This window comes from Centruroides vittatus, unplaced genomic scaffold, assembly GCF_030686945.1.
Source record: "Centruroides vittatus isolate TY-2023 unplaced genomic scaffold, ASM3068694v2 contig_1112, whole genome shotgun sequence".
Lineage (NCBI taxonomy): Eukaryota > Metazoa > Arthropoda > Arachnida > Scorpiones > Buthidae > Centruroides > Centruroides vittatus.
In genome coordinates, this window is record NW_027120714.1 from 1,839,903 (window position 1) to 1,970,823 (window position 130,921).

The 130,921-nt window shown below is 30.6% G+C and overlaps 3 protein-coding genes across 6 annotated transcripts; 1 reads left to right on the forward strand and 2 right to left on the reverse strand.

The window, feature by feature from the left end:
- Positions 1 to 22,168: 22,168 nt before the first annotated feature.
- LOC136976921 (Golgi integral membrane protein 4-like) lies at positions 22,169 to 62,530 on the reverse strand. Of its 4 annotated transcripts, XM_067272306.1 has the most exons (14): positions 62,487 to 62,506; positions 48,529 to 48,696; positions 44,871 to 44,964; positions 42,018 to 42,230; positions 40,868 to 40,942; positions 36,320 to 36,369; positions 35,555 to 35,608; positions 35,267 to 35,417; positions 31,675 to 31,757; positions 28,900 to 29,133; positions 25,869 to 26,270; positions 25,321 to 25,600; positions 24,471 to 24,589; positions 22,169 to 24,384 (listed from the first exon to the last, which is right to left on the reverse strand). In XM_067272306.1, the coding sequence occupies exons 3-14, from the start codon at positions 44,884 to 44,886 to the stop codon at positions 24,310 to 24,312; spliced, it is 1,752 nt and encodes a 583-aa protein (XP_067128407.1). In that variant the 5' UTR covers positions 44,887 to 44,964; positions 48,529 to 48,696; positions 62,487 to 62,506; the 3' UTR covers positions 22,169 to 24,309. The 4 variants fall into 4 exon arrangements, with proteins under 4 accessions (XP_067128407.1, XP_067128399.1, XP_067128426.1 ...); XM_067272298.1 differs by lacking the exon at positions 48,529 to 48,696 and having other exon boundaries at positions 62,487 to 62,530; XM_067272325.1 differs by lacking the exon at positions 48,529 to 48,696 and having other exon boundaries at positions 42,018 to 42,255; positions 62,487 to 62,508.
- Positions 62,531 to 67,121: 4,591 nt separating this feature from the next.
- LOC136977154 (eukaryotic translation initiation factor 2A-like) lies at positions 67,122 to 91,108 on the reverse strand. The gene is made up of 16 exons (XM_067272592.1): positions 91,041 to 91,108; positions 85,646 to 85,764; positions 84,317 to 84,416; positions 83,031 to 83,113; positions 82,808 to 82,908; positions 80,624 to 80,741; positions 79,257 to 79,373; positions 78,068 to 78,136; positions 76,808 to 76,909; positions 75,563 to 75,734; positions 73,329 to 73,492; positions 73,111 to 73,227; positions 72,196 to 72,266; positions 71,845 to 71,967; positions 69,471 to 69,536; positions 67,122 to 67,258 (listed from the first exon to the last, which is right to left on the reverse strand). Exons 1-16 carry the CDS (start codon positions 91,088 to 91,090, stop codon positions 67,199 to 67,201), a joined length of 1,632 nt encoding a protein of 543 aa, XP_067128693.1. The 5' UTR covers positions 91,091 to 91,108; the 3' UTR covers positions 67,122 to 67,198.
- A 5,242-nt stretch (positions 91,109 to 96,350) lies between these two features.
- LOC136977160 (eukaryotic translation initiation factor 2A-like) lies at positions 96,351 to 120,335 on the forward strand. Its single transcript, XM_067272601.1, has 16 exons — positions 96,351 to 96,418; positions 101,693 to 101,811; positions 103,041 to 103,140; positions 104,344 to 104,426; positions 104,549 to 104,649; positions 106,716 to 106,833; positions 108,084 to 108,200; positions 109,321 to 109,389; positions 110,548 to 110,649; positions 111,723 to 111,894; positions 113,965 to 114,128; positions 114,230 to 114,346; positions 115,191 to 115,261; positions 115,490 to 115,612; positions 117,921 to 117,986; positions 120,199 to 120,335. The coding sequence occupies exons 1-16, from the start codon at positions 96,369 to 96,371 to the stop codon at positions 120,256 to 120,258; spliced, it is 1,632 nt and encodes a 543-aa protein (XP_067128702.1). The 5' UTR covers positions 96,351 to 96,368; the 3' UTR covers positions 120,259 to 120,335.
- The last annotated feature ends 10,586 nt before the right edge of the window (positions 120,336 to 130,921 follow it).

Consider the following 130,921-nt stretch of genomic DNA (forward strand, 5'->3'; position numbering starts at 1 on the left):
AAATGTCTTCTTAAAAAGGCAAAGATTAGAGGAATTTGTATCCAAATCTGCGACGAAACTTTCAACAAAACTAATTAGGACGAGAATTACTTTTCAGGATCGGTTTTAAGCTCCCGACTTTTCCTGTTATTTTCCCTAATTTTTAAATTCGAAATTCGGCTCCGAAACATCAGAAAACCTCCACACGACCCCCTCCCCCGAATTTCGATGTGTCCATTCTCATCCTTCTGAGAGGGAGGGGGGTCATTTCGTGAAGGAACGCCATCTAGAGGAGAAAAACAAACAAATGGGAGGGGGTAGCTTCAAACCAGCAAAGTTCGCTGACCTTGGGAGGATCAAGGTCAGGACAAGCTTATCTAACAACGCATCGTCAGCGTCATGTCCGACCCAGCACAGGCAATGTCACCAAAATGTCGTAAATGTAAAATACGGGGGATCATCGCCAGAATATTGATAAGTGCGGGAGGTTTGTAACAACCGGGTATTCCCCGTATAAATATACACATAAAGTACGCTACCCTACTACCCTTAAATGTATTAAAACCCGTTATTTTAAGTTTTTAAACCGAATATTCGATGCATAAACTTCCCGGAAAATTGAGTAAAGAGGTGGATTTGTTCGGGAAAAAATTAAAAAAAAAAAAAAAAATGGTAGGTGGGTTGGAAGTGAAATGCGGAAAAAAGGTTTTTCTCTCATTTCGACGGCTTTTAGTAGTTTCCACATTATGTAAGTAGTCCTGCTGCAGACTCAAATAATCGATTTTTTACAGCTGTTTGCCTGTGAGGTCATTCCATCTTCAGTTAGCCACTAACTATGTGGGCAGGAACTGCTAATAGTGCCTGCAGGCCAACACATACAATCTGTCTGCTGCCCGTTAATTGTCCGATGGCTGATGGGATAGCTTAAAATGAGACTAGAGAATATATGCAACGAGATACGGCATCAAAAAATGCGGGAAAACTTTGGCACGGCGGTGCTGCCCACCCCCTTCCATTTATTCCCCTCCCAGAAATTAAAATATGGAAGTACGCAGCTTGCCCATCATGTCTTCCAGAGATTAATATATATTTATACATCTTTGGACACGTCTAGAGAAAACGGTTCCTTTTGTTGAATTTTGTAACAGTGAAGTAAAGGTGGCGTAAGCACCCAGTGGAGCCTCAACGGAATTCCTGACAAAGCATAATTTTTTTTTTCCTTTCTTGCTCCAGGGAACACCCAAACAGCAGCTTTATTGAGAAGAGGATTTTTAAAAATCATTTTTTTTTTCCTCTCCATATTATAAATAAGATATGCTAATTTTTAATGGGGGATAGTACGCGCGCGCTTTTATGTTACTTTTACTGTAAATTGTTACGCACTTTTCGTAATTTTATGGGGAATAACACGCTTTTGAGTAAGACGATATCTTGAAATTTACTACGTAAAATGTTCCTTACGTTGTTACTTTTTATGAAATTGGCTACATAAAAAAATATTCCTTTCGATTACCACTTCCTTCCTTCTTCTTCCCACTTCTTACCAACTAAATATAAGAGTGGAAGGTGTGAATAAGTGGCAATTGTAAACTAAAGGTAAGTTGGCAAGTTCTTGTATAAAGATGAGAAGTGGCACAGTGGCGTAGCTAGGATTCTCCGGGCCCGGTGCGGAACCAGATTTGTGGGCCCCCGAAAAAATTTTTCGGGTCTTTTTTTCGTGATTTTGGGGCTCCCATAGACCTATCGTTTTCCAGGGGCCCGGTGCGGACCGCACCTACCGCAACCCCTAGCTACGCCACTGAAGTGGCAAACGAAAACTAAAGGTTTATATATGTGGCAAACGTAAACTAAAGGTAACGGTGGCAAGTTCTTGTATAAAGATGAGAAGTGGCAAACGAAAACTAAAGGTTTATATATGTGGAAAACGTAAACTAAAGGTTTATATGTGTGGAAAACGTAAACTAAAGGTTCATATCTGTGGTAAATGTAAACTAAAGGTTTATATATGTGGAAAACGTAAACTAAAGGTTTATATGTGTGGAAAATGTAAACTAGGAAATAGGTGGCAAGTGTAAACTAAAGGTAAGAAGTAGCAAACAACGAAAAGTGTCAAATGAAAATAGGGTAGAGATAAACAATGAAAGGGGTTCTAACAACATAAATTAATAAAATATAAACATAATGTATGTAAATTCTAGAAACTAAACCGGATCTACGTTTTGGCTAATGCCAAATCATCTAAAACATCTTTTACTTTTGCTATAAAAATTACCAATTTATAAAGATCTCTTGTAAAAATGCATAAGAGTGATTAAAAAAAAAAAAAATAGCAAAAACACTTTCAACATGATTCATAGAGGATCACACGGACATATTTTCGACATTACTCAAACGGCATCACCCAAATTACTCCCAAAAATAATTCGATTTACAATAATAAAATAAATATGAATGAAGTTTAGTAAGTGATAGTAGCCGAATAATGGTTTACAGTGTAGTAAGCCACATGCATTTTGGGTATAAATAATATACAACTTCTGCACACAACATCCTTGTGTTAGATGAACAGGTATAACAGTCGTATGATATTTATTTAACACATTTAATCCATAAATTAAAAGTAAATTGTCATTGATTAAATACAATAGCGTTGCTGTGGGCCATATTGTCTTTAAACATTAATAAATGACGATCTTTACGATGCAGGTTCTCAAAAAAAAATTCAAAAAATCCCTTTCCATCTCTAAATTTCGCTTATTCTAATTATAATCCAATTAAAATAGAGTAATGCCTGCTTTTTATAAGCAATGGTTTGCGTTTTTATAATTGATTATTCCTATACAGTATTTTAGTGTTTTCTATGCACTGCTGCTAAGTTATAACGTACAATTTTATGCATTGTTAGACATTTATAAATTAATAATATTTATATATAGCTGCAAAATTTTAATGCCTACTTTCTATACATTACTACCAGATTTTAATGCCTACTACTTTCTATACACTACCACCAGATTTTAATGCCCACTTCCTATACATTACTACCAGATTTTAATGCCTACTACTTTCTATACACTACCACCAGATTTTAATGCCTACTTTCTATACATTACTACCAGATTTTAATGCCTACTACTTTCTATACACTACCACCAGATTTTAATGCCTACTTTCTATACATTACTACCAGATTTTAATGCCTACTACTTTCTATACACTACCACCAGATTTTAATGCCTACTTTCTATACATTACTACCAGATTTTAATGCCTACTACTTTCTATACACTACCACCAGATTTTAATGCCTACTTTCTATACATTACTACCAGATTTTAATGCCTACTACTTTCTATACACTACCACCAGATTTTAATGCTTACTTTCTATACATTACTACCAGATTTTAATGCCTACTACTTTCTATACACTACCACCAGATTTTAATGCCTACTTTCTATACATTACTACCAGATTTTAATGCCTACTACTTTCTATACACTACCACCAGATTTTAATGCCTACTTTCTATACATTACTACCAGATTTTAATGCCTACTACTTTCTATACACTACCACCAGATTTTAATGCCTACTTTCTATACATTACTACCAGATTTTAATGCCTACTACTTTCTATACACTACCACCAGATTTTAATGCCTACTTTCTATACATTACTACCAGATTTTAATGCCTACTTTCTATACGTTTCTACAAAATTTTACTGTCTATTTAAATAATTTTCTTACCAAAAAATTATCTAAAAACTTCATCCTCTAAAAGGCTCCAATTTAATCATAAAATATTTGTTTTCCGCCATTTTACTGTACTTTTTTTTTCTACAAGAGAAGGTGAAAAGCGCAGTAAAGATTTACACGTGATTTTCACAGCACTAAATCACTTTACATTCAACCTAGTTTATAATCTGAGCATTAAAGTAATATAATTCCCCATATATGTCACTTTAACCTATGATTTTTTTAATTCAAAAAACCAGAAATTTTTTTCATTCTTTAAGTCTAAAAGTTAAATTTCCACATAGTTAATTACATTTTAAGCGATGTTAATTAATATTTATTAAATTGTTATAGGAGAAAATATATATAACAAACCAATAAACCAATTTTTCGGCAGCAATTAACGAAGATTTACAGAATTTTTTGACGTGATTCCAAGTCATTTTCACAAAAAAATCTTCTAAAAAAAAAGTAAATTTTCTGTAAGAAATGTAAAAAAATTGGTCTTGAATACAATTAAAAAGAAATAATTGTAAAGGAGTAGAAACTGCGAGAATTATCGGTGTTATTGCATGGACGATGCAACCTTCACGTGGGCAATACACCTGGACTCAGTGTGTCGATAGCGAAGGTTAGTTTTTCTTAGCAAAGAAGCACGTTAATAGAGGTTTAGTAAGTTGGCCCGGGGCAAGTCGGTAGACTCAGGCACGGACGTTGCTGTAATTATCCTAAACATAACTCTCAACGTCGACAATCAGACGAAGATTGATGTCGGAATAGCTCACACTAAGTCGTGGAGACCATTGCAAGGTGCACATTGTAATCGAGGTTTACTTACTTCCCCCCAGCCAAAAGGGATGTAACCTTAATCCAGATATACCTGTTGATATAAAGCAAAAGATCTAAGCAAAAATTATGCCGAGTAATCATCGTTTCATCGCCAGGACCCCCCCCTCTTCCTTCTCCTCTGACGAATAATCCAGATATTTTTTCCATTATTACTACTCTACGTCTCAATAATACAGTCGATAATTGATTAAGACGTGTAACTACCTAAAGGAATAGATCGTTATTCTTTAATATTTTACGAAAATTCTTGAGGGGTAATTAAGATGACGTCAATTTTTTTTTTATCAAGAAAGCGTGACACGTGATGCGGGAACAAAAATTCTTGGCATATAATTAGTTCTGTAACCGAATACACTAGTAGCAAACCGCGTGGATTTCATCGTATCTCTTGTTCTAGAGTCATCTAGAATTATAATTCTAGTATTTCGAGTGAATTTAGAAGCGTAGTTTCGTAGTAAAACGGAATTGACAATGCAAACATTCACACACGAATCAATAATTTCTCGTATTAATTACCACCGGAGAACAATGATTCTAGAATAATTCCGTAAATGTCTCATTAATTATTCGCCATTTTTTCTCGACTAAAATAAGTGCAAAGTTGTAAAAAATGGCGTAGAGATTCGGCTCCTCTCAAGGTATTTTCTATGTAGCCTATAATTTCGGAGGTTTCTAGAGCAGTTTATATCTTCTGATGGTTTAAAACCTAATCCAGATAGAAAGCTGATGAACCACAATTCCAAAGCGGAAACTTGCCATCTTGGGAATTGTCAGTAGATTGGAAATGTTCAATAGTGATTGAGTTAGGTGCAGAAATCTTACAGAAAGTCTCCAGTTCAATCAAATACATTTTGTCAACTGCAGATTGTTAAAACGGCGTGAAAAAAAAAAAAAAAATTATTTTTTGATCGGATCCAATGGCCGTTTGTAAGGACCCTTTATTGAAAAAAGAAACGTGTTGTCGATTGATTTTTTTTCAGAGTTTATAATTAAAATTTTTTATACTTTAATTCCGATTCTTCTCTCCTAAGATTATGATGAACACACGTACGAAATCCCACATAAAATGGGGTATTGTAAGCGATTACGAGTGACGAAAGTGACTGTACTATAAAAACGTTAAGGAAAAAAGTGACTGTACATAATGACAATATGAAAACAATTAAGAATGATGTGACTGAGCAGTGGTAGTGTATAAATGACTACGGAGACAGTAATTATTAAATGAGAATAACGTAAGAATGGATACAAGTAACTGTGTACGATAACAATACGAAAATAATTAAGAACGGGTGACTGTGTACGCAATGACAATGTGTAAATTACTTCGGAGAAAGTACTTAAATAACAATAACGTGACAATATAAAAACAATTAGCTGTAAAGACGGTATAGAAAATGGCTGTACGCAACGACAATATGGAAATAATACGAGTGTAAACAATGTATAAACGACCGTAAATACCAAAAAAAGGACACCGGATGTAGTAGTCCTACGTAATTTAGCTTTAATAAACAAATAATAATTTCCCATTCTTACGTAACAAATAACCGAGATTTGTAAAAGGCATATTCGAGACACAAGTCGAGTGTGACGTGGAAATTTGTAACGGACGATAACACAGTAAGGTTGTACGAAGGGGCGTAACTGCCACATGTTAGTTCAATGGCAAAAGCAATTGGCCGATGCCCCACCCATCTGTTAAGGAGCTGAGTGGGAAAACAAACAAGCCCTGTTTAATGATTTGTCCTTAGGTGACCGCGTTAATGACCATGACTAATGGATCTCGCTATCGGTGTTTAACTCTTTCGCAAGCAGATTTTTTGGTGGATCCTCTCCCCCTTGTTTTACGTCCCCAAAAAGCCACGTACTTTTAAACACGAGCTGCGTAATTGCTTTTTTAAAAATTCGATTTTTTTTTAAAGGAGTAATTAAATTCTAGAATTAACAGCAAATTACCATTAAAGAGTGGCACAGGTTTATGGCGAAGAAGAAGAAGAAGAGGAATTCTAGAAGGACAATCAAGAATATATTGCTAACCTGTAGAGGTATTTCTATTAACTGACTTCTCGGAACGATGACAACTGGTTGGAAACAATGTGTCCTAATGAAAGCTCGTTAGACTTTGGGGTAAGTAAAGTTATCGACAAGTTGTCTACCTTGGTAATGGCCGCTTCGTCCATCTTCCTTGTTCCTATAGTAACCTCTGATCAAATTTTCTGACATCATCGTTTACCGTTGGCACGAACCTAATTAGTAGAAAATATGTGTTTTAGCACATTGTTTGTCTCTTTCTGTTGTATGGTAACCAATAAAAATCTGCATCTTCCACTTGAAAATTCATTTGTGACGCCATTTTTTACGAATTTATTCCTCCCCGTCCTACTAAATGATGGAAAACTGCCAGTTCCTAACACAAATATTACGCTAATAATCCCTTGTTTGCGTTGTTTAATATAGTTAATTAACAAAGGATACGTTGTTTTAGATTTATACTGATTAATCAGGAAATGCCTACTTTCTATATATTGTAGCCGGATTTAAGGCATACTTTCTATGCCTTGCTACAAAATTGTATAAAAAGTGGACATTAAAATCCGGTTGCAATGTATACAAAGTGGGTAATAAAATTTCGTAATAAATAATGCATACGTTATATACCGTGCTACTATATTTTAATACCTACTTTCTACAAATTGCTACCAAATTTTAATGCTTACTTTTTGTTGTAAAATTTTGTAGTACGTTATTGAAAGTAGGCATTACCTGCTACGAAATTTTACAAAAAAATAAGCATTAAAATTTGGTAGGTAGAAAGTAGGCATTAAAATATAGTAGCACGGCATAGAACGTAGGCATTATTTGTTACAAAATTTTATTGCCTGCTTTCTATACGTTGCAACCGGATTTTAATGCCTACTTTTTATAAAATTTTGTAGCAAGGCATAGAAAGTAGGCATTAAATCCGGTTACAATATAAAGAAAATAGGCATTTCCTGCTACGAATTTTAATGCCTACTTTCTATAAAATTTTGTAGCCGAATATAGAAAGTCGGCATTAAAATCTTCTTGATTTTCTATAAAAAAATCTTATCTCTGGCGTGTATGAAGTTAGCATGACCGTTATCATTTTAAAAAAAAGTTGTATTGTTTAATTGTCATGCAACAAAGGAAGCATTATAAATTTATACAAATTATATTTAATTTCTTTTTATAAAAAATGAACTGTAAAAAATTTTAAATTTATGTTACACACGAAGTGACCGTTATTGTTGAAAAAAATGCCTTTGCATTGTGTTGTTTAATAGTTACGTAACAAAGAAAACATTGTTACAGATTTTTTAAAATTATCTAAAAATAAGTCTCTAAAAGAAAGTCCCTTTAATTATGATAAATGTGAAGTAAATATAAGCATTACTGCTAAAATAATTAACTCTTAATCTGTATTGTTTAATAGTCAGACAACAAAGAAAATGCTCAAAAATTGAGCCTTTGTAACAGCATAAATTTAATTTTTTTTTTAGAAGTCGTTATAACGTTTGAATGGGTTTACTGTTAGAAAAATATACTCTTTGTATTGTTTAATAATTAAGTAAATATAATAATAATTCCAAAAAATCACAAACAACTTTATAAGCCCGAGTTTTTTGGACAATCAAAGGTAAAAGTGCGGCACCGGTATTGGGCGAATGGTCTAAAAATAACCACCAACAACAGACGTAACAACATATATTCATTTATCCAACTCGAAATAAATTCTCAACTAAAGCTATTAGAGAACAGCACTTGGTCGAAATTCCACAACTCGACCATTTTCCAGAGCCGATTGATTAAAGCTTCGAATGGATAATAGGATAACCTTCTATTAAGTGGGTACTTCCCTTTAGTTATTGTTATTTTAAATGACCGTATGATAATTGTCTAACGTGTTCTATGCGCAATCACTTTCTGCTTTGAACTCCGATGCTAATTCCCAAATATTCTGAATTAATATTGGTCGACGGCCAAATCAACTGTAAACATTACACGAATTCCTCAAACTCGCCCGATACTCTGGGCATTTTATAATTAAATCTATGGTTATAAAACGGTATCGAAAGCATCCGTGCCATACCCAATTATACCGAGAACCCCTTTAAGCATAAATGTGCCAAAAATTATAACTGCGCTACTGTATTGTAACGCCCTAAAACAACCCTAAAATACTTGGGTTAACACACGATTCGAAACCGCCGCAGATCTTGTATAACCTTTTATAAACTGAACGTGATTTTATTTCATTTTATAAAGTTATAAACTTGACTATAAATTTATTTTTCAGATTTATAACTGAATTTTAACTTTGTATAAACTTCCATAACCTCAATAAATATATAAAATTATACTTCTCTATAAATTATGTATAACCTGTTATGAAAATATTACATATATTTCACTGTAGATCAATATATGTCATATTTTAGAATTTAAAATGAGTAAATCCTCCAGCAGATCATATTATTTTTTTGCTTTTAAATAACTTAAAAAACAGGCCACGAATTTTTTGAATGCTCCCTGTTATATATTATATTGCGGTTAACATAAAATATCTACGGCATATTAAATCCTGTTCTGGATATTTTATATTCTACATCTTGGAACAGCCCATTTAATTAAGCATTTTTGGAATAATTCCAAAAAATATATATAATTGTATAATAGAGTATTTTAATACGGTATTTTTTAAATATATATATTCTCCGAAATTAATAAAATGAATTAATTACTCTTGCTCCCTTTTCGAGTACTAACTCCTCTAGTTATAAACTAGAGGAGTTAGTATTTTGTGTTTAAAATTTTGTGTTTAAATTATTTTGTTTTTTAAATTTTGTTTACATTATTTTGTTTTTAAAATTTTGTTTACATTATTTTGTTTCTAAAATTTTGTTTCATTATTTTGTTTTTAAAATTTTGTTTCTAAATTTTTTTTTAAATTTTGTTTACATTATTTTGTTTTTAAAATTTTGTTTTAAAATTTTGTTTACATTATTTTGTTTCTAAAATTTTGTTTCTAAAATTTTGTTTTTAAAATTTTGTTTCTAAATTTTTTTTTAAATTTTGTTTACATTATTTTGTTTTTAAAATTTTGTTTTAAAATTTTGTTTACATTATTTTGTTTCTAAAATTTTGTTTCTAAAATTTTGTTTTTAAAATTTTGTTTCTAAATTTTTTTTTAAATTTTGTTTACATTATTTTGTTTTTAAAATTTTGTTTTAAAATTTTGTTTACATTATTTTGTTTCTAAAATTTTGTTTCTAAAATTTTGTTTTTAAAATTTTGTTTCTAAATTTTTTTTTAAATTTTGTTTACATTATTTTGTTTTTAAAATTTTGTTTTAAAATTTTGTTTACATTATTTTGTTTCTAAAATTTTGTTTCTAAAATTTTGTTTTTAAAATTTTGTTTCTAAATTTTTTTTTAAATTTTGTTTACATTATTTTGTTTTTAAAATTTTGTTTTAAAATTTTGTTTACATTATTTTGTTTCTAAAATTTTGTTTCTAAAATTTTGTTTTTAAAATTTTGTTTCTAAATTTTTTTTTAAATTTTGTTTACATTATTTTGTTTTTAAAATTTTGTTTTAAAATTTTGTTTACATTATTTTGTTTCTAAAATTTTGTTTCTAAAATTTTGTTTTTAAAATTTTGTTTCTAAATTTTTTTTTAAATTTTGTTTACATTATTTTGTTTTTAAAATTTTGTTTTAAAATTTTGTTTACATTATTTTGTTTCTAAAATTTTGTTTCTAAAATTTTGTTTTTAAAATTTTGTTTCTAAATTTTTTTTTAAATTTTGTTTACATTATTTTGTTTTTAAAATTTTGTTTTAAAATTTTGTTTACATTATTTTGTTTCTAAAATTTTGTTTCTAAAATTTTGTTTTTAAAATTTTGTTTCTAAATTTTTTTTTAAATTTTGTTTACATTATTTTGTTTTTAAAATTTTGTTTTAAAATTTTGTTTACATTATTTTGTTTCTAAAATTTTGTTTCTAAAATTTTGTTTTTAAAATTTTGTTTCTAAATTTTTTTTTAAATTTTGTTTACATTATTTTGTTTTTAAAATTTTGTTTTAAAATTTTGTTTACATTATTTTGTTTCTAAAATTTTGTTTCTAAAATTTTGTTTTTAAAATTTTGTTTCTAAATTTTTTTTTAAATTTTGTTTACATTATTTTGTTTTTAAAATTTTGTTTTAAAATTTTGTTTACATTATTTTGTTTCTAAAATTTTGTTTCTAAAATTTTGTTTTTAAAATTTTGTTTCTAAATTTTTTTTTAAATTTTGTTTACATTATTTTGTTTTTAAAATTTTGTTTTAAAATTTTGTTTACATTATTTTGTTTCTAAAATTTTGTTTCTAAAATTTTGTTTTTAAAATTTTGTTTCTAAATTTTTTTTTAAATTTTGTTTACATTATTTTGTTTTTAAAATTTTGTTTTAAAATTTTGTTTACATTATTTTGTTTCTAAAATTTTGTTTCTAAAATTTTGTTTTTAAAATTTTGTTTCTAAATTTTTTTTTAAATTTTGTTTACATTATTTTGTTTTTAAAATTTTGTTTTATTTTTTAAATTTTGTTTACATTATTTTGTTTCTAAAATTTTGTTTACATTATTTTGTTTTTAAAATTTTGTTTACATTATTTTGTTTTTTAAATTTTGTTTACATTATTTTGTTTTTTAAAATTTTGTTTACATTATTTTGTTTCTAAAATTTTGTTTACATTATTTTGTTTTTAAAATTTTGTTTACATTATTTTGTTTTTTAAATTTTGTTTACATTATTTTGTTTTTAAAATTTTGTTTTTAAAATTTTGTTTACATTATTTTGTTTCTAAAATTTTGTTTACATTATTTTGTTTTTAAAATTTTGTTTACATTATTTTGTTTTTTAAATTTTGTTTACATTATTTTGTTTTTAAAATTTTGTTTTAAAATTTTGTTTACATTATTTTGTTTTTAAAATTTTGTTTACATTATTTTGTTTTTAAAATTTTGTTTACATTATTTTGTTTTTTAAATTTTGTTTACATTATTTTGTTTTTTAAATTTTGTTTACATTATTTTGTTTTTTAAATTTTGTTTACATTATTTTGTTTTTAAAATTTTGTTTACATTATTTTGTTTTTTAAATTTTGTTTACATTATTTTGTTTTTAAAATTTTGTTTTAAAATTTTGTTTACATTATTTTGTTTTTTAAATTTTGTTTACATTATTTTGTTTTTTAAATTTTGTTTACATTATTTTGTTTCTAAAATTTTGTTTACATTATTTTGTTTTTTAAATTTTGTTTACATTATTTTGTTTTTTAAATTTTGTTTACATTATTTTGTTTCTAAAATTTTGTTTACATTATTTTGTTTTTAAAATTTTGTTTACATTATTTTGTTTTTAAAATTTTGTTTACATTATTTTGTTTCTAAAATTTTGTTTTTAATTATTTTGTTTTTAAAATTTTGTTTACATTATTTTGTTTTTAAAATTTTGTTTTAAAATTTTGTTTACATTATTTTGTTTAAATTTTTTTAAATTTTGTTTACATTATTTTGTTTTTAAATTTTGTTTACATTATTTTGTTTTTAAAATTTTGTTTACATTATTTTGTTTTTTAAATTTTGTTTACATTATTTTGTTTTTTAAATTTTGTTTACATTATTTTGTTTTTTAAATTTTGTTTACATTATTTTGTTTTTAAAATTTTGTTTACATTATTTTGTTTTTAAAATTTTGTTTACATTATTTTGTTTTTAAAATTTTGTTTCTAAATTTTGTTTTTAAATTTTGTTTACATTATTTTGTTTTTAAAATTTTGTTTACATTATTTTGTTTAAATTTTGTTTAAAATTTTGTTTTTAAAATTTTGTTTCTAAAATTTTGTTTTTAAATTTTGTTTACATTATTTTGTTTTAAATTTTGTTTTAAAATTTTGTTTTTAAAATTTTGTTTACATTATTTTGTTTCTAAAATTTTGTTTACATTATTTTGTTTTTAAATTTTGTTTACATTATTTTGTTTCTAAAATTTTGTTTCTAAAATTTTGTTTTAAAATTTTGTTTCTAAATTTTTTTTTAAATTTTGTTTACATTATTTTGTTTTTAAAATTTTGTTTTAAAATTTTGTTTACATTATTTTGTTTTTAAAATTTTGTATCTAAAATTTTGTTTCTAAAATTTTGTTTCTAAATTTTTTTTTAAATTTTGTTTACATTATTTTGTTTTTAAAATTTTGATTTTAAAATTTTGTTTACATTATTTTGTTCTTAAAATTTTGTGTTTACATTATTTTGGTTTCAAAATTCAAATTTCTCTTTCGCTCTGTGAGTACTAAAAGACCCTTTTAATCGTACCCATAGTGGTTTCTTCAGCCAGGCCATAATGGGGAAGATTAGCTGATGAGGTACGAGGCCCAATACATCTGGAAAAGGATGTAGAATTGATGGGACAAACAACGAAAAACTTGGATGCCCTATTAAGGGCAGGAGGACTTTTCTATGGGAAACTGATCCTATTTAGGTGTTAGACTCCACGTGGATACCTGGATGGTGAGATGCAAACTCGCAAAAGTTCAGTAGTTTTATACACTCAACCACTGGTGGATACTATCCAGGAAACTACTCGTTATAAATTTTTTGAGTTGCTCGCCCGGATTCGATGGCGGATCCCCCAGAGCATCGGGACGACTCCTTAACCACCTTAACAGTGATCAAACGATGCCGCTTATAGTCCATTGCTTCCTATTAATATTTCATATGTAATTTAAAGTATGACGAATTCGTTACAAGTCATTTTCCAAAATTATTTCCTTTTCCCCCCAAAAATTTCGGTAGATTGAAAGATATTTTTTATAAAAAGAAATCAATATCGAGATATGAACAATTACACCGTCGTGAACTTATGACACGTGAACTATAATTAAAAACAGTACGATGTATTATTTTTTTTTTGTTCAATTTTCTTGTCAAATTCTTATTTTTTGGAATGATATTCCGTGTTAAATATTACAGTTTATTTTCCTTCTAAAAAAAATCTCGTTTACATCAAAAAACACCAGTTTCATATAGGGAGGAGGTGATTTGACGAATGCAATTTACTAAAAAATTATTCAAACATTTAATTAAATATTGGAAATTTTAAGCATTGAAGTGTGCCTTAAATTATTTTTTAATTTGAATAAATTACTTCCAAGTAATTGAATATTTAATTTGTAATATTCACGCATTTCCGATTGGCATTCAATTCGAGTTAATCGATTAACCGTAATTGGTAATTAAGCAACAATTTCGTAAGGTTATTAAGTAAATAAATTAATTTTTTTTAGAATTTTTATTTAAAAATTAATTAATTGGGTCTTCGTGCCTCGAAGACGGTTCTACTCAAAGAACTTATGAGGGAATATATATATATGTTGAATAAAAATAAATTTTATGGTAAACATTAACACATCAACCAGTCGAGTTGTTGATGTGCAGATTAATGAGTTAAGACTTAAGATAACAGAGGCCAAGTTTCAAGGTTGAGATCTTTATAAAGTTTTTTAGATTTTCTCCAAAATACTCTACCGTAAATGATGAATTTAATTAATTATTATTGCTCGCTTTGTGTAATATTCGTACTTAATTTCATTCGAGTATCAGCTCTGTCTATAATAATGAGCGTTATTCATATCAAAAAATACAGTTTGCCTTAATAATTCCAAGAAAACACGACACACACACACAATTTTAACATAAAGGGTTACTTTCTAAAATTTAATTTTAGTAGTGAGCTCTTATGGAGAGATGCTACATGCCCTATGCTCTTATTAAAAGAACGGGGCATAGAGTATTGTGTTATTTTTCAACACACATTTTTTGGATTTTCATGGATTATTTTTATGCTGCATGCCCTGTGTTGTTATTAAAACAACACAGTGGAAAAAACATTGTGTGTTAAAACAAAAACATAACACAATGCTCCATGTCTCGTGTTAAGAAGAGCATAGGGCATGGAGCATCCAAAAAAAATTTCTTTATTTTTTTTATTTATTTCTTAACACACGATTTTCCATGACAATTAAACATTAAATTCTATTCTTTCTACACGATTGCTAGCTTAATGTTATTTGTTAAGGGAATTTTTTTTTTACAATCAAAAAATCTCTCTCATAAAACAAGATTTAAAATTTAAATTCGAGTCTAAAAAATACCAGAAAAAGAGTTATAAAAAAAACAATTTAAATTTAAAAAAGGATCTCATTAAACAAAGAAATACAAGTTAATTACAGTAAATGTAAAAATGGCGAATAACGGAAATTCCTATTGGGAAATTAACATTTTCTTCTAAAAAATTTCGCAGTTGAGTATTATTAACCGAAAACTTTTACAAATTAACTTCTGTTATTCAATTATTTTACGCGAAATTATTGATTTTTTTTTGCAGTTAAAAATGCAGAAAATTGATAAATTGTGTCGAATCAAACAGGAATCCGCATGAAATTACCCTTTTCCGCAGAAATTCTATGGTAAATTTTGAACTTCCATAGTTACTTTTCATTAAGTGAAACACATCAAGTGTCAGGAAAGAATTCTAATATTAGACTTCCACAACATTCCTGTTATTTATAATTGAATGTTCAGCATTCTAGATGATATGAGTGGAGAGCATTAGAGAATTGTGTGTTGAGCATTACAGAGTTATATAGTCAGCTTAACCAGAGAATTGAGTCCTGAATGTTAGAGAAGTAGGTGATAAGAATTACAGAATAATGTGTTATAGTCTGAACTTTAGAGCACTAGGTACTAAAATTTAGTGCCTAGTGCCCTTCTGTAATATTTAACTAGGTACTAAGCACCTAGTGCTCCTGTAATATTTAGATCCCAAGTAGTAAGTACCTAGTGCTCCTGTAATATTTAGATCCCAAGTAGTAAGTACCTAGTGCTCCTCTGTAATATTTATGAACTTTATAGAGCACTAGGTCATGAGCTTTAGAATATGATAGGATGCTAAACATTGTATAGATAGAACTAGCATAAGTGATGGATGAAATAAGGTTTGTTTGTACAAAATAGCCTATTTGAAATACAAATTTTTAGATTTTTTTCGTTAAATTACTGTCTCGAGGGGTCTAGTAGTAGAATCTTCCAGCATTTTTAACATTTCTCGGCCATAAAAGAAGTTATTTCACATCAGGACCCATAAGCTTATTTTCTGAAAGAATGAATGTATAATCGAGAGTAATGGGTGACACCCAATTGTGTCACCCCTCACGAAGATGACGTCAGTCGAGACAAGCTGCCACCAACCTTTGACCGCGTGACTCAGCACGAGCAAAGATATTGGCTCTTGACCCGACTCATTCATCATCTATATTACAGATCTGTTAGAGGTCTAAAGAAACTGATATTATTAATACCGGAGAACGAATCGAACTTCAAAAAAATTCCCGAAAAATATTCAAATAAATCGATATATTCCATTAAACCTTTCCTCCCTCCCAAAAAAATTTTAATAAGGCACGAAAAAAATAATTAAAAATTTTACTTCGAGTGTCGCCATCTATCGGCTACGAAGACAAGAAAAAATGGTCAAAGGGTTGAGATGATTATTTTTTCGGGGGGATGTGTTTAATAAATTAAGGTAACAATAAGTGATGTATAAGGTTAACAAGTGTTTGTTTCTTTTTAATTAAAATGTGTGTCAAAGGAGGAACGAGAGCATATGCTCATCCATCAATTAGTTTTGCACCAAAGAGATAAGAGTTAATAGTGAGTCGATGTTATCATCTGTTTTCACATGCAATTAACTTAATGCACCAATATTTCCTCACGTGCGATATTTGTTTCAATCGTTTATCTTCCCTTTAACCAAAAAATTAAATATCCACCCCCTTTTTTCTTCTCTTAATATCCCCCTCGACGATATTCCATCGGTTGCAAGGACACCTTCTTCACCAAATATACTTTATTAATCATTTGATAATTGGGTGTTTTTTTTTTGAAAAATAATTAAACTTTATCGATTGTTTTTTTTTAGATTCTTAATTGTAATCTTTACGTTTCTTAATGTGCTTAGTATGCATTTTTAATACCGCTACAATAAAAGTACCGGGATTTTACAGGTGAGGATTCGAAAAAATCGATGCCAGTAAAAATTCGATTGGTCTGTTTTTACTGTATTTTTTAATCACTTTACAGGATTGCTCTTCTGAATCCTGGGTCTTTTTATTCCTATCGATTTCTTTGAATCTTAACAAAACTACTTTTTTAAAATTCTAATTAGAAGAAAGGGGTTCAAATAGAAGTACAGTACATAAGTGAATCTTCACGTTCGATTTTTTGAATCCCTCCATCCACCAATCAGGTGGATGAAGGGATTCAAAATATCAACTCCTTCCAAGTTCTTTTTTTGGATCTTCTCCTCCCATTGGATTTTTTTTGAATCCCCTTCTTCCACCTGATTTTTTATGAAGTTCCTCACATTTGGTTTATTTGGATCTCCTCCTCCCGTTTGATTTTTTTTGAATCTCCTTCCAACTAATTTTTTTTAAAAAATCCCCTCTTCCAATTCTTTTTGGATCTTGCCTTGCAACTGATTTTTTAAAATCCTCTTCTTCCTATTGAGTTTTTTAAAAAATCTTTTCCATTCTTTTAAATCCTTTTACAGCAATTTTTACCTTTCTCATTCGAAGTTACAGATTAACTTTTTAGAAAAATCTCCAAGAAAATACACTACATTTTAATAATTCCTCCTCTTTTTGCATTTTTTAATACATATATATATATATATATATATATATATTTTTTTTCACTAAAGCGAAGTTAGATAACGCTATATCGAAGGTAAAAAAAAAGGGAATGAATCAAAATGACACATTATTGTTTGCTGTTATCGATATAAACATATTAGAATTTATTAAGTGGATAAAGGGGTGAGTCAGAGGCATGAAATCACAACTGATATCCCTCTCGGTGATGCAAGGAGGAGTCTATCAGGAATTTTTTGTAAGAGCTTCATTAAAATAACAAGACCTCTTTGCTGTGTAAAGCCTGCTGTGGGATAGATAATGACATCAAACTGACTGACTCATACCTTCCCACATCCAATGGATCGCAGATATCAATTCCTGTAAAGAATATACACGAAATCTGTGATATACACTTGATATCGCTGGGTGGATGGAGAGCTTGATAGAATTACTGTTTCCCAGACACATTGATAAGTGTGAGTGTATCAAATTTTGTAGCCCCCGCACTTGATGCAGAATTTAAAAGAATTGGATTCTGTATCAAACAGGGTGTACTAAATGGGTTAAGGCGATAAATTTGAACCTAATTTTTAAAAATGTTTTGCATAAATGTGTGTAGAATATTTATTAAATATCATAAATTATGTGTAGAGGATGTAGAGAATCAAAAGATCTTGCACTTTACTAATCGAGTTGTAGATAATTTGATCATTTTTCAGATTAAGATCAAAGGAAAAATTGTAAAAAAATGGCAGATTCAGCAGTTTTATAAATAATTACAATCTGAAGTGATCTCAGATTACAACTTTTATATTTTTTACTGCATAAATCTTCATATAAATCTAAAAAAACAGGCAGTTTTCAGATGCCGAACCCATAGATCAAGCGGTGTCACAAGTAATGCCACAAAAAATTGACAAAGAATTACTTTATGATGCACTTCATCCCATTGCTCACTCTGCCACTGTAACATGATCATAGAGCTAAATAAAAAAGGCTTTTTTGGATGATTTAATGACATTTTTTTCTAACAAAAAATTCTATTTTATTAACCAGACTTTACCATTATTTAATCAAGCTTTCGGAGTGAATTATTCATAAAAATTTTAACTTGACAAAATATATTTCTCTTCCATAAATTAAGTGATTACTATCAACTACATTAATGTATAATTTAGTTAATGTACACTTTATTTATTATATATTTATATATTTTTTTAAAAAAGCATTTGTAATTTCCCTATAGCTTTACGAGTCTCGGGGGAAGCGACGCAGAGCTTTATAAAACATTCAATGAATAAACTTTAGAATTATTTATAGTAATTGGCAATTTAATTGATTAAGCTTTGAAATTAATCAAAGATGAAACGAAGCCAATTCTTAAGCCTGGAGAAATAAATATTAAGTGGCGCCGACTCGCACAGAATTCAATCTTTTTGAGCTAATTAAAAATTCAATTCTATACCAAAAAATTTAATAATTTAATGGAAAATGGGATAAACAAATTTTAACTTCACTATTTTATTATTAAATTAATAAAACTTGCTCAATGATTAAAGAGGAGGAAAATAAGGGAAACAATCAGCAACAAAATAAAGAAAAAACAGCAAGCAAATTATTAGAAAATGGAATTTCCGACTACCTTAACATGAAAAAAATAAAATGGTTTTTTAAGATTTTATTTAATATACTAAATATCCATGTTTTTCGTAAAAATCTGATGTGTTTTTTGATTAAAATATGATGTCATGGTTGTGGCTTAGCATCTAAAAAAAAACTAAAGTGTACCCACTTTAATTAAAAATATACATCTCAGAGATGTAAGAAATTCCATATAAGATGTTTATGTGCGTGCAAATAAATGTACAGGAAAAATTATTTTAAAAAATAAAAATATAACACAAAATACTTTTAAAAAATAAGCAGAAACATCTACATATCTTTCATATTGATTATGGTACAGAATAGTTCCCTGGTGGATTAAGTCTAGACTTTTAGGATGACAAATGTGCTCGCTCGGAATTATGGCTCGCGCTTCCACAATAATGCACGCCGAATGGTTAAACTTCCGTAGTCGCAATATGCAATAATCAACTTTATGCATAATTCAGCGGCAACTTCGAAGAGAATTCTTGTCGGCAAAGTTTACTAAACGCCTTGACCTTGCAAAAAAACATCTAGAATGTACCGTGTTGAAAGATTAGAAACAAAATTAAGCATTTTCAAACATTTATCGTAATAAAACACGATTTATATTTTCATGTATGGCAACAATAAATTATGACCGAATCCTGTGGCATAGATTGATTAGGAGAGAGTACATAAAATTTTCACAAAGTGTACACAATATATAACATGAAAACACACCTTTTTATATTATATTATAATCAATATTGACAGTTTTATTGCATGAAAAGATATGCTACTAAAAGAAAAAATATATATAAAAATAAAAGTTGCACAAAGGTTAGTGCAACATATCTGTATTTATTATCGCTTTGTTCATTGGATGGATTTTATTGTACAAAGCTGAAAAGGAGTAAATTTTCCAAACAATAGGAGGTTGAGGCCGAAGTTTTAAATGCAAAAACGTGTACGTCGGACGTTCGACGCCGCTTTCCTGTAAGCCTATAAGTTTGACAATGGCATTTGGAATGTTGAGCATGATTCCACTGACTTTCCAAATGCCATTGTCAAACTTCTAGGCTTACAGGAAAGCGGCGCTGAACGTCCAATGTACATGTTTTCGCGTTTAAAACTTCAGCCTCAACCTTGCTATTTTTTCAATATTTAAACAGGATAACCAAACTTGATGCATAGATTTTGATCTATGCAGCACAAAATTTAGTTTTTATCAAGAGTTTTGCCTAAAATAATAAATTCTGAGGAGAATAAAAAAATACAACACCATTTAAATTGGAAAGTGTCATATTTTATAGCAGATTTCTTATAACAGAAATCTATCCATTGCAAAATTTAAATAATAATAAAAGGACAAAGAATTTGGCACTTGGATTTCTCTTCTAATGGCCATATTCAATGAAGGATCAAGAAATTAAATTAGAAGTTAACCAATTATATTCAGTTTACTTTTTAGTATACGAATGCTTATTGGTTAGCTTCTTAATCCTTGGTTGTGAACATGCTAGATCTACACTCAAACCTGTTTTTGTACGGTCTTTTTTTGTGTGCGATTTTTTATACGTGCAATGTGTTTTGTGCAATTATTTTTGTGCAGTATACCAATTTGATTGAAATTCATATACCGCACACAAAAAATCACACAAAACAAATCGCACAAAAACAGGTTTGAGTGTATATACCAAACAGCCTATTATTTTTTATAATAATTATATATATATATAAATTTAATTTAGATTAATTATTATTTGAAATTTTCTCTTTACAACTGTTTTAAGTTTTTAAACTAAATTAACTTTATATTTTCTAAAACAAAGACCATCACTGATAAACTGATGATAAAATTGCAGTTTAATCTACCAGTTTTGGTCTTTACAAAAGATTTTAAATTATAATAAATAATTTAAGAATGTAAGCAATACTAAATAAATTTATAAAGCATGTGTGCGCAATTTAAAATGCATGATTATTGCATTCCATTCATTCAAAATTATATCAATACATCACCTGTCATTTATAAACTTGTATCTTTAAACGAATGTCTTAATTCTTAATCATTCCTCGATCACCAGAGAATTAGTCAATCTGCCATTTTACATGACGAATTACTTCATATCATCACAAAATATCTATCATTTAAATTGAAAACATTTCTCTAAATTACTAAAAATACGTTTCGATCTGTCATCTACATTGTAAAGATCTGAAAATCATGCACGTGTGTTTAATTAGTTTTATATGCTCGACGCAAAAGGTTTTGTTGCAGGTAAGCTTTAAAAACTCTTATTTACAGAGTTTCACTTATTTTAAAATACTATTTGCTTACTGCTCTGAAACCTTACGATTCATCTTCGTAGCATTCTTTTCAATATTTCGAGAAAAAAAAGTTCCAGAGACGAATCAAGGTTTGAAAGCACTAAATAAATAGAATTTTAAAGTAAATGAAGCACCGTAAGGCACCGCACGCGAGCATTTTTGAGAATTGGAATGACGTAGTAATTGTTTTCTTTGTTATTTTTTGGAAATTGTTTCACATTTAAGTTATTTAAAACATGTTTCTCGTTCGTCTCTCTCAATAAAATAAAATATACTTGCTTGTTGCTGTCAGCATCACCAAACAATGCTTCAACCAAGACTTACAGTTCTATCTACAAGTAAGAATGTTGTATAAAATGAATCTTTAACTAAAAAAAAAAAAAAAAAAAAATTTAAGTTTACAATATAGCATAAATCTTACAAAAAATATATATACATAATTGAATGAAAAGTATATGCAAATATAAATTTATTATTCTTAAGCTATTTAAATATTTTGTTTGCATAGTAATCATAAGTTGACTCAACTTACGTGTATAAAAATGTATGTATGCTTATATATATATATACACACAACATATATAATACACACAAACAAGCAAAAAGATACAAATATATTTTACAGTTTTATACATTAACGGCTTTTACGTTAACTAAAGAAAATATTTCAAACTAGAGTTATCGGTAGATAGTAGATAAAAACTTGACATTTAAATTTTTATATATATATTTTATTTTATTATTATATATTTAAAATTTTCTAACAGTAGCAATTTATACATATTCCGTTATTTTTGTAATGTACAAAATTTCATTGTCGCACTATACAAAAAAAGTAATAGGAAACGAATTGTTTTTTTTTCTAAATTATTTAAAATGTTTCTCATTTTTTTTAAATTTTTTTTTTTATTTAAAATACAACTTTTTACAGTTTAAGTTTAGAGTGTAACTGTAACCTGTTTTCGTGTTGGGTATAATTAATTTGGAGTTACTTTTTAAAGTAAATTAAATGATAAAATTTGTCTCACATCATTTCTTTTATACATAATTCTAAATTAGTTTATCTTAAATATATACAAACAAAATATGAAATAAAAATTTTAACAATTTCATCAACATAAATGTCTAAAAAATAATAAATTGTCTTACGAAAGATTATCATCTCTGTTTTTTTTAAATAAGCCAAAAACCTTCAGCAAATTGTCTAAAAGTCTGCCCCACCTTAACCAATAAAATGAAGGTATTAATAATAACAATAATTTTTCATAAACAAATAAACGAGAGCAGTAGTAAGCTTCGGAATCAACAATACAGTTGAACTTCTGCATAACAAAATTGCTACAAAAACAATTTATCGTTTGAAATATTGTTGCGTTGCAAGAAACTGATCTCGTGGAAGTGACATTAAAATGTAACTTGCAAATTAATAATCAATACGAGTCATTTTAAACATTTTCTTACCATTTACGTTTATTAAATCAAGCCGAGAGCGAGTCGTAAAGTAATTTAATCGAGTGGCTCCTCGCGTAATTTTAGTTCGAGAGCCTTTTGAAAGATATTATCATTTTATAGCTTGCAAATTTAGAATATAGTAAGTATGTTATATTAAATTAATGGTACAGATGTGAGATTAATCTTCTAATTTTCAAATCTTCTATCATTAGACTGCTTTTTTCGATTAGAAAATTGTTTTTCGTCATCTGCTTATTACAAAAATAACTTTCGTTAGAAATTGCATTCATAACATTGTTATAGAGTTGCCGACTAAAATATGTAATGCATTATTTTGCAAATTACTTGCTGCAGAGATTATAAAATAACCCTAAGCATTTATAAATACTTCATTTTGCAATTAATTTGCTTTTATATCAAGCAATGTATGTGATAATGCTACTGTAAAATAATATGCAAATGTGTTCGTTGAACCGTGAAATATTACCTTTATAGACTGTATAGCAAATGTCGAGCAAAAATACAATACCCTTCCTGATCTGCAGCTTTGTTACAATGTAATTTCATGTGAAATTATTCCTTATTTTGCATTAAGCAGAAAGAATCAATTTGCCAACACAGATTTATAGTTAGAAATCATACCAATTGTAACTACAATATCTATCTTATTCTTGTTGTAATATATTAAATCTACAGCTCTTGAATAATAGAATAACTTCTAAAAAAAAAATTATGCAAGTAAACAGACGGCGCAGCACAACAATCTGCATATTTTGCGTAAGAATAAAACTATACTTTCTCTTCCAGTTCACATTAGTTTTTGATCATTTGAGCAAATATTTGCTTTTTTTTTTATCTGTGCCAAAGTTGATATAACTTCCAGATTGAAATTATTTTAAATGCTATTTTGTAGAAGAATAATTACAGTTTAGAAAATGTATAATTAATTTTTGCATGAAAAAAAAAATTCCAGAAAAAATCACTCTTAATTTTACAAACTAGAAATTATTCATTATCTACAATTTCATTCAAAATAGAGAGAAGAAAAGAACTTTTAAATCCCGAACATATTCAAATTCTGCGGAGAAATTTTGCTAAACAAAAGTTCAACTCTATCTTTCTTACTTTTCAACAAATTCTGCAATACGAATGGTAAGTACTCGATAATGATCGGAAAATATTTCTGCCGCATTCTCTTCCCAATCAAATTAAATGCAATAAATTTTTTTATATGACTTTAAATTAAATATAGAAGAATAGAAAAACAAAAAAATTTCTGCTTTTATTCTAAATTTTATGATTACCTGGCAGAATATAGCTGGTTTTTAACAAATGCCTCTCGTACTCACTTACGGAAGGAACCAGACGGCACTGCCGAAAGTCCGTTCTTTAACCGTCGGCAAACAACATTTTGCAAATATTCGCAAGTGGAAAAAATTTACATATCCCGACAAATGTAGAGAATGAAGAAGACCCATTTACATAGTCTGAAAATTGTCTTCTAATTTAATTTCACAGTGCTTATTAAATGTGTTTAGGAATTTCATCATTTTAAAAACGTTTTTTTTTTTTAATTTTATTTTGGAGCTACCATAACACCCTCTTCTTTATCTTGATTTACAACATTTTTATCTTCGACGTCAGCATTTTCCTAGAAATTTTTCGGAAAAGTTTTAAAGTAATAAAAATAAAGTTTTATGTATGAGAAATATCTACTAAGCTTCAGCTTAATTTTACCTGATCGTCAAAATCGGCATCCTTAAAGGCATTAGGATGATGGGCCTGCTCGTCGGCCATTAACTGATCGTCACCGTTATTCGGTTCTCCCTCTTGATCGTCGGCATTATCGTCGTCGCCTAAAATGTTAACAATTTTTTTAATACTTGAAAGAATTTAAATTTTTATAATCAAACAATTTGGTTAAAGCAGGAGTAAAATGTTGTAAAGGTTTCCAAGCATTAATTATAATGTAATTTTAAGAATAAATCTTAGTTCATCATCTTTCAAATAATTTGTTATAAAATATTTTAAATGTAGCAACATAATTAAAAATTAAAGAATTTATGTCAAAATCAAGAAATACAGTGTTAAAAAGAACAATAACTGAGGCAATTAAGTTCAAATCTATGTGGTCCACAGGAATTTTTGGGGAGGTGACCATCTTGAATACATTGGGCCTCATCCCTCACCATCTGTTCACACCCTTTGAGGAATGATTAAAAAGGCCCTTAATGCCTATAACATGGAAAGAGTAAAAACAAATTCCTTGTTGGTACTATAAAGTCTACACCTCGCAACTACACTTTATACTTGATAATTTCACAGATGTTGGATTGTTTAGCAAAGATACTATACAATCTTGACTTCCTCTAACAGAAATGAAATCTTTATTGCTAGAAATTTATTCTAGCCAAAGAGATTTGCATCAAGATGCAAGAACTAATTAATTTAATCAGGTAATTTTTTTCTGTTAGATATTTTTTAATCTCACAAAAATCACAAGAATGGCTTATTAAAATAAATATTTTGCTTTTAATTCCGATTTAATATACAAGGCAGTATTGTTCTGATATATAATAATACTTACCATCTTCTGCATAGTCTCCGTCTTCTTCCTGTTGTTTATGCTTTCCATTTTTCTCGTCTATCATTTGAGGTCCTCTCTTTAAACCCTCTACATCTTGACCTATTTTTCTTTCTTGATTATTATCCAGTGGTGGCTTAATCAAAACGCCATGTTCTTGCATATCGTCGGGACCGGCTTGCTTCTCATTCTGAACATCCGCATCTTTTATGTTTGGCAGATGGGGTATTCCATTGTTATTTGCAGGATTTTGCATATGGTACTGATCAAAATCGGCTACATTCTGAAATGTATAAATAATACAAGAAGAGAAATCAGTATAATTTGTTATGCCATGATTATTCTGACAAAAAAAAATAGGCAAATTAATTCAATACTCTGTAAATAATTTATATATGTTTTTTTAATACCTTTACTATATTTAAATTTGTTATAACAGAATTTTTTTATGTAGTAAAAAGTAAATAAATAGCAAACTGTATAACTTTTTATCTACAAATTTCCATTTGAGTAACTTTGAAATATCAAATTTACTAAATAAATAAAATTACCTTTGGATCCTTGTCCCATTTATTGATGTCATGATTCATTTCGGCTTTATCAAAACTATGCGGTGGCTGAACTTGGGGTAAATGTTCTTCATTTTGATGAACATCTATTGGTTTTGCAATATTTGGAGGACGTAAAACATTGTCCTTTAGATCTAAATTAATAGATTTTTTCCTCGTGTCAACATTTTCGTGTTCAAGATTATCGATATTTTTATCGCCATGTTCTTTTGGAGAAGGTAGAACATTCAAAGCCTGTGACTGGCCTTCAGTTTTGACACTGGAAACTATATTCGGCCTTTGTAATAGTTTCGGTTGTACTCCTTGTTCGTCTTTCCTTCTCGTGTCTTTATCCATTTCTTCATCTTTTTCTTTCCTCTCGTCGTTTTTAACAACTTGGTTTGTCTTTAATTGCAGAAAACATTTTAGAATTATTAAAATATTACAAAAAGTTAATTAAAATAAATATTTATTAATAACATGTCATCTAAGCAGCATAACCAGTCCCTAAATTACAAACATTTGTACTTACAATGACTGAAACTAGTGTAATAAATTATTATTTTTAAATCTGAACAAAAATCTTGCATTAACTAGCAGCTTAGTATAACAATTAAATGTTAAATGTAATACTGTGATAGGAAATTAACAGGTTTATATAATAAATGACAAGTTTATTCACGTTTAATTATAACTTGGATTCTTGTCATTAGCTCTCCAAAAGTGAAAACGAAACTGTCTGCAGAACTGCTCAGTCTAGGGTCTTTGTTCTAATTTTATAACAAAGTTGAAGTGAATGAATAATAAATTATTTTTATTATTAATATTTACTTATTTAAAGTCAATCCCACATATGGATTACAATAATCTCTCAGTATGGGTTTTATTTATTTATTTTAACTTTGTTGACTATCTGCAAGAGTCCGAGAATCTTTACTAACAGAATACAGTATTTAGTTAAAATATTAAACATTATTGCCAGTGCATACGAGTGATATTTTGATATAAGGACACAGCATCCATAAGCATATGGAAGAAAACAGAACAATCACACGTGACAAGTTGCTGCAGCAGTGACATTGTATCCAACCTGCATCCAGACAACCTATGCAAGGTTCTGGAGGTATGCAAGTTAAATTCACCATGTCTGCATCAAGCCAGTCTCCCCAGTTAGTTCAATATTTCAACACAAGCAATATTTTGATGCGAGGATGCAGCACCCCTATGACTCACTGTCCGTAAATACATGAAAACAAATGGAGCAATGTATACGTGATGAGTTGGCGCAGCAGTGACGCTTCCATTTACTTCTACATATTTACAGACACAGCATCATATTGACATCGTGTCTTTGTGTCAAAATGTTGTGTGTGTTCACTCACACTTAATTTGAAGTGCAACACATCTGAACAGTACAGTTTTATCGCATTATGGCATAGACGTCTAGTAAACAGATTACAATATGTACGCACAAGTGATATTATATAAATAGGCTTATGCACGGCCTGGAAACTGTACTCCGTTGTCGTCATTATTTTACATATTCAACTTTTCTAATTTCATAATTATAAATTAATCCATCTGTAGAGAATCCAGCCTGCATTCATGAATTCCCTCCTGCCAGTTTCTCATACTGAATTGAAATAGTTAAACATCTTAACAAAACAAAAACACTTTAATCACACTTATCATATATGGTAGAAACTCAATCTTATGCAGTAATGAGATTCTTCTTATCCTTCCTTGCCCACTACTTCTCTTCTCTTCACTAACTCTACCGTCCTCTTGCCTCTACTCTGACTCCCCTTCTTCCACACTCATCCCTCTCTCTCGTTTTTTCTGCCTTTTTTACTCCCCTTTTTTATGGCCCTTTGTCTAGCCTTGTTTAGCTACCTCCTCCCTTTGTCTACCTCTGTTTATTACTTTTACAACTGTCCGTAAAGGGATTGGATTTGGGCTGACAAGACCACAGTTGAGGGAAAAGAATAGGTCCAATATAAACTACACTACACTACACTGTCATAAATCTAATTTCAAGCAATTGGATTTATGATGGAAGTTCCAGTATCTAACTCTATCATGAATCATTAATTATCTACATTGAAAATGAAGCTTAGAATATAACTCTAAGTTTCATTTTCAATATACTGCTTTCTTAAAAGAACAGATTTTGGCTCAACTTTTAAACCAAGAATATAGTTCATTAACAAACTATGTCAGATTGAACATTTTTAAATGTATACAGAATTATAAATTCCAATATTTTAAAATTATATGTAAAAGAGTAACAAATTAAACTACAAAAATTAAGGACAAGAAAATGTATACAATAACAACAGACGGAAAAACTAAAGAAATTGCTTAGATTTAAATTGTAGAGGAGCACATCTATTTATTTCTGTTTTATAACTTTATGCAATATTATATATGCAGTGTTGTATGTCAGGGCTGACCAAACCTTGTCATGACAGGAACCATATACTGTCTATCAGAAATACAGGAGCAACATTCTCTACTGAAACTATATTATATATATATATATATATATCTTACTGTGTCTCCTGTATAAGTTACTGCTTATTATAACTTAGACAGGAGCAATAGTAAGAATCTAAAAACACCATACGAGTTCCAAGCCATAGTTAGGCCATCATGAGTATATGTCTTTTATATATATAAAAAAATGGTTCAAAATTTAACTTCTTCACTCAACTAGATAGATAAAACTCACAACAACCTTGATAATTCATATAACATAAAACCTTGATAATTCTAGAAAAAATTTTACATTAAATCATTTAGCAGAATTATCAACGTTTTATGTTGTGTAGTGAAAATATGGAGGCTTTATAGTAACAACTTAAAGTACAAAAGGATTGTTAAATGTAAAGTGCACAAAATATTCCATTCAGACATAGCATTCAATACTGGAACCAAGTTGCTCCAAAATATTTACAGTTTTATTAAAGAAAAATCTGACATAAATGAAGAAATCAATTTTTATAAATACTTTCTATTATAAAATAATACTAACCTGTTGATTTTTAGATTTATCTACATTTTTATGATTTTTTATTTGTTCTAATGCTTGATGAGGCTGAAGATCATTGTACTGATTATCTTTTAATTTATTATTATTTTGATGAAGAGGGATATAACCAGGATTATGATTATCTCCAATAAAGGACCTCCTCTGCAACTGAGCCGTAAGTTCTTTTAGCTTATTTTCTAACTGCTCGTATTGCAAACGACATAACTGCAATTCGTCCTGTAAATACATAATTAATAAGATATGTAATTATTATTATAACAGGTTAATTAATTTATGTTAGCTAGAACGTGTCAAACAAAAAACTTGTAGTAGTATTGAATTGGACAGTCCAAGAAAGGCATTAGGAACAAAACCAAACCTATCAAAATTTTGCTTCTATAATGGATTTTAGGAAATGGTTTCACATTAGCAAGTTTGTAAACTGTTTTGAAATATAACACACAATTAAGGACTAACGATAAGCCAACACACAAACTACGTACAATCAACAAGAGCCTAATATCAAATACAAGGTGAAATATGTTATAAGCAAGTACACTTTAATAAGTAATCTCAAACACAAGCATTTAATCTTATAACAAATTTACATTCAAACATCTTTCAATTCTTATACATGTCAGTATAAAATATCAGCCGTTTTTTTGAATCGAAATAAGACCTCGTAAGTAGAGTGAGTTCATTGGGAAAGACTTCTATTGACTACAATTTAATAGGCAATTATTCTGTATTTAGAAAGAAGAAACTTATGCCAATTGATTTTGCATAGATTACAGCAGAAACTTCAAAAATATTGTTAATTTTTCTGTTTGTCTGGCTTAAGTCCATTTCAGTTTTGAAACAGAGAAATTTTTTAAACTATCAATGCATTCAGAAATATGTTACCGAAAATGCCAAATGCTTCACTCTTAATTATAACTAAGACAAATGCAAAGAATGTCAAATTCAAGTACATACACCACTCAAGATGGCATCTAAGAATGTACTTTTTCAGTTAAAAAAAATTTTTTTACTTAGAACAAATGTGCCTTCTGTTTTCATTTCAGAATATATATCAGGTTGTAATGATAAAATTTAGACATTTTGATTTTATTGTAGAAATGACTGGAAAATAATGTTCTAGAATATTTGATATGGATATATAAGTAGTGTAACCAAAGGGCATTTTATCACATTTTATTGGAAATAGACGCATCGGCAATATGTGATATGAAACTTTCAAAAGAACAAATTTGAGCTGTTGCTCTATCATTTCAAAAGTGGTAACAACACAACAGACTCACAACTTTATCTTCAAAGCATTTGTTGGTAAACAAAGGTCAACAAGCTATCAGACTCTGTGCTAACTGATTACCATCTATTTCATGCTCTACAGAACTATATTGCTAATACACAGTTTAGTGACAATACTGAATGCTTGAGACTTTCTTCAAAGAAAAACCCCAGTCGTTCTATGTTCACAGGATTAAAAGTTTGTGGCAAAGGTGGCAAGATGTGATTGATATTAATGGCAATTACCTTCCAGGCTTAATTGTAATCAATGAGAGTTAATTTTCAATAAAGTTTTTTCAAAGTGTCTAAATTTCATCTTTACAGCCTGATATATATGAATGTATATTTTGTTTTCTATGTTCTTGTCCTTTTATTAAGATCATTCCAATGAATATTGCAAATACTATGTTTACACTGAAAAGTGTGTTCATATCTTTGAAGTAGCAACCACTTTCTTGCTCCAGCCTGCATAAAATGGAAAACCTGCCAATTCTTTTAATTCTATATCCTATGCAATTCAAACTTTCACGTGTTTTACAGTATAAGTTTTATATATAAAAATGTTTTTAAATGGAAATAATATTTGGTTATGACATTGTTTAACTTATCTATATTCATTGATTAAAATATTAATAAAAATTAGAATTGCTATCAAAATTAACCAATTCATATAAAAAATTTAACTTGTAGTAATATTAACATAGAGAATTTATATTAAATATATATTAAAATTTAAGTGAATGTTTGAGTTTTCAAAATAAATAAAGTAATAGTAAACTAAACTCTTGCTAGTCATGAAGTTAAGGCACTTATTTGACAGATTATTTCCTATACTGAATATTGTACCAATTTCCACCCGAGCAGCACTAAATTTTCAATTTTAAGGGTTGGGAAATATGTATTTTGTTCAAATGCTCAAATTCAAAAATGGCTGACTAACAGACTGAGAATGCTGGTGCATAAACTTGGTGCTTAATTATAATATATGATCACAAATTATTTATTTGTAGTATCATGCATCAAGAGAATCACACTATAATCGTGTGGAAAAAAGTAGAACTCTCGACAGGCCATACACAAGTATGTATTTTTCTCAACTGTTAAAACTAGAAATTTTGTGTATTTCAGAGCAGAAAATCAGAGCAATATTCAAGGCAGAAGTAATCTTTCAAATAAGTTTCTTAACTTCCTCGGTTCTTTCCGTGTGAGTACCTGATTTGTTTATTTCTAAACTAAGATCGTGTGGGGCAAAATCATTACAAAATAGCTAATTATTACTAGGGTCCAAAAAGTGAAAGATCAAACATCAAACTATACACTAATTCAATGTTTAATTAACCTAATTTTCAAAACTTTTAAATTTAATTTACAATAAACTAAAATGTTTTTAAAACCTACAAATAAGTTGTTTATGTTTTATTTTATTTGCAATAATTATTTATTGTCATCAATGATTATAAACATTAAAAAGAGAAATCAAAGTCTTACAGTATGCTGCTTTACTCTCCACATTTGATTTTCAACATTTTTCTGCAAATCTTCTTTTTCTAAAATTAACTGGTTAATATGACCTGTAAAATAAAAATAATTTGATAAATATGTAGCAGTAAATCTCTTGTGTATTTAATTACAGTTTCATTTAATAAAACTGTTACTTTTTATATTGAAAAATGTAAAAAAAGGAAAGAAAACTTCAAATAATTAACCAACAAAATGTGATATCAGAAATTTTCTGTAACTACTTGTTTTTTCACAGGCATTTTTCACACAAAATTGACTTACTTAACTGTGCTTTCTATGATAGCATAATGCTACATGCTGTTCATCTAACTGTGTAAAAATTTTGGTAAAACAAAAACGCCTTTTTGCTTATCAAAAACCCCAAAAAGCCCACTGCAGAAAATTGCCATTATACATATGCCATAGTGTGGCAATTTTCTGCTCCAATCTCATTTTTGATATGATGGAGATCTCACACGGTTGCTGCAAGTAGTAGTCATGGAATCATAGATGTTTGTCAACTATACATGATGTAATGACAGTCTGCAACTTGCTACAACCTTCTATGTAAGACAGCATGGGTTAAACAATTTAAACGTTTTTGGTGCTTTACTTTGTTCTCAAAAAATATAAAATAATCATTTTCTTCCGAGAAACACCTCAGCCCTCCCATCATTTATTTCCAGCTGAACTCATTTCGCATTAGCCTGCGTTATTGCAAAGTTTGGAGGGCTCCATACAGGAGAAGGGTCGAGAACACTCTTCTGTAATCAAAACAATATCTCATAAACTAAACAACATATGGCATTGAAATTTGGCATCTGCAGAAAAGATGCATAAGGGATTTTTCACAATTGCCAAATTTGAGGAACAGCAATTACACTCAGGATAATTATACACAAAAAATAAGCACACGTGATCTGAATTATTTACTGTTTGATTTTCAAAATCAAAAGAAATTATTAATTTGAATCTATATTTGTAGACTGATATCATTGTATACTTTCAAACAATGTATAAAAAGGAAAAGTAACGTAAAAAAAACTCTAATTCAATCTTAATGTTTGATACAAATTTAAATTTTTACATCATTGTATTAAAGATTTCTAAGCATTTTTAATTTAAATCTAATTTAAACCTCCTTTAGATAAGTAAAAAACTCTCATCTTCCTTCAAACTATTATAGTGTTTTGCAACTGGTTTTAATTAAATTTTAAAATAACACTGAAAATACTGTATGTTGTCATTCCAAACATTACAACTTTATAACAGATTTTCTTAAATATAATAAACTTTAATCTTCTCTCTCTAAAATTCTGCATAAGCTGCTATATTTTATCAATCAAAATAACAACATACTATGTGTTTATATTTTTAAAAAGTTATTACAGTGTTATCAAAATTTTTAACAAAATGTATATGTTGTTCAAAGATCTAGAAGAAACTTTACGCATGTTACTTGATTTACAAATATTTCAGAAATAATATCCAAAAGAATTTTCAACATAAAAATTTATGAAAAAAGATCCAAAATCCGGCATAAAATTATCAATCGTCGTATAAACAAACATTTTCAATAACCTTTAGCAACCATTGTCAAGTTACAAAATTTTTTATTCGAAATTTTTGAAAGAAACTTAAAAAAAATTCTCTTAAAAAATAAACTCAAAGAATTGAATTTCCCCCAATTTTGTAAAGGATTTTAAATATCACACCTTGTGGTGTTCTGCTGATTGAATTAGTCTTTTGTGATGTGGCACGAGTCAACAGAATTTGCTCAGTAATGTATTCATCCTATTTTGGCTGAAACTCCACTTCACTGGGCATGACAGGAACAAACACCTCCGAATACCTTCTTTCCTGGACACTGTATTAGGCAGTGTGCATCAGAGATCACCCGGCATTACTCCTAAATTCTACCCCTGGAGTTTTAATGCAACGAATCCACTTATATTTAGGAGCTTAGGGATAGAAATGTGGCAACTGTGTATCCTGTGATGCCAGAAATGTCAAAAGTCTTTGAGAAAGCAAAATGCTGTATGCACGTGCATTACACAGATGGCTATACTCAAGGGCGTCGCCAGAGGGGGGCAGAGGGGCAGTTGCCCCTCCCTAGACATGCGAAAAAAATTATTTAAATGCTAAGTCATTTATTGCCTCGATTTATAATTCCCGCGCGAAAAACCCAAGAAGATTATGTTTTAATTAAAATAATCTTCTTAAGCTTCTTAAAATTTATGAATCGTTTTTATTTTACCTACATACAATTCATATCCTCTATCAATTTATATCATCTTGGCCCCCCTGGCCCATTGGCTGGTGACGCCTTTGGCTATACTTGTAATATGTAACTTAACATACAGCGTGCATAGGAAAGTCCCTTTAACCGGAAAATTCTTGCAAATGGAGAGAGCTACAGCTATGCGAGGTAACGGTATAGTAAAGCGACTATGCTCGACCTAATGCAAACGACAGCAGCGCCCCTAGTGGCAAAATTTGGAAGATAGGCAGTGAAAATCGAAAACAGATAGAGCAAACTTTCTAATTAGAAAGTTTTAGAACATCAATTAATTAGTATGAAATGACATGTGGTTCACACGAATAAGATAAATTGTCGCCTGTATACCCAAAATTGTCCAAAAGCGATGCACGCCATTTTGTGTGACGTTTGAAAGGAATAGCCATAGGTATGAAGAAATACACACAATTTATTGCATAAAATACATACTTATGTCAATACAGTTTGATAACATCACACAAAAAACAATGGAAAGGCAAACTGTCACACAGTGATAACAAGTTAATGTGGAGTATGTTCAAAAACTTGTTATCACTGTGTGACAGTTTGCCTTTCCATTGTTTTTTGTGTGATGTTATCAAACTGTATTGACATAAGTATGTATTTTATGCAATAAATTGTGTGTATTTCTTCATACCTATGGCTATTCCTTTCAAACGTCACACAAAATGGCGTGCATCGCTTTTGGACAATTTATCTTATCCGTGTGAACCACATGTCGTTTCGTACTAATTAATTGATGTTCTAAAACTTTCTAATTGGAAAGTTTGCTCTAGCTGTTTTCGATTTTCACTGCCTATCTTCCAAATTTTGCAATTAGGGGCGCTGCTGTCGTTTGCATTAGGTCGGGCATAGTCGCTTTACTATACCGTTACCTCACTTGCATAGCTGTAGCTCTCTCCGTTCGCAAGAATTTTCCAGTTAAAGGGACTTTCCTATGCACCCTGTACACGAATTTCAACACAATTGCTTTAAAACAAAATAGGGGACATAATCAGAGTCCATCTTGTATTTTTGTTTTCTTTTACAAAATTATATTAGCACATTCATTTTTTATAAACACAAATAAAAAGATTTGACAATTTTAAAACCTTCACACACAATTGGAATGAGTTACAGAAAACAGAAAATTACATATTCAAATTTATAATATGGTTTAAAAATAAATAATGGGCATTAAAAAATGTTTCTATAGAACATATTCTGTAGTATAAAAAACAATGCAATTGTCCATAAGAAATAAATCAAAACTTATACGCTGGCAATAATGTAATGATTTACCTTTTATTTTATTAATTTCTTCTTCCTTTTGCTGCTTTAACGATTCTAACTGTGCCGACATTGCTCCAACTAACTGCTTCTTCTCTTCTTCTAGTAGAGCATAGTTATTTTTTAAATCGGCAATTTCACTGTGTAATTGTTGCTGTTTATTCTACGACAAAGATTTGTTATTAAAAAAAGTATAAAAAAAAAAGAGCCAATTAATGAAATGAAAAATTTCAATTGAAATAATGAATATAATTGCTATTAATACTAAAGACAATTTTAATAAAAAGGTATAAAAGGTACCTGTGAAGCTTCATGTTCTTGTAATAAGTTACTATATCTAGATTCTAATGTATGCTGAAAAAAAGAGTTAAGAAATTAGGAATTTTTAAATCAGAATAAAGCTCTGGTTGTTTAAAAAAAATCTAGCAACAAGTTACATAACTTTCCAGGCTGTTATGAGATTTTATTTTAAAAATAACTTTTATATTATAAATCATAAATGAATTGTGTATGGCACTATCTGTTATGAGATTTTGTTATAAAAATTTTCTATATTTTTAATTATTATAAAATGACAAAAAATTTAATTTTGAGGGTAGATATTAGTTTTATAAAAACCTGTAAATGCTAGCAATAAGTAAAATCATCATTAAGTCCAACTCCACACAAGATAAGACACACGACCACCTTCTCTCTCTCCTTCCCATTGACCTTTTACAACCAAAATTTAACATCAACAATACTCCTCACACACAATCTATCGTGACAAACTTTGTTAAACCAAGTCGTAGTTAAAGCGAGGACAACTTATACTCTCCATCCACTTATCTTGTAAATATTACCTTAGATAACAATAAATTATATGCCAAAATATAGAATGTGTTAACCTAATGTAAGATATGCGATGCATTAAAATGTCATTTCTCTGGCTAGACAGCATAAAATTGCGTTTTAAAAAAATGACTAGCTCAGTCTGCAGACAAGCTATGAGTCCAGTGGTCCACAAACCGTATTTTGAGAACAACTGCTTTAAACTATGATTAAACTAAAAATGAGCCTACTTACTTTTTCTCTTTCCATTCGTACATGAAGTTCATTTTTCTGTCTATCTTGTTCTACATAAAATATCGAATAAATATATTAGTAAAGTATAAATGAAATATTTATACTGTATATTTATTCTGAACATTTATATTGTAAATACAATTCAAAAATGTATTAAATTTATTTATTTGATGATAAAGAATTATTTTATTTTACAAGTTTTGCTATGTAATCATTATACATTATAGTTTTTTAAATTTACCATTACCAATATCTGAGTTTTATACTTCATAAAATTATCATTTCTTGTAATAAGAGATACTGATAAATTTCAAATGAATATAAAACATTTTATAAATAATACTTTTTATACATATATATGTTACAATTTATAATACTTTTTATATAAATAATATTAGTGTTATATATAGATTAAATAGCTTAATAAAAAATTTAGTAAATAAAAGCAATAGTACAATAGGAAGTTATGCATAATTTAAAATAATGCAGAGAAAATAAACAACAACATTTTTATTGTCTTTAAAATGTCCTAACATCTGTTCAGTAAGGTCAGTGTCTTTCAACCTTTACCTCACAGCACGCTTGAACCTATAATTAAATTTCCGTGGAAAAAATCACGCGATTTAAAGTTGTGTTTCTAAATATTTTACAGCCATAATACTTGCCACTTAAACTTAATTCTTTTTGTCTACATTTTTGTGAATTAAACAAAACAGTATTGTTGTTCCTTAAAATAGCAGCAGATTACGACAATAGTTATTTAAATTAATCATTTTCATAAATAATAAATGCAATAAATACTGAATAATATTCAAAACACTTACACAACCAAAAATCCAGCTTGTGAATGATGATGATGGAAAAAATAAATGTTTTCAATTGCTTTTAGAAATCATCCTCAAATTAAAAAACTTATTCGGAAATGTGTAACAGAACGGAACGTACGATGAAATGTAGTAATTTAATATATAAATCAAACGATTGGCTGTTGGATGTCATGTGTTTGTATTGGGATGTAAATGTAATAATAATACTAGCGACAACAACACGTTATCCTCAGCATGGAGGGCATTATTCAGTATTTAATATTAATTTTAATATGTATATGTTACAGTAAAAACCCGTTTTTAGTTAAAACCCGTTTTGTCTAGTTAAAACTAGAATTTACTGCTGTACATGTTTTGATTTTAGATAAAACTACTTTTAACTTTTAACATTAGTTAAAACTAATTTTAGCTACATAAATATGTTTGGAGGAAATAAATAAAGTGATGATTGGGATTAAAACATTTGTATTATTTAATACAATATTTATTGAAAATATTGGTCACACATCTGTGTTATTAACATTAATTAACCCTTTGTCCCTGAAGGCACCGATCAATCGGTACCCTGGCTTTTTAAGCAAAACTTCGAGGGTACCGATTCATCGTTACTTTGGTAAATATCGATTTTTGTAAAATTTATTAACAACAGATATAATCTCGTTCAATATGAAGTGAATAAAGTATAATAATTCATTATATTAGTTGATAGCAGTATAAAATTTTGATTTCAAACAAATGTTTGATATAATGTGCAATAATTTCACAATGAATAAACATACATGCATAAGTGTTATATCCAATTGTACAAAACAATATTCTACGTCTTTCTGGCTCAGTGCCAGCAAACAACTATGTAACTAGACAATGTTAATTTTCACAAAATGTTACAAATTATCAAGTTTATGTGTCAGTTCTGATATATATTATTTTTTTTCTTATAAATTTTTCTAATAAAATGTATTGAAAAATATCGTATTTAAAACTAAAGATATTAATAAATGTAAGTGATTTTTTTCATATAGATATAATGATAATTTGATTTTTGGTGAACTTTTAAAATAATATCACCTGACTCACCTATATTGCCTTAGGAGAGATCGCAAAATAAACGTAAACAAGATGTCGGGGGAAAAGGGTTAAAGCGATACGAAATTCATCATACACTATAGGAACATGTTAGCTGAATGACCTTGGTCGAAACAGTTTTTACTAAGCCATTTTGTTAAAACCCATTTTGTCTAGTTAAAACTAGTTTTAACTCAAATTCATTTTTGACTAGCAGTAAATTCTAGTTATAACAATGACATCCAGTAAAAACTAGTTTCAACTAGTTAAAACGGGTTTTTACTGTAACATATATATATATAGTTATGCAGTGTGTGTGTGTGTGTGTGTATACAGTATATAGATTATATATAAAATACCATTTCAATATAGGATGTGGCTCTCACATATTTCTGATCATGGCTTTTAGCTAATCTAACCCCCTAACCTAACCTAACATTTACAATATTAAACCTGACAATGGCCTATAGTAAACAGGCTGAAAATGTTTGTAAAAATAAAAGAAGTTTAAGCTCAGCAAAATTAGGTGTTGGTGAAACTGAAGTTATCCTAACAAGGTTTAGCCACCATGGTATATAGATATTAACTAATACATAGGATTGATTGACAAATAAGCTCTCCTTTTGCAAAGTTTGAGAACAGAAAGAAACACATGACTACTACCATTTAGTACCTGAAGTGTCTAGAATGTGTATGCAAAATTGCTATTCATTATATTACATTGTTGCAACAAAAGTCAACAAACTCATTTCCCACATTTCGTACAATGTAGTGATCAATAACTGGATCTTTAATATAAGAGTACTCAGAAAAAGAAAAAACTATCGGGGAGGTATAGTAAAACTGTATGAAAACTCAAGATGTATTCCCAGAGTTATGCCAGAAAGAACTGTTTTTTCTCTATGCCATGATATGACAGATTGCTCTGCAGTTAAAAAAACAATGAAAACTCTTAAGATACTGAAGTTATAAGTTATTCCAAACACTCTTTGCAAATCCAGCAATATCAGACTTCCCAAAATTAAAGGCACTGAAAAATCAACACTTTCATCAGAAGAAGAAATTAAAACTATTGTAAGAAATGGATCAAAAAAAAAAAACAAACGAAAATTTTTATGCACAGAATGCAAAAATATATTGAATGTTTGGAAAAATGCACCACTATAAAAAAGTAATCCTATTCAAAACTAATTATTATTATATATATGATTAAAATAAATAATCTTAACTACTTTTTAAAATTGGTCATATTGTCTACCTCTTCTCAAACTGATTTTATAAAACGAATATCTCATTTTCACTGAAACCTTATATTATATTATCAGATCTAAAAGTCATACTATCCATGGGAGGACAAATTATTCATTTAATGCTCATTCTTCCTTTTGGATGATGATGGTATTATGGTATCATTGATATCCAGATAGCCATATCGCCCAGGTAGCCCAAGTTGAACCCCTCTAACTTTCTTTTGTGAAGTTACTTGAAGGGCTCTGTGTACAACAATCATCCTCACTTAAATGCCCAACTACAAGCTAACATTCAGAGCATCATGAATAATCTCTGTGGAGACCTTATAGAAGATTCCACAGATGTTATTTCACAATGTTCATGGATGATCAAATGCTTTGGTCGTGTGAAGACTGAGGAAGTGGTTATTTCAGCATTTAATGTACGAATGAAATACAAATAAACTGTTACCTACACAAGTTGCGTGACTTTTTGACGACCCTGTTGAATGCTAAGCAATTTGAATAAACAAACATTAAAACTGATAAAAATAGTCAAGTAGCCGAAGCAGTAAAAGCATCGGTTTCTCACTCTGAGAGACCCAGATCCGAGTCTGGTCAAATCCAAGATTGACCTGGACACATTGTATCCTATTCACCTAACTTGACCACTTTATTTAGAAGCTGAATAATCTATGATGATGAAAAAACTCTTAGTGCTTAGAAAAATGAAAATATTGATAAAATGTTCATTGTTTATAATTAGATGGATTTTACATCTAGTATTAAGCATAATACTAGAATATCGCAAAGTGTGATTTTGCATATTGCTTACCAATCTATGACAATATTCTGCTCAAACTGTACTGTTTCAAAAATTGAAGATCTGCTCTAAATACATTAATCTATCTTTTTCAAGAATAATTTCCATTTTAATTGTTATTGGCACACGAGGTAAGTGTATAATATATTTATTGTTCTTTAATGTAACTATAAATTCATTTATGAAGAAATTTTCTTATTATTATTAATATCATTGGAAACAATAGTAAGTTAATATAATCTTAATAATACAAAACAAAGACGTTCAGATGTCGGAGATGCTCATTTTAATCATTATTGCTATTGTTTGAACATGTTTCTATGATGTAAATGATATAAAAAACAAAATATCTTTACATACTGTAACATAACTCAATTTAATGCAGTCACATTATGACAAATATATTCAGTTTTTTGCAAATCAATCTTGTAAATATCATAAAAAAAAGAACAGAATTATTAAATCTAATAATAATAAATCTTGAAAAGGTTTCAAAATAATAACTTTTTAAATAAAGTATGAAGAAATTAAAATTAATTATATATAGACTGCTTTTCTTTTACATTATTATCTGTTTTATTTTCAAATTGATAAAATCATTTACCTTCTTTGGTGTGTTTATGGTCAATTTTTTCTTGTTGTAGAGACTTTTCAAGTCTGTTTTTATGCTCGTAAACAACTGCAAGAGAATAAAATTATTATTAATCTTGATTAAAATTAATAATTATCTAATTACAGACATCCCTCGTATAACACGGTAGTTACGTTCCGAAAAAGTGCAGTGTTATGCTAATCTGTGCTACATGAAACAAAGGAATAATACAAAACGTGCGGTTAGGTTCCAAACGTTAACAAAAGTATACTATTCTTTTTCGTTACCAAGAGAAATAGATTTATTAAACCAATTGATAATTAACTAACAATCGCAATTAAATGTACTATATTACACATTAATTTTAATTTTAGTTAAATGAGAGCATTTTCTTTTTAAAAGTATTCTTATCTTCCAAGCTTTTTTATTGATCTTAATATCATAAACATCTTCACTTTTTTAGTTTTATCATAAAAAATTCTTATGGATGACAAAATAAAAATATGTTATTGATTGAAAATTTGTTCTAGTGGGTCGTGTTTGTTCGGTCAAGTACCGAGCGACTTTTCCCCAGAATTTGCATTCGAATACCGAGATATTGAAGTATTTCATTAGTCATTTTCACAAACAATTACTTACCTATAATTAAAAAAAGTTTAATAACACTTACCTAAACATGTTTAAATAAATTTTACTAAATACAAAGATTAATCTATACAAACAAAACATATGACAGTCTTAAAAGTTGTATGTGTTTGAAGTCTGAAAGCAACAATGGCGACACTAGGTTGATAGGAAAGCTAAGACAAAGAAGAAAAAATTCTACTCTCAGTTTTTATTAAAGCAAGCCTGATGAAAGGCACAAAACAAATTGAAAATTTCAACATTCTAAACTCTGTGGGAAAATTTGAGACGACACACGTGCTCACTTGAAGAAAAAATATCAAATAACAGAGTTTGTAGTTAAACTGTGAAATTTTGTGAGGGATTTTTCCAAATTCTCGAACCGTGTTAGAGCAAAGCCAGAAACTGTGTTGTATGGAGGATTTCCCCAATTTTTGAATCATGTTAGCACAAAACCACATTGTAGAAGTGCCGTATTGCACGAGGGATACCTGGGGATATTGCAAAACTTAAATTTAAATAAAAAGATTGGACGAACCTTGCAACTGTGCAGATAACGAATCTCTTTGCTGTAAGCATTTTTCACGAGAGTTTTCTATTTCTTTAAAACGGGAATGAGTTGTTTTCAATAAATATACGACACAACATAAAGCTGCTCCTAACAACACATAAAGGAAGATACGCAAGCGAGAATTCCGCATGACCGATCCAGTCAACGGAATCTTTTGATAATCATAGGGAGACAGTTTCTCTGTAAAATGACATATATTATTTAACTGAAAGAAAAAAAATATTCATTTTATTCAATTTATTTATCTAAACTACGGAAATAAGATTCAATATCTTAACCATATTATTAATCTTGGCATTATATTAGTGAAGATAATAGTTATATGTTAATACAAAAGTCATTACCTGAACTAAATCAAATTGTGAGATTATTCATAGGCTTTGATTTATTCATGATTTTTCATTAAAAACAAGAAATTAGAAGTTGCATTACCAGTAATACTGTTACTGATAATACTCTTCTCACTACCAATACCTTACATTTAACATTACTTCAGTTTGATAGTCTTCTATTATGATAAAAGCACACCATCTGTGTGTCCGGTATAAATCCAAATGCATAAGTTACATTTTGGAAGGATGCACTTCTCTAAAATGATCTCACAAAGTGTCCCAGATAGCAGACAGGGACGCCTCTTCCTTGCAAGTATGTAGTTCCACTAAACTAGAAAAAAGTAAGAATATGTTGCCAAATTTGCAACAGGCAATACACACTTTATTCTATGTGCCAGTTTATGTTTTGGAACTGGCAAACCATGAGACATATTTCTCATTCTTCCAGTTTGATGGAACAACATACTTGCAATGGAGAGGATTGCCCATGGGCGACTCTATCTGCACACTTTACAAGACGGTTTTAAGAACTTTAGAAAAGTCCAAGTCAGCTGCTGAAATATAATTCATGCATTTTGATTTATGTCAGATGTAATAAAAGCAAACTTCAATCTGCACAAGAAGAGTACTTGATTGGTGTTTCTTTGTTTACATGATCACTGTTATGACACTCCTTCAATAAAAACTGCTTTGTGATATTTTAAATGTTCTAAACAATTTGCTTTGAAAAATTATAGGAATTTCTGAAAATCCAATGACCATACCAGCACAATGCTAATTTTCAACCATATTTTGTGTTCAATCTGAATGGGGAGGGGTGGACATGAAAAAAGTGTGGGTATTGCCAGTGCCTAGTGCCAAATTAAAGATAATGAGTGAATTCAAAAGACCCAAAGTTGCATAAACAGGAATTACTTTGGCTTTCATGTTTGTTCTATATTTGGAAAAATTGAGAGAAAGATTCACCTCAACTTCTTTCTACTTTTCATACTTGCAGCATACAAATGTAAATACATAGTATACATGCAAGTTGATAATTTTATAATTTACTTTTTGCTTTAATAAATATTGTTACTTACAGCATCCTAACAATGGAATCTCCTCAAAAATGCAACATGTAAGTTAACTGAAGAAAACAAATTAAAGCAACTGGCGGCAGTAAAGTGGATCACATGTTCATTTAATAAATTTATGTTGTGTGTAGTTCTTAAAGAGAGACCAAAGTAATTCTGAATAAGAAAATTTACATAAAAATTCAGATATTTGTGCTAGTGGAAACCTGACTATCATCTTCAAAAAGTTATTTCTTGCAAAACAGATATACAGATGGTCTCCCATCCAAAATCTCTGCATCTTATGATAGTTACTGCCTTCTAAAGCCTGTGTAAATTTCCCAACAAGCGTTAGAAAAATAGTATTGTATTATGCTGAAATATTTTCTTGCAAGAAAACCCCAGCTTCATTTAGTGTAACGTAAGATAAATGGGCGCATCAACAAAAAACCTGCCAATGCACAAATGTAAATAATGAGCAGAAAAAATAAATCACGAGATATTAGTCTTGTACAGGTTAACGGAAAAAATGCTAGTGGAAAAATGTTGCGAGATACTTCAAGCTAAGTTAGCAATGTTAAATATTTGTTGCAAAAACTGTTAGTTTTACCACAGATAAAGTTGTAATAATGAAGAAGTTTAGTCATTTATCCCCAATAATTCATCTGTTATGCTTTACTCATAGAATATAATTGACTGTTGTCAAAGTTCTTTATGGAAGAGTTATATCTTTATAATTAGAAGGAAGATATTTCATTCATCCAGTTCTATAAATCTTTCAAGGTTGTAATGTTTTACATAGTTCAAGCCGAAGCACAATATTTTATGACCAAAATGCTGTAAAACAATTCATAAAAATCATTGAAAATGAGAATTTTGTACAATTTTCGGTAACAAATTAGTTTAGAGCTTCACATACAAAATTGGATAAAATAACACAAATGGAAACACAGAAAACATTGTATTCCATTTATGTAGAAAGCAAACAAAAAAAAGAGAGACATTTTCTTCCATTCACTTCCTTTTCTCTATTTTTTTTTTTTTTTTTAAACTCATGTATCAGTTTTCTTAGTTACAAAGCCACACTGAATGCCGGAGATTTATTTTAGTTGGAGATGAGTTAAGTGTTAGAATACTGTGTTTATAAGTATTTCCATTTGTATGTAATTTTATTTATTTTATAGACTTTCAAGTACTGCATGCAAACAATGCTCTAAACTTCCTCTGGAGTTGAGTGTGGCTTCCTAAACAAGAGAATTAATACCCAAATTCTAAAAATGTTTTAACACAGACATATTTTAAAGATGACTGAAAAGTTTACGAGAAAATAAACAACAATAAATTTTGTGTTTAAATACGTTCATTATTCATTAACTTATTTAAAAACATTTAATTTTCAAATCAAATTGACAAATATGAAATTTCAAAGGGAATACCTGGATTTTTCAACATAGAAATCAAGAGTTAAGAAAGGGTAACTTGAAAAACTCTTCTCATTGCATGTTAAAGCAAATCTTCTAGTTGTCCAATCTACAAATTAAAAACAGGATTAAATTACTTTTAATTTTTAAAAAAATAATTGCTAATAAAATGAAATAAAGTAATTCATTTTAAATTTAACAAAAGAACAACAATTTATAATTAAATTAAATGAGTTTAAAAAATAATATTTGGTTTGCAATTCTTGCATTGCTAAAATTAAAGTGTGGGGTGTAATGCTTAGCAATACTCCGTAACACAACATGATCATGAAAGAAATAATGTGGCTCCAACAAGAAAATTAAATAAAATTACCATTGAAATAAGTGCAATTTCATTTCAATTATTCGAATAAAATACGTATGCACAAAAATATATAACACTCGCAGAAACGAGGGCACGATCCACTCTACTATGTATTTGGATAAAGCCATTATACATTTTGGCAAGTTAATACTTGCTTCTTTGTGATAGAGTTAAAACTAGTGTTTTCGGCATTCATCATCCCGAATGTTGGAATACTCTACTTCTACAATAACATATGGGATACACCACAGTCTGATTATTATTTAAAGTAGGTAATGGTTTGAAAATATGATGGCTCATACAGATAAATTGTTTAGTTAATCAAGCACTCAAGTTCCTAAAATGTCAAAAAAACATCTTTATTAAGTGAAAGGTTAACACTTTTAGAATGTCTGTTATTCCATCGTCTGTGTTCAGCAGTGTTCAAACTGATGATTCTAAACCATTTACTTGGTCCTTCTCTTTATTATTATATCTCATCTAAAAGTCAAAATTCAGAATACCAATAAAACTGACCATTTCTCAAGATCTGGAATTAATACTAATATAACAGTAATTGAAAACGAGGACTTTCATTTGACGGCAGGTTTGGCAGAGGAATGTCTCAAACGACTGCCGGACCCAGTTCACTCAGTGGGCTCTCACACCAGAATTCGTTCCTCGAGTAGTACTTTCTTCCGTCGTGACATCTAAAAGTACGATTATGATTTTGAGACGGCGCGTTTAAAGAACAAAATGTAATTCAAACGAGTTCATATCTACATAATATGTACACTCAAATGGGACAACTTGTTTAGAATTCTGCCATTCAAACATTTTATTAAACCACAATGATCCGTTAACGAAATGGCAAACATTCCGAAAACATTAACCTATAATTTAATAAAAAATATATTTTTCTGGTTTCTTGAGCATTTAACAAATCGATATGCATTCTAACGTGTGTTAAAATCTAGGTTTCTTTGCTATAGAATTGATATATATATTAAGAGAATGTGCGCAAACCATTTTTGGTATTCTACCAGTTGTTATAAAACTGATACTCGTGCATGGAGTTTTGCTGATGTATATAAAAATTTATATCATCGTTTAAAACAACGAGGATAATAGGATTATCGGCATTTTAAAAATTGCAGATTTAGTATGCTTATGGCCTAGTTTTTAAATCTTCAGTAACAAGCTGGCATTGCAAGATTCATTTAATGTTACTAATTACCAGTCAGAAAATATAGGTCATAAGAAAAAACTTACATAGAATCTCTAACAAAGGAATCTAGAGAATGAGTTAACTATAAAACAATATTTATCCATCCTCTACTTGTACTTCTTCTTTCTTATTGTACTCAAATCTTAAGAAAAATAGTTTTAAAATAAAAATAACATATTTAAAAGTCAAATTATTTCAATGACTATCTTTTGGATAAAAGTTTAATATAATACAAATTAAATAAATGGAGCACACTAATATTTTAAAATGAGTTAATTTTAATGTTACTTTACAAGCACACATTATACATATTAGTAAGTATGTGGAACAAAGATTTATTATTATAGAGAAAGTTAACAATGTACCATACAATTACATTTAATAAAATTTCAAATTAACTGCTATTTAATGCTTCTCAGGATCAGTAGTAATGATTTAAGTAATGATAAACATATGATAGTTTGAAGGCAGGCAGATTATTTTGATGAGATAAGTCAAGAAATATTATGAAGAAATTCAAGTTTCTCAAATGCATTCCTAGTCTGAAGAATAAGCAAAAGCCCTTTTCAACTAATGACTATGATATAACAATTTTATAAGAAAAGGTTGTAAAGAATGAAGAGTATAAATGGAAAAAATTGGTTTCCTACAAATGAGAGTGGACAGAGCATCCAGAATATAGGAGACTGTCAAGTCAAAAGAATTAGCACACGTCTGGCTACTTTGTTATTTGAGAAACAGTTCAAAGGGTTTAGTATTCATCTCCTAAAAATTCGAAAATAAAGAATATTTAAACTCCAAACTGTTATCTTATATATAGCAATTGACTTCATTTTCAAACATAAAATTCTCACGCAGTCTATTCTTCTATTGATACAAGCAACGTATTCAATATAAGCAAGAATTATATTCATTTTCATTACCAGACTTGCACAAATCACAGACAATTTGCCCCATTTAAAACAAATTAGAGATTTTGGAAGACAAATGGCAATGTTCCAGAAACATTTAGTTAATAAATTAAGCTCCATCAAAACAGAATATCTTAAAAAGTAATTTTTACATCAAAAAATCTGTTTATTCGAACAATATAATAAAATGAATAAGTAGACATAAATACAAAAATTTTGTCAAGCAGCTTAATGTGTAATGATTTCACGAAGGTTATGATTTTATATACCGTTTTACATCTATTCAGTTATTTTCCAGTTATTCCGGTTTCGTCACCGATTTGTTTTTTATACATCGTACTTTATTTATTTACATTATTATTATGGGTAAAGCTTTAAAAGCATGTATGATTACCACCCCCGTTAACAAACCCTTGAGCTAAAACACAATTTTAGAAATTTTAAGACAAAAGTAATCATCTAGTTTTTGCTTAGTGATGGTCAGGATCTGTCACAATTTCTTATTCAGAATGGATAACACTGAAATGATGTTTGGAAACAATCTTTTACATTTTGATGTATGAATTACTGATTCACACGACATTATTCTTGAGGGGAAAAGTATGAAAACAGAGAAAAAATATATATTTTATTTCATGTAAAGACGTTGTACACCATCCTTATACATGCATTTTGCACTATAAAGGTGTTTCTGCACGTTCAAATATTCACCAAATGCCGAACAAAGATTTGGCCAATACCGAGTAGTGTGGACAATTTACTTGCGACTAATATTTGTATTCGCCGTTTCCCACTCCTTGTCAGTATGTTGTGCCAAGTCAGAGGACTGATAAGCAACTATTCACAAATACCAAATGAAACTTTCCAAACAAGATGTACCAGAGCCGAAAAAGCCTCCAAAAGGAGTCACGAGACAAAAGAAAATTGAGAACTGGGTTAAATAAACCGCAACGCACAAACTCGGACGAGCAGTCAAGCCCATTGAGGAGAGAAACAATGGTAAACTAGCTCAACTTTGACGACGAGCTCGGTTCCCCTAAAAATATTTAAGAAAGGGATACCCAATGCGAGTTCAAATGGGCCAAGTTTTTAAGTCTAGGAAAGTGATATGGCTTAAATTAGGAAAGAATTATACATTTTATCATCAAACGTTTATATGCTTATAACATATAATTAATTTATTTCACTTACTGTACATTCAGGAACATTTCCTAGCAGAAAAGAATTGTAAGATCTTTAATAAAACATTTTAAATGTAGTGAACCCACATAAACAAAACAATGTTAAGCAGGCAACAGATAAAAGCCTGACAAGAGAAAGCTTCTTCGATTTAGGACTTGATTCATTTGAAAAATAACACTGAAATGATAAAATTTTTGATATAGTAAGTTATTGTTAATGAAAAATATAAAGAAGAAAAAAATTTTAAGAGATTAAATAAGTTATATAAGAACAGAAAATGAAATTAATGCATTTATATTAAGTAATGATAAATGCCAGGTGGATGAAAAGTTCATAAAAACTTTAAAAATTCATGAAAGATGGAAGAATTATCAAAATGAATGCTGTTTGCATGGTAAGTATCATCAGCATTGAAGTTTTTTTTGTTGATAAGGGAAAAAATTAGTTCTGAAATTTACCATACAGTGGTACCTTGGTACTCGAACATAATCCGTTCCAGAAAGAGGTTCGAGTACCAATATGTTCAGACTCCAAATCATTTTTTCCCATTACAAATAATGTAAAATGGATTAATGCGTTCCAATCCCCAGTTGATTCGCTAGTATTTTTTTATTGTTTCTTTATTCTTTAAAATAGTCGATATCGTCGACTTAGCCATAGAATATTGGACAGCGAAGATCCGAAACACGCACTCCATTTTCGTGTTTAGCAATGATTTCTTTTTTCAGTTCGATTGTTGTTCTCACTGTTTTCCTTTTCACTTGACCACTTTCACTTTTATTCTTCTTGGGACCCATGTTTAAGGGCTAATAAATCAAAAGAAAAGGATGCTAATCCAAAAAATATAGCACAGCGTAAGTTAATGTGCATGCAAAACAATGACTGTCTCGTAAAGACCAACAACTGCCATATTATCGGGCTAGCAAATGGCTATAGTAATATTAATAATTTAAAATAATTTGGTACTAGAGTTAGGCGTTAGGCGCCATCTCTTGCTAAATTTAATAATTAGAATTTTAATTAAATAATTTAAATAAATTTAGGCCTAACTGGACTGTCTTGTAACTGACGCTGCCGCCGTGGCGTCGGCGTCGACTTGGCGGGCTTTCCCGTTCGAGTACCAAAATTTTGTTCGGGAACAGGGGCATTTTTTTTCCGAAATTTTTGGTCGGGTACCGATTTGTTCGGGCTTCGAAACGTTCGAGTACCAAGGTATGACTGTATGTGACATTGACATACAAAAGACAATGAATAGACATGCAAACAACAATGAAGATAACTTTATTATTAGATGTTTATTAGAAAACAAGTGTTCAACATGTCCTCCATCACAGGGTATATATAACACAATTTAGTAGAGTAACAACAATACAACAATGCGGTGCAGCATGTCCAGATAGAAGGTTCTTAACTCACTGTTCACAGAGATAGGGCTTGTAAAGAAATTCTTGGGTACTCAACATTTGATACCTGTTAAATTTGCATACTTTCAGCATATTCAGCTGTGACAGTGCCACTTATTGGCGGAACTGTCACTTTAAATTCTACAGGAGATAAATTCTGATTGTCTGTGACAATCAGAATTTAATACCTTATTTTCTTCTTTTAAATTTGATATTTCTTTTTTGGAAATTACAAATGCAATTGACTCACATAAAAACTCTTACTGTAGATCTGGTAGAATTCCTATTATTTTTGTAAAGAAGTTTAGCTGTCTTTACAGCTGTCTTCAGGTAGCTCTTCCCAGAATTTCTCAATGATAACTGCATGCCGATATCAACAGAGTGGGGAGATGGGATACTTGCCCCTTCTCGGAATCAAGTGAACAATTCCAGAAATTATCATCATAAAAGTGACAAACCTTACACCCTTGATCATGGGATGCTTCGATGCAATACTATATTTTATAATCTACTTGTGAAAAAACTGTAAAAAAATTAAATAATTAAATAAAAATTTGTTGATATAATTAGTTGTCTCCAAGCTTTCCCCCTCTAAAAAATTTTATGTGGATCCCTGCAATTGCATACCTAATCAACGAATGGACCTACATATTACTCTGTATCTACGAAGGATAAAATCTCATAGACCAAATTATAAATTCCGCAAGCATGCTAAAAATTTTTGAATGTTAATTAAAGATATAAAAGTATAAAAATCCAAATCTTTTCAGAATCTCCATAGTCCAACACAATGAAATTCCTCAATGCTCTTGTATGACTAAGCACTTGACAGTAGGTGAAATCTTGTGAAATTTTGAAGCTAAATAATCAGTTTACGAACGACTATTATACCTTCTGTATTACCTAAAGGTGGGCCTTAAAATTTATGACGATGACATTAAAATATATAACAACCCCCAATCAACTACAAGATTTAAATTTGTAAGTAGAAACTTTTAAATCTCATTGTAAACATAAACTAAACTTTGTAGTCTGCTTTTCCCTTCTAAATTATTTCAGATAATCTGGAGTTTTGGATAACAGAGTTTCCATCGTATATTGCTACCAGGGTAAAATACAAATACATTTGTAGGTATATTTTTCTATTTATGTTATCTATATATGCCAGTCTAAATGTTAGAGAGAGCAAATTATAAGAAAGTACCAGACAAAGAATATAGTTAAAGATAGAACTGACTAGGATGCGGGATAGACTAAAGACGAAAACAATAAAAACACTCTACCAAAACCTAGAAACAGCAAAATTTCACTTAATGTTCGTGCAATGTTTTCATCCACTTTCAATTGGACATCTTCAGGCTGTAGATTAAATTGTAACCGCATGATTTGAAACCAATGTCTCGTAAGTTTCGAATCATTCGAAAGCGCGCGGAAACTGATGAGACATCAGTTTCAATTTGATCTACAGCCTGAAGATGTCCAATTGAAAGTGAGATGAAAACATTTGCACGAATAGTAAGTGAAATTTTGCTGTTTCTAGATTTGGGAGTCAGTTGATTTAGTACTTTTTAACCAGTATTCAGCTGGCGTCTATCACGATATATCTTTTTTTTTTTTTTTTTTTTAACTCTTTCCGCCCTGTGGGCACTAAGAGGGCCTCTTTTAGAAGGCCCATTATGGGTTCGGCCAGGCCCACAATGGGGCGACCGGGTGGTGAGGGACGGGGCCCGACATATCCGAACGAACCACCCCCGAAAAATTCCTGGGGATTATTCGACCCGTTCGGATTCGATCCCGGGTCCCCCAGAGTGGTAGGCTGCCACCTTGACCGCTCGGCCATCCGGCCGTCCAATCACGATATACTTAGACAAGATAAGGAAATGATGATGATGATAATTATTAAACAGACTAAACAATCCAAAATGTAAGAAACCTTTTTATCTGATGTAAAGTAAACAATTTTTCACAGATAAAAAAAAAAAAAAGGCAGTAATTAATATTCTGCAAGCTGTCAGCAGATCAATTCGGTTGATAGAATTTTCAATTCATGAAGTTGGATTGAAGATATTCTTGAGTTAAACTGGAGATCATATCAAAAATATTACGGTAAAGAATTTTAATTGTAATAACAACATAATGAAGAATCCTAATTATAAAAATATATATAAAAACAAGAATTATATTAAATAAATCAGCAGAATACCAACAAATATTTCTGAATATCTCAGTGACATTAATGTAAGAACTACCACCATAACTCTAATTATGCATAGTGTATATGACCATAGTTTGGTTGAAGAAGAATTTAAAGTTGTTATAACAGCTACAGGAAGTTTACTTCCTGTAAGTGTACATGCTGTAGGTTTAACATATATAAAACATGTTACCAAAACAAAAGTATTGAAAATTTCATTTTATCATTTTCACTATCTTAAAATTAAAACGAAATCATCTTATATTTGCACATTTGTATTAGAAAAATTCATATATCGTAGAATAATCAGCGTTTACAAGTGGTGTTACTTGACAATTTTGTAAATTGATAGAACACATTGAAAAAGAAAACAATTTCAAGCATATTTCTGTCGAGATATTTGAAATCAAATAATTTTTTTAAATTAATACAATATATAATTTCTGTTAAATCCGATTTTTTTAAAAATGTAGCTTCCTGTTTATTGTGTATAACAGAATCTAATTAAATACTTACCAGGAAGTTTTAAAATAAAAATAGTTTTGATATGATCTAATGTAGTACTCTTTAACCTTTAAAAAATATATATCTTTGAAGTCTTTCCAACTATATTAATTTATATACATATTAATAAACAAACAAACATCAACATAGAAACAACTTAATCACTGAATCCAAATGAAATAATTAAAAGAGAAATTTATAAATTTATTCTTTCACTCTAGGCTCTTATTAAATTATTCTTTTCATTTTAAAATACCGATTTAGCAACCATCATACAAATATAGTACCATAATAATACACTGACGACTCAATATAATTCAATTATTAGAGGTGGAGGGCTACAAGAGCTTAAGCACTCCCCACCAACACAACATGGATTATCGAACCTTCCGCAATACAATTGTCATGCAAACGTTAATAAAAAGGTACAGTACTTATTATGTATTGGAATATTTTTAATTTTTGAGGTTGGGTACTTCTGAATCTACTACTGGCATCAATAGGATATGAACTAGCATACAGAGACAACCTGTATGCTAGCTCAATTTATTGTTCAACCTGTTCAGATCCCACTGCTTTTATTTCATCTCATTGTAAACTGCTGAATTAAATTAGTAGTTAATAGCACAGCTCAAAATCAATTGGCTCAACTTGCAATATTTTGCCAGCCATGCCGATAATTTATACTCACTGCAGTGTAAAGATAGCTTAACACATTTGGGTGTCTTGATATGAAAAAAGCCAGAATATGATGGAGAATATCTATGGGACAAGATAAAATTTTTTGGACTCCAAGAACAGCATTATATCATGTCACGAGTTTTTGTATATAATTTTTGAAATGATTAATGAAAAATATTAACCAAATAAAAATTCTACAGCTCCTGCAGCCGTGGAGCTGTAGAATTGTGGTTGCCGTGGAAGGAGTGACAACAGATATGCCATAGTGAGCATAGGAAGAATTTGAGTATTAGTTGGACGTGTGACACAAGGTGTACACATTGAGAAATATAATGGGCAAATGTGAAACTTTGGACAGTTTTCCAATGTTTAATGTACATTATGATATTCTTGGATAATAATTTAAAATGATAGCATTCTTTCTTGAAAACCCTGTATATTTTACAATTAATATTGTATTTAACCATATCTATTGACCAATTAGTGCAATCTTTCATTGCAAAAACACTCAACTAATCCAACATAACACAATTAAAAAATCAAATAAATATGATACATCCAAAGAGAAAATCATCAATAAAGAATAATAAATATTATAACACTATGTGTCAACCAACTCTTCCCCCTTACACCAAGTAAACCGATTATTGACGACCATATAAAACAGATTTAGAATAAGCAGAAAGAAATTTAAATTACGGCTTAAATCTAGACTTTCATTTCCATAGATGACTAATGTGAAATCCATCCTAATGTGAACATCCCTGTTCCAATTTGTGTTAAAAATTTCTATTTTAAGCAACTTATGTACAAATTTAAAGACTCTAATCATGATAAATTTTATATTTACGCATTTTAAAATGTGTCAGCATCTAAATTAATTGGTTTTATTTATAACATCACACAGGATTTGAAATTTTAAAAATTATCAATCCGCTGACCACAAATTTAATATTAAGGCAATGGTCTTAAAATAGCACCAATCTTGAATTGTAAAAGATAAAAACTGCTCAATGTTCATAAAAGAAAGCAAGAAATTTTGATTAAGACTGTTAATTTCTTTCCATGTTCTTTCCATTTCAGAAGAAGTGACACTTTTATTGATTGTGACTCACCTGCAGTCTACTATTTTTTATGAAGTTCATTGTTTCATTTATAATTATTTGTTTGCTTTCTAAATGATGTAAATAACACAATTCACAGAAGTTAATTCTTTATAAACATTTGCATTATTCTAAATAATTACTATTATTTTAAACACACATTCTGATCAAAACGTATAAGGGCTTATTTTATGGACCATTATGTATTTAAGCAATAAAGTTAAAAATTACAAGGAAAAGAAGAGAAAATAGAATATTCTCTTAATCCTGAGTTAAATTTGAAGTTTCTTCTGTTATCTTTGTTGGCTTATGACAGCATTATTAATTAAAAGTTGATTGATGTTCTGCGATTGTGCAAAACAACCGATTTCATGAAGCAGCAGTATAGATGCATCAAATTTTGCTTTAATTTGGGAAAAATGCATGCAGAAATTGTTGAAATGATTGAGAAAGCTTTTAAAGAAAATGCTATGTCACATCGAAAGATTTCTGAATGGTATAACAGATTTAAAAGTGGTTGCTTGTCAATATACCACTCACCAAATAAACCATTACCAGTTCATAACAGAACAGAAAAATTCTTACTATGAACGTTTTCGTCTATGTGAAATAGACATCTTCAAGTATTAATGATATCCAACAAACGGCTCATAAAATAGAATGCTTTTTAAAAGTTTAGACTAATTATGTAATTCGAATGCATTGCGTTAAAATTTAAACATATGTAAAATATTCGAAGCATATCCGAATAAATAATCAATTAATTTCACGTAAATTATGACGTAAATATTCTCCATAATTTAAATTATCCTTAATGCGAGTTTGCCGTTGGAATATAGTTCAAAAATGGTACGCCATGCTGTGGAAAGTATGTCCACTTCCTTGAAGTTAATAACGACTCCCTGTTTAATTGCCTGATAGATCTGAAACGATTTAAGATACTTGAGTTGTGCCTTATTCGATACTCTGTGAAACAATTTAGCATTATATAGTTCAACATAAACTTCCTCATTACTCGCATATGTTGCTAACGCCGTAGTACTCAGCTTTTTCCTTATGGAGTATTCACGTTCTTTCATCCTCATGGCGAGACCTCTGGCCGTTGATCCAATGTATGTTAATGAATAGTTAACTTGGTCATCATGAAGAGGTACCGCATACACCCCTAGAGAGTATGAGTCATCTATATGGTTTTTATCATTTCTGATGTGAGAGAAGACTGTTGGAGAGCGTCGATATGTTGTGTGTACTTTAGTGGTCCTTGCAATTTCTCTATCTATACTAGAAAGTATTTCGTTGTATGTGATAACCCTCATTCATTCGTCTTGTGGAATAGTCCTCTCTCTCTTATTTATATATTGTTTTATGAGATGCTTGACCAAAGAGGACAGGTATCCATGTTGTGTTGTCAGGGCCTTATCCACAACAATTCATTTTCCGTTTCACTTTGCTACGAACAATGTGTGTGCACCCTTTTTACCAAAGATCGAAAAGCGGAGACTTTGTAACAGTAAGGGTCATGTGAATAGTTAGGTATAAATAGAGGTGTATATGATTCCTTACGAAAAACACAGGTGGAAAAATAACCATGCTCCATTTTGATGGTGATATCCAAAAAATGTACGGTCGTATGACTCTCTTCTTCAACTTTCAACAACAGGCCATAGGGGTTATCATTAAAATACTTAAGTACCAAGTCAAGGTTAAGTACCTTCTTCTATACTATGAGAATGTCATCAATGTATCTGACATACAATACTGTCTTCTTGAAATTTATGTAATATGGTATTCTCGTGTTTTCTGACCACTAATTCACAGAGCATTCCTGATATTGGGCTACCCATAGGTACACCCCTAGTCTGTAGGTAGGTTATTATCTCTCAAGAGCATCTTCAATTGGATGATTTTCAATTGGAGCTTTCATTGGAGCATTTTCAATTGACAAGCAAGCTTGTCAATTGAAAATGCTCTTGAAAGATCAGGAAAACTGCCAACATCCATTTCCAATGACAAAAAAAACTTTGGTGAGGCAAAATCAGAGATTAACAATACAAGAATGGCAGTAGAGACTAAACACTTTTTACAATTCTTGTCAAGCTATTCTTGACAGCCTGGGAGACAAAAGTTGCTGCAAAATTTGTTCCTAGAATCTTAAGTCAAGAACAGAAATATCAATGCTTTGAAATTGACAAGGATCTGCTTGAGCAGGCTGAAAAAAAGCTAAAAATGTTCTGAAATCCATTATTACAAGCATTAAAACGAAAGTCTACAATACAACATCAAAACTAAACAATAATCCTGCAAATAGAGAAAATTAAATAAACGTTATTAAAAATAAGCAAGCACAAATCATTCTAATGTGAGTTATGCTTATTGTGTTTTTCAACAGCTGTGAATTACTGTGTCATAAACATGTATCATTTGGAACAAATGTCAATGACGAGTTGTATTTTGCAATGTCTTGAGCAAACTTGATTAAAAAAAATTATCAGATTTGTGGAAGAAGGAAACTTGACACGTACTTATGATAAAGCAAATCCACATAGGGTATCCTAGCTAAAAATCAAGATTTTAATTCTCAATAGCATGTCCTTTTAATTCTTTACACTTTTTTCAAACTGAAGTGCCATTTCTTTGGTTTCATCATTTGTCAAGAAAAAGTATTTGTGTTCTTGAAAACATGGCATCTATGAAAATTAGAACTGAACAATGCATCCATATTCTTAAACGATTTTATGAACATCAAAGTATGGTTTATGCTGGATGGGGCAGAACCTCACTCGAGCAAACAAGATTTTGCATTTTGTTAACACTGTATTCAAAGTGAGAGTAATTTCTCATTGCTGTCCAGAAAGATTCAATATTCGTTACATCAATCTGAATATTGGTCTGTACACATTAATGTACAGACCTATAACCAGAAAAATAATCACATGGACACATTAGTAGCCATGTGATTATTTTTCATAGGGATTCTTAAAAAAGGAAGTGCTTGGATGTCACATAACAAGCCTTGAGACTGAGCATCTGTATAATTCAAGTTTTGCAAGCTATTACACCAGGAATATGTAATTATGTAATCAGGAATTTCTGCACAAGTCGGTGTTTTGCAAAGGCGGACAGGTTGAACACTTCATTTGGCAACATCCAAAATAAATAGGTATATAGATTAAATCCTAATACACAGAACTTTAATTTGTAAAGTACTATTTTTTTAGTATCTTAGGAAACCGACTATAATTACGGTCGGTGAAACTTCCGTTAACCTAACGGGTACTTTACGCGGATTCGAGATTAGTTTGCCAGGCCTGGGCTTTTAAGCGTGCACCGAAAAATTAGTAGTAATAACGATAAATATCAAGTCAGATCAAAAGTTCAAATATATTTAATTAATAACTAGAACGTACTACGTACAAATGTCAATAAGCCAAACAAAATTTATTAACGAAAATCAACAAGTCAACCCGACAATAAACTCAGCTACTTAGCTTAACTTAATAGTAATTCCCCTTGAAATTCGACAATCAAATACTTAGAAACTATGAACAATATCTCTTACTAATTAAACGTCTATCCGTCACCTCACTATATGAAGAAACTATTTCCTCAATACTTTCGATATCGTCAAATCGTCAATCAAACTCCTCTTTAACACCTTGGATCGTCCAATTATCAATCTGGACTTCTATCAGAAAATACTTCGCTTTCGAATCTACCTCGCTCTCACAGTCGCCTCGATTTGGAAATCACCTCTTCTTCTTCGGTTAATGTACGGGTTTTATACTGTGAGGTGACGTCACACTTGAGCTGGGTTACTTCCCTTATTTACATACTTAGTTGCTAATATTAACTTTCTTTTCTGGCAGCTTTAAGTTTCCGACAAAGCTTATAAACCGTTTACAAAATATTTATCATAATTTTCTGGGATGTTTAAGACGGTTTATCAAGTATTTCTCTACTAGTGATTGTGGGGACTCTCCCCCTCCATTTTTTTTTCTCTGCGGACTGTTACTTCCGCCGGGCAGCGCAAGTGCGCAAGATTTTTCCTACAGCGCTTATTTCTCCGTGAGTTGTTTTATCTTCATTTTTCATTACTAACAAGAGAGTGGTGGGGAACCTTCATCCTAAATAAACATAAACCCCAAACAAAAGATAATAAAACAGAAATAATAATAAAATAAAAATAACATTCGGACTCAGTTCCTTACAAATTTATAAAAAACTGATATTATTTAACTCATTTCTTCAGGAGATATTGAAAATTAAAATTCCAACTTTTGGCTGGAATTTTAATTCTCAATATCTCCTGTACAACCACACTAATGCAGGAATTTTTTGGCACCAAATTCTCTACCCCTCCTTCCCTGTCCACCTTACTCCTTGGATCTGTCACTGATAAACTTTTTTTTTCCATACTTCAAGCAAGCATTAAAAGGATATTTTCAAACTCAAAAACAAAACCATGGAATGAATTTAGGCCCGTCTTACAATTGGTTATATACAGCAGTTTTTCAGATCTAAACCAAATTATTCCTTAAGTGTAATAAAGCAGGAAGGTCTTATTTTGAAGATAATGTTTAAATTGTCTAAAGATGGACTTTTTTTTTTATGAATAAAGTCCCTATATTTTTTTTGGTCAGACTGTAGAATTTAATGATAAAAGACAATGCTACTAATTCACAATCTCATGTAAATGTTTGTTCTTTTTTTATTTATTAAATTTATCACAATGAAAATTTAAAATCACAAATACAAATTTTTTGATTATGAATAGGTCTAATTAATTACTATAATTTCATAATTTATTTATTTAATTTGAAATTTTACAATAATTTTTTACAAATATCTGACATGAAGTTTAAGTGGATTTGTTTTTATCAGCACATTCAATGATAAAAGATAAAAGTGTATGTATAGTTCTTAACACTTCCTTTATATTTTTCATATCTTAATTTATTTCAAATTTAAATTTTAGCCTTATTTTTGCATCTAAGATCACAACGGCTCTTAATTAAACTAAGAGAAAAGTTCCTTTTAATAACAAGAAACACAATGCACAGCTTCCTGCTCTTATACAGAGATTGTATCTCATTGTTTCTTCCATAATTAAACTTCCAAAAGATAAAATTTTTCTAAAAATAATAAAAATAAAAGATAAAAATATTCTATCGTGTAATTTTTATAGTAAATACAATTGCTTTCGTCAATGCGTCAATTTATTTCTATCTTTGTATATAGTTCTGTATTATAATTTACTACGTAAACCATTAATTTTAAATTACTTCATTCTTTCATTAATTAATTCTAAAAATCTGCATAAAAAATTTCTTTTCATACATTCTTTGTTCGATTTTCTTTCCTTCTAATTTCATTCATTAGAAACTCAGCACTTTGGTAATGTACATTTGCAAGTCATTAAAGGTTAAGCTCTATACGCATGATAAAAGTAATGTTTCTCTTATTATATTTGTCCTTGAGAATTCAGAGAATAAAGCTCATACAGTATTAAATTTACTTTAATTCTAATCTTGCAACCTTCCAAGAAATACACTATATTTACTTTCCTATATGTGTATATATTCTCTATATACTCTGCTTCCAATACATTATAAAGAAATTCCAGAGAATTAATAACAAACTTCTCCTTCCACATAATCAATCAATATAACAAATACAGTAACAGTCAGGTTATAGTTTAAAATATAAATAATTTGAACTCATGTTTTAAAAATAAGTCCTATACAAGATATTAATCATTATATGCTTTACTGATGATGTATATCAAACTTATATATGGTATATAAATATATATAGTTATACAGATTAATAAATTTAACATACTTTACCTTATTTAAATACTATTTATTAACAATATTTAAATCATTTTACAACAGTATTTGAAGTCATTAACTTAATTTTGATGAATTTGAAAGACTTTTCAATAAGATAAAACTAAATTGTTATCAAATTCAATAGTTTATAACTTATTAAGTATCAAATGACATAAAAATCATTAAATACCTTCAGAAAATGGAATGAAATGAAGGTGACAGCATTAAAGACACCCCAACTTTTTCTTTTTTATATTATAAATTATTAAAGATTTTAATATTGCGTACTGCAAGTAAAAACAGATGCAATGCAAAGGTGTGACAGATTAAAGCAGGTGCACAAACAGAATGAAAGTGATGTACATTTAAAATAATGTAAAGTAACTGTATTATTTTCAACACAGAGGACACTCCACATCTTGTCTCATAAATTTGATTCTCTTACATTAAACAATGATATTTCCTATATACATCTAATTATGAGTTATAGTTCAGACCAGGACTTGATTTAGATTTGTTATAGTCCTGAACTGTAATGTAAAACAGGCCCTGCCCCTCCGTTAAACAATCATACGTGTAAAAAAATGAGGTCCTAAGGGATAGACTCATAATACAAGACTTTAAGGGGTCTATTTAGAGATGTTTGTCAGTTCAAGACTGGGCATCATTCAAAAATATTACCTACAAAGTTTCCAGTGATATACTGGTTGCTCCCAGGCTCTCCGATCTTCGAGAACAGGTTAGAGAACGACCAACTACCAACAAATGTCATTCAACGCTACCAACCAACCAATCGACCAACCAGTAAGCACTACTGAACAGACCCTAAACTGCAGCTTGTTTAGCTTACAGCCATAGCATAGAGATATAAGCAGAAGTTCAAGAGATTGCTAAAACCATACTTTTGATTAATAACTACATTTACAAACTACAAGTAAAGAAAATACAGTATTATAGCATTAAATGTGTTTCTGTATTTGGCAGTTAGTAAATTTTAAGATCTAATGATAATTACTTACAGATGTGAAGCATTCAATATGTAAATTTAGAGTAAACTGTATTTATTTTTCATATATCATATCATACTATACAATTAGAATCATATATATCATACTAAAACTAGTTACAGTTACAAAAATAAAATTTATACAATACAAGTTCGGTTAGTACAATAATCTCATCGGTGTCTGCCACCATCTTGTTTAGGAAAACACAGGCAGCTCTCATAGTTAACGAATATTTGATCATCGCTCTTCCACAAGAAATTTGAGTATATACGAGCAATTATTTATTGTGGCATCGTCACAATGCTCTCAATTTCAGTAGCATCTCACCCCACGTCATACTTTTCTCATAAACAATGGAGTCATGCCAGTTATCTATCTAACTCCATCTGGGAGAAAATTTTTTGATCAAAATAACATAACTTTCCGACCCGACCAGAAGTTCATATAGTGTTAATCGGGGCCCTCCCACTCCTAAGCTTACTGTATCCTGTCTCAACTTTCATCTAACTAACTGTTCTTGAGATTACGGAAGGACGGACACACGGACGGACGCAAGCGGTAATTTATAGTCTACAGTTTTTGAAAATTGCAGCCTAACGATAAATATCGCCTAAAATATTAAAAAAACATTTTTCCAACGTCCTATCTCACTGAAATTTAACTTGAGGTATATAAATTCTTTAAATAACGTCAAAATATCATTACAGCAGCTGGAAATGCAAAACTGCCAGAAGGGGGAGGTGCATCATACTTCCGATTCAAAGATGGCGCCGAGCACCGGTGCATTCACGCTCTATTATTATTTACTTCTGCTAAATTTACACGCTTATAATCTGTAATATTCTTATCAATAAACACTTTAGAATTTCAACACACACAGAATTTCGAATTCTGTGTGTGTATACATTTATTACAGGAGAATATAATTAATTTTCCATTTTATTTATTCACTGATAATGTATCTCTATCAGTAAAATGTTTGATGAGGTACATTGTAGAAATCGTTAAATTAAGCATAAATAAGCGCTGGATAATGCATAAAATCGATTATTTTATATATATATAATGGTCATAATTTGAGTTTTCAGCAGTAAAGGTCTTAATTAATATAAATTTTTCAATAAAGTTTAAGCTGTGTTTTATACTTTAATGGATGCTTATAATTTAATGAAATCATATATATATATTAATAAATATATAAATATTCGCAAGAAAATGGTTAAATAGGTGAAAATATAGCCAACCTGATTGTCAAAGTCCTCACTCCAACGTGGAACTACAGCGACGCCTATCAAGATATGAAAAAAAGAAGAATAAATAATAATAATTTAAATTATTTTTTAAAATAAATTTTAATAAATGTGTTTACACGTATTATTAAAATTACACACGTTTAATTATAAATTATATAAAATTATTTTTAATTAAAAATTAAAGCGTTTTATTTTTTCGATATAACAATTTTTATCATTACGTAAAAGAAAAATGGATTTTTTTCTTCTTCTTCTTTCCCTCTAGAAGGGCCTTTTTCAGGGGGCCTTCGTGGGTTAGGCCAACCACATAATGGAGTAAGGGACGAAGCTCGACTACCTCCAAAAAATTCCTGAGGTTTGTCGATCGCCCGGATTTTTTTGACGGCCGGATGGCTGAGCGGTCAAGATGGCAGCCTACCGCTCTGGGGGACCCGAGACTGAATCCGGACGAGTCAAATAATCTTCAAGAAATTTTTGGGAGGTATATAATCCCGGTCGCCCCATCCGAATCCATAATGGGCTTGCAAAAAAGAAGTCCTCTTAGTGCCCACAGAGAAGAGTTAAAAAATATATATATTGCCCGGATTTGATTAGGAGTCCTCAGAACGGTAGGCTGACGCATTAACCGCTTTGCCATCCGTCCCTATAGAAAAATAGTTTAAAGTAAAATATAATTTATATAATTATTATTTTTAAATATATTGGGTGATTTTTTTAAACTCTTTCCGCCCTGTGGGCACTAAGAGGGCCTCTTTTAGAAAGCCCATTATGGGTTCGGCCAGGCCCACAATGGGGCGACGGGGTAATGAGGGACGGGGCCCGACATATCCGAACGGACCACCCCCGAAAAATTCCTGGGGATTATTCGACCCATTCGGATTCGATCCCGGGTCCCCCAGAGCGGTAGGCTATTACCTTGACCGCTCGACCATCCGGCCGTCACATATTGGGTGATTATTACCAAATTTGTAATGAAGAAATTACAACAGCCTCTAATCTATGCGAAATTCAAATCCGATGTTGCTTACATAGAAAAGAAACATCCGTTATTAGTAAAATTAATGTTATGTTGTAAATTTATGTGAGGAAAATCTTGTTGAAATTATTTTATTTGATTTTTTTTAATAACTAAATTAAGAATTAGAATTTTTCTTTAAAATTCAAAACGGAAATCGGAATGCGGGGCTTTGCGAAGGTCTGTCATAAATCCAAAATTGCTTCTTTTAATGGAGTGGAGTACGTGGATAAGGCAACGCAATAGGCCGGATGGCCGAGCGGTCAAGGTGGCAGCCTATCGCTCTGGGGGACCCGGGATCGAATTCGAACGGGTCGAATAATCCCCAGGAATTTTTCGGGGGGTGGTCCGTTCGGATATGTCGGGCCCCGTCCCTCACCAACCCGGTCGCCCCTATTGTGGGCCTGGCCAAACCCATAATGGCTTAGTACCCACAGGGAGAAGAGAGTTAAAAAAAAAAAAAAGGCAACGCAATACGTGGGTGGTCCTGCAAAGAAGTACCTCCTAAAGGACTTTCTATAGAAAATTGGTCCCCATTTAGATATTAAACAGGAGAAAGAATCCGGAAAACTCTAAGCTGCCAGCCCCCAATGGCCAAGCACAAACCTGGGATTAACTACTAGCGTTCAATGGTTTTATCAAATTGGACGTGTGGATACCTCCTTAGATTTGAATTGAATTATTATAGTTAGATGTTTTCCTGACACCAATTTTTTTTAGTCTTCTCATTAGACACATGGAGGATACACATTGGACCTATCCTTTCCCCGGTATTGTATAGGGATGTTTTTAAAACTAATAACTTTTATATGCCGGAGGAACACACAATAATAATTATTGTATTCCTCCTGCGTATAAAAATAATACAATATAATACAATACACTGGCCGACCTCTCATCATTTTCTCAAAAAGTAGCATCTCAAAAGTAGCAATTCAAGAAAAAAGCTTTGAAGTTGCAAAATTGTCTATAGTAAGGCAGAAAATACATCATTAAAATAAGACACAAACATAATATTCATTTCAGTAAATTCTGAAGAATGAAGACCATATAGTGAGGTAATAGTTCAATTAAATATATTTGCATTTTTTTAAAACATTTTCTGCCCTGTGGACACTAAGAGCACCTTTCCTTGCGAAACCTATTATGGGTTTGGCCAGGCTCACAATGCAGAGGCTGCATGGCGAGGGATGGCACTGAACATGCTCCAAAAATTCCCGAGGCTTTTCAACCTGTCACGATTCAATCCCAGGCCCCAGAGTGGTAGGCTGCCCCTTTGGTAGCTCACCCTTCTGGTCATCAAATTCATTTGATTTAACACAATAATATATACAAATTCTGTTACCACCACAAACATCGAGACATTTCTAAAAAAGGACGAGCATTACTTAAAGAAAATTGGTGTTGGACCCAGTCTTGCGCTGGCCCATGGGTCTTGTTCCCAGACTTGAATGGGAAACAAATCTCGTACCGTGCTGCGAGATCGGATCAGGGTATTGGTTCTTCTTATATCGAGATAACAGAAGTGTGTATCCTGATGTGATAGTGGCGCATTATCACTTCATGGGACCCAGGCAAATTTGAATTAGGGACTCTCATGTAGTCTTCAGACATTTTTCTTATAAAAGATTGGTTTGGGGCCCCAAATAGTTGCATGTTTTGCTCTTAGGATAACACACCACTGTGATGGATATCAAGGAATTATTGCCTGATATATATACAAAACAATAATTTTTTTGAGATTTGAGTAACATGAATGAACTGTATTAGAGTAGGTTGGGGCAGAACTCATGATACAGCCACCTCTCCATAGTGAGTTCTGGATTCTTGTTCGCAGAAAAAAAATACAGACAAGCAAAGATTTGCTTATTAAATAATGATCATTTTTAAATTTGCAAAATTTTTGTGCTGCAAATCTTTTATCAAATGATGATCTTTGATATAATTAATAACTCATTCGCACAATGCTCTCCCCATCTGTCTCGCTAGCTTAATGAATTTTCTGATAGTTGGAAATAAAAGCCAGAAGTTTCAGCATTCGAAATGCTATTGTTTTGACATAACATTTTGAACTAGCTTAGTAATTTAAATACATGCTTAAATATGCCTATATTGATTTACATCTAATTATTAAGCAGAATATGTTCTAGAGTTATATTCAAGTATATATCAAATGGGATAAACACAAGTAATAGTCACATTCACTATCAACTATGGCAGACAAACAGTAGTAAACCTACAAGAAAAAAAGTTAAACCTTGAAGAATACTCATTGAAAGGCATAAAAAATATTCATTCTTATTAACATCTTATTGGTAGATTAAATGCTTTTGTAATTAATCAATCAAACTGAATGCAATAGTTCATATACTCATAAAAATAATTGTATATTGCTATATAGACCTATGTTATATTATCCTACAAAGGATAAGTGCATTCTAAAAACTTAGCATTAAGAAAATTTGTTATAGGATAACATTGTAGTTGCATAATGTTCTTAAAAGGAAATTTTCTTTTAAAGTGCTACTTGTGGTAGGAAAGTTTCTGGATGTTACACGTTTGTAGTGAAAGTAGTCAAAGCAGTAACAGCCATAAAGGTACCACTTTGGATTAGATCCAAAACTTCAGTGTGTGGATTAACAGACATTGGTTCTTTGTGGTATGGACATCATTGCTTTATCACATTGGATTAATTGGATAAAGCAACAACACATGGGTGAACTTCAAGGGGACACTTTCCAGGACAACTTTTTATCAGAAATGGCCCCATTTAGGCATTAGACACATGAAGAAAACTCGTTTGATAGCCCATCGAGTGGTTTTTATCCATTTGAAAGATAATGGAAATAGCATTTTAAATGTAAGATATTATTGCTGAGCAATTTCTTTAAATTAAACACTAAAAACAACATAAGATAAGTCTACATAAACTGAAAAACAAACTTTTAAAAACTTGAAGTGAAAATAAACAATCCTTTCCAAAACCAACAAACATTGCCGTATTGGTAAAAAGTAGCCAATTGCATCGTGCCGGAAAAATATTGCATGATTAATTTTTTTAATGCAAACTAAGGCTACATTAAGTAGGATTGACACAGAAGATGTAAGAATTCCAGAACCATTAATCAACAGCATTTACCGTGTAGAATCAATTTTTTTGTTTATCAAGAAAATTCAATTAAAATAATTGTAAATGATTATAAATGTATCTTTGTTCAATAATTTTATATAATGAAATAAAATTAACAAAACAATGTTACGTGAGAACTTGTATATCCAAATGATTCATGAGAACTGCAAGTTAGATTCTAATTCTGAGATATTTTTCCTCATTTCTAAATCTTTCTGCCAGAAGATACTACGAAGGCCTTTCTAATCATACCTGTCACGGGTTCGGCCGAGTGGTGAGCTTTTCGTATCCAAATGAGCCACAAAAAAAATTCCTGAAGTTCCTTGGGGAACTGAACTCAAATCTGGTCCCAATAGTGGAAGGCCAATGTCTATCATCCCAGCTAGTTTAATCTCTGAGATAATGCTGCAAATAACTTAATATAATTTTTAGACTTACGGCAAAAGATACATTCCAGTACAATAATAAAATAATAAAACTCTTTCAAACTAAATTATTTTATTTCAATAAAACTTTATCATAAAACAATTTGTTTTTTCTTTACAATATTTTTCAAAATCAAAGTTGAAGTAACTTTAATTCTTCCAATAATTCATTTTCCTTCTTTATTTTCTCCAACTAAAATAAAATTTTAAAATATTAATAAGAGTGTACTAAATACATAAAATTATTCACAACCACTCTACTAATTGATTCCGCTTTATTAATTTTTAATTTATTCTTAAAATAAAGAAAATATTTTTTGTATAATGTTTTAATTGATAAAAATATTCAGTTAGATTTACCTATGGTATACAAAATGGCAACTGGTCTCTGTTTCCAGCAAACAGAAAAAAGGAAACAGTGGGGACGCACGTTCTAACCTAACCTAACCTATTCTAATAATTTGGTTAGTAAAAATTATAGTAATTTATTAATTTGTTAGATTAGGTTAGAACATGTGTCCCGTTTCCTTTCTTCTGTTTGCTGGAATCCGAGACAAGCCGCCATTTTGTAAACCATAGGTAAATCTAGCCAAATATTCAATAGATTAGAAACAAAAAACAAATAAAAAGAATTTTAAATATTTATATAAACTATTACCGTATTTTACGGACTATAAGACGCTATGGACTATAAGATGCACCTTAATTTTTAAACAATTTTTAAAATAGAAATACCTATAAGACGCTACGGACTATAAGACACACCTGAATTTTGGAGACAATTTTTCAAAGAAAAAAGTGCGTCTTATAGTCCGTAAAATACGGTATATAATATTAAGGAGATACTTGATATCACCATTTCATAATTTAGATAGCAAATATTGATTCTTGATGTCAATGATAAAAAATTCAGAGGGGGGAAAGCTTACCCATTAGAAATGTAATTATATGCAACAGGTCAATAACCTGGGTAAGCTTTCACCTCCTACAAATGTAGTCTGTTCAAGGCTGTCTTTAAAGTTGAAACATTTCATCATCATTTGAAAATACAACCTTATACCCTTGCTTTTATGATGTAATCAGTTTCTAGAAAATGGTCAGTCAACCATTATAAATCAAACTCCAGTTTCCTATAGTTCTGCGTCATTGATGATTTTATTTCCAGAAATAAGTTTTGAACTATATACATTAGACTACAGAAGGACAGTAATGCAAAAACCTGGAATTCCATAAAACTGGAATAGAAAATTTGTCATATAAAGCAAGCAGTCAAAGTATGAGAGTTGTGTGAGACCGCGGATTTTAGCGGAAAAATTTGGGTAAACAAAAGAAACCTTTCATTTTTTTGTATGAAAATATTGCAAACAATTACCAATAGAAGAAAACTCCTCACAGAGAAATGGAGCAGAGGTCTCCAGTAACTATCAACAGTTAGGTGGGAAAGTTGACACTTAGCCGTCAAGAATTTGCAAGTCATCGTCAACAATCGACCGCTTCCCACACTAACACTATAAAAGCTTGTGCCACTGGAAACTTAGCGTGCTTGCATGGGAAGTTGTTTCTATACTTGTGTCCATCTCCATGCCCAGGAATGGAATCCCATTGGAGAAGACCTTCAGCGACTCTTCCATATCATCGGCGACCACCACACTCCAGCCATAGCATTGGCGACTATATCATCCAATCTCACACCAAGAGGTATCTTGTTAGGACCTTTGTAAACTCTCTCTCTCCCCGCAGCAACATTAGGCTTAATGCATAGCCGTTGCATATAGTGCGTTCAAGCGTATGTTAACCGCATTTAATCTCATAGTTTATCGTAGAATAGTTTGTAATAATCACCTTTGTAGTTTATTCTAGTTATTCAATAAATGTTTTATTTGTTAACCTGTCTCCTGTCAATCCAAGATGCCTGTCGACTTACCGACGCACCTCCCCACTCACTTTTTGCCCTCCTAGCCATCCAACGACAAAGAGATCGGGTTTTGCCAACCCGTGCAGTGTAAGTGGTCAGCGAGGATTAACCCCTGACCCTCTGCTTATCTCACAGTTGTAAAAAGCAAGTAGTTGGAGAACAAGTGGTCATAGAGGAATTACATAACCTCCCATGACTATTCATTCTACAATATTCTGATAAATAGTTTTGCAAAAGGATGAATCAAAATCTTCAGTTATAAATATCTTTTTCTATCAAATTTCATTTTTTAAACATGATTTTGAGATCAGTTTTTCAAAATAACAATAATGTATTGGCGTGATTATTATTATAAACAATTACTATATATAAAACAATTGAGTAACTGTAATTACAGAATAATATGGCTAATTTAAAAATTTAATAATTTTGCAAAAAAAAAATATAAAATATATTTAAATAATAATGGTAATATCTATTTCAAACTAACCTGATTTAATTCGAGTGGTTTTCCAAGTCTCTGCTGTTCTTTTAACTTAGAAATTTGATCTAATTTCTACAAAAAATAAATTTTATATTTGAAATATTTATAAATTATTTAAATAAAAATTAAATAATCATTACAACTTTTCTATGTACAAACTAACAATTTTACAACAATAAATATAGCCTGGTCATGTTTAATCTTCAAATGTAAGTACCGTATTTAATGTAATAAACAGCACACTAGAAGAGTCGCAGCTCCCATATATTTATACAATTTTCTTTTTTATAAACTTGGTACATACTTATGCATAAGTAATACCTTTGTAAGTTTGCTGACTATCATGTAATGTAATATACACAAAAATTGTAAGTGTAACTTGTAACTTAAAAAGGGTGAAACTGTAAGCTAAAGGTATGCTTGTATGAACAAAATTTCAAAGTGTCCTAATGATATCTACACAATCTGTAAAGAATTATAACAATTCAAATCAACTTTGACACAAAATCCTTTATTACAGAACACTAATATCTAATTGCATAGCTACTCAGCCAACTTCATCTTGAAATGTATGGATACTGTAATCAATAATACACATGGCTTGACCAGTAAATATTTGGAATAATTTTATTTCAAATAAATGCAACAACATTGCTCAAACTGTATGACACCTTGTACTATAAGAAGTTTATACTTCCTATAGTAATTTCTCACTTTGTTATTGAAAATGGCATCCAAATTGTTAACAGCTGGTCAAGAATAGTGAATTGTAATAAGTTTCTCATCAAGGAAAGTTCCAGCAGCATGAAAATTCATCAGTCTTTTGGTATTGTTTGGAAATACCACTGTAGCCTGCATTTGAATGGTAGAGTAGCTTCTGCAGTGGCCACGAAGACATTGAAAATAATCTCTGGCCAGACCAACCTATAAATGTCATCACTAATATTGAAGAGATGATTTTGAATGATAACTGAGTAATGATAAATAAAGTGCATTCTCTACTGATATCACTAAAAGTTCTGTGGACATTCATTTACCATGTATAAGAAAAGATGTCTTGTTGTGAAATAATGCAGTCACATAAAATGCAAGTTTTTCTCAAATGGACTGGAAAGTATTGTCTCATCCTTTCTGCAGTCCAGACTTGTCAGCAACAAACATCAATCATCTGTTGGTCCCCTAAAGAAATATCTTAATAGAGAAAGTTTGCAGATGATGATAAGGTGATTGTTGCAGTGCTTCAATGGATCAACCAAATGAATTATATGCTGGTGGAATACAAAAGCTAATAAACCAATTAAAACTTCCTGGAAGTGGCAAGGAATTATACTGGAAAATAGTGTCTTCAATTTCTTTCTACTGTATATGTATTTGTAAAGCAATAAAATCAATCTGAACATTTACTGGACCACCCTCTGTCTAGTATACACCAGTTACAAATTCTAATATAAGTTGTTTCTTTTCCATTCTTCAAAATTAATTACAACTACTAATATAATAAATTACATGACAATTTTTATAATAAAAATGTATAACTAAAGCCTACTACCTGAAAACTAATTTATTATAATAATTAAATCAATTACATAAAGGATATTGAGCTGTAATTTGAAAAAATTGTAGACCTATAAATTCTCACTGTTGTCCATCTGTCTCTGTCTTTCCTTAATCTCAAGAACAGAGTAAGATAAATGAAAGATGAGACCAGATATGGAAACCTTAGGGGTTGGAGGCCCCAATTAACTATATATGAACTTCTGACGTAAACTGGAACTCATGTTATTTCAATTCAAAACTTTCCCTCGAAAGAAGTTAATAGATGACCCGTATGACGCTATTGTTAAATGAAAAGTATGATGTACAGGGGCAAGATATCACAGTACTAATTTGAGGTGAAAAGCATATATATTGTGACAATGTTACAAATAATTGCCCATTTGTTATTAATACTGTTTGTCAAAGTTATGAAATTTGTACAAAATAACAGAAACATTGCAATAATAAATAATTCTGCTTCTACTAGAAAATTTCTATCTGAACTAAGTTCAGATAGAAATTTACATAACTCTACAAGTAAATAAGAACCAAACAATTGACTCTAGTATTCACCCCAATAAATATTATCCACATTAAAATTTTTTCTGAATTTTTTTTAATACTTATTATACTCTGTTCTAGCAATTTTCTGCTGGATATATGCCGTCGATGGTTAACTGCATGCAAGTATGATTGACCATAAATTTAAGCAGAATTTTGTTTTACACAATACCTCCTGACGTGCAACTCCCATATAAAACAAGACCATACTATATTTATTTATTCTTGACAGCATTATTGTATAATTTTAAATGTTATCTTAATAAGATTTGATAAAAAAAACCTTTGAAAGATTCTTGATCTTTTTATTTTTTTCTGGATCCTCACTAAATACATTTTCAATGGAAGGATGAATTATGCTGTCGGCTACTTTTTCTTCTTTTTCATCATCGTCAACAGTTTCTCCCTAAACAGAATATTTTACAAAAATTTTAATGAAGTATTTATTCCAGTTTAACCCTACCAAAATATTTGATGTTTCTCTTACATATATTTTATAAAATGATTACAATGTTATTTCACTCTGAACTTCTCCACAGTCTATATATTAATATTCTTTGCCATTCACAATGGATATGTTTATAGTAAAGATTTCACATAGGGTACATTTATTTAAAAAAGTGAGTGCTTATACCTTTTCTTGTTCTTTCTTTGCTTTTTTAGCTTGCTTCTTTTTCTTGTTTTTTAGAGCAGATTTTGATAAACCTAAAGATATTAATAATACAATATAGCATTTTCAAATAGTCATAATTCAATATAGCATTTAAAATTAATTATGTTAGTATGATAATAATTAAAACAAAAAAAAAATCTATGTTGACTAGATGGTTGAAGCAATTCAGGCATCTTTGGAGACTACAATTGAATCCAGGCCCTATATATTCTGTCTGTAATGAAATTATATACATATATATATAATTTCATTACAGACAGAATTTTCTTTTCTTCTCTACAAATTAATATGATATTAAATATTATATCTCTGATATTAAATAAATATAGAGATGATATAATACTTTAAACAATTTGATACATAGCCACAGTCACCACACTGTGACTCTTCTAGCTCCTTATTGCAGCTCCTGTATAGTGATACATTTATTAGTATAGCTATAAAATTCTTTTGCATAAACTTGAGACATGCTACTTACATGTATGTAATATTGTGTAACTATACAGGAACTTCAATAAGAGTCTAAAAGAGCTGCATGAACTTTGCAAGCTGAAGTTTGGCCACCATGGTTATATAGTATAAAAATAGATAAAAGAACAAAGATTAATCAATGCCTTATATATACTGTATATTTAAAAGTTTAATATCAATAATTTAAATTATTCTAAAGAATAAATGTATTGTAAAATATGAAAACTCAAATGTCTTAAAGGTTTCTTATGAAATGTAAGTAGTTTAAAATAAAGTTTTACATGATTTATTCTAAGAAGATGGATTTGTGGAATGTGAAAGTATTTAATTATAAGATAATGTTTTTCAATCAATCATCAATACAAACTAAAAATAAATAATAAACTTGATAACTTTAATTATTACCTTCAATTGGAATATTAATTTTGGGCTTTAAATCCGAGGGAGGTTCATAATCTTCACGCAACTTAATAGTGGAAGGTTGTCCCCTGGCAGCTGGAGGTCGATACACTTGTTTTGAAGCTATAAATCCATATTAATAACAATAAAATTTCTGCATGAATTAAAATCATTATTAAAAAAAATTTATTATGATATTTTGTAAGATATGTAAAATTACTAACCTTCAGGCTGTGACGATTGTATGCCATGAACGGGTTGTAGAGTGAGTGTTTTCTTTGGGAAAGTACCGGGAGGAAATGGTTGCCAACATAAATCCCACATTTCAGAACCAATATCACACATTAATTCATGTAATAAACTTCCAGTATAGTGCCATATTTTATACCTACAAATATTTTTAATTATTAAAAGAATTATGATTTTAATCAGTAATAATAAGCAAAATAAAATGTCTTCACAAACTCTGCAAATATGAGTAAGTTTATTAATACAGTGCCCTCATTTGCTAAGTTGCTTTGGCGTCTCATTTTAAATATAGTATTGCATTTAATTAACTGGACTACATAAATTAACATATATTATTGATATCTAACTTTGGGCAGTCATTTCATTTAGTAGTGCAAGCTTTACTTAAAGACTTTTACAAATATTTAAATTGAGTCTTCCAAAAAGAATGCTACGATTTTAAATTATTATAATTATTTTACTTATTATCCAAGAATGCTGTAACTAAACTATCAAAGATTTGCATTTACCCATTACGATTTCTCAATGCGTGCACCTCTATCACATGGCAATCATCAACTGACACTCAAATTCTTCATACACTTGATATGTCATATCTGTTGTTACTTCTCCCACAGCAGCAACAATTCTAAAGCTCCTGCTGATTACTTACATTGCACAGTGATGAGCAATTCCGACTTTGCAAACTGCAGAACACAAAATACTTTCGGTGTTGCAAAGTCACCATTTTTGTTTACAGTGCTTCCTAGAAGTAGTAGACGATGAGATGTGACATTAGCTGACTGGGTGGAAAGATGTCACGACAATCAAGCGATCAATACCGTTGTGTGGGAGTCGAAAGACTCACTGAGACAGGTTTTCCATCTTAAAACCGTTTAATAAAAATAGAAGTTTCTTACAACTTTCTTCAAAGATTGGACAAAACCCAACTCTGGGAGCAAATAAAAGGTTCTCTTTTCTTCTTTTGGTTGACGATTCAATGTTTGTTAGGAAGTTCTCTCAATCCCTCAACGACGTACATTTCGGTGGATGGCCCCGGGGCATGCAGCACAGTTTCAAATCGCAGGTTCAGGAGAAGGATGAATCTAGTAGAAACACGATGTCTCTAGGAACAACGGTAAGTTCGGGCGTCAACTAGTTTGTTGCTGTTGGTTCTCTCGGTGGCAAATCCTGATGGCGTGGACCAACAATCAGAAACCAAGAACTCAGAATTCTTTGAAACGCTCAGTTTTATTAGCTTTTCCTCCAAAGTCATCTCCCCATTGGTCTCTCATTGTCACCTGGTGACAATTCGAAACCCGATGGAGGATGTGAGAAAGGTCAATGTCGCAACTGAATACGACTCCTCTCCAGCCGCGTTTTTCTCAACTTTGACCTTTTCTATTGTTTAAATAGTTTTAAAAAAACTTCCATTGTTCAATCGAGACATTAAATTCCTCCTAGTCACGTCTGAAAAGGAGATTTTTAATTTCTCAATTGATGTACTACATTTGGACCTCCCAGTCGACCCCCGTTTGGGTCCTCACAGAGACATTTGGATGCAGAACAGTTACTCTATCAATTGGCACATTTTGCATACTTATCAGATATTAACATAATTACACTAACTTAAAATGGCAGCATTCATTTTGGAAGGCCCTGTATTTATCAAAGCAACAAAAATAAAACAAATTATAGATTTTAGCAAAAATTACAATGATAAAGTGCATAATGTTTAATTTTAATAATTTTATAAAATTGTACAAGTTTTTGATGAGAAAATTAATAAAAATTGATTATAAAAATAACGTTTAATTTTCGTCGGATGGATAAATATATTTTTTACAAACAAGAGACAAGTCGCTCCAAAATTTATTAGACGATCACCATTTACACTGATGTTCCAGAACAATTTTATAGACAGCCGGACCTTCCTTTTTAGGCTACTCAACTGCCTACTCTTTAAGAAGTTCCTTTAAAAAACACAGAAATACCAATAAAGTTAAAAAATCTTTAAAATTGGTATGGTAATCTTACGACATCTTTAGGTCATCCTTATCCCGTCGAGATCTCGGCTCCTTTTATCCACTGAGAATTAGCACTGTTTAATAAAATTGTTCTGGAACATCAGTGTAAATGGTGATCGTCTAATAAATTTTGGAGTGACTTGTCTCTTGTTTGTATAAAAATAACATTAAAATAAGCAATTTGAAACGATAAAGTTTTATACCCATTTCCGATTCTTATTCGAGGAGCTACCGTTCCAGTCAATATGTGCTCACCATCAGGGCACCAGGACAAAAAAGTAGTATCACTTGCGCTTATTGTGACAATTTTCTGACCGGCTCGACTCCAAACTTCCACATTTCCTCTCAAATTGCCAAAACCAGCAAGAATTAGCAGTAAACATTAACATTAAAGAAAATAACTTATAAGCATTTTTCTAAGTACAGAAAATTATTTAAATTAAAAATTAATATATTAATAAATTCACTGTAGATTTTAAATTATTCTTCAATTAATTTCTTGTGAAAATTTTTTAAATGTAATGATCATCCTGGTTATTTACTAGTTTTTAATAGTTTTATTAATGAAATATAATATTAATTTAAAAAAAAGGATAATTTTAGAAATTTTAGCTTTTATAGATTTTCAATTAATGCTTTCATTTTTTTAACTACAGTAGAGAGTCGTTTATCTGAATCAATTGGGGACTGGGATTGTTCAGATAAGTGATTTGTTCGGATAACCGATTATGTACGAAAAAATATTTTAACCTGACTGATGTTCAAATTTTTCTTCGTCGCGTCGCTTCGTGTTAAATTTTCATTGATTTTAAGCCTAACGAAAATTTTTATAATAATAATCGAGGCTATTGTATCGTTAAAAATTATTTCTTTATTTTGTACAAACAAAATAAATATATTGAAAAATATAAAAACATAAAAATTATACTTTAGAAGTAAATCTAGTATTAAAAAAGTTTGATTCAGCACGACACAGTCCGACTGGAAAGCGTTCGGATAACCGGGGTTCGGATAAACGACACACTACTGTAATTTGTTTTAATTGATGATAATTGTAAAATCAATTTAAACTATTTAACATTGATCATATAAATTTGCAATACTAATCACACACAAAATTATTACATATTCTTTTATATATCACTGCCGAAGACTTTTTTTCCTTCATTTTTACTCTCTCCACTCTATGGGTACTAAGAGGGTCTTTTCTCTATCCAGTCATGGATTTGAGGCACCATTATGGGCCTGCCCACAATAAAGATGGACTGGGTGATGCCAAAAGGAGCTCGATATCTCAATATATTCAGAATGGATCACTCGTGAAAAATTTGTGGAAAGTTGTAACCCATAGCATAAGCTTCACTTTAGAAAGTTAATTATTCTTAAAACTATTTTCAATAATGTTTGATTTTATTTATTATACATAATTAGACAAAAAAAAAGGATATTATGTCCGTGTGGATTATAATAAACGGCATTTCTAGGTCCAGTACCGAAATCATAAACCGGTTCACATTTCTTATTGAATATTGTAGCTTTTGCTGGCATAGCTAACATTCTGTTAAGGAATAGCATCTAAAAGTTAATTTTTTAAAATCTAATTAATTAGTACTGAATACAAATTACATATAACAAAAATTCTATACACCTTAAAACTTTCATAAATGTTTAATTAACAAACATTTTCCACCATTTTAAAAGGTTAAATTCATCTAATCTCAACATTAGATGAAGACACATAGAAGTTTTGTTGCGATTTTAGTACCAGTTTGCACTGTTATAATTACAAATTATGTATACAGTTGACTCCAAATAATTCAAATTCTGATAAGTTGAATTTCTCACTAAGTCACATTTCATTTTGGTCTGGACGTGATTCCCATAAACTCACTATATGTTATATTTCTGTCTACTTGAAATCGAGAGTTATATCATGCCTAATTTTGCATACTTTTAGCTATATTTTTAAGGGAAATGAAGACAATTATATATACCTGAAAGCATATTCCATACATCATCAAAAAAGAAATAATGGATGTCAATGTTAAACTCATTTAACATATTTCTCAGTAATGCTACAAATATTTCATTTTCTTTATGTATTTACATTTGGTCAGTTCATTAAGAGTTGAGAATATCTCAACTTTTGCCAAACACCTATTCATTTGACCAATCAACTTCTAAAAACTGGTGTTTAAAATCTCTAACTAATCACATCCTAATTTAGTTTGTATTACGCAGTATGGCGCAGACAATATTTCATTTAGTTTGTTCATAGTGGGTCATATGACAACGTAAGTGAAGCTTAACAGTCATTCCTAAAGAATTACCGTATTTTACGGACTATAAGACGCACCTTAATTTTTAAGCAATTTAAAAAAAAAAAAAAATACCTATAAGACGCTACGGACTATAAGACGCACCTGAATTTTGGAAGCAATTTTTCGAAGAAAAAAGTGTGTCTTATAGTCCGTAAAATACGGTATTATTCCAATTTTAAACAAAGACTTTGAAATTTTTAGCATTATTTCATAATATTCAAATACTTAAGAAATATTTCATCTAAAAATGACATAACATCAATGCATGTCTTTTTTGTACCATATGAATAAATTCCAAAAAACTAAAAACAAATTTTGATTAATTGATATGAAAAACTTCTTAATTATAAAAATAAATATATATTTATATTTAAACTTAAAGGATACATCCATACACGACACAAAATTCATTACTTAATGGACTCCATTCTATTGAATATATAGGTCCATCTTTCACTAGAAAATAACTTAATTTCAGGTATAATTTATTAAAAGGCACAGAAAAATATTAATTGCATTAAATATATAAATTCCACTTCCATACAACATTGTCTGGAGAACTGTAATGATGTGTAAATGGACTTTATAGATAGAATATGGCATGTAATGTAACAGTACAATTTATATATAAGTATATCCTATGATAACTCATGAAACCTCATTCACTTGAAACACTGTTTTACCAAAGTTCACATTTTTATTATCTTACAAGGGAAAGTCACAACATGTGTCATCACAGTTTTCAATGATACAATGCTCAATAAAAGTTTGTACCAAGGATTATCCTTGGTACAAACTTTTATTGAGCAAAGGAAAAAAACACACTTCTCAAACATTTTCAAAATTATCATAGCTAAGAAATTCATTGTTTATGAATGTGTCTTGTGAAATTTTTCAGTGAAGATTCTGTATCTTGGTGGCAGCATTTCTAAATGATAATCACTACATTACAGGTTTGTGTTTCTATGAGTAAACTTTTTTAAATCAGTGTAATTTTTACATTAAAAAATTGTAAACTACACAGGTTTATTGGGCTGCAATTTGAAAAAATTGCAGACGAATAAATTCTCACTGCTGCCCATCTGTCTGTCCTTACTTAATCTCAAGAATGGAGTTAGATAGATGAAAGCCGAGACCAGATATGGAAAGCTTAGTGGCCAATTAACTATATACAAATTTTTATGTAAGTTTGTATTTAAAATTTTTGCATTATTTCAATGCAAAAATTTTCCCCCAAAATAAGTTAGATGACTGGCATGACTCTATTGCTAACAGGAAAAGTATGACATATGGGGGCAAGACACTACTAATTTAACGCTATCTAATAACATGTTAAAGTTTTAATGAGGTCCACATACTTTTGTCGGCAACTAAAAGGCAGAACTATAACTAAAATATCACTACAGTATTATATAATCAGATTTGCAATAATAGGTTCATTGCCTAGTAAAGTAGCTTTAATATAGCTGGGGATAAGCAAGCCAATGACAGTTCATGTCAGTGGCTTGCTTATCCAGCTGTATTAAAACCATTTTGCTATGAAATGTGCCAAATGCTTAAATGAAACAATTCTTACATAATTTAATCATAGATGAATCACCATTCGTTGACATAAAATACAAAGCTTGTTCTCCATAGTAAGAAGCTCCCGATTTATCCACATCTGTACTTGCCATTACTACTATGCTATCACCTATAAAGCATTTTGAAATTAATATATTTTTAAAACATTTCAAGTAATACAAATGACAGGCATAAAATTAATTTTTCTTATGTACTTTATTTGATGATCTGTTTTAAACAACTATTAATATATAATGGATTCAACGTATTTTACAGTCAAAATAACCATTTTAGTACTAGTTTTCTTTTTTTACATTAATCGTCTATTTTCTTTTTGATAATGTTTTCTTTCTTTTTTTAATTTTATTAAAGAAAATTATATAATATAGTTTTCAAAAATAGAAAAAACAACACACAGATGACATGTTCTAAATGCCAATCTTTAAAAATTCAAACTATACTTTAAAAATATATACACATTTTCAACTGACCCAACAACAGCTGATATTTTTAAAGCAATTTACTAAATTTAAAACTCAAATTTATCTTTCTATTGATAACCAAACACACCAACAACTGCCGTAAATGATCGGGCTAAATTTAGCCCAATCATTTATGGCAGTTGTTGGTGTGTTTGCTTTGGATATCGGGTTTCAGTTGATGTATGTTTCTTTCTATTGATACTTTATTTTTCATAATTTAAGATTTCATACTACAGTGCAGACTTGTTTTATGGGTGTGTCAGCAGTTACTGTGTAAAACAAAATTCCACATAAATTTATGTTCCCCAGGGCAATCACTAAACAATTGTATAACCATTTACAATTAACAAATGGGTAATTAAAATGTATTTTAAATGTTTTTACTTATGTTTTACTATAATGAATAACATTTTAGTCCAACATTTCTAAATATACAGAGCAGAATTTCATTATAACGTACCGAGTACTACACTCAAAAAATACATTCAAACCAGGGTATTTACTTATTTATGCTTAAATTGTCCTAGTAATAAATTAAGTCCTAGTTGACAATTTAAGCATAAATACATAAGTTAAGGACACAAAGGCATAAAAGTTGAGTCAGGGTATTTACTATTCTATCCAATAATTATGCATGTTAAAGCATGTATAACACACATTATTGACAACCTGTTTGCAATGTCCATTATTAAAACTACTACAATTGCAAATATTAAACAGTTACTAACCATAAGCACATCATCACAAAAATACATTACCTAGAAACATCAGCAAAATAATTAATTTGGAATTATAATTAACAACATAGACAATACTCATGTTCTGTTTGGTTTCTAATAAAAATTAAAATATTAAAATGAATAAGCAAATTCATAGATTATTATATTAAATATAATACCTGAATTGTTCCAATAATAATCTACGAAATCTGATTTATAGAAACTTTTCCTAGCAATTACGGAACTGTTGCCTTCAAAATTGGGATATCGATGCAACGTCACAAACGACGGCTGTCCCTATAAAAAACAAAATGCTAAAATGATTTCAAAAGTTTGAATTAATACTAAATCTTTTATTTAATTAATTTATTTATTATATCACAAATAGGAAAAGTCCAAAGACAAATGATTTCCTCCCCTAAACCAACATAATATCCCAAACATAAATAATATATCAAAATTTAAAACAATGTTTACGAATTATAAAGCATAATTTTACAAAAATTTTTACATAGCAAATGATCAAAGCGAAGTGCATGTACAGTACTATATTAATCAAACTATGAGCTGTATAATAAAAGGATGATCTATGATATATATTTAAGTGAAAAAAACAGACATAAAATACATAAGTTATAGGTACGTCTAGAAGGAACTCTGAAGTGCAACCAATCAGGTTCGAAACCCTAGGTTTGATCACAGCCAAACCTCAGGTTTCGAACTTAATTTGTTCCTAAAAGTTTTTCAAAACCAAAACAAATTTTCATATAAGAAATAATGTAAAATGCTTTAATCCAATCTGGATCCCCAAAACAAAACCATTTGTTTTTTTACCTTTGCTTATGCTGTATTTCTTGCATAAAATTCCTATAAAAGGAAATATATTATTATTTTATATCTATATCTTGTGTGTGTGTGTGTGTGTGTGTGTATAATAAAAGCAAAATGTCCTGATGTCCTGTTATTGCAAATCAAGACTAACACTTTACAAAGAAGTGCTATAAATAGAGACTCAACTTTGCCTGCATGAAATATAACCAAATCAAGTACTTTATCCACACTTTCCGAAATATTATGTTTCAATTGATTTGATTTAAATTTATTTTTATTTTCAATTTTGGTGTATAAGCCAGTTTTAATTATTATTTTACTATTATTACTTTTAATTAACTGACTACCTCATACCTCATATTATTAAATATTAACATAATAATATACAATATGATAATAATAAATTTTTGTCATTTAATTTAACTTAAGTATATTTAAACACAAATTCTTGAATTCCATTTATATTATGTGATTGTCTATTAATACAGTTTTTATTAATTAATTTGGAGTTTGATTTGACTGCCTTGCATGCCAAAAAAGGAAATAGTATCTTTCCCACATGCACATTGAAATGTAACTTAAATAGAAACGTCATCGACAATTCATATTGTGATGTGAGGTGATCCTGACGCCACTAACTTCTAAACCAATAGTCCTGTCATTAATTGGTTGGGTTGTTGACTTTCTTTAACACAGGAAGCATAGGAAGCCTAGGTTGTCAACAGAACTGACGACCTAGGCAGAACCGGCCACCTAGGTCGTTGACCATAAGTGGCCGGTTCTGCCAAGTAGCTCGTTTGGCGACTAGGGCAAATTTAGGCTTCAAAATTTTGTTCATAACCCAAATTGTTCAAAAAGCAAGGCGTTCGAAACCGAGGTTTGACTGTATTTAAAAAAGTAAGCAATTAAAATATTTAATTCTTTCATTAAGAATGGGGGAACCTAATCTAACCCTGGTAATGTTTGGCAAGCAACAACTGAGAAAAATTTTTAAGTTATTCTCTATTTAACTTATTGATGATAAACAATATTTAGATGAAATCTGGTGGCAACACTGGTAGTACTTCCAGCTACAAGGCATAGCAGATTTGTTGGTGTGGCTGCAGAGGTTAATCTGTTTTCATGAAAGATGGTGCATCATTTGGATGTATCATCCAAATTGGAAATTTGTTTCTTGTTGGCAAAAAAGGTGTAACCCCATTAAAATTCAATACTAGTTGAGAGAAGTTTATGGTGAGAAAGCTTTTGCATGACAATCCCACACCTCGTTCAGCAGGAATCACAAAGGCTCTACTAGAAAAATTCAAACGGACTGTACTCCTCACAGTGTAGATTTTGCGCCTCATGATTTCAATGTGTTCGGCCCCACGAAAAAGGACCTTTCAAACTGCCGACTTGAGTCCGATGAAGATGAAGGTTTCACAAATGCAACATAAGAACGGCTAGCGTATGTTGGATGGGAATACTTCCAAGAAGGAATAGAAAAACTCATGTCCTCACTATAATAAATGTTCAAATAAAAAATTTCTTACTTTAACTCCTGGTGTATATGATGCTACGTGATAAGGTGCAGATCCAGGTGATAAAGTAAATGAAGAAACTTTCTGAGCAAACATTTTCTTAGTTATTTTATCTAAAAAAAATTTTTTAAAAAATACATTTTTAATATTGTATTTAAAACTGAGAAAATTTCAATGTTATAATAAATTATAAATAACATAACAATAAAAAAAAATCGATTTGACTTCTCCATACCAAATTTATTGTCTTCAAAAAAATGAATTTCGTTGCTTACATTTCTAGCACAAAGTTCTTCGTTATCTGACCACTGAGGTTTCCTAAAATAATTTAATATTTTAAGCTCAATATTATGCAATTATACTGTGTATATAAATACAGGATGTCTGGGCTAGAAGTATCCATAAGTAATGTTTTCTTATAATGCTATTTTTCCAAAATAAAGCACAGCCAATAGGAAAATCACTCCAAAATTTGTTAATGTCAGTAGTGTGCACACATCACCAGTAGTTTAACGCATGCAAAAATGACAAACAGCTTTGCTTCAGTCAAGATGTAGATTTATCAGAAGTGCAGTACATTTTATGGTTAGTTAAATTTAAATCAGTTTGTGTGTCACAGTGGTGTCACAAAGGAAACAGAATGTTAATCCTCGCATCCAAATTCATTCTTCAGTGAACTAACGTGGCAATTAACGGAAAAACAAATGCATAATCGCCACATAATTTACATCAAGGAGAGCACGTAAGCTAATGTGTATCAATCAAAAATAAAGACATTAATTTTCTCAAAGTAAAAAACTCCATAGTGATGAGATATGATATCTGGATGTAACTTCTTTGGACTTTTTTGCAAGGAGCTTTATTAAAGATTGTGTGCACTAGAAAAAGCTAGTGATCTGGATGATTTGAAACAGTATATCATTGTATCAGTTGCTCTATCATCATTGCTTTAAACTAGACAAAATCTCGAATATCATTTTGACATCTGTCAAACTACAAAAGACCTATCAAAAGGTGCTCACATTTAACTTCACTAACCTTCTTAACAACTTGAAATACAAAAAATCATTTTAATAAACATTATAGATGCTGAAATGTGTGTGTGAATTTTTAGATATTTCTAGTTCAGACACTCTGTATGGTACATATGTATATTAAAGATTTGCAAACATTTTAATTGTTTAAAATTCAACACCATACACAATTATTGTACAATGATTTGTAAACTAACACCACACATTTCACTCTTAAATACCTTAAAATTAGATCATACAAAATCTTGTAAAATGATACATTATTCAAAAAATATAAAATACAACTTCTGGGAAAGTTGCAACTTGTCAAAAAACAACAGATTATAGCAAAAAAAATTAATATTTTATCACAAATTTTAGTGCACTCATAGCATTTCCTCATTCATCTTCTTTATGAGTAACTAAAACTGTGAATCTTGGTATACATCTATGATTCAAAGTACTGAAAATTCACAAATATTACATATTTAAACTTTAAAATACTTACCAATTTGATTGCTTTTTTTGAATAAATGAATGTAATAATTTTTCTTCTTTAACGGTCCAAATATCAAGATTCGGGTTTCCATGCGGCAGTTCTTTTGACGCTTGAAAACATTTGTTTAATTAGTTTTTTCGAAAAATCATTTCTATATCCTAAATATTTTAAATTATAAAAAAAAATTTATGTAAATAATATGAAAATTTTTAAAAAATTTGTATTTTGGTATTCTCTTGACTTAAACCGAAAGGAAATCAATTAAGGATAACATTCGACATTTGCTTAGTTTATTCGACCAAGCAAATTTATCCACGATTAAATTTAATTAATATTAACTGTTTAAGGAGTAAAATACTATATTTCTGCTGTTATAAGTGAAAATTAATGCCAAATGATCGATGGATTAGATTAGGATAATACAGGTACTCCTCACTTTATGACCGAGTTCCGTTCCGACAACTATGTCGTTAAGCAAATTGGTCGATAAGTGAGGAGCTTGCACCAGGAATATAGGATCGTTGTAAAATTATGCAAATTATGCAACAAACTTCAAATTTATTCATAAAAAGACTATTATAGTATGCTATTAGCCTATTATAGTACTGTAAGACAATTATAGTACGCTTAGTGCGCATGTCACCATTTGCCACTGATCGACACTCAAGCTAAGAAAGGGGATTCCCCGAATTGCAGGTCGAAACTTGATTGGTCGGTAAGCAGATAGGTCGTAAAGTGAGGAGTACCTGTAAACATTTTAAGACAATTAGTTTTTAACTAACATTGTAATACCAAAGCCAACCACTGCTTTGCTATTATAATGTATTGGGTTTTAGTAGAGTTGTTTGTTTATATATATGCCTCGCGGGGTATACGATGGCGGTTGAATGCCTTATGAGGGAGTTTACAGTACGAGGGCATTTGATGCGTCCCCAGCCAGCACTGTAGTAACCAACAATGGTTATAGTGTAATGTTATATATAATAGAAGATGAGATCAAACCGAAGGTCCAGGTAGAGTAATTGGCAACACATCCACACGGTAAGTGGGAGTTGCAGGTTCGAGTCCCGCTCCGGGCCAATTCTTTTCTTCCAGTAAATCTAAATTATTTAATTAAAATTATTAAGAAATGATGCCTAATGCCTCCCTCTAGTATCAAATTGTTTGGTAATTTATTAATATTATAGCTGTTAATTATCCCGATAGCAGACGGTAGTGGTTGGCTTGGTTCTAACATTGGGTTTGAAGATAGTATAAAAAATGTGTTTGGTTTTTTCTATTAATCCTTATAGCAAAATTTTTAAATAATGTTACAATTTAAAATGACCATTTTCTTACCTGTATATGATTCCCATAATGCTATAAAATTTCCTTGTGGCGAAAAATGAATACAAGACGTCCTGGGTTTATTAACGGTAAACTTTACGTTACAGGATGGAATTGATGCAATATATACACTACAAAAAATTTTTTTAATTAAAAATATAAGTTAATATTAATATAAAACTATCAACTTTTAACTTTCGTTTAGGCATTATTAGCAAGTATGACCTTTGCAAATGTCATTCACTACAAAAATTGGAATGAAGAATAACTGTTTATACAACTAAAAATGGGTTTGCTAATTAAATAGTTATTATTTTGTTTTAATAAAATAACAAAAAATAAAAATGTCAAAATGTTATTTTAAACTCTTTCCACCCTGTGAACTCTAAGATGGTCTTTTTTCTATTTTGATTTAACTTGTATCAACAAGTGATACAAGGGCCAACATGCAACATGCATCCAATGGGCACTTTTAATTTGGGTGATGTAATCCCATTCAAACATTGAATTCCATATGAACAAATCTGAAATGCTCCTTCCATTTTTCTGATGGATTTCCTGTAGAAGGCCTTTGGTGTAGGCCAAAAATGTTTGAAGAGCTTTGCTTCTGTTCTGCTGAGTTGACATTTAGGTTTATTGAGACATCGAGTGTAAATATGACCTAAAAATCCAGAAATTTAAAATTTGTGACCGATTCATCTAGGCTGAGGCTTTAGTTACGGTTTAATAGATATAAAAAGGTTTTAATATGTGTATGTAGACAGCCATATGGCCTAGTGGTTAAGGTAGCAACTTACTACTCTGGAGACCCAGATCAGATCTAGACAGGGTTGAAAAATCTCAAGTAATTTCTTGAGTGACAGTCCATTCACATATGTTGGGCCCTGCCCCTCACCATCCAGTTGGCCTGGCCAACCATAATGGACTTGCTAAAAAGGCCCTCCTAGTGACCGCAAGGCAGAAAGAGTTACTTACACACACACACACACACACACACACTTCTTTATGTAATTGAAAACAAAGATAATTATAAATTCAATTTAATCCAATGGATTTCCTGAAAATTAGAGCATGCAGGCTTAAACATATGTAACATTACAACTAGTGATGGGACGATAAAATTTCTCTTGATTCCAATTCTTTTGAATACTTTCTAAAGTTTATTTTAATTTAGAAAATTAACAATTTACATTGTGAGCACAATACATTAATTAATTAATAAACATCAAGCTTAAGAATGGAAAACGATTTGGAAATCCAGAATTGATCTTTTGAAAGAAACCTGAAAATTCTCCATTTATACGTGGATACGCATGCTTTTATTGTGTACTACAAAATGAATTTGTAATTTTATTTCAGATAAAAGTTATTATTTCAACACTATTCCCAAAGAAATTAGCTGTAATTTCTTTTTATTCAACAAACTATCCCATTGCATCAGGCAGGGTCACCATCTTTAGAAACTGCTTCATTGGCCATTGTCATGACCGGGGGAGGGGAAAGTAAATGAGAAGATGCACTTTTTCCACGATTTTTGCAATGGAGATGTCTTGTAAATAATTTAACTCCAACGTATTTAATACCAAATGAAGTTTGGCAAACGACGCAGCAAGCCGAACGAATATCGTCGTTACAAGATAACAAATTTTTTAAAGTCAAATTTTAAAACTAAAAACGGCATTAAACTTAGCGTGAATAAGTATTTTTACTCAGAAACATGCGGATCGCATTTGAAAATTTAACATATTACAGAATCGTCTGTGAATTACCACAAAAACTTTTATAATTATAATGAGAAATTCAGTTTTTATCATTATAAGTAAATATACTAAATATTAAAAACAATTTTAAAATAACATTTTTCAATTAAAATATAATTTTGATTCAAAAAATGCAGGCAAAATTAAATAAATAAAAATTATAGAAAGTAATAATGACGACTCTGGCCTTTACCCGATACCAAAACTAAAAATAAAATCAAATCAATCGAAAATTAAAACAATATTTTTAAAAACCATTTAAAAGTTGTTTTGAAATTTTCAATTGTAAATCAAATTAATTTTAAAATTTATGTTATTTGTGTGTGGCGGTGATGGAACATTTTGCTTTTAATATTTATATAGATATACAGAATACAGATTGCCGGTCAAGCCGGCCAAATGGCAACCATAAAGTCGCCATATCTTCCCTAAAACGGGGGCAGTTAGAACTGACTGAGTGCAATCTATGGTCACTCTGACTACACGAAAGAAAACACCACGACGGTCTTCATCCCGTGTATGGGCCATTGCATACTTATTGGAAATTTAATTGTTAATATCGTAATTTAGAAAATTTTTAATTTTCGACTGAAACAAAAATTAATTTTCTTATAAAATATGGAAGAATCGTTTTTAAGAATCGGAAATCCTTACAAGATTTTCTCGATTCCTTGAAAATGTCCGATTTTTCTGATTCCCAATTCCGATTAATCGTCCCATCACTAATCACAACTTGATTTTTACACTGGATTCTATTCTTCTGCAACGAGAAGTACTGTAGCATACTTCAGGTAAACTATGACACAATTTATATTTTTAAACTTCAAATCTAGATGGAATGTAAGTAATATTTCACGTTAAAGAAAATATCCGATCTTTTGAGCAACAGGCATACGTTAGCAACAAAATAGTTGCTCGGGTTTATTTTTCAAAAAAAGTTGCACTATTTATCAAGATGGAGAACCTAATTGACAAATAGCGTGACAATCCATATTGAATTTTTAAATTATTGGTTTATTATTATTAAAATCATGAACATTTTTTTCTTGTTTTGTTATTTTAAATACTTCTTTTCTATTTAATTAGTAAAGAATTTTAATCGATTTACAAGTAAAATACAGTAGACCCCCCCTATAACACGGGTTTATATAACACGGCAAAAAAATTGCGATCATGTTCATATAACACACTAAAAGAGACTTGTATAACACGGTAAAATATCATTGCCGACCCGTGTTGCCACAGGATTAGTCGAATCTGGACCAGTAGTGGATATTGTACGAACCGTTGAGTTTAAACGAGCACTGTACCTACTAGAAAACATTTATTATTCAATGGCCATAAAAATTATATTTTTATTAATGATGTCTCCCCCAAAATTCAGTGAATTTTTCACAGAAAAATAACTTATCTGAAAACACACGCCCACCGTTCAATGAGCCGCTCCGCGACGAAAACAAGCTTAAGCAATGGCGTCGTCAAACGGTGCACACTCAATAAGTAATCCTACAATTTTTTGTTTATAGCATAGTTTATATGGATTATTCCCAAAAACTTATACTGATTTGGAAATGTTGAGTCAAATTAGTCTAGAATTGGTTAATTTTATGGAAGAAAACCTTTGAAATAGCCGTAGCCCCTAACTGCACACGTGCCGGGTTGTGAGTAGCTCATGTGACTCATACAACACGGATTCATATAGCACGGAACGTATCTACCATGTTATAGGGGGGGTCTACTGTAATTTTAAAGAAAGTTTTTCCATAAATCATCATCTATACAAATTCAACTAAAATAATTATGTATTCTTTCGGTCTAAATATTTTAAAATATTCAGACTTTAATCAGTTAAGAGCTTACCGAAAGCTCTACAATTTCAAATATTTCAAACTTAAAATAAAATGAATTAAAAGTAAATTTTAAAGTGCATTAATTGGAAGCTCTTCCATCCCCATAACAGCATGCACAACAATTTGTTTAAACTAATATGTCTACATCATGTTATGCATACTGTTGTGTCCAATAGAATTAACATTCCTTTTATTTTAAAAATTGTGTTCTAATTATGATCTTGAGTCAAATTTACTAAGTTAAAACCCGATGACGATCATTTAAGACGGTTGAAAATGTTCGTTTGCCTGTTTTTTGCCGTTGGATTTTTGGTGTTAGTGTGTATACAGTAGAACCCCTCTAATCCGTCACCTTTGGGACTGGGGATACGGTCGGAATGCAAAAAAGATCGGATTATCAGAAAAAGTAAAATAAACAATCTTCCAACTCAAGAATGACTGTATTGTTCCCTACAGTAAAAACATTGCAATGAATCACACAAAAGCTGTTATTATTAATGAAAAAGAGCAATACTGTATGTATTTACTACATACTACCTGTACACTGTAACGAACACAGAAGAACGCGACGGGCAGTGAGTCACCGACGAGTCGGGACAAGTTTCTCGACTTCGACCACGGTTGAATTAACTGGAGCGACGAACTAGCCGAGGGCAAACTAGAGGAGTTCTACTGTATTACATTTTATTTTCTCATAAAAATTGATGATCTATCAAAACCGTAACAAATTCCAAAATTACAATTAAAGGTTAATGTGAGCTTAGGTATACAAAATGGCGGTGCTTCTGGTAATCTCGATGGCAAGTGTCTTTACAAAAGAAATGTAGATGGCGCTGATAGTAATGATGCCTTCGTATGCAAATATCCATCAAAAAATTCCGTTCGGGAAACACGAGGAATAATGTGCATTTCGAATTTTGGTTATGATGTAGACGGATTAAGCACATTGTTAATTTTTTAAAAGTGTCTGTGTTTTTTTAAACTTTGTACAAATTGTAGTCTTTGTACAAATTGTAGTACAACTTGAAGTCTAAAGTTATCGAGGAAGAAAGTTTGTCAATGATAATTAACATGTTAAACGTGTCCTTAATGTGTTTAATGTGCATTAAATGTCATAAAAGTGTATTGAAGGTGTGTTAACTTTGTGTAAGAGAAGTAAAAATTTTGTAAAAAGTTTGTGTGAGGTTCAAATGTGCATTTAAAGTGTGTAAATGTGTGTTAAACATGTTAAATTTGTCATAACCAAGGATATGTAATAGTGATTTCCGACCTCGATAGACAACATGAACGACACATGGAAGGCTAGGTGGCCGTGGATCGCAAGGTGCCACCCTCTATGGAGACGCTGCCTATCGTGGATGAAAAGGTGAGAGATGTGAATCATAAGACTGTAGTTCTTAAGAGGAGTAAAATTTATGTACAATACAGGCAAATTTGTTCGAACCACTAATGTATAGAATTCTCGTAATTCACTTCGTCCATGCATCGACTGAATCTAGGTAGTATGATGACACTTTTATTTTTTGTTTCTGGTCCAAGAGTAGGAAAAGTAACCAAAAGCAGGGAAAAAGTAAGTAGCAAATTTATGTTTTAAAAATGTTTTAGTTTTAAAAAAGTTTAATATAGGCGCGTTTAGGTTATTGTCGACAGTTGCCATCTTGTTTGCACATTTGCGTGTGCAAACAAGATGGCGACCGGAAGCGCCGCCATTTTGTATACCTAGGCTCACATTAACACAGTTAAAATATAGTCTTACAATATTCATTATAAATAAATAAAATTAATGAAAATTCTTACACTCTTCCATCATTCCAGGCGAGGAATTTTCCATCTCTGCTAAATGTCATTTCCCGACATTTAGTAGCACATCTAAAATATAAACTTTTTTTTAGTAAATTGGATCAATGACGACAAAATTACATAGATTTGAAATATAAACAAAGACTTACATCTTTATTGTAACCTTTTATAAAGAAAGCTATTTATTTGGTATCATTATTATTGTCAATATGATATAAATCTAGCCTTGATCAGGTATTTAGAACAAAATACAATATAAAAATTAAAAAAATGAAAAGAGCATACAATGACAATAATATTAATGTTCATATAATATAATTATATTAAAAAAATTTTCCCATAACAGTGGCAAAACTGAATAAAACCAACCATTAACTGATTTTATGACTTATTTTTAAATAAACATACAAAATCCAGATAAGTTATTTAGTTTTTTTTTTAATTTAAATATTTTATTTAATAATAAAATGCCTGTTTGTATTAAAGATGTAAGTATAATACACAAACAGACACTATTAATGTACTTAGTTTACAAAGTTTCTTTATCTTTTTGAATAAAAATAATTTAAGGCGACAGTTAAAAATTCTTTTTTTTCAATATGGTTGTGTATGAAGTACTATATTTAACTTTATAGTCTTTTTACATACACCAAGTGATGATTATTAAAGTATCCGCTGTTCGACACTGTCTACAGATATATTTAACAGTCCAAATGCAACCAAATCTGGCATGCTGCCATTTTAAAACATGCAAAAAAAGATTCCCGTAAAAAAAAAAATTAGTCTCAAAATGAACCACTCTGGCACTGCAAGCTTTTATTTGCACAAGACATTCATGCTATACAAAGACTGTAGTGATGCAGGAAATACTGCTTAATGTATTTCCTATTCTAGAAGTGTAAAACCCAAAGGTATTAGCAAGGTTGAGGCCGAAGTTTTAAACGCGAAAACGTGTACGTCGGACATTGAGCACCGCTTTCCTATAGAGAGGTTTCAAGGTCGCATGTCACGTGATAAAACACACGTTTGCTCCGCCCATTCGCCATTTTTGTGGTAGTTTTCGCTCGCTTAGCTTGCACGTGGTCTGTTATTCGACGTCTTTTTTTTAGTTTAAACGTACAAAAATACTGCAGTTCTATTATCATGGATTAAGTTAAAAAAGATTCTTTTCTTGTGGGCTATTCTAGCGGTCTAACAGGACGAGATGCAGCTCTGTACGAAGAGAAAATTTCGTTATTTCAAGGCGATCCATACGAAGCCAGTTTATCAGACTTCGTCGTAGATCATGAGTTGTGGCCGAAAGTAGAATTTGGTGACATTATAAACTATTTGGTTTTGACAACAAATTTCTACACCCTGTCACAAATGAAAGCTTATAAATCTTTAGAGGCCCATAACTATTTAACAAGTAGCTGGGTTTCTCCTGATATAAATGTAAAAGTAATGAATAACAGCTAAGTAATATTGCTTGGAAAGATATGTTTTCTTTGTTTAAACTCGTGTTTTTACGTATTTCTTAACTAAGAATTTTTGTCTGAAAGTAAAAGTCTGATTAAAAACAGCTGTGGAAATTTTTTAATTCAAATTGTTCAGTACCTTTATTTTCTAGTTGAAACTAGCATATAATAAGCCTCTGCTTTTAGTTTTAACGTGTAATGTTTATAAGTTTGCACTAGCTAAAGCCTGAAATTACATTAGTTATTCGTTTATAAATGCACTATACCTAAATAAATTAATATAAGCAAATCGGTAAACTCTTTTAGGTTTTAAAATATAACTTAGTGTTTATTAACGTAAATATTGAAATGAAATGTTTCTGACAAACTCTTGTATTGATATTCACTTTATTCGTAACGAAATTTTTCCGGTTAATTCTCGAGAGCCATGCAGTTTGCCTTCGTCGTGAAAGCTCCTCAGTTTGGGATCCTTGATGACAAATAATGCCGGGAATTTTAAAAAATGATGTTCCTTTGTTCTTGAGTGAACTAGCATTACACCCAATTACACAACAAATCACCATAGTGATATTCGCGACGAAAAAAAACAACACAAGAACTCCAGTTAAAGCGCACGTGAACACACACAAAACGTAAACAAGTCACAAAGAGTCACAAAGATGGCGCTGGACAATTGCGCATGCTCATGACGTCACTCGTGATCGTCGACATGAAACCTCTCTATTAAGCCTAGAAATTTGACAATGGTGTTTGGAAAAGTCAGTCGGACGATCAAGCTCAATGTTCCAAACGCCATTGTCAAACTCCTGGCGATTACACGAAAGCGCCGCTCAACGTCTGACATACGACGTTTTCACATTTAAAACTTCGGCCTCAAACCTCGCTATTGTTCAAAATGGCCAACTCTATTTGATCCTCTGTGATACTTCTTGCATACAATGTGATTCTCTCTCTCTAGGCTGCCAAATTTGCAACATTTCCTTGATAAAACTACACTTTTTAATTGTCTAAAACACCATAGTGGTGAGTTTTGGTATTAATTTTTTTACAGATATGTCTTCCACGTATCCTGAAATATCACTGTACTAAATTGGGTTACATTTTGTCTGCTAAATATCTCTCTAGATCAGTGGTTCCCAATCTTTTCTAGATGCGGAACACTTTTGTGAGCAATTTTCTTTAGCGGAACACTACTTAAGTTAATATGAAATTAGTGATGTAACGAAAGTATATTCGGCCTCAGCTGAATACCAGAATATTCGGCTAGGAGCGTGGCCGAATGGCCGAATATTCGACCAAGCTATTCGGCTTGATTAACGCACGTACGAAAATTGCGCGCGCAAACCGCATTATGGCAAAGATCGCGCACCGTGCTCTCTATTGCCCTGTCACTACGATTTTTTCTTCCATTAGGTCTAAATTATTTAAATTAATTAATTAAAATTATAATTATTAAAAAGTTAATATGAGATGGGAGACCAAAACCATGAAATGTTTTGCAATTTGGCAGCCTAGAGAGAGAGAATCATTGTATGCAAGATGTATCACAGGATCAAATAGAGTTGGCCATTTGGAACAAATGCGAGGTTGGACCGAAGTTTTAAATGTGAAAACGTGTTATGTCAACGTTGAGCGCCGCTTTCGTGTATCCCGAAGTTTGACAATGGCGTTCTTGGACATTGAGGCATTGTCCACTGACTTTCAAACACCATTGTCACTTTCTAGGCTTATAGAGAGGTTTCATGTCGACATCACGAGTGACGTCATGAGCATGCGCAATTGTCCAGCGCCATCTTTGTGACTCTTTGTGACTTGTTTACGTTTTGTGTGTGTTCACGTGCGCTTTAACTGGAGTTCTTGTGTTGTTTTTTTTCGTCGCGAATATCACTATGGTGATTTGTTGTGTAATTGGGTGTAATGCTAGTTCACTCAAGAACAAAGGAACATCATTTTTTAAAATTCCCGGCATTATTTGTCATCAAGGATCCCAAACTGAGGAGCTTTCACGACGAAGGCAAACTGCATGGCTCTCGAGAATTAACCGGAAAAATTTCGTTACGAATAAAGTGAATATCAATACAAGAGTTTGTCAGAAACATTTCATTTCAATATTTACGTTAATAAACACTAAGTTATATTTTAAAACCTAAAAGAGTTTACTGATTTGCTTATATTAATTTAGTTAGGTATAGTGCATTTATAAACGAATAACTAATGTAATTTCAGGCTTTAGCTAGTGCAAACTTATAAACATTACACGTTAAAACTAAAAGCAAGTAGGCTTATTATATGCTAGTTTCAACTAGAAAATAAAGGTACTGAACAATTTGAATTAAAAAATTTCCACAGCTGTTTTTAATTAGACTTTTACTTTCAGACAAAAATTCTTAGTTAAGAAATACGTAAAAACACGAGTTTAAACAAACAAAAGAAAACATATCTTTCCAAGCAATATTACTTCGCTGTTATTCATTACTTTTACTTTTATATCAGGAGAAACCCAGCCACTTGTTAAATAGTTATGGGCCTCTAAAGATTTATAAGCTTTCATTTGTGACAGGGTGTAGAAATTTGTTGTCAAAACCAAATAGTTTATAATGTCACCAAATTCTACTTTCGGCCACAACTCTTGATCTACGACGAAGTCTGATAAACTGGCTTCGTATGGATCGCCTTGAAATAACGAAATTTTCTCTTCGTACAGAGCTGCATCTCGTCCTGTTAGACCGCTAGAATAGCCCACAAGAAAAGAATCTTTTTTAACTTAATCCATGATAATAGAACTGCAGTATTTTTGTACGTTTAAACTAAAAAAAGACGTCGAATAACAGACCACGTGCAAGCTAAGCGAGCGAAAACTACCACAAAAATGGCGAATGGGCGGAGCAAACGTGTGTTTTATCACGTGACATGCGACCTTGAAACCTCTCTATAGGAAAGCGGTGCTCAATGTCCGACGTACACGTTTTCGCGTTTAAAACTTCGGCCTCAACCTTGCTAATACCTTTGGGTTTTACACTTCTAGAATAGGAAATACATTAAGCAGTATTTCCTGCATCACTACAGTCTTTGTATAGCATGAATGTCTTGTGCAAATAAAAGCTTGCAGTGCCAGAGTGGTTCATTTTGAGACTAATTTTTTTTTTTACGGGAATCTTTTTTTGCATGTTTTAAAATGGCAGCATGCCAGATTTGGTTGCATTTGGACTGTTAAATATATCTGTAGACAGTGTCGAACAGCGGATACTTTAATAATCATCACTTGGTGTATGTAAAAAGACTATAAAGTTAAATATAGTACTTCATACACAACCATATTGAAAAAAAAGAATTTTTAACTGTCGCCTTAAATTATTTTTATTCAAAAAGATAAAGAAACTTTGTAAACTAAGTACATTAATAGTGTCTGTTTGTGTATTATACTTACATCTTTAATACAAACAGGCATTTTATTATTAAATAAAATATTTAAATTAAAAAAAAAACTAAATAACTTATCTGGATTTTGTATGTTTATTTAAAAATAAGTCATAAAATCAGTTAATGGTTGGTTTTATTCAGTTTTGCCACTGTTATGGGAAAATTTTTTTAATATAATTATATTATATGAACATTAATATTATTGTCATTGTATGCTCTTTTCATTTTTTTAATTTTTATATTGTATTTTGTTCTAAATACCTGATCAAGGCTAGATTTATATCATATTGACAATAATAATGATACCAAATAAATAGCTTTCTTTATAAAAGGTTACAATAAAGATGTAAGTCTTTGTTTATATTTCAAATCTATGTAATTTTGTCGTCATTGATCCAATTTACTAAAAAAAAGTTTATATTTTAGATGTGCTACTAAATGTCGGGAAATGACATTTAGCAGAGATGGAAAATTCCTCGCCTGGAATGATGGAAGAGTGTAAGAATTTTCATTAATTTTATTTATTTATAATGAATATTGTAAGACTATATTTTAACTGTGTTAATGTGAGCCTAGGTATACAAAATGGCGGCGCTTCCGGTCGCCATCTTGTTTGCACACGCAAATGTGCAAACAAGATGGCAACTGTCGACAATAACCTAAACGCGCCTATATTTAAACTTTTTTAAAACTAAAACATTTTTAAAACATAAATTTGCTACTTACTTTTTCCCTGCTTTTGGTTACTTTTCCTACTCTTTGACCAGAAACAAAAAATAAAAGTGTCATCATACTACCTAGATTCAGTCGATGCATGGACGAAGTGAATTACGAGAATTCTATACATTAGTGGTTCGAACAAATTTGCCTGTATTGTACATAAATTTTACTCCTCTTAAGAACTACAGTCTTATGATTCACATCTCTCACCTTTTCATCCACGATAGGCAGCGTCTCCATAGAGGGTGGCACCTTGCGATCCACGGCCACCTAGCCTTCCATGTGTCGTTCATGTTGTCTTTCGAGGTCGGAAATCACTATTACATATCCTTGGTTATGACAAATTTAACATGTTTAACACACATTTACACACTTTAAATGCACATTTGAACCTCACACAAACTTTTTACAAAATTTTTACTTCTCTTACACAAAGTTAACACACCTTCAATACACTTTTATGACATTTAATGCACATTAAACACATTAAGGACACGTTTAACATGTTAATTATCATTGACAAACTTTCTTCCTCGATAACTTTAGACTTCAAGTTGTACTACAATTTGTACAAAGACTACAATTTGTACAAAGTTTAAAAAAACACAGACACTTTTAAAAAATTAACAATGTGCTTAATCCGTCTACATCATAACCAAAATTCGAAATGCACATTATTCCTCGTGTTTCCCGAACGGAATTTTTTGATGGATATTTGCATACGAAGGCATCATTACTATCAGCGCCATCTACATTTCTTTTGTAAAGACACTTGCCATCGAGATTACCAGAAGCACCGCCATTTTGTATACCTAAGCTCACATTAACCTTTAATTGTAATTTTGGAATTTGTTACGGTTTTGATAGATCATCAATTTTTATGAGAAAATAAAATGTAATACAGTAGAACTCCTCTAGTTTGCCCTCGGCTAGTTCGTCGCTCCAGTTAATTCAACCGTGGTCGAAGTCGAGAAAACTTTTCCCGACTCGTCGGTGACTCACTGCCCGTCGCGTTCTTCTGTGTTCGTTACAGTGTACAGTATGTAGTAAATACATACAGTATTGCTCTTTTTCATTAATAATAACAGCTTTTGTGTGATTCATTGCAATGTTTTTACTGTAGGGAACAATACAGTCATTCTTGAGTTGGAAGATTGTTTATTTTACTTTTTCTGATAATCCGATCTTTTTTGCATTCCGACCGTATCCCCAGTCCCAAAGGTGACGGATTAGAGGGGTTCTACTGTATACACACTAACACCAAAAATCCAACGGCAAAAAACAGGCAAACGAACATTTTCAACCGTCTTAAATGATCGTCATCGGGTTTTAACTTAGTAAATTTGACTCAAGATCATAATTAGAACACAATTTTTAAAATAAAAGGAATGTTAATTCTATTGGACACAACAGTATGCATAACATGATGTAGACATATTAGTTTAAACAAATTGTTGTGCATGCTGTTATGGGGATGGAAGAGCTTCCAATTAATGCACTTTAAAATTTACTTTTAATTCATTTTATTTTAAGTTTGAAATATTTGAAATTGTAGAGCTTTCGGTAAGCTCTTAACTGATTAAAGTCTGAATATTTTAAAATATTTAGACCGAAAGAATACATAATTATTTTAGTTGAATTTGTATAGATGATGATTTATGGAAAAACTTTCTTTAAAATTACAGTAGACCCCCCCTATAACATGGTAGATACGTTCCGTGCTATATGAATCCGTGTTGTATGAGTCACATGAGCTACTCACAACCCGGCACGTGTGCAGTTAGGGGCTACGGCTATTTCAAAGGTTTTCTTCCATAAAATTAACCAATTCTAGACTAATTTGACTCAACATTTCCAAATCAGTATAAGTTTTTGGGAATAATCCATATAAACTATGCTATAAACAAAAAATTGTAGGATTACTTATTGAGTGTGCACCGTTTGACGACGCCATTGCTTAAGCTTGTTTTCGTCGCGGAGCGGCTCATTGAACGGTGGGCGTGTGTTTTCAGATAAGTTATTTTTCTGTGAAAAATTCACTGAATTTTGGGGGAGACATCATTAATAAAAATATAATTTTTATGGCCATTGAATAATAAATGTTTTCTAGTAGGTACAGTGCTCGTTTAAACTCAACGGTTCGTACAATATCCACTACTGGTCCAGATTCGACTAATCCTGTGGCAACACGGGTCGGCAATGATATTTTACCGTGTTATACAAGTCTCTTTTAGTGTGTTATATGAACATGATCGCAATTTTTTTGCCGTGTTATATAAACCCGTGTTATAGGGGGGGTCTACTGTATTTTACTTGTAAATCGATTAAAATTCTTTACTAATTAAATAGAAAAGAAGTATTTAAAATAACAAAACAAGAAAAAAATGTTCATGATTTTAATAATAATAAACCAATAATTTAAAAATTCAATATGGATTGTCACGCTATTTGTCAATTAGGTTCTCCATCTTGATAAATAGTGCAACTTTTTTTGAAAAATAAACCCGAGCAACTATTTTGTTGCTAACGTATGCCTGTTGCTCAAAAGATCGGATATTTTCTTTAACGTGAAATATTACTTACATTCCATCTAGATTTGAAGTTTAAAAATATAAATTGTGTCATAGTTTACCTGAAGTATGCTACAGTACTTCTCGTTGCAGAAGAATAGAATCCAGTGTAAAAATCAAGTTGTGATTAGTGATGGGACGATTAATCGGAATTGGGAATCAGAAAAATCGGACATTTTCAAGGAATCGAGAAAATCTTGTAAGGATTTCCGATTCTTAAAAACGATTCTTCCATATTTTATAAGAAAATTAATTTTTGTTTCAGTCGAAAATTAAAAATTTTCTAAATTACGATATTAACAATTAAATTTCCAATAAGTATGCAATGGCCCATACACGGGATGAAGACCGTCGTGGTGTTTTCTTTCGTGTAGTCAGAGTGACCATAGATTGCACTCAGTCAGTTCTAACTGCCCCCGTTTTAGGGAAGATATGGCGACTTTATGGTTGCCATTTGGCCGGCTTGACCGGCAATCTGTATTCTGTATATCTATATAAATATTAAAAGCAAAATGTTCCATCACCGCCACACACAAATAACATAAATTTTAAAATTAATTTGATTTACAATTGAAAATTTCAAAACAACTTTTAAATGGTTTTTAAAAATATTGTTTTAATTTTCGATTGATTTGATTTTATTTTTAGTTTTGGTATCGGGTAAAGGCCAGAGTCGTCATTATTACTTTCTATAATTTTTATTTATTTAATTTTGCCTGCATTTTTTGAATCAAAATTATATTTTAATTGAAAAATGTTATTTTAAAATTGTTTTTAATATTTAGTATATTTACTTATAATGATAAAAACTGAATTTCTCATTATAATTATAAAAGTTTTTGTGGTAATTCACAGACGATTCTGTAATATGTTAAATTTTCAAATGCGATCCGCATGTTTCTGAGTAAAAATACTTATTCACGCTAAGTTTAATGCCGTTTTTAGTTTTAAAATTTGACTTTAAAAAATTTGTTATCTTGTAACGACGATATTCGTTCGGCTTGCTGCGTCGTTTGCCAAACTTCATTTGGTATTAAATACGTTGGAGTTAAATTATTTACAAGACATCTCCATTGCAAAAATCGTGGAAAAAGTGCATCTTCTCATTTACTTTCCCCTCCCCCGGTCATGACAATGGCCAATGAAGCAGTTTCTAAAGATGGTGACCCTGCCTGATGCAATGGGATAGTTTGTTGAATAAAAAGAAATTACAGCTAATTTCTTTGGGAATAGTGTTGAAATAATAACTTTTATCTGAAATAAAATTACAAATTCATTTTGTAGTACACAATAAAAGCATGCGTATCCACGTATAAATGGAGAATTTTCAGGTTTCTTTCAAAAGATCAATTCTGGATTTCCAAATCGTTTTCCATTCTTAAGCTTGATGTTTATTAATTAATTAATGTATTGTGCTCACAATGTAAATTGTTAATTTTCTAAATTAAAATAAACTTTAGAAAGTATTCAAAAGAATTGGAATCAAGAGAAATTTTATCGTCCCATCACTAGTTGTAATGTTACATATGTTTAAGCCTGCATGCTCTAATTTTCAGGAAATCCATTGGATTAAATTGAATTTATAATTATCTTTGTTTTCAATTACATAAAGAAGTGTGTGTGTGTGTGTGTGTGTGTGTAAGTAACTCTTTCTGCCTTGCGGTCACTAGGAGGGCCTTTTTAGCAAGTCCATTATGGTTGGCCAGGCCAACTGGATGGTGAGGGGCAGGGCCCAACATATGTGAATGGACTGTCACTCAAGAAATTACTTGAGATTTTTCAACCCTGTCTAGATCTGATCTGGGTCTCCAGAGTAGTAAGTTGCTACCTTAACCACTAGGCCATATGGCTGTCTACATACACATATTAAAACCTTTTTATATCTATTAAACCGTAACTAAAGCCTCAGCCTAGATGAATCGGTCACAAATTTTAAATTTCTGGATTTTTAGGTCATATTTACACTCGATGTCTCAATAAACCTAAATGTCAACTCAGCAGAACAGAAGCAAAGCTCTTCAAACATTTTTGGCCTACACCAAAGGCCTTCTACAGGAAATCCATCAGAAAAATGGAAGGAGCATTTCAGATTTGTTCATATGGAATTCAATGTTTGAATGGGATTACATCACCCAAATTAAAAGTGCCCATTGGATGCATGTTGCATGTTGGCCCTTGTATCACTTGTTGATACAAGTTAAATCAAAATAGAAAAAAGACCATCTTAGAGTTCACAGGGTGGAAAGAGTTTAAAATAACATTTTGACATTTTTATTTTTTGTTATTTTATTAAAACAAAATAATAACTATTTAATTAGCAAACCCATTTTTAGTTGTATAAACAGTTATTCTTCATTCCAATTTTTGTAGTGAATGACATTTGCAAAGGTCATACTTGCTAATAATGCCTAAACGAAAGTTAAAAGTTGATAGTTTTATATTAATATTAACTTATATTTTTAATTAAAAAAATTTTTTGTAGTGTATATATTGCATCAATTCCATCCTGTAACGTAAAGTTTACCGTTAATAAACCCAGGACGTCTTGTATTCATTTTTCGCCACAAGGAAATTTTATAGCATTATGGGAATCATATACAGGTAAGAAAATGGTCATTTTAAATTGTAACATTATTTAAAAATTTTGCTATAAGGATTAATAGAAAAAACCAAACACATTTTTTATACTATCTTCAAACCCAATGTTAGAACCAAGCCAACCACTACCGTCTGCTATCGGGATAATTAACAGCTATAATATTAATAAATTACCAAACAATTTGATACTAGAGGGAGGCATTAGGCATCATTTCTTAATAATTTTAATTAAATAATTTAGATTTACTGGAAGAAAAGAATTGGCCCGGAGCGGGACTCGAACCTGCAACTCCCACTTACCGTGTGGATGTGTTGCCAATTACTCTACCTGGACCTTCGGTTTGATCTCATCTTCTATTATATATAACATTACACTATAACCATTGTTGGTTACTACAGTGCTGGCTGGGGACGCATCAAATGCCCTCGTACTGTAAACTCCCTCATAAGGCATTCAACCGCCATCGTATACCCCGCGAGGCATATATATAAACAAACAACTCTACTAAAACCCAATACATTATAATAGCAAAGCAGTGGTTGGCTTTGGTATTACAATGTTAGTTAAAAACTAATTGTCTTAAAATGTTTACAGGTACTCCTCACTTTACGACCTATCTGCTTACCGACCAATCAAGTTTCGACCTGCAATTCGGGGAATCCCCTTTCTTAGCTTGAGTGTCGATCAGTGGCAAATGGTGACATGCGCACTAAGCGTACTATAATTGTCTTACAGTACTATAATAGGCTAATAGCATACTATAATAGTCTTTTTATGAATAAATTTGAAGTTTGTTGCATAATTTGCATAATTTTACAACGATCCTATATTCCTGGTGCAAGCTCCTCACTTATCGACCAATTTGCTTAACGACATAGTTGTCGGAACGGAACTCGGTCATAAAGTGAGGAGTACCTGTATTATCCTAATCTAATCCATCGATCATTTGGCATTAATTTTCACTTATAACAGCAGAAATATAGTATTTTACTCCTTAAACAGTTAATATTAATTAAATTTAATCGTGGATAAATTTGCTTGGTCGAATAAACTAAGCAAATGTCGAATGTTATCCTTAATTGATTTCCTTTCGGTTTAAGTCAAGAGAATACCAAAATACAAATTTTTTAAAAATTTTCATATTATTTACATAAATTTTTTTTTATAATTTAAAATATTTAGGATATAGAAATGATTTTTCGAAAAAACTAATTAAACAAATGTTTTCAAGCGTCAAAAGAACTGCCGCATGGAAACCCGAATCTTGATATTTGGACCGTTAAAGAAGAAAAATTATTACATTCATTTATTCAAAAAAAGCAATCAAATTGGTAAGTATTTTAAAGTTTAAATATGTAATATTTGTGAATTTTCAGTACTTTGAATCATAGATGTATACCAAGATTCACAGTTTTAGTTACTCATAAAGAAGATGAATGAGGAAATGCTATGAGTGCACTAAAATTTGTGATAAAATATTAATTTTTTTTGCTATAATCTGTTGTTTTTTGACAAGTTGCAACTTTCCCAGAAGTTGTATTTTATATTTTTTGAATAATGTATCATTTTACAAGATTTTGTATGATCTAATTTTAAGGTATTTAAGAGTGAAATGTGTGGTGTTAGTTTACAAATCATTGTACAATAATTGTGTATGGTGTTGAATTTTAAACAATTAAAATGTTTGCAAATCTTTAATATACATATGTACCATACAGAGTGTCTGAACTAGAAATATCTAAAAATTCACACACACATTTCAGCATCTATAATGTTTATTAAAATGATTTTTTGTATTTCAAGTTGTTAAGAAGGTTAGTGAAGTTAAATGTGAGCACCTTTTGATAGGTCTTTTGTAGTTTGACAGATGTCAAAATGATATTCGAGATTTTGTCTAGTTTAAAGCAATGATGATAGAGCAACTGATACAATGATATACTGTTTCAAATCATCCAGATCACTAGCTTTTTCTAGTGCACACAATCTTTAATAAAGCTCCTTGCAAAAAAGTCCAAAGAAGTTACATCCAGATATCATATCTCATCACTATGGAGTTTTTTACTTTGAGAAAATTAATGTCTTTATTTTTGATTGATACACATTAGCTTACGTGCTCTCCTTGATGTAAATTATGTGGCGATTATGCATTTGTTTTTCCGTTAATTGCCACGTTAGTTCACTGAAGAATGAATTTGGATGCGAGGATTAACATTCTGTTTCCTTTGTGACACCACTGTGACACACAAACTGATTTAAATTTAACTAACCATAAAATGTACTGCACTTCTGATAAATCTACATCTTGACTGAAGCAAAGCTGTTTGTCATTTTTGCATGCGTTAAACTACTGGTGATGTGTGCACACTACTGACATTAACAAATTTTGGAGTGATTTTCCTATTGGCTGTGCTTTATTTTGGAAAAATAGCATTATAAGAAAACATTACTTATGGATACTTCTAGCCCAGACATCCTGTATTTATATACACAGTATAATTGCATAATATTGAGCTTAAAATATTAAATTATTTTAGGAAACCTCAGTGGTCAGATAACGAAGAACTTTGTGCTAGAAATGTAAGCAACGAAATTCATTTTTTTGAAGACAATAAATTTGGTATGGAGAAGTCAAATCGATTTTTTTTTATTGTTATGTTATTTATAATTTATTATAACATTGAAATTTTCTCAGTTTTAAATACAATATTAAAAATGTATTTTTTAAAAAATTTTTTTTAGATAAAATAACTAAGAAAATGTTTGCTCAGAAAGTTTCTTCATTTACTTTATCACCTGGATCTGCACCTTATCACGTAGCATCATATACACCAGGAGTTAAAGTAAGAAATTTTTTATTTGAACATTTATTATAGTGAGGACATGAGTTTTTCTATTCCTTCTTGGAAGTATTCCCATCCAACATACGCTAGCCGTTCTTATGTTGCATTTGTGAAACCTTCATCTTCATCGGACTCAAGTCGGCAGTTTGAAAGGTCCTTTTTCGTGGGGCCGAACACATTGAAATCATGAGGCGCAAAATCTACACTGTGAGGAGTACAGTCCGTTTGAATTTTTCTAGTAGAGCCTTTGTGATTCCTGCTGAACGAGGTGTGGGATTGTCATGCAAAAGCTTTCTCACCATAAACTTCTCTCAACTAGTATTGAATTTTAATGGGGTTACACCTTTTTTGCCAACAAGAAACAAATTTCCAATTTGGATGATACATCCAAATGATGCACCATCTTTCATGAAAACAGATTAACCTCTGCAGCCACACCAACAAATCTGCTATGCCTTGTAGCTGGAAGTACTACCAGTGTTGCCACCAGATTTCATCTAAATATTGTTTATCATCAATAAGTTAAATAGAGAATAACTTAAAAATTTTTCTCAGTTGTTGCTTGCCAAACATTACCAGGGTTAGATTAGGTTCCCCCATTCTTAATGAAAGAATTAAATATTTTAATTGCTTACTTTTTTAAATACAGTCAAACCTCGGTTTCGAACGCCTTGCTTTTTGAACAATTTGGGTTATGAACAAAATTTTGAAGCCTAAATTTGCCCTAGTCGCCAAACGAGCTACTTGGCAGAACCGGCCACTTATGGTCAACGACCTAGGTGGCCGGTTCTGCCTAGGTCGTCAGTTCTGTTGACAACCTAGGCTTCCTATGCTTCCTGTGTTAAAGAAAGTCAACAACCCAACCAATTAATGACAGGACTATTGGTTTAGAAGTTAGTGGCGTCAGGATCACCTCACATCACAATATGAATTGTCGATGACGTTTCTATTTAAGTTACATTTCAATGTGCATGTGGGAAAGATACTATTTCCTTTTTTGGCATGCAAGGCAGTCAAATCAAACTCCAAATTAATTAATAAAAACTGTATTAATAGACAATCACATAATATAAATGGAATTCAAGAATTTGTGTTTAAATATACTTAAGTTAAATTAAATGACAAAAATTTATTATTATCATATTGTATATTATTATGTTAATATTTAATAATATGAGGTATGAGGTAGTCAGTTAATTAAAAGTAATAATAGTAAAATAATAATTAAAACTGGCTTATACACCAAAATTGAAAATAAAAATAAATTTAAATCAAATCAATTGAAACATAATATTTCGGAAAGTGTGGATAAAGTACTTGATTTGGTTATATTTCATGCAGGCAAAGTTGAGTCTCTATTTATAGCACTTCTTTGTAAAGTGTTAGTCTTGATTTGCAATAACAGGACATCAGGACATTTTGCTTTTATTATACACACACACACACACACACACACAAGATATAGATATAAAATAATAATATATTTCCTTTTATAGGAATTTTATGCAAGAAATACAGCATAAGCAAAGGTAAAAAAACAAATGGTTTTGTTTTGGGGATCCAGATTGGATTAAAGCATTTTACATTATTTCTTATATGAAAATTTGTTTTGGTTTTGAAAAACTTTTAGGAACAAATTAAGTTCGAAACCTGAGGTTTGGCTGTGATCAAACCTAGGGTTTCGAACCTGATTGGTTGCACTTCAGAGTTCCTTCTAGACGTACCTATAACTTATGTATTTTATGTCTGTTTTTTTCACTTAAATATATATCATAGATCATCCTTTTATTATACAGCTCATAGTTTGATTAATATAGTACTGTACATGCACTTCGCTTTGATCATTTGCTATGTAAAAATTTTTGTAAAATTATGCTTTATAATTCGTAAACATTGTTTTAAATTTTGATATATTATTTATGTTTGGGATATTATGTTGGTTTAGGGGAGGAAATCATTTGTCTTTGGACTTTTCCTATTTGTGATATAATAAATAAATTAATTAAATAAAAGATTTAGTATTAATTCAAACTTTTGAAATCATTTTAGCATTTTGTTTTTTATAGGGACAGCCGTCGTTTGTGACGTTGCATCGATATCCCAATTTTGAAGGCAACAGTTCCGTAATTGCTAGGAAAAGTTTCTATAAATCAGATTTCGTAGATTATTATTGGAACAATTCAGGTATTATATTTAATATAATAATCTATGAATTTGCTTATTCATTTTAATATTTTAATTTTTATTAGAAACCAAACAGAACATGAGTATTGTCTATGTTGTTAATTATAATTCCAAATTAATTATTTTGCTGATGTTTCTAGGTAATGTATTTTTGTGATGATGTGCTTATGGTTAGTAACTGTTTAATATTTGCAATTGTAGTAGTTTTAATAATGGACATTGCAAACAGGTTGTCAATAATGTGTGTTATACATGCTTTAACATGCATAATTATTGGATAGAATAGTAAATACCCTGACTCAACTTTTATGCCTTTGTGTCCTTAACTTATGTATTTATGCTTAAATTGTCAACTAGGACTTAATTTATTACTAGGACAATTTAAGCATAAATAAGTAAATACCCTGGTTTGAATGTATTTTTTGAGTGTAGTACTCGGTACGTTATAATGAAATTCTGCTCTGTATATTTAGAAATGTTGGACTAAAATGTTATTCATTATAGTAAAACATAAGTAAAAACATTTAAAATACATTTTAATTACCCATTTGTTAATTGTAAATGGTTATACAATTGTTTAGTGATTGCCCTGGGGAACATAAATTTATGTGGAATTTTGTTTTACACAGTAACTGCTGACACACCCATAAAACAAGTCTGCACTGTAGTATGAAATCTTAAATTATGAAAAATAAAGTATCAATAGAAAGAAACATACATCAACTGAAACCCGATATCCAAAGCAAACACACCAACAACTGCCATAAATGATTGGGCTAAATTTAGCCCGATCATTTACGGCAGTTGTTGGTGTGTTTGGTTATCAATAGAAAGATAAATTTGAGTTTTAAATTTAGTAAATTGCTTTAAAAATATCAGCTGTTGTTGGGTCAGTTGAAAATGTGTATATATTTTTAAAGTATAGTTTGAATTTTTAAAGATTGGCATTTAGAACATGTCATCTGTGTGTTGTTTTTTCTATTTTTGAAAACTATATTATATAATTTTCTTTAATAAAATTAAAAAAAGAAAGAAAACATTATCAAAAAGAAAATAGACGATTAATGTAAAAAAAGAAAACTAGTACTAAAATGGTTATTTTGACTGTAAAATACGTTGAATCCATTATATATTAATAGTTGTTTAAAACAGATCATCAAATAAAGTACATAAGAAAAATTAATTTTATGCCTGTCATTTGTATTACTTGAAATGTTTTAAAAATATATTAATTTCAAAATGCTTTATAGGTGATAGCATAGTAGTAATGGCAAGTACAGATGTGGATAAATCGGGAGCTTCTTACTATGGAGAACAAGCTTTGTATTTTATGTCAACGAATGGTGATTCATCTATGATTAAATTATGTAAGAATTGTTTCATTTAAGCATTTGGCACATTTCATAGCAAAATGGTTTTAATACAGCTGGATAAGCAAGCCACTGACATGAACTGTCATTGGCTTGCTTATCCCCAGCTATATTAAAGCTACTTTACTAGGCAATGAACCTATTATTGCAAATCTGATTATATAATACTGTAGTGATATTTTAGTTATAGTTCTGCCTTTTAGTTGCCGACAAAAGTATGTGGACCTCATTAAAACTTTAACATGTTATTAGATAGCGTTAAATTAGTAGTGTCTTGCCCCCATATGTCATACTTTTCCTGTTAGCAATAGAGTCATGCCAGTCATCTAACTTATTTTGGGGGAAAATTTTTGCATTGAAATAATGCAAAAATTTTAAATACAAACTTACATAAAAATTTGTATATAGTTAATTGGCCACTAAGCTTTCCATATCTGGTCTCGGCTTTCATCTATCTAACTCCATTCTTGAGATTAAGTAAGGACAGACAGATGGGCAGCAGTGAGAATTTATTCGTCTGCAATTTTTTCAAATTGCAGCCCAATAAACCTGTGTAGTTTACAATTTTTTAATGTAAAAATTACACTGATTTAAAAAAGTTTACTCATAGAAACACAAACCTGTAATGTAGTGATTATCATTTAGAAATGCTGCCACCAAGATACAGAATCTTCACTGAAAAATTTCACAAGACACATTCATAAACAATGAATTTCTTAGCTATGATAATTTTGAAAATGTTTGAGAAGTGTGTTTTTTTCCTTTGCTCAATAAAAGTTTGTACCAAGGATAATCCTTGGTACAAACTTTTATTGAGCATTGTATCATTGAAAACTGTGATGACACATGTTGTGACTTTCCCTTGTAAGATAATAAAAATGTGAACTTTGGTAAAACAGTGTTTCAAGTGAATGAGGTTTCATGAGTTATCATAGGATATACTTATATATAAATTGTACTGTTACATTACATGCCATATTCTATCTATAAAGTCCATTTACACATCATTACAGTTCTCCAGACAATGTTGTATGGAAGTGGAATTTATATATTTAATGCAATTAATATTTTTCTGTGCCTTTTAATAAATTATACCTGAAATTAAGTTATTTTCTAGTGAAAGATGGACCTATATATTCAATAGAATGGAGTCCATTAAGTAATGAATTTTGTGTCGTGTATGGATGTATCCTTTAAGTTTAAATATAAATATATATTTATTTTTATAATTAAGAAGTTTTTCATATCAATTAATCAAAATTTGTTTTTAGTTTTTTGGAATTTATTCATATGGTACAAAAAAGACATGCATTGATGTTATGTCATTTTTAGATGAAATATTTCTTAAGTATTTGAATATTATGAAATAATGCTAAAAATTTCAAAGTCTTTGTTTAAAATTGGAATAATACCGTATTTTACGGACTATAAGACACACTTTTTTCTTCGAAAAATTGCTTCCAAAATTCAGGTGCGTCTTATAGTCCGTAGCGTCTTATAGGTATTTTTTTTTTTTTTTAAATTGCTTAAAAATTAAGGTGCGTCTTATAGTCCGTAAAATACGGTAATTCTTTAGGAATGACTGTTAAGCTTCACTTACGTTGTCATATGACCCACTATGAACAAACTAAATGAAATATTGTCTGCGCCATACTGCGTAATACAAACTAAATTAGGATGTGATTAGTTAGAGATTTTAAACACCAGTTTTTAGAAGTTGATTGGTCAAATGAATAGGTGTTTGGCAAAAGTTGAGATATTCTCAACTCTTAATGAACTGACCAAATGTAAATACATAAAGAAAATGAAATATTTGTAGCATTACTGAGAAATATGTTAAATGAGTTTAACATTGACATCCATTATTTCTTTTTTGATGATGTATGGAATATGCTTTCAGGTATATATAATTGTCTTCATTTCCCTTAAAAATATAGCTAAAAGTATGCAAAATTAGGCATGATATAACTCTCGATTTCAAGTAGACAGAAATATAACATATAGTGAGTTTATGGGAATCACGTCCAGACCAAAATGAAATGTGACTTAGTGAGAAATTCAACTTATCAGAATTTGAATTATTTGGAGTCAACTGTATACATAATTTGTAATTATAACAGTGCAAACTGGTACTAAAATCGCAACAAAACTTCTATGTGTCTTCATCTAATGTTGAGATTAGATGAATTTAACCTTTTAAAATGGTGGAAAATGTTTGTTAATTAAACATTTATGAAAGTTTTAAGGTGTATAGAATTTTTGTTATATGTAATTTGTATTCAGTACTAATTAATTAGATTTTAAAAAATTAACTTTTAGATGCTATTCCTTAACAGAATGTTAGCTATGCCAGCAAAAGCTACAATATTCAATAAGAAATGTGAACCGGTTTATGATTTCGGTACTGGACCTAGAAATGCCGTTTATTATAATCCACACGGACATAATATCCTTTTTTTTTGTCTAATTATGTATAATAAATAAAATCAAACATTATTGAAAATAGTTTTAAGAATAATTAACTTTCTAAAGTGAAGCTTATGCTATGGGTTACAACTTTCCACAAATTTTTCACGAGTGATCCATTCTGAATATATTGAGATATCGAGCTCCTTTTGGCATCACCCAGTCCATCTTTATTGTGGGCAGGCCCATAATGGTGCCTCAAATCCATGACTGGATAGAGAAAAGACCCTCTTAGTACCCATAGAGTGGAGAGAGTAAAAATGAAGGAAAAAAAGTCTTCGGCAGTGATATATAAAAGAATATGTAATAATTTTGTGTGTGATTAGTATTGCAAATTTATATGATCAATGTTAAATAGTTTAAATTGATTTTACAATTATCATCAATTAAAACAAATTACAGTAGTGTGTCGTTTATCCGAACCCCGGTTATCCGAACGCTTTCCAGTCGGACTGTGTCGTGCTGAATCAAACTTTTTTAATACTAGATTTACTTCTAAAGTATAATTTTTATGTTTTTATATTTTTCAATATATTTATTTTGTTTGTACAAAATAAAGAAATAATTTTTAACGATACAATAGCCTCGATTATTATTATAAAAATTTTCGTTAGGCTTAAAATCAATGAAAATTTAACACGAAGCGACGCGACGAAGAAAAATTTGAACATCAGTCAGGTTAAAATATTTTTTCGTACATAATCGGTTATCCGAACAAATCACTTATCTGAACAATCCCAGTCCCCAATTGATTCAGATAAACGACTCTCTACTGTAGTTAAAAAAATGAAAGCATTAATTGAAAATCTATAAAAGCTAAAATTTCTAAAATTATCCTTTTTTTTAAATTAATATTATATTTCATTAATAAAACTATTAAAAACTAGTAAATAACCAGGATGATCATTACATTTAAAAAATTTTCACAAGAAATTAATTGAAGAATAATTTAAAATCTACAGTGAATTTATTAATATATTAATTTTTAATTTAAATAATTTTCTGTACTTAGAAAAATGCTTATAAGTTATTTTCTTTAATGTTAATGTTTACTGCTAATTCTTGCTGGTTTTGGCAATTTGAGAGGAAATGTGGAAGTTTGGAGTCGAGCCGGTCAGAAAATTGTCACAATAAGCGCAAGTGATACTACTTTTTTGTCCTGGTGCCCTGATGGTGAGCACATATTGACTGGAACGGTAGCTCCTCGAATAAGAATCGGAAATGGGTATAAAACTTTATCGTTTCAAATTGCTTATTTTAATGTTATTTTTATACAAACAAGAGACAAGTCACTCCAAAATTTATTAGACGATCACCATTTACACTGATGTTCCAGAACAATTTTATTAAACAGTGCTAATTCTCAGTGGATAAAAGGAGCCGAGATCTCGACGGGATAAGGATGACCTAAAGATGTCGTAAGATTACCATACCAATTTTAAAGATTTTTTAACTTTATTGGTATTTCTGTGTTTTTTAAAGGAACTTCTTAAAGAGTAGGCAGTTGAGTAGCCTAAAAAGGAAGGTCCGGCTGTCTATAAAATTGTTCTGGAACATCAGTGTAAATGGTGATCGTCTAATAAATTTTGGAGCGACTTGTCTCTTGTTTGTAAAAAATATATTTATCCATCCGACGAAAATTAAACGTTATTTTTATAATCAATTTTTATTAATTTTCTCATCAAAAACTTGTACAATTTTATAAAATTATTAAAATTAAACATTATGCACTTTATCATTGTAATTTTTGCTAAAATCTATAATTTGTTTTATTTTTGTTGCTTTGATAAATACAGGGCCTTCCAAAATGAATGCTGCCATTTTAAGTTAGTGTAATTATGTTAATATCTGATAAGTATGCAAAATGTGCCAATTGATAGAGTAACTGTTCTGCATCCAAATGTCTCTGTGAGGACCCAAACGGGGGTCGACTGGGAGGTCCAAATGTAGTACATCAATTGAGAAATTAAAAATCTCCTTTTCAGACGTGACTAGGAGGAATTTAATGTCTCGATTGAACAATGGAAGTTTTTTTAAAACTATTTAAACAATAGAAAAGGTCAAAGTTGAGAAAAACGCGGCTGGAGAGGAGTCGTATTCAGTTGCGACATTGACCTTTCTCACATCCTCCATCGGGTTTCGAATTGTCACCAGGTGACAATGAGAGACCAATGGGGAGATGACTTTGGAGGAAAAGCTAATAAAACTGAGCGTTTCAAAGAATTCTGAGTTCTTGGTTTCTGATTGTTGGTCCACGCCATCAGGATTTGCCACCGAGAGAACCAACAGCAACAAACTAGTTGACGCCCGAACTTACCGTTGTTCCTAGAGACATCGTGTTTCTACTAGATTCATCCTTCTCCTGAACCTGCGATTTGAAACTGTGCTGCATGCCCCGGGGCCATCCACCGAAATGTACGTCGTTGAGGGATTGAGAGAACTTCCTAACAAACATTGAATCGTCAACCAAAAGAAGAAAAGAGAACCTTTTATTTGCTCCCAGAGTTGGGTTTTGTCCAATCTTTGAAGAAAGTTGTAAGAAACTTCTATTTTTATTAAACGGTTTTAAGATGGAAAACCTGTCTCAGTGAGTCTTTCGACTCCCACACAACGGTATTGATCGCTTGATTGTCGTGACATCTTTCCACCCAGTCAGCTAATGTCACATCTCATCGTCTACTACTTCTAGGAAGCACTGTAAACAAAAATGGTGACTTTGCAACACCGAAAGTATTTTGTGTTCTGCAGTTTGCAAAGTCGGAATTGCTCATCACTGTGCAATGTAAGTAATCAGCAGGAGCTTTAGAATTGTTGCTGCTGTGGGAGAAGTAACAACAGATATGACATATCAAGTGTATGAAGAATTTGAGTGTCAGTTGATGATTGCCATGTGATAGAGGTGCACGCATTGAGAAATCGTAATGGGTAAATGCAAATCTTTGATAGTTTAGTTACAGCATTCTTGGATAATAAGTAAAATAATTATAATAATTTAAAATCGTAGCATTCTTTTTGGAAGACTCAATTTAAATATTTGTAAAAGTCTTTAAGTAAAGCTTGCACTACTAAATGAAATGACTGCCCAAAGTTAGATATCAATAATATATGTTAATTTATGTAGTCCAGTTAATTAAATGCAATACTATATTTAAAATGAGACGCCAAAGCAACTTAGCAAATGAGGGCACTGTATTAATAAACTTACTCATATTTGCAGAGTTTGTGAAGACATTTTATTTTGCTTATTATTACTGATTAAAATCATAATTCTTTTAATAATTAAAAATATTTGTAGGTATAAAATATGGCACTATACTGGAAGTTTATTACATGAATTAATGTGTGATATTGGTTCTGAAATGTGGGATTTATGTTGGCAACCATTTCCTCCCGGTACTTTCCCAAAGAAAACACTCACTCTACAACCCGTTCATGGCATACAATCGTCACAGCCTGAAGGTTAGTAATTTTACATATCTTACAAAATATCATAATAAATTTTTTTTAATAATGATTTTAATTCATGCAGAAATTTTATTGTTATTAATATGGATTTATAGCTTCAAAACAAGTGTATCGACCTCCAGCTGCCAGGGGACAACCTTCCACTATTAAGTTGCGTGAAGATTATGAACCTCCCTCGGATTTAAAGCCCAAAATTAATATTCCAATTGAAGGTAATAATTAAAGTTATCAAGTTTATTATTTATTTTTAGTTTGTATTGATGATTGATTGAAAAACATTATCTTATAATTAAATACTTTCACATTCCACAAATCCATCTTCTTAGAATAAATCATGTAAAACTTTATTTTAAACTACTTACATTTCATAAGAAACCTTTAAGACATTTGAGTTTTCATATTTTACAATACATTTATTCTTTAGAATAATTTAAATTATTGATATTAAACTTTTAAATATACAGTATATATAAGGCATTGATTAATCTTTGTTCTTTTATCTATTTTTATACTATATAACCATGGTGGCCAAACTTCAGCTTGCAAAGTTCATGCAGCTCTTTTAGACTCTTATTGAAGTTCCTGTATAGTTACACAATATTACATACATGTAAGTAGCATGTCTCAAGTTTATGCAAAAGAATTTTATAGCTATACTAATAAATGTATCACTATACAGGAGCTGCAATAAGGAGCTAGAAGAGTCACAGTGTGGTGACTGTGGCTATGTATCAAATTGTTTAAAGTATTATATCATCTCTATATTTATTTAATATCAGAGATATAATATTTAATATCATATTAATTTGTAGAGAAGAAAAGAAAATTCTGTCTGTAATGAAATTATATATATATGTATATAATTTCATTACAGACAGAATATATAGGGCCTGGATTCAATTGTAGTCTCCAAAGATGCCTGAATTGCTTCAACCATCTAGTCAACATAGATTTTTTTTTTGTTTTAATTATTATCATACTAACATAATTAATTTTAAATGCTATATTGAATTATGACTATTTGAAAATGCTATATTGTATTATTAATATCTTTAGGTTTATCAAAATCTGCTCTAAAAAACAAGAAAAAGAAGCAAGCTAAAAAAGCAAAGAAAGAACAAGAAAAGGTATAAGCACTCACTTTTTTAAATAAATGTACCCTATGTGAAATCTTTACTATAAACATATCCATTGTGAATGGCAAAGAATATTAATATATAGACTGTGGAGAAGTTCAGAGTGAAATAACATTGTAATCATTTTATAAAATATATGTAAGAGAAACATCAAATATTTTGGTAGGGTTAAACTGGAATAAATACTTCATTAAAATTTTTGTAAAATATTCTGTTTAGGGAGAAACTGTTGACGATGATGAAAAAGAAGAAAAAGTAGCCGACAGCATAATTCATCCTTCCATTGAAAATGTATTTAGTGAGGATCCAGAAAAAAATAAAAAGATCAAGAATCTTTCAAAGGTTTTTTTTATCAAATCTTATTAAGATAACATTTAAAATTATACAATAATGCTGTCAAGAATAAATAAATATAGTATGGTCTTGTTTTATATGGGAGTTGCACGTCAGGAGGTATTGTGTAAAACAAAATTCTGCTTAAATTTATGGTCAATCATACTTGCATGCAGTTAACCATCGACGGCATATATCCAGCAGAAAATTGCTAGAACAGAGTATAATAAGTATTAAAAAAAATTCAGAAAAAATTTTAATGTGGATAATATTTATTGGGGTGAATACTAGAGTCAATTGTTTGGTTCTTATTTACTTGTAGAGTTATGTAAATTTCTATCTGAACTTAGTTCAGATAGAAATTTTCTAGTAGAAGCAGAATTATTTATTATTGCAATGTTTCTGTTATTTTGTACAAATTTCATAACTTTGACAAACAGTATTAATAACAAATGGGCAATTATTTGTAACATTGTCACAATATATATGCTTTTCACCTCAAATTAGTACTGTGATATCTTGCCCCTGTACATCATACTTTTCATTTAACAATAGCGTCATACGGGTCATCTATTAACTTCTTTCGAGGGAAAGTTTTGAATTGAAATAACATGAGTTCCAGTTTACGTCAGAAGTTCATATATAGTTAATTGGGGCCTCCAACCCCTAAGGTTTCCATATCTGGTCTCATCTTTCATTTATCTTACTCTGTTCTTGAGATTAAGGAAAGACAGAGACAGATGGACAACAGTGAGAATTTATAGGTCTACAATTTTTTCAAATTACAGCTCAATATCCTTTATGTAATTGATTTAATTATTATAATAAATTAGTTTTCAGGTAGTAGGCTTTAGTTATACATTTTTATTATAAAAATTGTCATGTAATTTATTATATTAGTAGTTGTAATTAATTTTGAAGAATGGAAAAGAAACAACTTATATTAGAATTTGTAACTGGTGTATACTAGACAGAGGGTGGTCCAGTAAATGTTCAGATTGATTTTATTGCTTTACAAATACATATACAGTAGAAAGAAATTGAAGACACTATTTTCCAGTATAATTCCTTGCCACTTCCAGGAAGTTTTAATTGGTTTATTAGCTTTTGTATTCCACCAGCATATAATTCATTTGGTTGATCCATTGAAGCACTGCAACAATCACCTTATCATCATCTGCAAACTTTCTCTATTAAGATATTTCTTTAGGGGACCAACAGATGATTGATGTTTGTTGCTGACAAGTCTGGACTGCAGAAAGGATGAGACAATACTTTCCAGTCCATTTGAGAAAAACTTGCATTTTATGTGACTGCATTATTTCACAACAAGACATCTTTTCTTATACATGGTAAATGAATGTCCACAGAACTTTTACTGATATCAGTAGAGAATGCACTTTATTTATCATTACTCAGTTATCATTCAAAATCATCTCTTCAATATTAGTGATGACATTTATAGGTTGGTCTGGCCAGAGATTATTTTCAATGTCTTCGTGGCCACTGCAGAAGCTACTCTACCATTCAAATGCAGGCTACAGTGGTATTTCCAAACAATACCAAAAGACTGATGAATTTTCATGCTGCTGGAACTTTCCTTGATGAGAAACTTATTACAATTCACTATTCTTGACCAGCTGTTAACAATTTGGATGCCATTTTCAATAACAAAGTGAGAAATTACTATAGGAAGTATAAACTTCTTATAGTACAAGGTGTCATACAGTTTGAGCAATGTTGTTGCATTTATTTGAAATAAAATTATTCCAAATATTTACTGGTCAAGCCATGTGTATTATTGATTACAGTATCCATACATTTCAAGATGAAGTTGGCTGAGTAGCTATGCAATTAGATATTAGTGTTCTGTAATAAAGGATTTTGTGTCAAAGTTGATTTGAATTGTTATAATTCTTTACAGATTGTGTAGATATCATTAGGACACTTTGAAATTTTGTTCATACAAGCATACCTTTAGCTTACAGTTTCACCCTTTTTAAGTTACAAGTTACACTTACAATTTTTGTGTATATTACATTACATGATAGTCAGCAAACTTACAAAGGTATTACTTATGCATAAGTATGTACCAAGTTTATAAAAAAGAAAATTGTATAAATATATGGGAGCTGCGACTCTTCTAGTGTGCTGTTTATTACATTAAATACGGTACTTACATTTGAAGATTAAACATGACCAGGCTATATTTATTGTTGTAAAATTGTTAGTTTGTACATAGAAAAGTTGTAATGATTATTTAATTTTTATTTAAATAATTTATAAATATTTCAAATATAAAATTTATTTTTTGTAGAAATTAGATCAAATTTCTAAGTTAAAAGAACAGCAGAGACTTGGAAAACCACTCGAATTAAATCAGGTTAGTTTGAAATAGATATTACCATTATTATTTAAATATATTTTATATTTTTTTTTTGCAAAATTATTAAATTTTTAAATTAGCCATATTATTCTGTAATTACAGTTACTCAATTGTTTTATATATAGTAATTGTTTATAATAATAATCACGCCAATACATTATTGTTATTTTGAAAAACTGATCTCAAAATCATGTTTAAAAAATGAAATTTGATAGAAAAAGATATTTATAACTGAAGATTTTGATTCATCCTTTTGCAAAACTATTTATCAGAATATTGTAGAATGAATAGTCATGGGAGGTTATGTAATTCCTCTATGACCACTTGTTCTCCAACTACTTGCTTTTTACAACTGTGAGATAAGCAGAGGGTCAGGGGTTAATCCTCGCTGACCACTTACACTGCACGGGTTGGCAAAACCCGATCTCTTTGTCGTTGGATGGCTAGGAGGGCAAAAAGTGAGTGGGGAGGTGCGTCGGTAAGTCGACAGGCATCTTGGATTGACAGGAGACAGGTTAACAAATAAAACATTTATTGAATAACTAGAATAAACTACAAAGGTGATTATTACAAACTATTCTACGATAAACTATGAGATTAAATGCGGTTAACATACGCTTGAACGCACTATATGCAACGGCTATGCATTAAGCCTAATGTTGCTGCGGGGAGAGAGAGAGTTTACAAAGGTCCTAACAAGATACCTCTTGGTGTGAGATTGGATGATATAGTCGCCAATGCTATGGCTGGAGTGTGGTGGTCGCCGATGATATGGAAGAGTCGCTGAAGGTCTTCTCCAATGGGATTCCATTCCTGGGCATGGAGATGGACACAAGTATAGAAACAACTTCCCATGCAAGCACGCTAAGTTTCCAGTGGCACAAGCTTTTATAGTGTTAGTGTGGGAAGCGGTCGATTGTTGACGATGACTTGCAAATTCTTGACGGCTAAGTGTCAACTTTCCCACCTAACTGTTGATAGTTACTGGAGACCTCTGCTCCATTTCTCTGTGAGGAGTTTTCTTCTATTGGTAATTGTTTGCAATATTTTCATACAAAAAAATGAAAGGTTTCTTTTGTTTACCCAAATTTTTCCGCTAAAATCCGCGGTCTCACACAACTCTCATACTTTGACTGCTTGCTTTATATGACAAATTTTCTATTCCAGTTTTATGGAATTCCAGGTTTTTGCATTACTGTCCTTCTGTAGTCTAATGTATATAGTTCAAAACTTATTTCTGGAAATAAAATCATCAATGACGCAGAACTATAGGAAACTGGAGTTTGATTTATAATGGTTGACTGACCATTTTCTAGAAACTGATTACATCATAAAAGCAAGGGTATAAGGTTGTATTTTCAAATGATGATGAAATGTTTCAACTTTAAAGACAGCCTTGAACAGACTACATTTGTAGGAGGTGAAAGCTTACCCAGGTTATTGACCTGTTGCATATAATTACATTTCTAATGGGTAAGCTTTCCCCCCTCTGAATTTTTTATCATTGACATCAAGAATCAATATTTGCTATCTAAATTATGAAATGGTGATATCAAGTATCTCCTTAATATTATATACCGTATTTTACGGACTATAAGACGCACTTTTTTCTTTGAAAAATTGTCTCCAAAATTCAGGTGTGTCTTATAGTCCGTAGCGTCTTATAGGTATTTCTATTTTAAAAATTGTTTAAAAATTAAGGTGCATCTTATAGTCCATAGCGTCTTATAGTCCGTAAAATACGGTAATAGTTTATATAAATATTTAAAATTCTTTTTATTTGTTTTTTGTTTCTAATCTATTGAATATTTGGCTAGATTTACCTATGGTTTACAAAATGGCGGCTTGTCTCGGATTCCAGCAAACAGAAGAAAGGAAACGGGACACATGTTCTAACCTAATCTAACAAATTAATAAATTACTATAATTTTTACTAACCAAATTATTAGAATAGGTTAGGTTAGGTTAGAACGTGCGTCCCCACTGTTTCCTTTTTTCTGTTTGCTGGAAACAGAGACCAGTTGCCATTTTGTATACCATAGGTAAATCTAACTGAATATTTTTATCAATTAAAACATTATACAAAAAATATTTTCTTTATTTTAAGAATAAATTAAAAATTAATAAAGCGGAATCAATTAGTAGAGTGGTTGTGAATAATTTTATGTATTTAGTACACTCTTATTAATATTTTAAAATTTTATTTTAGTTGGAGAAAATAAAGAAGGAAAATGAATTATTGGAAGAATTAAAGTTACTTCAACTTTGATTTTGAAAAATATTGTAAAGAAAAAACAAATTGTTTTATGATAAAGTTTTATTGAAATAAAATAATTTAGTTTGAAAGAGTTTTATTATTTTATTATTGTACTGGAATGTATCTTTTGCCGTAAGTCTAAAAATTATATTAAGTTATTTGCAGCATTATCTCAGAGATTAAACTAGCTGGGATGATAGACATTGGCCTTCCACTATTGGGACCAGATTTGAGTTCAGTTCCCCAAGGAACTTCAGGAATTTTTTTTGTGGCTCATTTGGATACGAAAAGCTCACCACTCGGCCGAACCCGTGACAGGTATGATTAGAAAGGCCTTCGTAGTATCTTCTGGCAGAAAGATTTAGAAATGAGGAAAAATATCTCAGAATTAGAATCTAACTTGCAGTTCTCATGAATCATTTGGATATACAAGTTCTCACGTAACATTGTTTTGTTAATTTTATTTCATTATATAAAATTATTGAACAAAGATACATTTATAATCATTTACAATTATTTTAATTGAATTTTCTTGATAAACAAAAAAATTGATTCTACACGGTAAATGCTGTTGATTAATGGTTCTGGAATTCTTACATCTTCTGTGTCAATCCTACTTAATGTAGCCTTAGTTTGCATTAAAAAAATTAATCATGCAATATTTTTCCGGCACGATGCAATTGGCTACTTTTTACCAATACGGCAATGTTTGTTGGTTTTGGAAAGGATTGTTTATTTTCACTTCAAGTTTTTAAAAGTTTGTTTTTCAGTTTATGTAGACTTATCTTATGTTGTTTTTAGTGTTTAATTTAAAGAAATTGCTCAGCAATAATATCTTACATTTAAAATGCTATTTCCATTATCTTTCAAATGGATAAAAACCACTCGATGGGCTATCAAACGAGTTTTCTTCATGTGTCTAATGCCTAAATGGGGCCATTTCTGATAAAAAGTTGTCCTGGAAAGTGTCCCCTTGAAGTTCACCCATGTGTTGTTGCTTTATCCAATTAATCCAATGTGATAAAGCAATGATGTCCATACCACAAAGAACCAATGTCTGTTAATCCACACACTGAAGTTTTGGATCTAATCCAAAGTGGTACCTTTATGGCTGTTACTGCTTTGACTACTTTCACTACAAACGTGTAACATCCAGAAACTTTCCTACCACAAGTAGCACTTTAAAAGAAAATTTCCTTTTAAGAACATTATGCAACTACAATGTTATCCTATAACAAATTTTCTTAATGCTAAGTTTTTAGAATGCACTTATCCTTTGTAGGATAATATAACATAGGTCTATATAGCAATATACAATTATTTTTATGAGTATATGAACTATTGCATTCAGTTTGATTGATTAATTACAAAAGCATTTAATCTACCAATAAGATGTTAATAAGAATGAATATTTTTTATGCCTTTCAATGAGTATTCTTCAAGGTTTAACTTTTTTTCTTGTAGGTTTACTACTGTTTGTCTGCCATAGTTGATAGTGAATGTGACTATTACTTGTGTTTATCCCATTTGATATATACTTGAATATAACTCTAGAACATATTCTGCTTAATAATTAGATGTAAATCAATATAGGCATATTTAAGCATGTATTTAAATTACTAAGCTAGTTCAAAATGTTATGTCAAAACAATAGCATTTCGAATGCTGAAACTTCTGGCTTTTATTTCCAACTATCAGAAAATTCATTAAGCTAGCGAGACAGATGGGGAGAGCATTGTGCGAATGAGTTATTAATTATATCAAAGATCATCATTTGATAAAAGATTTGCAGCACAAAAATTTTGCAAATTTAAAAATGATCATTATTTAATAAGCAAATCTTTGCTTGTCTGTATTTTTTTTCTGCGAACAAGAATCCAGAACTCACTATGGAGAGGTGGCTGTATCATGAGTTCTGCCCCAACCTACTCTAATACAGTTCATTCATGTTACTCAAATCTCAAAAAAATTATTGTTTTGTATATATATCAGGCAATAATTCCTTGATATCCATCACAGTGGTGTGTTATCCTAAGAGCAAAACATGCAACTATTTGGGGCCCCAAACCAATCTTTTATAAGAAAAATGTCTGAAGACTACATGAGAGTCCCTAATTCAAATTTGCCTGGGTCCCATGAAGTGATAATGCGCCACTATCACATCAGGATACACACTTCTGTTATCTCGATATAAGAAGAACCAATACCCTGATCCGATCTCGCAGCACGGTACGAGATTTGTTTCCCATTCAAGTCTGGGAACAAGACCCATGGGCCAGCGCAAGACTGGGTCCAACACCAATTTTCTTTAAGTAATGCTCGTCCTTTTTTAGAAATGTCTCGATGTTTGTGGTGGTAACAGAATTTGTATATATTATTGTGTTAAATCAAATGAATTTGATGACCAGAAGGGTGAGCTACCAAAGGGGCAGCCTACCACTCTGGGGCCTGGGATTGAATCGTGACAGGTTGAAAAGCCTCGGGAATTTTTGGAGCATGTTCAGTGCCATCCCTCGCCATGCAGCCTCTGCATTGTGAGCCTGGCCAAACCCATAATAGGTTTCGCAAGGAAAGGTGCTCTTAGTGTCCACAGGGCAGAAAATGTTTTAAAAAAATGCAAATATATTTAATTGAACTATTACCTCACTATATGGTCTTCATTCTTCAGAATTTACTGAAATGAATATTATGTTTGTGTCTTATTTTAATGATGTATTTTCTGCCTTACTATAGACAATTTTGCAACTTCAAAGCTTTTTTCTTGAATTGCTACTTTTGAGATGCTACTTTTTGAGAAAATGATGAGAGGTCGGCCAGTGTATTGTATTATATTGTATTATTTTTATACGCAGGAGGAATACAATAATTATTATTGTGTGTTCCTCCGGCATATAAAAGTTATTAGTTTTAAAAACATCCCTATACAATACCGGGGAAAGGATAGGTCCAATGTGTATCCTCCATGTGTCTAATGAGAAGACTAAAAAAAATTGGTGTCAGGAAAACATCTAACTATAATAATTCAATTCAAATCTAAGGAGGTATCCACACGTCCAATTTGATAAAACCATTGAACGCTAGTAGTTAATCCCAGGTTTGTGCTTGGCCATTGGGGGCTGGCAGCTTAGAGTTTTCCGGATTCTTTCTCCTGTTTAATATCTAAATGGGGACCAATTTTCTATAGAAAGTCCTTTAGGAGGTACTTCTTTGCAGGACCACCCACGTATTGCGTTGCCTTTTTTTTTTTTTTAACTCTCTTCTCCCTGTGGGTACTAAGCCATTATGGGTTTGGCCAGGCCCACAATAGGGGCGACCGGGTTGGTGAGGGACGGGGCCCGACATATCCGAACGGACCACCCCCCGAAAAATTCCTGGGGATTATTCGACCCGTTCGAATTCGATCCCGGGTCCCCCAGAGCGATAGGCTGCCACCTTGACCGCTCGGCCATCCGGCCTATTGCGTTGCCTTATCCACGTACTCCACTCCATTAAAAGAAGCAATTTTGGATTTATGACAGACCTTCGCAAAGCCCCGCATTCCGATTTCCGTTTTGAATTTTAAAGAAAAATTCTAATTCTTAATTTAGTTATTAAAAAAAATCAAATAAAATAATTTCAACAAGATTTTCCTCACATAAATTTACAACATAACATTAATTTTACTAATAACGGATGTTTCTTTTCTATGTAAGCAACATCGGATTTGAATTTCGCATAGATTAGAGGCTGTTGTAATTTCTTCATTACAAATTTGGTAATAATCACCCAATATGTGACGGCCGGATGGTCGAGCGGTCAAGGTAATAGCCTACCGCTCTGGGGGACCCGGGATCGAATCCGAATGGGTCGAATAATCCCCAGGAATTTTTCGGGGGTGGTCCGTTCGGATATGTCGGGCCCCGTCCCTCATTACCCCGTCGCCCCATTGTGGGCCTGGCCGAACCCATAATGGGCTTTCTAAAAGAGGCCCTCTTAGTGCCCACAGGGCGGAAAGAGTTTAAAAAAATCACCCAATATATTTAAAAATAATAATTATATAAATTATATTTTACTTTAAACTATTTTTCTATAGGGACGGATGGCAAAGCGGTTAATGCGTCAGCCTACCGTTCTGAGGACTCCTAATCAAATCCGGGCAATATATATATTTTTTAACTCTTCTCTGTGGGCACTAAGAGGACTTCTTTTTTGCAAGCCCATTATGGATTCGGATGGGGCGACCGGGATTATATACCTCCCAAAAATTTCTTGAAGATTATTTGACTCGTCCGGATTCAGTCTCGGGTCCCCCAGAGCGGTAGGCTGCCATCTTGACCGCTCAGCCATCCGGCCGTCAAAAAAATCCGGGCGATCGACAAACCTCAGGAATTTTTTGGAGGTAGTCGAGCTTCGTCCCTTACTCCATTATGTGGTTGGCCTAACCCACGAAGGCCCCCTGAAAAAGGCCCTTCTAGAGGGAAAGAAGAAGAAGAAAAAAATCCATTTTTCTTTTACGTAATGATAAAAATTGTTATATCGAAAAAATAAAACGCTTTAATTTTTAATTAAAAATAATTTTATATAATTTATAATTAAACGTGTGTAATTTTAATAATACGTGTAAACACATTTATTAAAATTTATTTTAAAAAATAATTTAAATTATTATTATTTATTCTTCTTTTTTTCATATCTTGATAGGCGTCGCTGTAGTTCCACGTTGGAGTGAGGACTTTGACAATCAGGTTGGCTATATTTTCACCTATTTAACCATTTTCTTGCGAATATTTATATATTTATTAATATATATATATGATTTCATTAAATTATAAGCATCCATTAAAGTATAAAACACAGCTTAAACTTTATTGAAAAATTTATATTAATTAAGACCTTTACTGCTGAAAACTCAAATTATGACCATTATATATATATAAAATAATCGATTTTATGCATTATCCAGCGCTTATTTATGCTTAATTTAACGATTTCTACAATGTACCTCATCAAACATTTTACTGATAGAGATACATTATCAGTGAATAAATAAAATGGAAAATTAATTATATTCTCCTGTAATAAATGTATACACACACAGAATTCGAAATTCTGTGTGTGTTGAAATTCTAAAGTGTTTATTGATAAGAATATTACAGATTATAAGCGTGTAAATTTAGCAGAAGTAAATAATAATAGAGCGTGAATGCACCGGTGCTCGGCGCCATCTTTGAATCGGAAGTATGATGCACCTCCCCCTTCTGGCAGTTTTGCATTTCCAGCTGCTGTAATGATATTTTGACGTTATTTAAAGAATTTATATACCTCAAGTTAAATTTCAGTGAGATAGGACGTTGGAAAAATGTTTTTTTAATATTTTAGGCGATATTTATCGTTAGGCTGCAATTTTCAAAAACTGTAGACTATAAATTACCGCTTGCGTCCGTCCGTGTGTCCGTCCTTCCGTAATCTCAAGAACAGTTAGTTAGATGAAAGTTGAGACAGGATACAGTAAGCTTAGGAGTGGGAGGGCCCCGATTAACACTATATGAACTTCTGGTCGGGTCGGAAAGTTATGTTATTTTGATCAAAAAATTTTCTCCCAGATGGAGTTAGATAGATAACTGGCATGACTCCATTGTTTATGAGAAAAGTATGACGTGGGGTGAGATGCTACTGAAATTGAGAGCATTGTGACGATGCCACAATAAATAATTGCTCGTATATACTCAAATTTCTTGTGGAAGAGCGATGATCAAATATTCGTTAACTATGAGAGCTGCCTGTGTTTTCCTAAACAAGATGGTGGCAGACACCGATGAGATTATTGTACTAACCGAACTTGTATTGTATAAATTTTATTTTTGTAACTGTAACTAGTTTTAGTATGATATATATGATTCTAATTGTATAGTATGATATGATATATGAAAAATAAATACAGTTTACTCTAAATTTACATATTGAATGCTTCACATCTGTAAGTAATTATCATTAGATCTTAAAATTTACTAACTGCCAAATACAGAAACACATTTAATGCTATAATACTGTATTTTCTTTACTTGTAGTTTGTAAATGTAGTTATTAATCAAAAGTATGGTTTTAGCAATCTCTTGAACTTCTGCTTATATCTCTATGCTATGGCTGTAAGCTAAACAAGCTGCAGTTTAGGGTCTGTTCAGTAGTGCTTACTGGTTGGTCGATTGGTTGGTTGGTAGCGTTGAATGACATTTGTTGGTAGTTGGTCGTTCTCTAACCTGTTCTCGAAGATCGGAGAGCCTGGGAGCAACCAGTATATCACTGGAAACTTTGTAGGTAATATTTTTGAATGATGCCCAGTCTTGAACTGACAAACATCTCTAAATAGACCCCTTAAAGTCTTGTATTATGAGTCTATCCCTTAGGACCTCATTTTTTTACACGTATGATTGTTTAACGGAGGGGCAGGGCCTGTTTTACATTACAGTTCAGGACTATAACAAATCTAAATCAAGTCCTGGTCTGAACTATAACTCATAATTAGATGTATATAGGAAATATCATTGTTTAATGTAAGAGAATCAAATTTATGAGACAAGATGTGGAGTGTCCTCTGTGTTGAAAATAATACAGTTACTTTACATTATTTTAAATGTACATCACTTTCATTCTGTTTGTGCACCTGCTTTAATCTGTCACACCTTTGCATTGCATCTGTTTTTACTTGCAGTACGCAATATTAAAATCTTTAATAATTTATAATATAAAAAAGAAAAAGTTGGGGTGTCTTTAATGCTGTCACCTTCATTTCATTCCATTTTCTGAAGGTATTTAATGATTTTTATGTCATTTGATACTTAATAAGTTATAAACTATTGAATTTGATAACAATTTAGTTTTATCTTATTGAAAAGTCTTTCAAATTCATCAAAATTAAGTTAATGACTTCAAATACTGTTGTAAAATGATTTAAATATTGTTAATAAATAGTATTTAAATAAGGTAAAGTATGTTAAATTTATTAATCTGTATAACTATATATATTTATATACCATATATAAGTTTGATATACATCATCAGTAAAGCATATAATGATTAATATCTTGTATAGGACTTATTTTTAAAACATGAGTTCAAATTATTTATATTTTAAACTATAACCTGACTGTTACTGTATTTGTTATATTGATTGATTATGTGGAAGGAGAAGTTTGTTATTAATTCTCTGGAATTTCTTTATAATGTATTGGAAGCAGAGTATATAGAGAATATATACACATATAGGAAAGTAAATATAGTGTATTTCTTGGAAGGTTGCAAGATTAGAATTAAAGTAAATTTAATACTGTATGAGCTTTATTCTCTGAATTCTCAAGGACAAATATAATAAGAGAAACATTACTTTTATCATGCGTATAGAGCTTAACCTTTAATGACTTGCAAATGTACATTACCAAAGTGCTGAGTTTCTAATGAATGAAATTAGAAGGAAAGAAAATCGAACAAAGAATGTATGAAAAGAAATTTTTTATGCAGATTTTTAGAATTAATTAATGAAAGAATGAAGTAATTTAAAATTAATGGTTTACGTAGTAAATTATAATACAGAACTATATACAAAGATAGAAATAAATTGACGCATTGACGAAAGCAATTGTATTTACTATAAAAATTACACGATAGAATATTTTTATCTTTTATTTTTATTATTTTTAGAAAAATTTTATCTTTTGGAAGTTTAATTATGGAAGAAACAATGAGATACAATCTCTGTATAAGAGCAGGAAGCTGTGCATTGTGTTTCTTGTTATTAAAAGGAACTTTTCTCTTAGTTTAATTAAGAGCCGTTGTGATCTTAGATGCAAAAATAAGGCTAAAATTTAAATTTGAAATAAATTAAGATATGAAAAATATAAAGGAAGTGTTAAGAACTATACATACACTTTTATCTTTTATCATTGAATGTGCTGATAAAAACAAATCCACTTAAACTTCATGTCAGATATTTGTAAAAAATTATTGTAAAATTTCAAATTAAATAAATAAATTATGAAATTATAGTAATTAATTAGACCTATTCATAATCAAAAAATTTGTATTTGTGATTTTAAATTTTCATTGTGATAAATTTAATAAATAAAAAAAGAACAAACATTTACATGAGATTGTGAATTAGTAGCATTGTCTTTTATCATTAAATTCTACAGTCTGACCAAAAAAAATATAGGGACTTTATTCATAAAAAAAAAAGTCCATCTTTAGACAATTTAAACATTATCTTCAAAATAAGACCTTCCTGCTTTATTACACTTAAGGAATAATTTGTTTTAGATCTGAAAAACTGCTGTATATAACCAATTGTAAGACGGGCCTAAATTCATTCCATGGTTTTGTTTTTGAGTTTGAAAATATCCTTTTAATGCTTGCTTGAAGTATGGAAAAAAAAAGTTTATCAGTGACAGATCCAAGGAGTAAGGTGGACAGGGAAGGAGGGGTAGAGAATTTGGTGCCAAAAAATTCCTGCATTACTGTGGTTGTACAGGAGATATTGAGAATTAAAATTCCAGCCAAAAGTTGGAATTTTAATTTTCAATATCTCCTGAAGAAATGAGTTAAATAATATCAGTTTTTTATAAATTTGTAAGGAACTGAGTCCGAATGTTATTTTTATTTTATTATTATTTCTGTTTTATTATGTTTTGTTTGGGGTTTATGTTTATTTAGGATGAAGGTTCCCCACCACTCTCTTGTTAGTAATGAAAAATGAAGATAAAACAACTCACGGAGAAATAAGCGCTGTAGGAAAAATCTTGCGCACTTGCGCTGCCCGGCGGAAGTAACAGTCCGCAGAGAAAAAAAAATGGAGGGGGAGAGTCCCCACAATCACTAGTAGAGAAATACTTGATAAACCGTCTTAAACATCCCAGAAAATTATGATAAATATTTTGTAAACGGTTTATAAGCTTTGTCGGAAACTTAAAGCTGCCAGAAAAGAAAGTTAATATTAGCAACTAAGTATGTAAATAAGGGAAGTAACCCAGCTCAAGTGTGACGTCACCTCACAGTATAAAACCCGTACATTAACCGAAGAAGAAGAGGTGATTTCCAAATCGAGGCGACTGTGAGAGCGAGGTAGATTCGAAAGCGAAGTATTTTCTGATAGAAGTCCAGATTGATAATTGGACGATCCAAGGTGTTAAAGAGGAGTTTGATTGACGATTTGACGATATCGAAAGTATTGAGGAAATAGTTTCTTCATATAGTGAGGTGACGGATAGACGTTTAATTAGTAAGAGATATTGTTCATAGTTTCTAAGTATTTGATTGTCGAATTTCAAGGGGAATTACTATTAAGTTAAGCTAAGTAGCTGAGTTTATTGTCGGGTTGACTTGTTGATTTTCGTTAATAAATTTTGTTTGGCTTATTGACATTTGTACGTAGTACGTTCTAGTTATTAATTAAATATATTTGAACTTTTGATCTGACTTGATATTTATCGTTATTACTACTAATTTTTCGGTGCACGCTTAAAAGCCCAGGCCTGGCAAACTAATCTCGAATCCGCGTAAAGTACCCGTTAGGTTAACGGAAGTTTCACCGACCGTAATTATAGTCGGTTTCCTAAGATACTAAAAAAATAGTACTTTACAAATTAAAGTTCTGTGTATTAGGATTTAATCTATATACCTATTTATTTTGGATGTTGCCAAATGAAGTGTTCAACCTGTCCGCCTTTGCAAAACACCGACTTGTGCAGAAATTCCTGATTACATAATTACATATTCCTGGTGTAATAGCTTGCAAAACTTGAATTATACAGATGCTCAGTCTCAAGGCTTGTTATGTGACATCCAAGCACTTCCTTTTTTAAGAATCCCTATGAAAAATAATCACATGGCTACTAATGTGTCCATGTGATTATTTTTCTGGTTATAGGTCTGTACATTAATGTGTACAGACCAATATTCAGATTGATGTAACGAATATTGAATCTTTCTGGACAGCAATGAGAAATTACTCTCACTTTGAATACAGTGTTAACAAAATGCAAAATCTTGTTTGCTCGAGTGAGGTTCTGCCCCATCCAGCATAAACCATACTTTGATGTTCATAAAATCGTTTAAGAATATGGATGCATTGTTCAGTTCTAATTTTCATAGATGCCATGTTTTCAAGAACACAAATACTTTTTCTTGACAAATGATGAAACCAAAGAAATGGCACTTCAGTTTGAAAAAAGTGTAAAGAATTAAAAGGACATGCTATTGAGAATTAAAATCTTGATTTTTAGCTAGGATACCCTATGTGGATTTGCTTTATCATAAGTACGTGTCAAGTTTCCTTCTTCCACAAATCTGATAATTTTTTTTAATCAAGTTTGCTCAAGACATTGCAAAATACAACTCGTCATTGACATTTGTTCCAAATGATACATGTTTATGACACAGTAATTCACAGCTGTTGAAAAACACAATAAGCATAACTCACATTAGAATGATTTGTGCTTGCTTATTTTTAATAACGTTTATTTAATTTTCTCTATTTGCAGGATTATTGTTTAGTTTTGATGTTGTATTGTAGACTTTCGTTTTAATGCTTGTAATAATGGATTTCAGAACATTTTTAGCTTTTTTTCAGCCTGCTCAAGCAGATCCTTGTCAATTTCAAAGCATTGATATTTCTGTTCTTGACTTAAGATTCTAGGAACAAATTTTG

What these genes read in the sequence shown, in the direction of transcription:
- LOC136977160 (XM_067272601.1), top strand. Translation starts at nt 96,369, where the DNA reads ATGACATTTAGCAGAGATGGAAAATTCCTCGCCTGGAATGATGGAAGA. An exon ending in TTATAATCCACACGGACATA is followed by an intron (nt 110,650 to 111,722) that starts ATATCCTTTTTT and finishes GTTAATGTTTAC; the next exon opens with TGCTAATTCTTGCTGGTTTT. An exon ending in CGAATAAGAATCGGAAATGG is followed by an intron (nt 111,895 to 113,964) that starts GTATAAAACTTT and finishes AAATATTTGTAG; the next exon opens with GTATAAAATATGGCACTATA.
- LOC136976921 (XM_067272298.1), bottom strand. An exon ending in CCATAAACACACCAAAGAAG is followed by an intron (nt 36,370 to 40,867) that starts GTAAATGATTTT and finishes TATTTTATGTAG; the next exon opens with AACAAGATAGACAGAAAAAT. An exon ending in CGGAGACTATGCAGAAGATG is followed by an intron (nt 24,590 to 25,320) that starts GTAAGTATTATT and finishes TTAACATTTTAG; the next exon opens with GCGACGACGATAATGCCGAC.
- LOC136977154 (XM_067272592.1), bottom strand. Translation starts at nt 91,090, where the DNA reads ATGACATTTAGCAGAGATGGAAAATTCCTCGCCTGGAATGATGGAAGA. An exon ending in CAAAAAAAGCAATCAAATTG is followed by an intron (nt 83,114 to 84,316) that starts GTAAGTATTTTA and finishes AAATTATTTTAG; the next exon opens with GAAACCTCAGTGGTCAGATA. An exon ending in CATATACACCAGGAGTTAAA is followed by an intron (nt 80,742 to 82,807) that starts GTAAGAAATTTT and finishes TGTTTTTTATAG; the next exon opens with GGACAGCCGTCGTTTGTGAC.